General features: G+C 42.5%; 2 protein-coding genes and 1 pseudogene across 2 annotated transcripts; 2 read left to right on the top strand and 1 right to left on the bottom strand.

The window, feature by feature from the left end:
- Positions 1–761: 761 nt before the first annotated feature.
- Positions 762–23,043, bottom strand: LOC134494924 (dimethylaniline monooxygenase [N-oxide-forming] 2-like; annotated as a pseudogene).
- Positions 23,044–52,749: 29,706 nt separating this feature from the next.
- Positions 52,750–72,487, top strand: LOC134493779 (flavin-containing monooxygenase 3-like). The gene is made up of 9 exons (XM_063298551.1): positions 52,750–52,877; positions 53,405–53,542; positions 59,996–60,184; positions 61,752–61,914; positions 62,946–63,088; positions 63,651–63,850; positions 70,372–70,730; positions 71,224–71,296; positions 72,035–72,487. Exons 2-9 carry the CDS (start codon positions 53,411–53,413, stop codon positions 72,375–72,377), a joined length of 1,602 nt encoding a protein of 533 aa, XP_063154621.1. The 5' UTR covers positions 52,750–52,877; positions 53,405–53,410; the 3' UTR covers positions 72,378–72,487.
- A 20,616-nt stretch (positions 72,488–93,103) lies between these two features.
- Positions 93,104–110,739, top strand: LOC134493778 (dimethylaniline monooxygenase [N-oxide-forming] 2-like). The gene is made up of 9 exons (XM_063298550.1): positions 93,104–93,177; positions 95,668–95,804; positions 97,453–97,641; positions 99,500–99,662; positions 100,794–100,936; positions 102,662–102,861; positions 104,402–104,757; positions 107,844–107,916; positions 108,805–110,739. Exons 2-9 carry the CDS (start codon positions 95,673–95,675, stop codon positions 109,154–109,156), a joined length of 1,608 nt encoding a protein of 535 aa, XP_063154620.1. The 5' UTR covers positions 93,104–93,177; positions 95,668–95,672; the 3' UTR covers positions 109,157–110,739.
- The last annotated feature ends 16,998 nt before the right edge of the window (positions 110,740–127,737 follow it).

The raw sequence follows: 127,737 nt of genomic DNA, 5'->3' as shown, positions 1-127,737 counted from the left end.
TCTATTAAATGGCAAATAGGATTTTATATGTGTAAAATGTACACAGCAAACATAGAATGTACAAAATGTATGAAGGATGTATGTAAAATGTATAAACTTTATTTATTTATTTATTAAATTTGTCCCCGCCCATCTCCTCCATCAGGGGACTCTGGGCGGTTATCCAGGCTGAGTCACCAAACAGTGGACTTTTTTTTACAGTAATTGCTTGGGGTGAAATCCATTATTGCCTGAAATTCAGATTTTGTCCATTACATTTTAAGTCCACTGAATTGGAGTTTAGAGAACTAGATAGGACCCCAAAGAACAGTGGTGTAATAGTACAAGCTGCAGATATATTAACGAAAGAGAGGCATGGGGAGGAAAACATGAAACAGATGTGGAAATTCTTTATATTCAATTATGTCCCAATTTTTTTAATAAGCCATTCTTGACATATTAGAAGTAAAGCAATCTACAAAAGATTTTCAGCATAAATATTGCTAGTTTGGAATTTCAGGTTGAAATATCCAAAATCTGCCCCATAGGCAGACATACTCCAGATTATACTCATCTTGCAAGCCAAATCACATTTATCAGGGATAATGTCATGGCTTGTCCTAACTAATATATACTTGGACCCAAGAATTAGAAAACAAGGAGAACCTTTCAGATCATAGATGTGCTCCTTACAGTTCTCATTTTGCACAGGGGGAAAAGGCCTCTGAAAACGAGTTCATTTGCAGAAGGAGAAGCGGCTTTCAGGCTGCTACAAGATCAAATTACAGATAACTTAAGATGACAGCGAGGAGTCCCAGACAGGTGAGTGCTTTAATGAAGAAAGAAGGAGCCGCTGTTAAGCTGGTGTCAGTACCAGACTGCAGGGGTCGTGTCTTTGTAGGCTTGAGGATCCTTTGTCTCTGGGATAAGATGGTGTTTCTGGCTCCCTCCCACTTCCCAGGACCGGTCAGACGGAACTGAGTAGGTGAGCAGGGCCCAAAGTATACTTCCCAGGCCAGCTTTGGGTCTGTCAGAAGAAGACTCAGCAGGCTGGGCTTGACTCCTAATATGGAGGCCAGTTCATCCATGTAATCAACGTAGTGCACTACTAAGGAATTGTTGTGGCTTGCTGCATACCTAAGGGCAAAAGATACGTTAGCCTGCTGAAGACCAGATCCCAGTTCCTGCCTGAGATCTCGCTTCCTCCTCCTTCCCCCTCCACCAATCCACATCCACCCATTTTGAATTCTAGATGAGCTGCGTTTTGTTGTTCTACACATTGATTAACATTGTCAAGTCTTTGTTCTGTACTTCATGTTGCATCTTTCTTCTACTGTATGTAGTGTTAGTATTAGTATTTTAAAGTATCAGAGATTTGTGATAGTAATACAAATACTTTAATTATTGTCTATATTTTATAGTCTACATAGTTTTGGGTTGTGAATTTCAGTTTTTGTTATCTGATGCTATCTATGGCCAAAATAAAGTATTTACAATTGAACCTGAATACTTTTAATTCTAACTAAAGTATTTTTAAATTCTAATTAAAGTAATAGGTTTCATAGATAGCATTACTAAGTTTGCATCCTATGGGTGAGTTATTTATTGTAATTTTGTAATTTATTCATGAAGATTCACAGGCATTTTACACACAAGGCCAGGATATATTCAGTTCCAATATTCTGGAGAAATAAGTATATTGTATGTACATAGATGATTTCCTACCATTTTTCATTAAACTGGATCTTCTTAACAATATCGGACATCATTTCATTATCTGAAGGTAACTTGTTCAGGCCTGAAACATAACATCAGTTTTATCTTCTAGTGCCCTCTGTAGCCTGAGAAATGTAGAGCAGTTTGCAGACAGGCAATGCAGAAATGCAGAACATATTGTGGACTGAACAGAGAAACTGAAGTAGACTTACTGTGTCTATTACATATACAGAGATGTTGGGAATGAAGGAATTTCGATAAAGGATGAAACGTTGTGGTTATATAGCAAGACTTTAGGAGAATTTTTGGAAGAAGGGATGTGGCTACACCCAACCCACCAGAAAGAAGCTAAACTTGTAGGATGGTGGAGAAGGTCATGCTGGCTAATCACTAAATGGCAGCAAACATTTGTTTTCTGTATCTGCTGCTGCCATTGAGTTTTGCAGACCAGATCAAATCTGATAGCCTTACCCAATACTAAGACTGCAATCCAGTGCGTGCTTTCCTGGGCATTAAGCCACCCTGAACAATTGGGGCTTGCTTCTGAGCAGGCATGCAGCAGTACAGGCAGACGTACTCCTTGGTAGTTTAGACCCACTGCTCTCAGATCCTGGCTCCAAAATACCCATTGTGTTTGAAAGATGAGCTAATACAGGACTGGCTAATTAGCATGAAATAGGTGTTCTGTATATCTGAACTTTCTGTTAATTTTAGGTTTTCTTCCTCAAATATAAAAGTTCTGGCTGCAAAAAAGGCAACTTTCACTTCTATTAAAGCAACAGACACTTCACACACACTACTATAATCTGAAAGTTTCAGTATGACTTTCACCCCTCTGACCCAGGAGAATTAAACAAAGCCATGTTATGCCAAGTCAGACCGCTGGTTAATCTTGTCCAGTCTATCTGTCTAGTGGCAACTTTACAAGGGCTCAGCCGCAAGTATTTTGCAGACCAGCTACCCAACTTTTTTTTTAACTAATGCCAGCTGCGGTTGGGGCCTTTTGCATTCCACCAGGGCTAGGAGAAGTAAGTTTTCTAAAAATATATATGAAATGGCCTTATTTGAAATTACAGAACAATTTTGGTAGAATCTCACCTGTAATCCAAAGATTCTAGTAATTCTTCCTTGGTTACTGATTCTTATAAATGACTCCCAAGTAACAACATAAAATGTCAATTGTGAGAAATTATCCATTTGAAAAAAATGAACAGTGCCTTTTTGTGGTACATAGAGAACATATGATCAAACATGAAGGTATTATCGGGATTAGGGATTTTTTTTCAGAACATGGAATTTTCTTCTGTTAAAATAAGCCTTTTTCTTGGAATTCTATGGATACTTAATAATCCCTCCAGTGAAGCAAGAAAACAACAAGCTCTGCCATCATATTTCCAAGGAATTATGTTATTGTTATTGTTACTATATTTTTATCCCACATTTTTATATATTTTGGTCAACGCAAGGTGGCAAACATACCTAATATTCCTGCTTCCTATTTTCCCCAGAGCAACAATCCTGTGAGGTGGGTTGGGCTGACAGAGAGTGACTGGCCCAAAGTCACCCAGCCGGCTTTCATGCTGAAGGGAGGCCTAGAACTCAAAGTCTCCCAGTTTCTAGGCCAGTGTCAGACTAGGCTGAAACTGCCATTATCTAAAGATGGAGCAGGCACATAGGCAGAGAGGACAAAAGCCAGGAAATTTGTCTAAAAGATCCCTTCAGAAAGGTAGATAAGAAGGAAGCAAGTCAAAACAAAGGAAAAATGTCACCTGAACCAGACAAAGGAAGTTGGGCTTGAGCACATGGAGAACCACCACCACCCAACCCCATCTACAGCTACCAAACTTGTGAACCAACAAAGAAAGGACTTTTGGGGATAAAAGGGGTCCCAAAGCCCGCCCATTCCTTGAGTCGTCTTTGGACCCACACTTGGCAGCTTCTGTCCCTCTAGCTAGTGCCTGACAGCTTAGTTGGATGTGAGTAAATGTGGATGAGCGTGCGTGTGCATGTGAGAAAGAGCAAATGTACCTTGCAACCAGTAAAGTTTTGCTGTTACTTCAAATTCACTGGGTCTCTGTGTATTTCAAAGAACCTGTTGGGCCTCAGTGTTCGGTTGAAAGTTATTTGGGTGTGTCCCTAATTACTTCCCGGCTGTTGACCAGGGCTGTGTGTCTTGTCTGCTCAAGCCGCACCTATCTGGAAAACCCAGGTAGAAAGCAAGGGGGGCTGACAAGATCTGCGTGCCTCAACAGGCTGTGAGTCGGAGTGATTGACCATAAGCTGAAGCTGGGAGCTTGTGTGTGTAACACCAGCACCTTCACCACTATGCCAAACTGGCTCATTGGATTGGATGAATAATGATAACATTATGACTAGCATAATTCCAAGAAGTTTCCTCATTGTCTTCTTGCTGGTATATACATTTAGTAGAGATGGAGATTACCTGTCATGAGTGCCGTTGAGCTAAAGTCATCAGCGCAATGGCACTCATGACAATGACAAGGAAATAGGTGAAGGGGTACAAGTTAAGTAGCCATCAACCCACAACGACTAACGGCTAACAAACAATAGCTACACGGATCACGGAGCCACCCAAGCCATCAGCGGCAATACAACGGGGATCGCCCAGCTGAAAGCAATCAGCAGAAGAATGAAAACCTGAGGATGGGCGATCCTGGAAACCCTCAACCAATGGCAGGGCAACGCATGGGACAAAGGGGGGTGACGTGACCGAGAGCGAGGGGGCGCTGACCGGCGCGGGGTATTTAAACCCCGCACCGGCGCGCTCCTGTCACTCTCAGCTTTTTTCTACCAACGTTGTACCTACCCTGAAATAAACCAGAGCCTGCTTTGCAAACCAGTGTCTGAACGTTATTCAGAGGTAGGCAGCGCATGACATAAAGCTGAGAGACATAAACTCAGCCTCGCCGAGCCCCACCGGACGACAACGAGCCGCGGGAGGAGTAGACGGCGAGAAGACCAGCAAGATGAGGCCGGAACGACGCGGGCAAGGAGGGCGAGCCGCGCGGCAAGAGACAGAGGAGGACCGACCGAGGCCAGAGGCACCGCGGACTCCCGGAGCCATGGACGCCCACCCCACCCGACCCGAGCCTCAGCTCCAACCCCAAGGGGAGATGGCGACGGAGGCAACCCGACCGCGGGAGGGAGCAGCACGACTTCCGAAACCAGCGGAGGACCCCGCGCCCCACATCGCACCCCAGCAACGGGCGTGGAGCGACAGCCCCACGATGCTCGACACGGAGGAGGACGACGGAGACACCCATCAGACGGAGGAGGAAGCGGACCCGCGGCGGAGGGACGATGAACCCCACCGGCAACCCACCCTCGAGGACGCGCCAACGGAACCGGCCCCAGCGGCGGCGCGGGCTGTGGACGAGGAGGCACGAGCTGAACTCGCGGCCATGCGGGCTCAGCTGACGGAACTCCGGACCATGCTCCAGGCGCTCATGCCCCCCGCGCCACCCAACGACGTCCCCGCACAAGCCCACACCCCGAGCGAAGCACCGAACACACACGGGCCAGCGGAGAGCCAGCAGACGGCACAGGCGGCCGACACCACACCCCGGGAAGCGAGAGGCGGGGCCGCACAAAACGCCCGGGCCCCAAAGGACTTCCCCATCTTCTTCGATGGGACCCCCTCAAAACTCTCGTTTTTCGTGACCAACGCTAGGGAGTTCATGGGGAGGCACGGACACTCCTATGACTCCGAGGCCGACAAGATCGCCGCCGTGGCGATCAAACTCCAAGACAGGGCGGCGGACTGGTACGTCCAACTGTACGAGTCCAGCTCCCCCGCCCTCGCCACCTTCCCTGCTTTCATCAAAGAGATGAAAACCTACTTCGAAGACCCCCTAGCTAAAGTACGGGCGAAAAGCGCACTCCAGAGACTTAAACAGGGCACACGCACGGTCCCTGACTACGCCCTGGAGTTCAAAGCCCTCGCGGGAAAGGTCTGCGACTGGTCTGAGACCACCCTGCTGGAAATCTTCAAAAGGGGGCTCAACCGCGACGTTCTCCAATGGGCCCTCTACCGCGACGACCCAGAAACGTTACACGGGTGGATCCACCTCGCGGGAAAAGCCGAACACGCGCACCGCACCTTCCTGATGACAACCACGGAAGACACAAACTATGTCGGGAAAAAGGTACCCGCACCACACGGGGGGATGGCCGGCCCCATATACCCAAAAAAGAAGTTCAACCGGGAGCCCTGCGGGAGGTGTGGCAAATTAGGGCACAAGACGGCGGATTGCTTCGCCAACCGACCGCCGACCAGCGCGCCCAAGCCCGCCCCGAAAATTAGCCCCAAACCACCCAACCCGGGGCCGCCCCCTCACCGCCGAATGACCGTGGCCACAGCGACACCGGAAGAGGGCTGGGACACTTACTGGGGGGAAGAGGACAATACCGACCCCGACCAGCCGGCGGGAAATGCTCCCCGCTTGCTCTGAGACGCGTGGCGAGGCAGGCGGTGGGACAGCAACGCGGACCACCTCAACGAAACGACAAAAGCTCCGTAATATTGGCAGCAATTCAACTCTCTGCCGGCAACGGAGCCACCACGGCCGCGGCACTAGTGGACTCGGGGTGCTCAAAAAACCTCATCCACCCCGACCTAGTCGCCAAACTCGACCTCCGCTGCTTCCCCCTCCCCACGCCGCTGGCATTCCACCAGCTGGACGGCTCTACAGCGGGAGGGAAACCAGCCACGCTACAAACCGAGCCGGTCACCCTGCAAATGGGCACTCACACCGAGCGCACGTCGTTCGTAGTCACGCCCATCGGACGGCCCATTGCAGTCCTGGGGATGCCATGGCTCGCGAAAAACAACCCGCGGATCAACTGGGCGACCCGCACCTTCACATTCGGCGACGGCGAGTATCGAGCACCAGTACCAGCTGGCGAAAGCAACCCCACGGTAGGACGAGCGGAGGCGACCACACAAGACAACGCCGCTACCACAGCAGACCTACCGGAACAATACGCCGACTTCTCCGAGGTCTTCGGAGAGGCAGAGGCAGACCAACTACCCCCCCACCGCAAGACGGATTGCCGGATCGACCTACTGCCCGACGTCCCCCTACCTAGACCAAAGATCTATTCGATGACCCCGAAGGAGATGGCAACCCTCCGGGAGTTCATCGATAAAAACCTAGACAGGGGATTCATAGAGCCAGCATGCTCACCGGTCGGAGCCCCCGTCTTATTCCGGGAGAAGAAAGACGGGACCCTACGGCTCTGTACCGACTACCGGGGCCTAAACGCGGCTTCCCTGTCCAACAAATACCCCTTACCCCTGGTGAAGGACATGCTCGCCCACCTGTCCACGGGCAAAGTCTTTTCCAAATTGGACCTGCGCGAGGCGTACTATCGCATCCGAATCAGGGAGGGGGACGAATGGAAGACGGCGTTTAACTGCCCCCTAGGCGCGTTCCAGTACAAGGTACTGCCCTTCGGACTCGCGGGGGCCCCTGGGGTGTTCATGCAGCTCATCAATGAGGTACTGCATGAACATCTGTTTAAAGGGGTCCTGGTCTACATCGACGACGTCCTCATTTACACAAAAACATACGAGGAACACGTAACCTTAGTCAGGCAAGTCCTCGACAAGCTCAGAAGGGCGCAGCTCTATGCAAAGCCCACAAAGTGCGAGTTTCACAAAGAGCGCCTAGACTATTTGGGGTATCGAATCTCCGGGGACGGCATCGAAATGGACCCCGCAAAAGTCGAAGCGGTGCTAAACTGGGAGCGGCCCCGCAACAGACGGCAACTACAGAGCTTCCTGGGATTCGCGAATTTCTACAGGTCCTTCGCCCGGGGGTTCGCTGAGATAGCCCTCCCCTTAACGGACCTCCTCAAAACCAAAGGGGTGGGGGACACCCGACGCGCCAAGAACCCAGGCACAGTGCTGAATTGGACTCCCGCGTGCCAGACCGCATTCGACAAGCTGAAAGCGCTGTTCACGACGGAGCCAATCCTCGCGCACCCGGACCCAGAACGGCCGTTCGTGGTCCAAGCCGACGCCTCAGACTTCTCCCTGGGAGCCATCCTGCTACAAAAAGACTCCACGGGGCTCCTGAAACCATGCGCCTACCTGTCAAGGAAGTTCTCCGAGACAGAGAGGCGATGGCACGTCTGGGAGAAAGAAGCCTTCGCGGTGAAATCGGCACTAGAGACATGGCGTCACCTACTCGAGGGAGCCACCCAACCATTCGAGGTCTGGACGGACCACCGGAACCTCGAGGCCCTACGAACGCCTAGACGCCTTAGCCCAAAACAGGTCCGATGGGCCCAATTCTTCAGCCGCTTTGATTTCCAGCTGAAGTTCATGCCGGGAAAGAAGAACTTTCTGGCCGACGCCCTCTCCCGGCTGCCCCAAGACGAAGAGCCCGCCCCAGACACCATTGGGACGGTCCTATCCGCCTCGCAACTGGGGATGGCCGTGACCACCCGAAGCGGCGCACGGAGGCAGCTCGACGCTACGGCGCAGCCGACGGCGGGACAACCGGCGACGGAAAGAAGGCAACCGCAACTACCAGGGGGAATGCGCACGGACCTCGCCGCCGCCCTCAAAACCGACCCCTGGTTCCTGGCAAACCCCGACAAGGTAACAATGGCGCAAGACCTGGCATGGGGGGAAGGCAGAATCTACGTCCCGGACTCGCAACGCCAGGCGATCTTGCATAGGTCACACGACGCCAAGCAAGCGGGACACTTTGGGTTCCTCAAGACCCTACACCTAACGCGGCGCCAATTCTGGTGGCCCGCGCTCAGGCGAGACGTAAAAACCTACGTGGCGTCCTGCCCAACGTGCGCTAGGGCCAAACGGGCACCAGGCAAACCCGCGGGGCTACTGCAACGGGTGGCAGAACCCTCCCGCCCATGGGAGGAAATCTCTATGGATTTTATAGTGGACCTCCCACCCAGCCAGAAGAAAACGGCCATTTGGGTGGTGAAGGACTACTTCTCAAAGCAGGCCCACTTCATCCCCTGCACGTCGGTCCCATCCTCGCAACAACTAGCCAAACTCTTCCTCATCCACGTGTACAGGCTACACGGATGTCCCGCACGTGTGGTGACCGACAGGGGCACACAGTTCACCTCCAAATTCTGGCGGGCCTTCCTGAAGCTGACGGGGACCCAACAGGCCCTGTCTACGGCTTGGCATCCGCAGACGGACGGAGCCACTGAGGTTCTTAATGCCACCTTAGAGCAATTTATACGATCATATACGAACTACCACCAAGACGACTGGGCTGAACTGCTCCCGTTCGCCGAAGTCGCATACAATAACGCCGTCCACACGAGCACGGGGAAAACCCCGTTCGAAGTAGTCTCGGGGCGCGACTTCGTCCCCATCCCGGAGCTACCTCAACCCCCGGAACCCCAGGTGGACGCCAGCGACTGGGGACGGAAGATCGCGGAAGCATGGCCAGTAATCACGGCGGCGCTAAAGGAGGCACAGGCTGCTTACAAAGAGCAGGCCGACAAGCACCGGCGCCTACAACCGACGTTCCAGGCGGGGGATATGGCCTATCTCTCCACCAAGTTCCTAAAGTCAACCCAACCCTCGAAAAAACTGGGGCCTAAGTACATCGGGCCGTTCCGAGTCACGCAAATAGTGAACCCGGTAGCAATACGCCTGGACCTGCCACACAACCTCCGGAGGCTCCACCCGGTGTTCCACACCAGCCTCCTAAAACCGGCAACCACCTCCCGATGGCACCCAAGCACGCCACAGCCCGCACCGCTTATGATCGACGGGCAACACCACTTCGAGATAAGGGACATCCTCGACTCCCGCAAACAACGAGGAACCCTACACTACCTGGTCAGGTGGAAACACTTCCCCCACCCTGAATGGGTGGCGGCGCATAACGTTAACGCGCCTGACCTGACCAGAGCATTTCACCGGGCATACCCCGACAAACCGCAACCAAGGTCAGCAAAACCAAACCCCCCCCCGCAGGCCTCCCCCCGCCTCCCGTGCCCCAAGGGAAAGGGCCCCCCCCAAGCCCGCGACTTGGGTGGACCTTCCCCCCCCCGGGACTCACTCCCCCCGCCCCGGGCCCACGGGGTGGTGACAAACGATCGCCAGCACCCTCCCCCCGCCCCCCGGCCGCGGGGGAGTGGCAAGCAAGTCAACAGGGCAACCTGGGGGCAACGCCCAAGAGACACAACAAAGGCGACGCACTCTAAATAAGAAAAGAAGGGCCCTACCTGGAGCTGAGAAGCACCCGACCAGCCACGCCTCTCGCCTCGCCGAACTGAGCCAAACAAACAGGGTGTGGCTGGAGCATGCGCACGCCAGGTCAGAACCCGAGCATGCGCACCATGGACACACCCTGGGAAGGCACGTGGTAGAGGGAGGAGCAAAGGGAGGGGCGACAACTACTCCGGCGGGAACTTTAAAAAAAAAAAAAAAAAAAAAATGTGGCATTTTGACAGCTCCATGGGGAAAACCCAGAAACCCGGGGGAGAACACTATTCGGAAAGGGGGCAGTATGTCATGAGTGCCGTTGAGCTAAAGTCATCAGCGCAATGGCACTCATGACAATGACAAGGAAATAGGTGAAGGGGTACAAGTTAAGTAGCCATCAACCCACAACGACTAACGGCTAACAAACAATAGCTACACGGATCACGGAGCCACCCAAGCCATCAGCGGCAATACAACGGGGATCGCCCAGCTGAAAGCAATCAGCAGAAGAATGAAAACCTGAGGATGGGCGATCCTGGAAACCCTCAACCAATGGCAGGGCAACGCATGGGACAAAGGGGGGTGACGTGACCGAGAGCGAGGGGGCGCTGACCGGCGCGGGGTATTTAAACCCCGCACCGGCGCGCTCCTGTCACTCTCAGCTTTTTTCTACCAACGTTGTACCTACCCTGAAATAAACCAGAGCCTGCTTTGCAAACCAGTGTCTGAACGTTATTCAGAGGTAGGCAGCGCATGACATTACCTTCATAGACACACAAAGATATATCACATGCCTTTGTTGTTCTTATGCAAAAGAGGGAGTTGATTATTCATCAGCAGTGTAACCTTCAAATGAAGCATAGCACCAACCAAGAACTTCTAGCATTCTTATATTCTCTCTTACCCTTGAATATTCTTGTGGCCCAGCGAACTTGGAGCTCAGATATAGGCATAGTTGCTCCTACAGGTTTGATGAGGCCAATCACAGCCAGTGTGTGCTTTTCCAAGTGTGGTGGGAAGACATATTTATATAGTGAGATTTTGTTTGTGTCCTGAGGATGTCCTGAGTAAAGGGAATGGAGAAATTGTATCCTGTAGCAAAAATTACCACATCAATGTTTTCCTCTGTGCTGCCATCTTCAAAGATCACACCTGTTTCACTGAACTTCTTCACATGTGGTTTTATTACCACCCTGCCAGCAATTATAGCATTTGATAGATCATCACCCATAACTGGGGTCTTCCTAAGGAACCTGCAACATGAAGAAGAAAACACACTGGCCATATTTTCCCCCAGAACTTGTCTTGTTAACATTTTTATGACAATTTGAAGAAAAATGGGGTGTAAGCAAAGTACTGTAAGCGATCAACATACATGTTTTTCAAACTTGCCAAGAAAGCACAGCCCTGATAAAGAAAAGCTAATTTATGTCAGAGGTATAATTCAGTGTATGGTGACATATTCTCTTTATCCATACATTTATACAAAGTATAGTAAAGGTAAAGGTTTCCCTTGACGTAAAGTCCAGTCGTGTCCGACTCTAGGGGGCGGTGCTCATCTCCGTTTCAAAGCCTTGGAGCCGGCGTTGTCCATAGGACACTTCCGGGTCATGTGGCCAGCATGACTCACGGAACGCCGTTACCTTCCCGCCGAAGCGGTACCAATTAATCTACTCACATTTGCATGTTTTCGAACTGCTTGGTGTGCAGGAGCTGGGACGAGCAACGGGAGCTCACCCCGCCGCGCGGTTTCGAACCGCCGACCTTCCGATCGACAGCTCAGCGGTTTAACCCGCAGCTCCACCGCGTCCCTCTATACAAAGTATACAGTATATTATTTACTGGCTTCACATTTTTATAACAGTTTTGTCTGTCTGTTTTCTGTTTCTGCATCCCTGTTGACGTCTTTTTTGTGTGCTAAGCCACATTTCAGGAATGTTTTACTGGAAAATAAAGAAGTGGCAGGTATAAAGGGTTGAGATGCAGAAAATGGAGCTTCAATCTAGAGTCACTGAAAGTGCATTTTTCTCAGGCACCTCTGAACAAGCATCACCTTTATCTTCATAACCACCATAGCTAGAATCAGACTTAAGAAAAAGAACAGCTGAAATCGGCAGAGTAGTTTCCATGCAGGCTTTCAGCTTTCTCGTAAAAGGTATAAAGGTAAATGAAAATTTAATTCTGAGTGAACAAAAGTCACAGGGTACAGAATTAGGTGCAGAAACCAGAATCTCAGCTCTTAATTTTAAAATTGTTTCTAATATTTGAGGCTATAACTAAATGTTTAAATACATATGGGAAAGGGGACATCTCAGATGCTACAGGAGCTGCAGGATAAGATTTTCAGGATGCAAAACTGAGCCTACTGCAATAGTAAAAACAAGCAAAACTACAACAACAAAACCAAACGAAAAGAATAAACTCAGAAGTTTCCAAATTTGGATTAACACACAGAAATGTTTCCCCTCTCCAAAATTGCTCCTAAAATGTAGTTAATATTCAGTTTAACTTGTATATTCCATGTCTTCCTAAGTCTCAAGAGTATGGAGAAATTCCACCCTTACCTGTGCTGGGGCTTTAGACCATAGTTATCATGGTTAAACCTCATATTCAGCTTATTTTCTCCCCATCGGTTTACCAGAGCCATAGGAAGTATATGGCGAAGGAGATTTTTGAAACGTGTAATATGCACTACATCTAAAGGGGAATCCACCATCAGAGACCCGATTTACCACCCAAGCACCAGTTCTAGTGCTCAGAAAGATCTGGGGGAAGAGAAAGAGAAATCAGCAGTAACTCCTTCCCCAGCCCTGTAGTGGAAAAAATAAACCTAATGAACAAAATGGAGACCAAACCCCGTCCCCACCCCCGTCTTTTGGGTATGACCAAGGTCAAACCCAGTTCCTCTCTTTGCCTAAACCCATCAGGTCCAAAATGACCCTCCCTGCCCCAAACAAAGCCATCTGCAATCCCATCTAAAACAAAGAATAGAAGCCTCCTCACCAGCTCACAGCACGGCTCAATGGCAACCCTTACAAGGAACTTGCAACCTAGAGAAACCCCAACCTTCCATCTTCTTATCAGCTAATGACCTCAACGTTCCATCTCCTTCACAATGAAACCCACAACAGCCCACTCCTCCTCCCAAGAGACAACCATGAGTTGCAGTAGATTTTTCCGGAGAGTGGAGAATACAGGTGGGGATGTCAAACAAAAAAGAAGAGAAAGAATAACCGGCTCCTTCTCTTGCTCCCTACCTCTGATGTTCCTCCTCTGCCTGGTATTCAAGCCACCAGGACTATCTTGCAGTAATGAAAGCATATTTGATGAAAATTAGTATCACAAAGCTCTCTGGTCTCATTGACTAAAATTGAGCTTTCATTCACAGGTATTACTAATAATTTAATTATTTAATGAATAATTTAATAATGTATTCACATGCATTACTAATTAATAGAATTGGTCTCTGAAACTCAATCCCCCAAAACAACAAATGTACCCTTGTAGTATTTGAGCTCAAGATTTGACAAAATTGCCTGCTATTATCATCAGATTCAAAGCAAAACTTGTTTAAATGAGCTGAACCTGCTTTGTGGTATGGCTGAGGTCCATGGCAATCTCTATTCCAGAATTTCCCAAGCCTATGATAAGGATTCGTTGGTCCTGGAATTTTTCAGGATTCTTATATGTCCGACTGTGAATTATTTTCCCCTTAAATTTCTCAATACCTGAAAAAAAAGACAAGAAGCCATTTTTGCAATGCTGAGGAAAGCATAACTTTGTTAGAAGACTGAAAAAATTAAAATGTCAATGTGGATGCAGGATTTGGGATGATCTTTAGGAAGAGTTGTCATGGTTAGATTATCCGAGGATTGTCTAATGTTGCATTGCTGCCTGGGACATCCCATTCCCAATTCCTGTTCATACCACTGTCAGAAATGTCCAATAGATATTGCACAGAATGATGATGATTCTTGCAGCTTCTAAACAGTGAACAAGGATTAGTGATAGGAAGCTACAGTTTCAAGGTTGGGATGAGAAACAGCAGTAAAGCCCAATTCTTTTTGCATCCTTATTATCACTATATGATATTAGTAAGGCTAACTATCTGGGCTGCAGAAATCTGGATTCAGAAACTCTTTTTTCACAATGCTTTCTATTAAAGATTTTAACATTAATAAAAGATAATACAAATTAAAATCAGAAAGAAGAAAAAAGAGAATAGAAAGAGAATAGAAAGTGCAGAAAAGAAAAAAAGAAAAAAATATTTAAAGAAGTTACTTCTGATCTCCTTTACAGCAAACACAAGCAAGCTTAATACCTCTCCACTCCCTTTAAAATTAAATTACATAGATCACTTCTTCCCATATCCCAACTCTTATCCGTCAACAAATCTGAAAATCATTAACAGTTCTATCCAGTGTCAGCAAAAAGTCCATAAAGGGCTTCCAGTATTTGGTAAGAATATTTCTTATTTTATCCCTGATTAAACAAGTCAATTTTATATTCTTTTCTTTTGCGCAGTATTCTAACAGTCTTGATCCTTAATTTGGCATTAAGATGCTGTCATAGGGACTGATCTCCATCCAAGTCTTCTTTCTTCCATCTTGGTAATTTTTTTAAAGGTTTTAACAGCCCTCTTTTGTAAGTCCAGTAATAGGCCATTGTAATGATTGCCTATTCAAAATCACCATCAGACTCACACAGGGCTTTCATGGATATCTGATTTAATAATGAATAGTATGCAGGATCACAAGCAAAGCTGAGAATAGTGAAAGCGCAGGATGTCTCCCAATAAAACCCCAAGCAACTCCCAGTCCCTCCCCCCAAAGTCAGTACAATTCCATGCCCACAGGTGCCCCTAACGGTTCCTGCCGGTCTGCGGGAAACGTCCTTGACAGGGTGAGATAACCCAAACATGCATTCCTCATTCTTCACTCCTCACATCGCAGCCTGGTACAAGGAACAGGAGCAGCCCCCTCCCGTACAGCAACTTGTGTCAGCCCCATGGCATGGGAACCCGTTACAATGTTTTCCAGGAACATTGGAACAGTAACCATGACAGCCATTGCCTAGGTCATTTTTCATTTCTTGGCTTAATATTTGTGTTTCCTCTCTATTTTTCATCTCTGACATATATTTCACTACTTCCATTTTGTTTTCCAAAGCTTCCATGTAGATTATGATTTGGTTTACCTCTTCATTCTGCCACCCCATAGATTCCTCCAAGCTATTCTCCATCACAACTTTTATTTTTTCTTTAAGATTTCTTTGAAATGATACATTCACCTAGCCAGATATTGATGCTGTTATTGTAGCTGCAAGTTTCCTTCCCAATTCCTCAAACATCCTTTGGAATGTCTCAAATGTAATACCTTTATCTGTAATTTTTGTAAGTTTCACCACTCTTCCTTAAATTCAAAAGTAAAAGACAGGCTTTTCTCTTTTTTTTTTCCTTTAGTCCCCTTTGATGTTTTGTGTTTCTATAATCACTGTCTTAGATTTCTTTTGTTTCTTTGTTTTGGGAGATCCACCAATTATCTCTTCTCTGGAAGACTAAACAATCCATGTTCCCACTAAGGTATTATTTTATTTATTTAATTATTTCAAAAGTATATGGTAAAAGTCATAAAATTTCTAATTTGACTGGTCCCTTAGTCCATTTAAAACTTTCTTAAGTTAAATTCTTGTCAAGATTTTTGCCATTAAGCTTACATTCTTTAAATTCTTTAAATTGCTATTTAACTCTTTCTTTATTCTAGAATGAAGAATCACTCACCATGTAGCTTTTCCAGACTGCTGCTCAGAAGATCTCTTTTAGTTTAAAAATAATTAGATTCCAAAAGTATTTTAGAAAGTATTGTTCAACAAACCCAGTGTTCATATAGGCTCCACTGTGGCTATGAGCTTGATGTTGTTTCCTTGTCTCCTGGTGCTGAAACTTGTGAGTCAACTGCTTTTCTACAGTCTCCTTATGAGGAGCAGCCATGCAGAGCACAGGTGGGCAATCTCTTGTCCTTTCCTTATCCAGAGAGGGTCTGTTGAACCCAGCTTATCACCAGTCCATTGGTCTTCACCACAGCATCATCTCTGCTCCTTCAAAGACATCCTAGTCCACCATTCCCTCACCCAGAAGTCTGGATTCAGAAAACTCCAATGCTTTGCTGCAACCTAGTGGTCATCCAGATTTTTATAGACCAAATATAGTAGCCCTAACAGAGGCCTTAGTTCCCAAAATAATAGAAATACAACATAAATTCATAATTGCACATTCATTTTTTTTCTGTCTGTCTATCTGTTGTGTGGCCTTAGATCTGTTGCCAGCAATTAACACTAAGTGAACCATGCAATCAATAACCCCTTCTCTACAAAAAAAAAAATATTTTTTTAATTGGATATTTTTCTCAAAATTTGGTGTCTCAATTAACAGGGCATCCCAGGCAGCCACCTAGTTTGCATCTATCTATCTATCTATCTATCTATCTATCTATCTATCTATCTATCTATCTATCTATCTATCATCTATCTATCATTTGCAACAGCATGTAGAAATCTATATGAACTTTTTAATGTAAAACCACACACTCATTTGTCCTAGCTTTGGGGTGATTTATTTCTTATTTTTGGATGTGTTGGTGCCTCTGTAAACTAAATCAAGTATTGATAACATCTACATTAAAGAAAAAATGATAGAATCTATCTATCTCTATCATCTATCTATCTCCATCTATCTACCCAGTCTTCCAATGGATATAGACTGCTCACTTCACAAGGACTCAAGGTGGATAATAATAATAATAATAATAATAATAATAATAATAATAATAATAATAATAATAGTAATAATATGTGTTGCCGAAAGAAAGGTTTAATGGAAGCTTCTTACCTACCACATCAGCAAGTTACAGTAAATAGAATACTAGTTTTATTTATTTATTTATTTATGTGTTTATTTATTTTTCAGATTTTGCCATCGCCCATCTCCCCCCAGAAGAGGGACTCTGGGTAGTTTACAATAGAACTAACAAGATTAAAACAAGTTAAAAACAATTGTCATAAATAATATATAAAATACAAATACAAATACAACATATAAATATAAAATAAAAATCCAGATGGTATATATGTGAGGAGCACTCTAAGGCACCAACCATCCCCAGGAATAACTACTCCCCTTCCCGCCCCAAGCACAGTGGCACAGCCAAGTTTTCAGGGTCTTCCAGAAGGTCAGGAGTGATGGGGCTAGCCTCACCTCTTGGGGAAGAATGTTCCAGAGGGCGGGAGCTGCTGCACAGAAGGCCCGCTTCCTGGACCCCGCCAAGTGGAATTCCCTTACCAACAGGGTCCGTAGCATGTCCTCTCTGCATGACCAGGTCGATGTGATGCGGAGGAGATGGTCCCTCAGGTAACCTGGACCCATGCCATGTCGGGCTTTAAAGGTGATAACCAACACCTTGAATTGGACCTGGAAGCAGACTGGCACCCAATGCAGCTCGCATAGCAGAGGTGTTATGTGTGCTGATCTTGGGGCACCAAGAATTGCCCGCACAGCCACGTTCTGGACCAAAATGAATCCAAAGTTTTTGCAAAAATATTAACATAATTAAAGCCACATGGCTTTTCCATTTATTCAGGATTCTGTGGGTATAATTGAGTGGACTCAGACTGAATTAAATATACTTGATAGGAAAACAAGAAAATGAATGACCATGAATCATGCTTTCCACCCAAGAACTGATGTTGGCAGGCTCTACTTTGCCAGAAGGAAAAAATGGGAGGGGATTTTCCAAATAAAGCAAACAGAGGAAGAGAAATACAGCTTGAATGATTATATCAGGCACAGTAAGAAACCACTACTAGTAGACGTTTGTAAAAAAAACACTACTGAAGATTATGAAATAAAATTTCAAAAAATATTTCAAAAAGGAAACACCTGAAAGCCAAATTAATGCTTAGAAATCTAAACCTCTTCATGCTCATGCTCTCTCTCTCTCTATATATATATATATTGTATGTGTGTGTGTGTGTATACTGTATATATACTGTGTATGTGTATGTGTGTATGTGTATGTATGTGTGTGTGTGTGTATGTGTATGTGTATATATATATATATGTATGTATGTATGAATGACATTGAGGGAAAATCAGATTAAAATTTGACTTGGCCGTGGCTGAAAACTGAAATTCTTAAAAAACAAACGGAAGGAATAATCATGGCAGCACAGGAACAGGCTGTGCAAGCAAACATCATCAAAGCCAAAACTGAACATATTCCAAATGGTAGCTGACTACGTCAGATCAAAGTCACAATTGTAGATCACCTCATTAATGGCTGTAGCAAAGTTGCCCAGACTGAGTATATACAAAGCCACTGTTTATAATTGTAGCAAAAACTGTAACATAGAATTTGTTTTTAAAAAAATGGCTTTCCTGTTAAAAAAAGCTACTGGGAGGACCCAGCTGCAAAGTCTTAGAAAATGAAGAAGTCAAGACCTTGTGGGATTTTAAAATGCAAACCGACAGACGCCTGAAGCACAACACACCAAACATTATTATTATTGGGGGGGGGGAAGTGTCATTAATAGATGTAGCACGACTAGGAGACAATTGAATTGATGAAAAACAGAGGGAAACAGGAATGAAATATAGAGATTTGCAAACTGAAGTTGAAAGGCTTTGGAAGAAAAGGTCTACTATAATACTAAGAGTAATCAGAGATCTTACAGCCATACCAAAGGGATTCATGAAATATTTGAAAGTTTTAAATTTACAGATTTGACACCACTGATTTTGCAAAAAGCCCATCTTGCTTGGAACTTCCTATATGCTACAACTATACAGATGTGCCGACCCAAAACTATTGGTACCCCTCCATTTTTTCCCTAAAGAATCCCAATTTGCCTAGAAAGAAGTTGAAACTGACATAAGTAAATGGCCTCCACCATTTTTTATTCTGTAGGCCCTAGAGCAGACACTTGGCAAACTGAAATTGAAAGGCACGTTAAGAAGATGTGTTAAACTTAACATATTCTTGTAAATTATAAAACAAAGGATATAAAGAAAAAAGAAAGGAGGAAATGACAAAAAGAAAATGGATGGCCCATCACCAGCTTTGATCCTGCCCACCTATGTTTTCACACACAGCCCTAATTTAGTGAAGGCTGCCTCTAGTAAGAAGACCCCTGGAAATTTTCCCTGTGGGGATGCAATCCTTGCATAAAAGAGTTTGTCCATCCTTTTTAACTTCCATTTCACACCCAATTACTATACTCTAAGGAAGCTTGTGCTCTAATATCCCAGGTAACCTCAAGGAAATGGTATGTAGTTAAACCTGACTGATCTTTAAATATTAAGCAAGGCTGGAGCTGGCTAGTATTCAAGGCTGGGAAGTCAGAAAAACCATGCCAAGAAGACAATGCCAAAATTCTGTGGATATGTCCAAGAAGTCACCAGGTGCTGAGCTCAATAGGAGATGTGAGTTTACTTCTAATGATAAATGAAATAAAACTTATTATTGTTTTGCAAGTTCTGCTTTGAATCAGGTAGGCAGCATTCTCAATTAGCTTATCAGAACATCACAACTACCTACCTAAAAATGAATCCAGAGGAAAATAAGGTTGCACGTGGAGGCCTGTGCAAATCAGAACAGCATCAAAGACAGCTACGTTCTGCTTCCCATTCACTTCTGTTACAATTTCCCACTGTCCAGTGATGGGGAAATCCATGTGCTTTCTTAAATGGCAGACTCGAGCTTTAAGATAAAAGATACTTCTTTTTAGATTTAGATTTATAATGTTTTAACAAAGCAGTGGTAAGTGAAGCACTTGAAGTAAAGATGGGATAGAGTTGTTCAGTATGTTTGGAGAACAAGTCTGATTTAGAATATCTAGAAGTATACTTGCTTAATTCTGACTGCTGATACTCCTGTTTGGACTGCATCATTTCTATGATACGGAATAGCTTTATGCACTTACTCAAATGCATACATTATTTATTCTATTAATAGTCTGCTGATATTCGTGGGCATATACATCCCCACCACAATCACACTTCTCAGTGCCAATTTTCTTGAAGAGCAATGAGACTATAAATTCAAGAAGTTATTATCTGAAAGCATGGAATAACTATGATAGTTCAGGATGGAGTCTGGTGCCCCTTAGGAATCAAGCAAATGTATATTTGGGGTAGTCTAATAAACCAAGAACTGAAAGTCAGAGGCATCTCTCTGATCAACTGCAAGGCCTTTTGGTGATTCCTGAATGGTCTGTAATCTTTAGCCTGCTTGATCAAGTCTGCTGGTTTGTACATATCCAGAGATCAGTGGTTTTCTTTGTGAAAAGGCTAAAAAAAATTGGGATCAAATGTGTGCTAATATCCAAAAGATCCTTCAAGTGGACTTACAAAAAAAATCAGAGCGGTTCCATTAGCTGGTCTAATGGAGAAGCAGCTCAAGAAACAACATGGGACTTTGCTTATTTATATGATTACAGCATTGTTGTGTTATATGCACAACAATGGAAAGATCCACAAATACCTACAATGGAAGACTGGATTATTAAACTCATGGAGCTGGCTCAAATGGCCAAGTTAACAGCCTTGATAAGAGAAAATACTGTTTCTGGATTTGTTTCTACTTGGCAACCACTTTTAGATTACTTGCTTGTGTCAGAAAAAAAATGAAGCTTTGATTTTGGGCTTTAATGATTAAAAGGTTTGTTTTGATAGAAATAAAGTTACCAAGGTTTAACTAACAGTAAGAGATTATATTTGTAAATGTATTCATATCTGTATTGGAGCAGGTCGGAAGTCACTTTCTATTTCTGTCGTTTGTTTCACACTTTTATAGTTTTTTCTTTTTTCTTTAGTCCTATATTCTATTTTTTCTATATTCTGTATTTTGTATTTTAATTATATTCTGAAAATTAATAAAGTTCTTTAAAAAAAGTTTTTTCTTTTTCTTTACTATATTCTTATTTTTCTTTCCAATATACCTTTTCTTTTTTCTTTTTTCCTTTCTTTTCTGCACCTTCTACTCTTTCTTTTTATTCTATCTTTTTTCATTTGTATTAGTTTGTATTGTTGTAATTATAATCTTTAATAAAATTAAACACAAAAGTTCTAAGAGATTTACAGTCAGCACCTTAATGAAGAATGCTGTTTTACTGTTGTGTGGGGAATGGTAACTATGGTAACTCTCACGGCAGAAACCGATTCTTGGAAAACAATATTTTTCTATAGTTTTATCTTCTGAACTTTCACTATTACCCTTTGCTAATTCCATTTTTTATGACATAGCTGCTTGAAGGGCTTCTTATGGTTACCACTGCATCTTGCATCCTGCAGCTGGAGTTACGACCAAGATACCCACCCACCTCCCAGCAAAATCTTGGTTCTCAGCTTCTTACCTTGAAATTGTATGTACCTAAGCAAGTCAAACTGCTCTGCATACATCCTAAAGTACTCCATCAGTTTACTATGATGCACGAAATTTGGGTACTCCTCAGGAAAAGGAAAATCACTGAAACCCATCATCTCCTTTGAAGTATTTGTGGTCAACGATTTGTAAATGCTGTGGTGGCCTTCAGTGACATGTTCCTGCAAGAAATTGTCAAGTTAATAAGACAGGTTTTACAGACAAGGTTTTCCAGATATTTACTCTGAAGGCAGTTTAATATGGCCACTGTTGACCATGAATCCTCGCTATGATTTCTTGTCCAATTTATGTTTGTTTTCCTCAAGTCCCAATAGTACCTTGAAAACCTGTAAAAGCTGTCTGACCATATATCATATTGGGAGTGAAAGAATAGCACATGACATTAAATTCAAATGTATTTAACTATTAACTATTCATTTAAACATGGTCAATGGTTAAATAACTAGCCATTAACCAAATAACTATGTATTTAACTATTAGCTATTTATTTAACCATGGTCAATTAAATATTTGTTTTAACCATGGTTAATGACCAGAAACATAAAAACTCATGAACAATGAGTGGAATACCACTAAGACAGTATAGTGGAATACCACTAAGACAGTATAACAGTCATATAAAACCTAAAGATTTAGACTTAGAACCACATGCATACACACAGACACACAAGCAGACATGCATACCTAGATACAGAAAAGAATTGTGTTTTGGCACAAACTGAGAGGCAAAACTCAGCATATTGGCTCTGGACTCAACTGCTGGCCAGGAAAGACAGGGTGTGACTGGCTGTTTCTAGAGCACTTCAGCTTTACGAAAAAGGAAACATGTCTATTCATATAGCATTGTATTAATCTAAAATAATCCAAAGAGACTGCTGAAACCCTGCTTTGTTCAAACTGTAGAATCAGAAGATTTGGGCAACAAAAAGTTATTTTCAGGAAAGGCTCTGAATCTTCCTTCTGACCTTCAGGCTAAATATAACAGTTAAAAATGCACAGGATGATAAATATAGCTGGATACAAATAGTTAAACAACCAAAAGCTCCCCAAATACACAAGTCTTGCATCAATTATTACTTTTCATCTTACTGTATTGATCTAATGATGGCTCAACTATATCATGTCCAGATATTTCAAGACAGGCAGTTGTTTCTTACTTGCCATCCACCTATTTCTCTCCTTTCTCATCCACATAACTAGTAATTAATTACAGCTACAAATCTCTTGATAGGTAAAAGGGAAGTGTCATCATAATCAGCAGAGCCCAAAGCAAGAGATTATCTATGAAAAAGTTCCTTGCTGAGAGAAGAAGGACCAGCTGGTTCTTGAGGACAAGAAAGAAATTTTAAGAACTGTTATGCTCACTTCCCAATATTGAAACCTTCAGACTATTCAGCATAGAAACAGAAAAGCTTTAATTACATTATCACTTTTGGCAGGAGAACACGATCAGAGGCACTGTGTTCGTCTGATTGTGGATTCTGACAGGAACATTCTAGTGGGGCTAGTAGAAGTAGTGGTAGAACCGTCGATACTGCCTATGTGAACACTTACCTGGAATCTCCACAGCCCCCCTATATCTTCACTTCTCTCAAAACATGTTGGCTGAAGACCCCCATCCAAACAACATTTAATGGCAGTAAGGCCACTGCCCCCAGCTCCTATGATGGCTACACTTTTTGCCATTCTGTCCTGCAACAGGGAGGAACAAGCCATTATATTCTTCTTCAACAGATTCTTTAAAGCTATATATATATTTGACCAAATCCTTACTACACAGTAAACAACACATATCCACAGCCGGTCCAACTAAAATTTGTGGTACAAATGGCCAGATATATTACTGGAGAATTAATATGTTGCCAAAGTACTGTGGATCTCTCATAAGATTCCCATCAGAAATGTACTGTAGATAAGAATCTATGACATGCTGACCTCTTTTCTTGTACACAGATGATGCTCAGCAGAAGGAAAGAAGGAAGATTTTCTTATACATACACTCATTGACTATCCAGCATAAATTAACAGGGTCCTTTTATGACCCAGAAATATTCATCTAATTGATGGATAACCTTGTGACATGTATGTCTTCCTTTTTGTTAGGAAACACACAAACAAATTTTAAATGTGTTTGTTACCATGGTCAAAACAGTTCACCAAGATGTTCCAGGCAATCTATGGGGCAAAGTAACTTCAAGTGCTGTCAGTTTTAGTCTCCCCCATCCTCTTCTTTTATACTAACTGAGAATTCTTTCCCATTAGTGTATGTTGTGGGGTAAATAGGAGGAAGAAGGAGTATTAGGTATTCCGCCACCTTGAGGTATTTAAATAAAGGCAGGATAGAAAATAAATAAATAAATAAAAAACACGAGGCAGGTTGTAATCACTGTACAGTATATTTCAAAACAGTGTTACCAAAAGCAGCAGCAATTTGACAATTGTACAGTATGAGATTGGACCAGATTGCCTGACATTCTTCACTGTATTTGTGACACCAAAAAGCCTGTAATTTGGAATGATTTTTAGAGATTCTCATTGAGGCATTTAATTAATCAATCTTCTCCCACTATAGCTTATTCCACATCTTTTTTTGTGTGACCAAGAGATAATCGCTCAAGTCTGGGGAGGCCATTGCTCAGCTCTGACTACTCCTGTCTCTGTAGCAGAGATCCATTTGCTTACTCCTATGTAAGAAATCTGGAACATAACATTTTATCCTATCTTTCTTCTTTCCATACTTAGGCTACTGACTGCGTGGCTACATAGTTATAGAACCACCCTGCTGCCTCCTAAATCAAAATGAATAGTTTTCCAAGTGTGTGCATTGATTAAAAATAAACTACAGAATCCTGGATGATTTTTCCAAACTTCCACTGGGTGGGATGCATTGGTCTTTTTTCCTTAAGGCTTTGACAGTCTCCAAGCAAGCCGATGGAGCAAATCAATTATGTCTTTTTTCAGCTTCTTCTTTTAATTCAACAAGGGTGAATTCAAGTTTCTAATAATTTTTCAAATTAGAACTTCAAATGAAAAGGCAAAAATAAAGAGCCAGAATTTTGCACCAATATTTGTCAGAAATAAACAATACCTCTGTTTCGCTAGCATCCACTGTATACAGTAAAGCAAATCCTTGATCATTTTTCACTTAATACATTCTGTTGGTATGAGCATAATTTGGCTGAACATTCCTTGCCCACATTGCTGAATTGAAATCAAAGAAAAAGTATATATTTCAATAATTTAATGCAGCTATTCTTTGCAGTCCTAAAATTAGGATAGGTGGAGAGATGCACACAGTTCTGCAAGAACTTCCTTAAGAAGTAGAAAGATCTTCTCGTGTACTTGCCGTTCATTTTTGTTTTGTATTCTAAATTTTTTTGGCGTGAAAGTGAGATGCATCAGACTGGTATTGCTTGAAATTTGATAAATAGAACCAATATGAAAAACCCTGTTTTTTGTAAGCTTTTACCCATAATATCAAAAAAAAAATCCACCTCTTGTTTCTATGATTTTTGTCTCCCCTCCCCATTCACAACCTATTTATAAGATTTGGTTTATTTTCTCCAATTATTTAACAAGACTTTTTGGCATAGACGCAGAGCCTGGCTGTTCTGGACCCTGCAATCCCTGGGACAAACAGGTGGTTTAATTCTTACCTTGCTTTGCAACTGCTCTCAACTGCTCCTTCTTATGTTGCTTTCCTCCCTCCAAACTGCAGTTCTTTTTTAAAATAACAAGAGAAACCAATCACAAATATAAATCCTTGTGATTTAGTCCTCTAGTCCCTGCAACCTTACTCACATTGGCCTGTATTTAGTTGTCCCACAGGTATTCCCTGGGCTGGCTGAAAACAAATAAGAACATGACTTTGGGATGATACAAGAGGGTGGAATAGTCAAAAGTGCTTTACCTTGGATGGTGGAGGGAAGAAGAGGACAAAGGGCTGTCAATAGCAACACTATTCTTTATGGGATAAACAGATCGGAAAATGGTTTAACCTGGATTGATAGCCTTTAGTACCCAGCCAACGGATTCTGTAAATTCCTCCCAGGTACAAAGTCAAGCTGAACCACAAAACTGGTAAATGTGTTCACATTTCTTGCTGATGTTTCAAAATTGATTCAGCAATTTACTGGTACCTCCAATACCATTAGCCCTCTTGCATAGGATATTTTGCCACCCTTCCCTCCCCAAAAGCTCTTCAACTTGACTTCTGCCTGCAGAGAAGTTGCTTTAGGAACAATCCAAGTCCACCTTCCTGTAGGTGAGACACCAGTGGCCAGCACTGGGAATCTTGAAGTATTATTATTTATTTATTTATTAATCAAATTTATCACCACCCATCTCCCAAAAGTATCCCTGCAGGCTGGGGTTCCAATTTACTTTTGCTTCATGCTGCTTACTAGTGCTAGGAATCACTGCCTTATTACTGGTGCTCCTGGTTTTTATTGTCTCTTATGCTGCTGTATGTAGGCTGTTATGCTGCCACTTGGTCACTGTATAACAACCAAGTGGCAATGGTAAGAACAGACCATGGAACAACGGACTAGTTTAAGATTGGGAAAGGAATACGGCAGGGCTGTATACTCTCACCCTACCTATTCAACTTGTATGCAGAACACATCATGCAACATGCTGGGCTTGAGGAATCCAAGGCTGGGGTTAAAATCGCTGGAAGAAACATTAACAATCTCAGATATGCAGATGATACCACTTTGATGGCTGAAAGCGAAGAGGAACTGAGGAGTCTTATGATGAAGGTGAAAGAAGAAAGTGCAAAAGCTGGACTGCAGCTAAACCTCAAAAAACTATGGCAACCAGCTTGATTGATAACTGGCAAATAGAGGGAGAAAACGTAGAGGCAGTGACAGACTTCGTATTTCTAGGCGCAAAGATTACTGCAGACGCTGATTGCAGTCAGGAAATCAGAAGACGCTTAATCCTTGGGAGGAGAGCAATGACAAATCTCAATAAAATAGTTAAGAGAAGAGACATCACACTGACAACAAAGGTCCGCATAGTTAAAGCAATGGTGTTCCCCGTAGTAACATATGGCTGCGAGAGCTGGACCATAAGGAAGGCTGAGAGAAGGAAGATCGATGCTTTTGAACTGTGGTGTTGGAGGAAAATTCTGAGAGTGCCTTGGACTGCAAGAAGATCCAACCAGTCCATTCTCCAGGAAATAAAGCCAGACTGCTCACTTGAGGGAATGATATTAAAGGCAAAACTGAAGTACTTTGGCCACATAATGAGAAGACAGGACACCCTGGAGAAGATGCTGATGCTAGGGAGAGTGGAAGGCAAAAGGAAGAGGGGCCGACCAAGGGCAAGGTGGATGGATGATATTCTAGAGGTGACGGACTCGTCCCTGGGGGAGCTGGGGGTGTTGATGACCGACAGGAAGCTCTGGCGTGGGCTGGTCCATGAAGTCACGAAGAGTCGGAAGCGACTGAATGAATAAACAACAAAATGCTGCTTTGGGGGTCGGTTTCTAAAGTTTGTATATTATTGTAAGTTCTTTTCATATTGTCTTTATACTGTTTTTCTATAGGATTACTCCTTTTATAAGAAGAAGTTTTAACTGATTGTCCACCACCCAGAGAACTCCCAGTATTCAAGTACAGTAAAAAGTAGTATAAGTTGCTATATTTGATCACAAAGGAAAGGAAGTCATCACAGAGCTAGAAGACATATTGCTTCTCTCAGATAAGTGGGGGCTGAGGGGGACACAATAACGAGCAATGGAAAACCCACAACCATACACACCCTGACAGCAGGAGTCTCCAGCAGCTCAAATAGTGTTCCACAAGAAGAATGAACCAGTCAGAAGAAATCCAAGAACTTCTGAGAAGTTGTATTTATCAAGAAAGGGGCCATACCAAAGAGTTTCAGAAACTGCTGTAAACTGGGTGAATCTGCATAGGTTTTTAGGTCTTCCAAGTTGGGACAGAAATGAAAATCCCCTGCAGAGTTGTGCTTTTGGTATGTCATATTTTGTAGTGTCTGCCTGCATAATGTTTTGGGAATAGTTTCCATTCTTCTTCTTTCCCATCCCCTCCCTCCCTTCCTTCCAAACATAGTTCAATCTTTTATACATACTGTCCTTTTAAGAAAGAGTAGACTATATTAACATTATTCTCCCCAACATTAGTATGCTAGAGACTGGGGGGATGATGCAAAAACGATGTGCATCAGTCATTCCACTGGTACTCTACTTCTCTTTGTCTTAATATGGATTGGAGACAGTTTCATGGGGAACATTCAGGGTTTCATCTGTGAGGGAGATGGCCAATTTATTCCCTTTATGCAGGATTTTTCTACAGGTCAGACAAGGGTAGTGGGTAGTGTCATGCCTTGGAAATGCAACAGAATCCCCCTAATTAGCTGACTAATGAGCTTTAAGTCTCTGGAGAGGGAATAGCAGCACAGACTATGAAATGGGCTCCACTTCACTCTGAATTTCCATAAAGAATTAAATGCCCTGAACTAATTAAGCTACCCTCCTGCCAACTCACCATCAGGATTGAGATCTGATCTAGAAGGAGACAGGGAGATTAATAAAATTTGTTTTCACTTCTGGTCATTTTTCTCTATGTTGAATTTCTCTACAAAATTATAAGGGTGAAGAAGGTGCACAAGAAACTGGATGTCTTGGGTAAATAGTTATTCTGTGACTAACTTCCCATCCTTTAAGTCTTCAGTGAGAGGTGGAGCAGCATGTCTGTAATGAAGAATTACATTTCATTTTTGCTTCACTGTCCCTTCCGCTGAATTTCTCTAGTGGAGCAGAGAGCTGCTAATCTGGAAGCACGTTCAGCAGTTCAGTTCTGGTAATCTTTTGGTAATAAAGAAGAGCATGGCGTTAAAAAACTTTTAACATTGTAACCAAGGTTGTATTTAAATTTCTTGAAAGCTACAGAAAGATAAGGTTGCATAGTGAATTTTCTTCACTTTAGTTTTCTTTAAGATCTCAGCCTCTATGAAAAATTCCTCTGAAAGAACAACCTTACTAGAAACTGGGTAAATTACAGTGATATTTTTAATTAATTGAAAGATGACTGACTTTTTTAAAATTGCAAAATAAAATTATTCACCCAATTTCTTTGTCCTCTCCTATCCAGTTCTCACTTCCTTTTTGGATTTTGCTCACTATGTTGTCGCTTAAGGAACAACTGCAGTCCTTGGTCCCCCAGAAATTGCATTTCCATGCTCTAGTACCACAGCATAGAATTTAGTGCCTCTGATGTGGGCATAAACTAGTGCAGAAAATCTCTCAAAGGCTGGGAATGGGGATGATGATGGCATGTGGACTGAAACTTTTCAAGACAGATGTACTGTTGAGAGGGCAATGCTTTGACAGGGCAATGGGAACCACTGATCACAGCAAGAATTGTTTCTTACATAGCTGTCTTTTCAGTTGTAGTTCTCTAAACAGAAGGATCCTTGGAGAGAACATGCTCCATTTCAGCTTCACCTGGCAAAAACATTTAACAACAAGTGTAAAATCAGGTTAAGGTATCTTTTTTTTTTAATCAGTTCAATTGTGTCCAATTCTTGGAGACTGCCTGGACAAGTCCCTGCAGTTTTTTTGGCAAGGTTTTTCAGAAGTGGTTTGCCATTGCCTCCTTCCTAGGGCTGAGACTGAGTGACTGGCCCAAGGTCACCCAGTTGGCTTTGTGCCTAAGGCAGAACTAGAACTCACTGTCTCCAGTTTCTAGTCTGATGCCTTGACCACTACACCACACTGGCTGTCTTAAGATATCATAAGGCCCCTTAAATTACAGCTGACCTGTCTCTAAGTTTCTGAAGGGCAGGAGAGAGACACTGTCCTTGGTCAGTTTTCTTTAAGAGTCCCACCTTTATGCAGCATTTCCCTCCTGGGCTTTATGGTGTACAGATAAGGCATGTCTAAATGAGCAGAACAAGCATACTAAATCTTCAGAAAGAGAGGAAGTAGTACTGCAGTTTGTGAAGGGGAAATGATCTCACTGCTGCTTGGCTTTTCTTTTTGCAGAATTTCTGTGGAAGACTAAGGCTCTGACCAAACAACAATAGAACTACACCAATCTTTTAAAGGGAGCACCTGCATGATTACATAGAACTGAAGGAGGAAAATGTTTCCCTGCCAAAGTGGCTCTCAGGGCCCAGACCTTCTCTGAGAGTAAGAGGGAAGGTGTTCAAAGGAAGAGGTTAAAAAGGAAGGGGGACCAAAAGTCAGGAGATGATTCTCCCACTCTATATCAGAGGCAGACTAGCAGTTCCGCTACACTAGTTCAGTGGGACAGCTAGAGGAAGGAGAGGTTATTCCCATGGCAAAGGGGGAGGTGACAATGATGGAGGAAATGGGTATTGGTAGGCATGGCAAAACACATTCTTTCTTTAGAGAAAAGACACACATTCTTCTGTTTGAAAACATACTCAAAAATAGACATGTGTTGGATGTCTACCTCATTATTCGCTAAACCTTTAGCTGTGGAAGTTGAAGCTCTTATTTATGTAGATTATATCCCAATAATCACAAATTTGCACAGAGGACATTCCAGCTCAAAAAACTGGGGATCTACTATTTTCTCCAAGATATTAAATTGAAGAGCCAGTATGAGTTAAAGAGCTTCTTCCAGCCAAAACTTCTGATGTTTCTTTATTCAGATGGACAGATGAATCTAAAAAAAACCTTTGAAATTATTTGTAAGCAACTAGATCTAGTGGAAATACAGCAAATAAAACTTAGAAGAAAATTTTGTCAAACACAAATATTTTAAGAAAGCTAATAAACCAGACAACTTGTTACCCTATCAATTGTCAACAGACCAATAGAAAAGAATTATTACTTCAGTTTGGGATGGAAAGCGGTATGTTTCAACTCTAGAGGAAATTATGAATCTGTTTATTAAATATTATTGTTGATTATAGGGGAAAAGGCATCAAATTTGGAAAAGATTAAAGAAGTTTTGAAATGCACACAGATCATAAAATCTACACATCAGCAAAAGGAAGCTCTCAATAAGTCAATCACAGAAACTGTACCAAACTAGCAACAGAGAAATTGATGCTGAATAAATTCCCAGAACCAGATGTAAATATGAAGGGTACATGACTGTATAGGACTCATTATGGATGCACAGAGTAGCCAGCAGCAGTTCCCATAACAGCTATGCAGTATATATTGGAACCAATTCCTTATGCAGTCATTGCCTAATTCTGAATACAGGGTATACATCTACATACATTAAAAGATGTACTGTGATGTATACTTTAATAACATTGTTCCATAATGACAGCACAGGCAGAGTTTCTTGATGGATACAAACATACTAAAAGCTTGGTGATCATCCCCTCCTCTGCATTTAATCAGAGGTTGCATTTCTTCAGCCAGTCTCTGCTACCCAAATGTATGTGAAATGATACAGAAGTTTTTTTGTTTTGTTTTGTTTTGTTCTTTTAATGGGGGGATACTTTATATATATATATATATATATATATATATGTATGTATGTATGTATGTATGTATGTATGTATGTATGTATGTAGTCTGTGTGTGTGTGTGTGCATGTGTGTGCATTTATTTATTCATTCATTCATTCATTCATTCATTCATTCATTCATTCATTCATTTTCTGAGGGTTTTGTACAGGAGAGGTACTCTAATAAATGCTTCTAAAGTGGAAACATAAAAGAGTGAGACATCCTAGCCTGATTCTGCAGATCGGCCAGCAGTTGATATGACCGTCCCTTGCGATCCCTAGGGCAGCAGTAGGGTATGTTCTGAGTGCATGTGGGCATTTCAGAGAGTAGGAATCGGACCTGAGCAACAACTAGTGAAGCAGGTTTTATAACTATAACAGAAAGGAGACCTAAGGAAAGACATTAGACAGCTGGCTAACTCCTAGCTATCTCCAAAAGGAAGTGACCTCAGATTAGCAATCTTTTAGACAAAGAGCAGGCAGCGCAATACATAAAGAGGGGACTCGGAATAAATCCTCATCTCTTTATCTAACCCCAGTACCCCTTAGTGGTCAAAGGATGCTGAAGCATCGGTGCCACTGGATTCCCACTTCCCACAGGGAAGCTGCAGCTGTTCGCAGCTTCTCTAGCCCACATGGCCAAAAGTGAGAGACGTGGGGAATTTACTTCACTAAGAACTGACGTAATGTCTGAGCCTTAGTTAATTTAATGAGTCTTTATACTATTGGTTTATGTAAATAATGCATGTGTATTATTCCACCCTGATATTCTGGTGAGACAGTTTTTAATTTTGCACGTAACTAAATCTGCATAGGGACGCAGTGGCACTGCGGGTTAAACCGCTGAGCTGCTGAGCTTGCTGATTGGAAGGTCGGCAGTTCGAATCCGCGTGACAGGGTGAGCTCCCGTTGCTAGTCCCAACTCCTGCCAACCTAGCAGTTCAAAAACATGCCAATGTGAGTAGATTAATAGGTACCGCTTCGGCAGGCAGGTAACAGCATTCTGTTTAGTCATGCTGGCCACATGACCACAGAAGTGTCTACGGACAAACGCCGGCTCTTCGGCTTTGAAATGGAGATGAGCACCGCCCCCTAGAGTCGGACACAACTGGACTTAATGTCAAGGGAAACCTTTACCTTTACTACCTAAATCTGCGTATGTAGTATATTTATTTAAATAAAACAAGCTTATATCCATAAATCATTATTGCATTGTTTTCTGACTAGCTAAAAGTAGTTTAAAAATAGGACTTCATGGAGAAGTATAACAGATACTTATTTCATGTTATCAATTTTACATTAATTTGTCCAATTGTATTACTTTTATCCAGGTATACCTACTGTATTTATTTGATGCAGATTAGATACCTACTGTTATGTTCCCCTAAAGGTAAAGGTAAAGGTTTCCCTTGACATTAAGTCCAGTCATGTCTGACTCTAGGGGGCGGTGCTCATCTCTGTTTCAAAGCCGAAGAGCCGGTGCTTGTCCATAGACACTTCCGTGGTCATGTGGCTGGCATGACTAAACGGAACGCCGTTACCTGCCTGCTGAAGTGGTACCTATTAATCTACTCACATTTGCATGTTTTCGAACTGCTAGGTTGGCAGGAGCTGGGACTAGCAATGGGAGCTCACCCCGTCACGTGGATTCGAACCGCCGACCTTCCAATCAGCAAGCTCAGCAACTCAGCGGTTTGACTTAACTTAAAGGTAAATTATTAATTTTAAGCAGATCTTCCCCATTTGACATTAGGTCAATGGTTTCATTTCAGTATTTGAAAGGATTTTAACAGTGCAATTCTAATTGAAGTGGTAGCATGGTTATACAATAGAACAGATTTTTTTCCTGTGCAGGTGAGATAGGCTCAGCATCTGAAGGAAAAATCCAACTTCATAACCGTTTTGCAGCACTTGCATAAATTTCTGATATTATTCTGTTTTGATGGGTGAGCATGGAGGGAGGGGTTGACTGGTGAGCTATGCCAGGAATGGTTTGTAGACATCCCTGCAAAATGGAAGGAAATGTGTATCAGCCCTGGAATTCTGATAATTAATTCCCCTCTCTCCCATGTGTTTCAGTTCAGTGGAATTTACTTCTGAGTAGATGTTCTGGATGGTGCTCTTAATTATATATTTCTTAAAACTCATGATGTTAAATGCTGCTGTTTTAGGAATTCTCTTCACATCCAAGAATTGCTTGGTATCCCTGATTATTTCAACATTCTAAAAAATATAGTAATAAGCCTCCTTAATAGGACAAGACCTTTTGATCTCCTTTGAAAAACAAAGATCCTAAATGTACATCAAGTAGCTTTTTTCAGCCTTAAGGGAATACTTTAGATCATTAACAGGAAACAGAGTAGGACTAAATGCAAGGTTGTTTTTTATCTGTATACATCACTTGTGAAAACAATCCATCGTAGAGGAGATGTGAACCCTCGCAGGGGAAATCCAACAAGCTAGAAGATGTTACGAAGGGGCTTCCCCTTCAAATGCAAGTATCCTTGAACAGTATCTGCTGTTTGCCAGAGATATCGATGAAGACTGTATACTCCTTTTACAACTGAGGACTGTATGTCAAGGACAGTCGCTAATCGGGGGCACTGTCTCAGGTGGAAGCAGTGTGAGTGACAAGACAGCAAAACTAGGAGGTGAAAACAACATGGCAACTGAAGGGAAAATGCAGGGGTACAGCCCTTTGAGGAAGAAAAAAAAAGCAACAGGAATAACAGACTAAAATTACTGACTTTTGCAGCAATGTAACTAAAGCACTGAGTGAGACCCAGTTTGGTGTAGTGGTGAAGGCACCAGGCTAGAAACCAGGAGACTGTGAGTTCTAGTCCTGCCTGAGGCATGAAGCCAGCTGGATGAATGACAGCTTGGGCCAGTCATTCTCTCTGTGCCCTAGGAAGCAGGCAATGGCAAACCTCTTCCAAAAAACCTTGCCAAGAAAACTGCAGGGACTAGTTCAGGCAGTCTCCAGGAGTCAAAACCTGACTCAAAGGAGATACACACACACAAAACCACACACACACACAGACACTAAAGCATGAGGAAAAACCTGGTGTACCATGTGAGGAGAGAATAAAATGAGAAGGTTATGCACTTAGGACTACCAGATCTGGGTTACAGAAGTCAGGATGACCATTGACAGCAAAGAGTGATCAAAAACTCTCTTGGCTGCCAGTTACTGATCATTCAGTTTTTTGCAGTCCATATCTGGTGCTCAGCACAACTCAGGTCAGTGGAGCTGGTGGGACGTAGGCCAGGCTCACAATATACTGAGCTATGAGAGCCCTCTGGAATGTAGAATGATTGATCTCAAATGTGACTTCAAATGCCTGTTTTTGTGTGTTCTGGAGGTAAGGAAAAATCTTCGTACCCTCATGAGCTCTATGAGGTGAGTTGCCATTTTGCTTTGGCTTAAATGGGCTTTGTTTGAGCCTTTTTCTATCATTTTAATTCTTAGTCCTATTAAAACTTATTGTAGAGGTTGTTCCAGTACATATAATCTTAAAAGCCATTTAAGCAATTATTTGGACTCTCTGGAAAAAAAAAACTATGCACATGCACATGCGCACACAAAAGCATGGGAGGGAAGAAAGTCATTGTGTGTCACATTATCATTTTAACACACATATTTTTATACATCTTTTCTTAAGGTCTGTAAGCAAGTTTCCTTATATAATTTTGTGTGCAGCAATCACAAGTATGAGCTTTTTCTATATAGCTTTTCCCAATTTGTGTTTTTGCAGTTTCTTTCTCCATACATACACATTTCCATCTACAGTTTTTAAACAAAATATTTCAGATCAGCAACTAGTGGATGGTATTATTTACCTGCTCATTTGTGCTCTGGCTAAATGTGTTTGGATGGATCACCCCATTTTACTCAAAAAGCAGTATTTAATGACAGCCTATGAATTGGCATGGGATTATTGGGGATAATCCTTGGTGGGGGAGTGTATAATGTGGGGATCATGATTTAGCTCCATCCATTGAGCCTACCCTTTTAGATAATGAAGTTATCCATACAGCGTATCTACGAAGAAGATGGCTGCTTTGGGGAATCTTCTCTGATACTATTCTAGGTTGAGCCTTTAAAGATATGCTGTAGAAATGAAGAGCTCTGGAACATCTGTTAAGGCCTTATGTTTGCTCACATTGTGTTTATGTATGTGTTAAAACACTACCCCAAGTCCAGCTATGCTGCCTAATCATGGTAGAGAAGTGTTCCTGAGAGGGATGAGTGAAGAATGGGGGGAGTGTGTGCCAAGAGCCTATACTCCCAGTAGGGTCACCCAAGGCATGAAAATCATCCCAGATGCCCAGCTAAAGCAAGTGGGCACCTTTATCAGGCAGCAGGGATACTGGAGGTGGATGATCACTTCACTGAAAATAGCAAAGACATCATTTTATGCTGCATGGGAGAAGGCAATGGTAAACCACTCCTGTATTTTACCAAGAAAACCTCATGGATAGAAAATATAAAGGATTGCCAGAATAGTGCTGGATGATGGTCAGATGGCAGACAACATGCTACTGAGGAAGAACTGAGGTTCTTACAAAGTCCTAATAGTGTGGCTAGATTAAAGCTTTTGGGACATCTAGGAAAACAAAATCCAAAGCTGCAAAGAGAATTACAGTGATAACATGGAATGTAAGAAGCATGAACATGGGAAAGCTCAACACAGTGAAAAATTAAATGAATTGACTACATATTGACATCTTAGTCATCAGTGGATTGAGATGGACTGGAATTGGACACTTGCAGTCAAAAGGTCACACAGTTTTGTTCAGGACATGAAAAATGATTGTTAGCTGCCCAGAGTCACTGGTTTGAGATGGGCGGCTATATAAATCGAATTAATTAATTAATTCTTTAAAAAAAAACAGAGAAGGAATGGTGTTTTCATAGCTAGGAAGGGTATAGCAAGAACAGCACTTGACTACATTCCAGATGGCTCTCATAGCTCAGCATATTGTGAGCCTGTCCTGCATCCCACCAGCTCCACTGACCTGAGTTGAATGAATGACTGAATAATGTAAGTTAGAATTTGAGGACAACCCTTTAATATAACAATTATCCAAGTTTATACTACAACCACTGATGCAGAAGAAGAGGGGGCTGATGAGTTTTATGATCAAGTTCAGTTTAAAATCAATAGGATATGCAAGTAAGATGTGCTGGTTACAGTTGGGAGACTGGGATGCCAAAGTTGGAAACACAAAGGAGGCAAATGTAAATGGACTCTATGGCCTAGGAAACTGAAATGAAGCAGGAGAATGACTTATTTGTGCCAGTCTGACATGAAAAACAAGGAAAGTCTTTCAAAAGGTCTCTGAACTCAGAAGGAGGTTTCAACTTCAAATTGGTATGTTAAAGGACATCAGTGGACAGATAGTAACTGATTCCAAGAAGATCAAACAAAGATAGAGAGAGTACAGGTAGTCCGCAGGTTACACCCACTTGTTCAGCGACCATTCAAAATTATGATGGCACTGAACAATGGGTATTTATGACCGGTCCTTGAGGTGGTGGCCGTCACAGTGTCCCTGTGGTCATGTGATCACTATGCAGGCACTTGGCAACCAGCTAGCAATTATGACAATTGCAGGTTCCCACACTCAAGGGATTGCCATTTGCAACTTTTCCTGCTGGCTTCCCACAAGCAAAGTCAATGGGGAAGCTGGCAGGAGACTGCAAGTCGCTCCCACTCCTGCCACTTTTTCGCCCACCCTCACTCTGTAGTGCCTGTTGAGTGGAACAATTCCCATAATTGGATTTATCTTACTTGTGAAAATCTCTGGTAGGTCAGCTCTCCCTAATCTGATACCTTTCTGGCAGTGTGGGGATCGGAATTGTCCAAAGGCACCTCAGATTATTTATTTTATTTTATTTTATTTGTCCCCCCCATCTCCTCCCACTGGGGGACTCTGGGCGGTTTACAATAATTAATTAAAACAACAACCATACAATAAATAAAATATACAAATATAAAATTACTCTAATAAATAGATATAAATAAGAGTAAAAAAGTAAACAAGTCCAAGTGGCAGGAGAATCTAAAACAGTCTAAGTGTGGGAGGAGTGGTCTATAGCAGCCATCCCCATGTAGATCTATTCCCCTCTCTGCCCCAAGCGAGGCAGCAGAGCCAGGTCTTCAGACTCCGCCGAAAGGCCAGGAGCGATGGGGCCAATCTCACCTCCAGGGGCAGCATGTTCCACAGGGCGGGAGCTACTGCGGAGAAGGCCCGCTTCCTGGACCCCGCCAAACAGAGTTGTCTTACAGACGGGGTCCACAGCATGCCCTCTCTGCATGATCGGGCGGGATGGGCTGATGTAATGGGGAAGAGACTGTCCCTCAGGTAACCTGGCCCCATGCCATGTAAGGCTTTAAAGATGTTAACCGACACCTTGAATTGGACCCGGAAGCAAACTGGTACCCAATGCAGTTCACGCAGCAGCAGTGTTACATGTGCCCTTCTAGGGGCACCAAAAACAGCCTGCACAGCTGCATTCTGGACCAGCTGAAGTTTTCAGATACTCTTCAAGGGTAGCCCCATGGGTGCATTGCAATAGTCTATATGAGAGATAACAAGATAACAATTATTGTAGTGTGTTGAAAATTGCTGCTCTATTTTGTATTTGGAGCAAACACCTCATTCATCATGAACATTCCCCACCTCCCTCTTTTCGTTGTCTTCATAGAAATATAAAGGAGTGGAGCATATAAGCATCCAGAAAAACTCTCAAACCAGCAACTCCTCATCATAGGCTTGGAAAATTCTGGGGCAGAGATATCAGTGTACCTCAACCATGTCACTGAATATAACCAGGCTCATTTAAACAATTATTTGCCTTCCATTCTTTTAATAACCTGTTGCTTTTGTGAAATTCTTGGCAATTTCAGATACATGCAGTCCCACTGAAATAAGGGAAACAGGCTGGTTTCTTTCAGTGGGTCTTCAGAAGTGGACCAGAGGCAGAGAGGGTTTCCTCTGACGTGGCTGGTGACATCATGCCTACTTTCCTACGGAATTCCCAATGAGACTTGAACCAGGAACTCCCTCATCCAAGTTCAACCCTTAACCACCACAAACACCATAAAAAGTGTCATAATCTGCCAACAAAAAGGGAGGTCTAGCACAGTAGTCATAATTTCCTTCCTTTTTTAAAATACAACTTTATTAAAAATTTTAAAAGAAAGATAAAAACTAACAAGAAGTAATATTTAGAATAAAGAGAGAAGGAAAAAGAAGGAAATAAGAGAAGAACAAAGCTAAAAGTGCAGAAACAAAGAAATCTAAAGAAATGATTACAGCAGTTATAAATATAAATGTAAATTAACCTCTTACTCTATGGTTACAACATTGCTTACATTTTTTTCTCTAATCTATTTTTTTTTAATTCTCAAAACAATACACCATAATTTCATTTTTTTTTTCCTGTTTCACGCAAAAAGTCACTAAGGGGATTCCAATCAGCTTTAAACTGAGACAATGTCTTATCTCTAATTAAAGCTGTCAATTTAGCCATCTCAGAAAGTTCCATGCTCTTCACCATCCATTCCTCCATTGCGGGTAAACTTGAATCTTTCCCTCTTTGTGCATATAATAATCTTGCTGCAGTTGTCACATATAAAAACAAAGATCCATTTTTTCCCAGCTGTTTATCCGTCAGTCCAAAAAGAAAAATCTCTGTTTTCAATTGTATGTTAATCTTTAAAAACTTCTGTATTATTGCATGTATTTGAATCCAAAATTTTCTAGCTTTTTAACACGTCCACCATGCATGATAAAATGTCCCTTCTTGTTGATTACATTTCCAGCATAAATTTGACGTACCTTTTTGCATTCTAGACAGTTTTTCCAGTGACATGTATCAACAATTCATCATTGTATATAAATTTCCTTTAAGACTATAACATAATGTAAATTTCAATCCTTTCAACCACATATTCTCCCACTGTTCCATTTGTATATTATAACCAAATCAATAACTTCTGTTTTACTCTCCAAAATTTCTATCTTGTCATTAACTTATCCAATCATTTATCTTACAGAATTTTCCATCTTTTCAAATCTTTCATCTATTTTCTTTTCAAAAGCTGTAAATTTAGCCTCAAGTGATTATTTCATTCCGATTTAGGAGGAAAACAACATTGCTATAGAATTGGTAGTTGCTTCACCATGGAATCTTCTCATTTAGGATTCCCTGAAAAATTGTCTTGCTCTGAGACTTCTAACATAAATTTTCTTATTGGCAAAATAGTCAGTGGAAAAGACAGAGTAATTGTTAAGGCGATTCATCCTTAAGGCATACAGCTTACAACATGTAATGAAAAGTAATAATTTCTTAAATAGCTAGCTAGTGTTCCAGATTTTCATAAATGTCCATTTTGAGGTGGGGGACTCTGAGAATCCTGTGAGAGCTGCACTCTCTTCATAGAACAAAGGTTCCTAGAATTCGGGGGGTGGTTTGAAAATTAAATCAGTGTATTAGTGAAACCAATAGAAGAGAATTATCTGTAGCTCAGTACTCCACAGTATTAGTGAAAGTACAGTAATGCATTCCCACGTATTTTTCTGTCTTCCACAAGGTGGCGCCAGATATCCACATTTGACCCATTCAGTTTATATTCCACTTATTTTCAAGCAAGGTTGGCTCAGGCCTGACTCTGAAAGCAGCTCTGCCGAATTGTGCAACGTATTGCAGGCAGGCAGAGATCCTGCGAAGAAGCTATCACATAAAACAACGCCTCCAGGTGGGGCTTCTATATGCAGCCACCCCATTTGAATGTCTGTGCCAGATCACTACGGCCTCACCAGGATTTATAATCCTTTGCTCATGGTGGATATTTTTGACAGGCCATACTTGATAGGTTGTATAATGAGAAATCTTAGTCAAGTATTGCAAGTGGAGCAATTTCTGCCAGTTACAACCATTATAAACTTATTGTTGTTTATTCATTTAGTCGCTTCCGACTCTTCGTGACTTCATGGACCAGCCCACGCCAGAGCTTCCTGTCGGTCGTCAACACCCCCAGCTCCCCAAGGGACGAGTCTGTCACCTCTAGAATATCATCCATCCATCTTGCCCTTGGTCGGCCCCTCTTCCTTTTGCCTTCCACTCTCCCTAGCATCAGCATCTTCTCCAGGGTGTCCTGTCTTCTCATTATGTGGCCAAAGTATTTCAGTTTTGCCTTTAATATCGTTCCCTCAAGTGAGCAGTCTGGCTTTATTTCCTGGAGGATGGACTGGTTTGATCTTCTTGCAGTCCAAGGCACTCTCAGAATTTTCCTCCAACACCACAGTTCAAAAGCATCGATCTTCCTTCTCTCAGCCTTCCTTATGGTCCAGCTCTCGCAGCCATATGTCACTACGGGGAACACATTGCTTTAACTATGCGGGCCTTTGTTGTCAGTGTGATGTCTCTGCTCTTAACTATTTTATCGAGATTTGTCATTGCTCTTCTCCCAAGGATTAAGCGTCTTCTGATTTCCTGACTGCAGTCAGCATCTGCAGTAATCTTTGCACCTAGGAATACAAAGTCTTTCACTGCTTCTACATTTTCTCCCTCTATTTGCCAGTTATCAATCAAGCTGGTTGCCATAATCTTGGTTTTTTTGAGGTTTAGCTGCAAGCCAGCTTTTGCACTTTCTTCTTTCACCTTCATCATAAGGCTCCTCAGTTCCTCTTCGCTTTCAGCCATCAAAGTGGTATCATCTGCATATCTGAGATTGTTAATGTTTCTTCCAGATATTTTAACTCCAGCCTTGGATTCCTCAAGCCCAGCATGTTGCATGATGTGTTCTGCATACAAGTTGAATAGGTAGGGTGAGAGTATACAGCCCTGCCATACTCTTTTCCCAATCTTAAACCAGTCCGTTGTTCCATGGTCTGTTCTTACTGTTGCTACTTGGTCGTTATACAGATTCTTCAGGAGGCAGACAAGATGACTTGGTATGCCCATACCACCAAGAACTTGCCACAATTTCTTATGGTCCACACCATAACCCTAACCCTAACTTCCTCCTATTTTCCCCACAACAGCAACCCTGTGAGGTGGGTTGGGGTGAGAGACAGGGATTATCCCAAGGTCACCCAGCCAGCTTTCATGCCTGAGGCAGGACTAGAACTCAGTCTCCTGGTTTCTAGCCCAGCACTATAACCACTAGACCAAACAGGCTCTCTTTAGGGCCTTCACAGATCATATTCATTTCAAAAGGCATAAAAAAGTATGATTGTGTACCTGTTGACAGCTAATTGAACAATTACTTCAGGCATTTGAATGAATGCATTTTAAACAACTTAATGCAGACACTTGAGTAAGGTGTCTAAATATCATATTCACCAGACAAAAATGACAAAATTAATCTAATCTTATAATTGGTGTAAGCAGGAGTAACCAGCTGGGAAGAATAACAGGGAACATTATCAACGCAGAACATTTGCAGGAAGAAAACAAAACCTCCACACAGAAAAAAAATATCCCTGAAACTACATCTTAGCTTTATTAACATGGCTATGTTTCTTCCCAAGGATAGATTATCTGTGAGAGGGAATTGCCCTAACAGTGTACATAAGTGCGGTTTCTCGTAGAAAGCTGGAGAATGGTTTTAGACTACCCTAGTCTTCTCCATGACAGTACAGGGTGGCTGGTTTTATTTGTTTCCACATGTTCTTATGTTAAGGAAAATGCAATCACGTGATATCTCCACGTACTGTGACATCCCAAACATTGACTTATCACCTAAGTGACAAGCACTTTATAATTTGGAGATAGGTATATTTCTGCTTTGCTATTTATTATAGTGCTTGCAGCTAGCCTAGAATGATTGGTTTATGGATTAGACCAGTGTTTCTCAACCTGGCTGGCTGGAGAATTCTGCCAGCTGAAGTCCAGACATCTTAAAGTTGCCAAGGTTGAGAAACACTGCTATAACTGCTGAGTAGAATTTTTGAGAAAACGTAAAAATGCAAAAAGGTGAGGGTTGTATAATAACACATCACTGCATTAAGTGTTGTGTGGTTATCTGTTTTAATGGGTGCACTAAAGCATTGCTGAAACATTCTGCTGAAAGAGCAACCTAGATTTGGTGGGTGAAGGGAGAAGTTTATCAGATATGAGGCCAAAATTAGCAGGCAAAGCCAGAGAACCTCCCCACTGAAATCTGACACCTCCCTCTGGATCCAGAGCAGGAACATTCTCTGGAAAAGAATACATTTAAGACAGGAAATGCTTTGAATTTTGTACTTGGTTTTGATCTCAGTTCCAGGAGTAGCCCTATCTGTCAAACCATTCAACAGCACCAGACATGTGACATACCAACATATTACATATTATACTGAAGCTCATTACTCTTGCCACAATTATTGCAGTTTAATTTTTCTTAAAGCATAAAGTTCACAGTCTAGTTCAATGCATCATCAGAGCCTTTTGCTGTCTAAATGGGGTACCTGTGTGAAAACGAGAAATGCAGAATTAGACCCAATAATCAGCTATTTGCTCTTGTGCCGTGGTACTTCAAATCCGCCACCTGAATCTAGGAGGCTAATTAACAGGACCTTAGCAGTCAAACGTCTTTATGGAAGAGCAGAGAAGTACTGCATTTCTACCCCAAAAACAGAAGCCGTGCAAGGAAAGGCAGAGAAATATCAGATATGACGTCCTGAAAATCTTACAGAGCAGTACTTTCCCAGTGATATTCGCCCATTATATAGGTGACTGATATGGGTTTGCATCTGATTATGAAACTAGCAAAACGGCAGAGGTAGGTAACCTTTCTGAGCTGAAAGAGACACTTGGAAATTTTGAGAGCATATCATGTGCTCTTACAAAATGGCTACTATGGTAGGCAGGACTGCGATCAGAAGGGTTAGGCTTATGCCCTGGATTTTGTCCCCTGTCTGGGTGAGAGCCAGGGAGGGGTTTGAATCACAGGGATTGTGTAATTGGGGCCTGAGCAGTCCGGTGAGAGGAGACTGGCTTATGGCAAGGAATGGTTGGTGTGGCTGGTAGACTGGGTTTAAGGAGGTGACCCTTAATTAACTTGAGGTGCTGAGTGCTAACACTGAAGAAGCACCTTAGGTGTTAAGGAGTTTTGTCGAGATTGTAGGTTGTTGTGAGGTGGGGGGTGCAGGCCTGGGCATGCAATTCGATAGACAGGGGAGCGGGGAGGGTTCTGAAGGGATGAGGGCAGGCTACAGTATCCCAGTAGTGATGGGCAGAGGGAGAAATGGCAGGAGATGAGGGGCAAGATTTGTATGTGGAAGGGGTCACAGGTATATTGTTCCTGTGGCACGTTCCAGCCCCTTGAACTCACTCCCAGGTCCCGGTTGGCAGACTTTCAAGGCCTTGGGCTGTCAGCTGCTGCTACTGAATGCCAGGTCAGTTTGTAATAAGGCCACCCTCATCCATGATTTGATTGTGGATGAGAAAGCTGACCTGGCTTGTATTATGGAGACCTGGCTGGGAGAGGAAGGGGGAGTCCCCCTTTCTGAGATGTGCCCAGCTGGTTTCTGGGTGTGGCACCAGCCGAGACCCCAGGGTAGGGGCGGTGGGGTGGCGGTGGTCATCCGAGACACTTGGGAGGCATCCAGGGGCACTGCTCCTCAGATTGCCAGCTGCGAGACCCTGTTTGTTAAGTTGGGATCTAGGGATCAGCTGTTGCTATTGTACCAGCCTCCCTGCTGCGTAGCAACCTCCCTGCCTGAGCTCCTTGACTCCTTAGCCAGGTTGGCAGTGGAGTTCCTCAGGTTTATGGTCTTGGGGGATTTCAACCTGCCTTCCTTGGGGGTGGGGTCGGAGGTAGCTCGGGAGTTCATGGTTACCATGACAGCCATGGGCCTGTCCCAAGTAATCCAGGGCCCGATGCATAATGGTGGTCATTCACCTGACCTGGTTTTTCTGTTGGAGCAGTGGCAGAGTGCTCTGAAATTGGGGGAGAGCTCGGTTTCTCCCCTGTCATGGTCAGATCACTGCCTGGTGTGCCTCCAGTTCTCTGGCGCCACCCGCCTCCACAGGGAGGCTGGGCCTATTAGATCGGCCCCTCCCCAGGCAACTGATGGACCCAATTGGGTTTCAGAGGGAGCTCGGGGTTGTTCCGGGAAGTCTGCTGCACGGTCTGACTGAGGCCTTGGTGGCCGCGTGGAATGAAGGAGTGGCCGGGGCCTTGGATCAGATCGCGCCTGAGCGGCCTCTCCGTGCCCATGGCTCCCGCAGCTCCCCATGGTTCATGGAGGAGCTGAGGAGGCTTAAGAGTGCTAAGAGATGCCTGGAGCTCTGCTGGCGGAAGACAGGGAGTGAAGATGACCAAACATGAGCTAGAGCCTCTATTAGAGCCTGCCTCGTGGCAGTAAGGGTGGCGAAACGTGGTTATTTCTCTGCCCTTATTGCATCTGCAGATAGCCTTCCGGCGGCCCTATTTCAGGTGACTTGGTCCCTCCTCGGAGGGAATAATACCGAGCCTCACCTGCAGGGTCGCTGTGAGGAATATGCTGCACATCTAGCAGATAAAGTCGCTCACTTTTGCTCTACATTGGACTCCAGCTTTAAGGCAGGGCCAGTGGAGGATATGGGGGCAAAGTCTGGCATGGTTATCTGGGGGGAGTTTGATCCAGTTGCACCTGAGGAAGTGGACAGGGCCCTCGCAGCTACTAGTTCAGCCACCTCTGTATTAGATCTGTGCCCTTCCTGGTTGGTCAAGGCTGCCCGGGAGGAGGCACGTGATTGGGTCTGGGCAGTGGTTAATTCCTCTTTGAGAGAGGGGGTGCCCCCGCTGGCTCTTAAGGAGGTGGTGGTGCATCCTCTCCTCAAGGGGCCATCGCTTGACCCAACCAGCCTGGACAGTTTTCGTCCAGTCTCCAACCTCCCCTTTTTGGGGAAGGTTGTGGAGGGAGTGGTCGCATGGCAGCTGCAGAGGACCCTGGATTATCTGGACCCTTTTCAGTCAGGGTTCAGGCTGGGTTACGGGACTGAGACGGCATTGATTGCACTCTTAGATGATCTCTGGCAGGAGCGGGATGGGGGCAGTGTGACCATCCTTGTTCTTCTTGACCTCTCAGCAGCCTTCGATACCATCAATCATGGTAGCCTTCTGGACTGGCTTCGGGAGTTGGGGGTGGGCAGCACAGTATTGTTGGCTCCTCGGCACATGTAACACCACTGCTACGTGAGCTGCATTGATTGCCAGTGTGTTTCCAGGTGCAATTCAAGGTGCTGGTTGTCACCTTTAAAGCCCTTCATGGCTTGAGGCCTGGTTACCTAAGGGACCACCTTCTCCCAGTTGTTTCTGCCCATCCAATTCGATCTAGTAGGTTGGTCATGCTGCAGGTCCCATCAGCCAGGGAGTGTTGGCTGGCGGGAACTAGAAGGCGTGCCTTCTCCTCCGTAGCGCCTGCCCTCTGGAACATCCTCCCTCCAGAAATTAGGATGTCCCCGACCCTGTTGGCCTTTCGTAAGACCGTAAAGACCTGGCTTTGTGCCCGGGCCTGGGGCCTCAAGTATGTGGATGGTCCCATCTTTTGGCTGTATTAATATGTATGCATTGCTCACTTGGCAGCCATATATATTTATTTTGTATTTATTTTATATTTTAACTGTTTTAATTATAATTGTTTTAATTGTTTTAATTGTTTTATGGTTTTATTGTTGTAAGCTGCCCAGAGTCACTTGTTGAGATGGGCGGCTATAGAAATCAAATAAACAAACAAACAAACAAACAAGGATCCATTGGATACCAGATCTTGGTGCAGCCCTAAGTCTCATCATGCAAGAATGGGAACAGAGAAGGTGTCATGGAGCTGAAGAGGCAGTGAGCTTTCGTTGCTTTTGCTGATGTCACCAAGAGTGGCTTGTCCCACATCCTGAATGTGTGTCAATGCACTGCACATACCTTGGAGCTGCTGCATTGTGGGCAAGAGGATCCTGCCTTGAAAGGTAGTTGCTAGATTAGCAATCCTAGTTTACATAGCATAATGTGAACAACCTTAGGTAATGCTGGACTTTGGTTGTGCTTGTGGCATACTTCAGATGGTCACTCATGCCCTTGTTATCTCCCATATAGACTATTGCAATGCACTCTACATGGGGCTACTCTTGAAGAGTATCCAGAAGCTTCAGCGTCCAGAATGCGGCCGCATGGGCTATTTTTGGTGCCCCTAGAAGGGCGCACATAACACCTTTGCTATGCGAGCTGCATTGGATACCAGTCTGCTTCCAGGTCCAATTTAAGGTGTTGGTTATCACCTTTAAAGCCCTACATGGCATGGGACTGGGTTACCTGAGGGACTGCCTCTTCCCCACTTCATCAGCCTGTCCCACCCAATCATGCTGAGAGGGCATGCTACAGACCCTGTCGATAAGAGAATTCCATCTGGTGGGGTCCAGGAGGTGGGCCTCTGCAGTGGTGCCCGCCCTGTGGAACATGCTGCCCCTGGAGGTGAGATTAGCCCCATCGCTCCTAGCCTTCCAGAGGAATTTGAAGACCTGGCTCTGCCACCAGGCTTAGGGCAGGGAGGAGAATAGTCATATTTGGGGTTGGCTAGTGCCTTGAAGTGCCCCTCCTACGCAATGACTGAATGAGACCACAGCCATCTGGATTTTATTATATTTGGTAGTTTTGTGAAATTGTTTTATAGTATATGTTATACTGGAATTTTATTATATAATTATTGTTTTATATTGTAAACCACCCAGAGTCCCTCCAGTCAGAGATGGGCGGTGATAAATTTGATTAAATAAATAAATAAATAAATACTGGCCCAAATGGGCCCAAATGGATCAGTATTGTCCTGACCATTGACATAAAGTACTACAAGTGCCAGTGGTGATGGAGTTTTTAAAGGTTAATAAAAGAACTCCAAGCAGCAAACAGCAATCTTGCAGAGTAGAAGTGTGAACCAAAAAAGGAACTTGCACATTAAGCTTAATTATGTTCAGAAATAAATTCAGTCTTCACATTGTAGTTAGATGAAGAAAAATAGAGATAGCTGAAACTAAACTCCTTCTTATCTACATTAAAGTTATTTCATCACTGGATGATGAAAAAGGGGAGAGCTGCATTCCTGCAGCAGCTCCTGCTTGCACGTCTGCCAGAAGGGTAATGGAGATTGTTAAGCCCAAGAAGGAGGAAGTGGAAATCAGATGACCCATGTGACATCCCACAAGCACAATAGAGATGTGTTTACTAGAGAGCCCCCCCTTTTTCTTGTGAGACAATGCTGAGTTGACCCCTGATAATTCCAACAAGGGGAACATTTTTGTTTACCAGATGGGATGCAACTGGGACTAGTAGTTTCAAGATACTTATTCCAAGTTAGTTTGATTTTCAGAGGTTACTGCAGCCATGTACGTTGCTTGAGGACTTCAGCTTCTGCTGTCCCTCAAACCTTTTAGGTTTTTTATATGCTATATTTAGATGTGTTTGCAATTTCCTTACTTGAAAATTAAGTAACAGGATAGAACACAGCTAGAAACAATGATAAAATCATCCACTGGCTCAGACATTTAATGCCCTGAGGCTTGAAAGAAGATTGGATTAACTTGTTTGCTCAAGTTCGTTTGTTTCTTTGTTGAAAGCAGTAAATGCCACATGAAGTGGTAGTAGATCATGGAGAGGGCAGGACTCCAGCTGGATGGCATTGTTGCACTGTCCTACTGGTCAAGTGGATTGGCTCCCTTTTTCCCTCAGCTCTTAAGGTCAAGTGGACAGTGCAGGCTGGCTTTGAACTATTTGCAGAGGCTTTGGGAAGTGAAGAAGGTGGAGTGGAAAGTGCAGTATTTGAAGCTAAAGCTGAACAGCACAAGAGGGTAAGGTACTGCTAAATGTACAGAAAAATAAATATTTATATGCACTTAAATAATACAAGGAAACCCTGAAAGAGTAAGCTGTTTCCTAACATGGAACAAGCTAGTATTTATGAAAAAGGGAAGGAAAAAAAAAGAAGTTCTGTAAAGGGCATAATTAACATTTAGAGTTCAAACCCTCAGGGCATTTACTGCATTTCCACACCAGAATTTTGCACCACTTGTTCTAGATCTGTTTGGTCTCATCACCCTTTTGGGCACCTACAAGAGTTGGGAGTAAGAATAGGATTTTGAAGTGGTTCCACTCCTTCTGGGTAGGCATTCCTAGTCAGTGATAGGGCATTCCTGGGGCTCTGTCCTCTCTCCCATTTTATTTCATATCTGCCTGAAGCTGCTGGATGAAGTCATCCATCAGTTTGGGTTACATAGCATCAATGTGCAAATGATACCCTGCTATATATCTTCACCCAGGCCAAATGGAAGATGTAATGGAAGACTGGACCCAGGACTAGGAGGCAGACAGGGCCTGGATGAGGAGAACCAGACTCAAGCAAATCAGAATGGCTATTAATTCAAAAACCAACTGACTCTAGGACCAACTTTGATTCTGGGTGGGGTTGTATTCTCCCTGAAAGAGCAGATTTGCAACCTGGAGGTCCTCCTGGACATGCAGCTCTTGCTTGAGAAGCAAATAGAAGCTGTGGCCAGGAGGGCTTTTACCCAGCTTCGGCTGATGCACCAGTTGCAGCGTGGGAGCCACTACAGAACTAAAAAACTAAAGCCACTAACTCATGCCTCTTGACTGGATTACTTAATGTGCTATACGTGGGGTTGTCCAGCAACTTCGGATGGTACAAAATGTGGCTGCACATGTGCTTATAGATCAGACATGGTACTGCCACATTGATTGCCAGTCTGTTTGCAAGTGAAGTTTAAGAGGCTGGTTAAACTCAACTCAAATCAACTCAAATCAACTCAAATCAAACTGGTTTATTCCAGCCATAAGGCCAGATACAATAAAATATCCAATAGTAGAACTGTACATACATCTGTATACCAGGCGGAAAGAGGGAGGGAGGGGTCTGGTGAGCATCCAAGCTACTGTCCTGGATGACACCCAGAGCATCCAGGAGTACATCAGTAAGATGGCCCCTAAAGATGAGTTGCTGAGAGAACGCCTGAGGCAGCAACAGACATGGAAGGAAGATCAAGCAGAGGAAGTGCCATGGCAAGACAAGACCCTGCATGGGATGTACCATCAACAGATAGCTGAGGTGGCTGACCTTGGGAAATCCTACCAGAGGCTGGGAAGGGCTGGACTAAAAGACAGCACTGAGGCACTGATCATAGCAGCACAAGAACAGGCACCAAGCACCAGATCCATAGAAGCAGGGGCCCACCACACTAGACAGGACCCAAGGTGCAGCCTGTGCAGAGGGGCCTCAGAGACAGTCCAACACATAGTGGCAGGGTGTAAGATGCAGGCAGGAACAGCATACACTGAACAGCACAACCAAGTAGCTGGAATTGTGTACAGGAACATCTGCACAGTGTATGGGCTAGACCCTCCCAAGTCCAGATGGGAGATTCCATAGAAGGTCATGGAGAATGACAGGGCTAAGACCCTTTGGGACTTCCAGATCCAGACGGACAGGCAGGTACTGGCCAATCAACCGGACATCGTGGTAATAGACAAGGACCAGAAGACAGCAGTGGTGATAGATGTAGTGGTGCCAAGTGACAGCAACATCAGGAAGGAGTATGAGAAGCTGGAGAAGTATCAGGGCCTGAAGGAGGAACTAGAGAGGATGTGGAAAGTGAAGGCCAAAGTGGTCCCAGTGGTGGTAGGGGCACTTGGGGCTGTGACCCCCAAACTGGGAGAGTGGCTCCAACAGATCCCAGGAACAACATCAGAGCTCTCTGTCCAGAAGAGTGCAATGCTAAGAACAGCTAAGATCCTGCGCAGAATCCTCAAACTCCCAGGCCTCTGGCAGAGGACCCAAAGTTGAGGAAGACACATACCACCCATAGGGGTGAGAAGCGAATTTTTATATATATAAAACAGAAAAACAATTAGTACAATGAGATCTAAAGATAAATAAGAACATGTATAATAATAAATATAAAATATAAAATAAAATAAAATGTAGTTATTATCTATAAAGCCCTATATAGCTTAGGGCCAAAATATCTTCAGGACTGTCTGTTCTGAATAGAAGCTGCCCACTCAGCATATACAAACAGAGTGTTTGCTGAAGGTCCCCACATACCAAGTGATCTGATGAGGGGACTAGGAGATGGGCATTATTTATGCTCTGATTATTATTATTATACTGCTTTTATATTGTCAGTTTTAATTATATTCTTGGACTGTAAGCCACCTAGAGCTGTCTGTCACTGAGGCTGTAAAAAAAAAGTCACATACAGTACATAGTACAAAAAGGCATACATATTTAGGTATAATCTATTTAGGAGATTCCTAACCATTCATTGGACATCACAGCAAAACTGTTATTTTCTTTTGAATCATGGCTGTTCTGCAGATCCTGAGGATAGACAAGTTTCCTATTACAATGAGAAAGCCTTGCCCCACTGCACCTCCTGTCTCCTGGGCTCACGCTGGACAATTCCTACCCACCCCCATAAATCACTCAGTTCTTGGATGCTTGCCTTTTCCCGCTTGGGTTGTTTCAAACCTTTTCCCCCCTTCACCCAACAGTTGCAACATGGTGTGACTTATCCACTGTGGCAATATGCAACTATGGTTGCATCTATTTAAAAGCCTGTTCTTTGTACTTTGATGTCAGCAGAAAATGATTGTGAGTTAGCTTTAAGCTACTTTGTGAAGATTGGCAGGTAGAAATGCTGGTGGCAGTGGAAATGCCCATAGTTGGTAAAAAAGAAATGAGCATATATTTTCAAAATGTTGGCAGAATGAGGGAAAAAAGACCTACCCAGAAGGTTTCTTTCCATTATTATTTCTGATAAAGCAATTTTTGATGAACCTCCAGAAGCCCAAAATTCACTGGAAAACAGCATACAGATTCAATAGGGTAGCTTTCCCCCATCCAGCCTTCCCCAAGCTTAAGGCCCATCAGATATGTGGACTTCAACTTCCAGAGTATCCTGAGAGTTGAAGTAGGCACGTAAGTTAGGGAATGCTGCCCTAGGCATTCAAGGAATTATAATGCCCTACAGATGCTTTGGCATTATAATTCCTAGAATTTCCAAGAAGGCGTCTGTTCACACATAACATGACTTTACTATTAACGTGCAAATACCAGATAGTACAAGTGCACAGCTTTTGTAAGCATGCCCAAAGGATTGCACAATTTTGGGGGAAAAAGTGCTACTAGTGCTATTTTCCTTTCCCTTATCTTTTGTAGCAGAGAATGGAGCAACAGAGACCCTGGAGAGTTGCCCTGATGGTATTTGCGTCAATTGTGCTAGAAATTATGGGATCCAGCAAGAGCAAGCTCTGCCAAAACATCTAGAGTACACGCTGTACCGAGGGAAGCAAGAGACTTGAAGACCAACGAAACAAGTGGTGGTGACTGCAGCACTTCTGAGTTTAAGACAGGATCCCAGCATGGTGTCCAAAGCTCCACTGACATTTCCCTTGTTGGCCTCTAGGCTTCCTGCCTCTCTCTACTTTGTAATTGGTAATTGGTTTTGGTTTTGAATGCAGACTGAAGGATGCTGGCATGCTACAAAAGCAAAGACCAGCCTCCAGAACTACCTTGCTTTCCAACCTAGTTAGAAAGTAAAAACAGTGAGGGCTGCAGCTCACTTTGTAAATGGCCTCTCCTCTGCCAAGAAAGACAATGGGGGGGGGGGGGGAGCTGCAGGAGTTTTCCGTAAGACATTGCATGTCCTTTGACCCAGATCATCACCAGAGATCCCCATTTTCTCAAATTTACATCAGAATTCAAGCTACTGAAGCAAGTTGCTTATCACACAACCTGTTCAAACATGTTGCATTGGGTGCCCCTCATTACCTTTGTCCCTTTCTCTGCATAGATCTCTTGGCTAATAATCACATAATGCTGCCTTAAATTCCAGTTGTAACAGAACTACTCCTGGTTCCCAAATAGGAATAAAAATCTGCTATTTAGCAGCTTCTTTGATTATAGTCTTTCTCAGAGTAGTTACACTTAAGTCACCTGTAATGTAGAGAGTGGATTCAAGAGGTCAGGCATTAAAAAAGAATTTTGCTGGATCAGACCTTATTTATGCCACTGTTCTGCTCCACTGTGGCCAACCAGATACCAAAACCTACTTGTGCCACCACTGGGATTCAGAACTACACCACATTGATCCTGAGATCATATGTACCCACATAGCCTCCACTATTTTTTCTAATCCACATTTGAAGGATCCCAAGTCGGTGGCCATCCCCTCATCTTCTGGTAGCAAATTCCATAGTTTAGCCCTGCATTATATGAAAATGTGCTACCTGAATTTCCCACTCAGTTTCCTTTTGTGCTCCTGGATTGAGAAGATCCACTTTCTGTTTGCACCTCTATTGTGTTTTCCTTTTCCTGCTTTTTCTTTACCTTAAAGGGATCTTTTTCTCAGTAAAAGTTGCTCTTGACTCTCAGTAATGTTGATTTCTGTTTTCTGAAATATCACCAGCTCTACAACAGGCTTTTGGAGGTGCAATGACCAAAATGGTTTGCAGTATGTCAAATGTGGCAACTTTGGAAACTTTCCTAATGATTCCTAGCATGGAATATATGTTGGTAACAGCCACCCACTTGATTAATGTTTTATCATGTAGTGACCACAACCCATAACTCCTTTATGAGCTTCAGTCATTGCCAGCTGAACATCAGTATATCAGACCACTTTTCACTCATTGACATTTAACTGTACTAGCCTTGTTAATAACCATTTCCCAACCAAACTGACCAGCCCATGGCTCATTTATAATCATTTATAAGCAAGTTAAAAGCCATCAGTCCAACAAAAACACCTGAGGAACCAGACAGTACCTATACTTCTTTGAAAGAGCTGCTCACTATTTTCTTTTCTTTTTTCTTTTCTTTTTTTTTGCAGTGCATTCCTGTTTCCCCAAGGGCTGCAAATACTCAGGAACCACAGTCAGCCCACAGGTTATGTAACTCCTCCTATCTTTCAGAGGCCAGCTCCAAAACCAGCAGGGAAAAACACTTGCCTTTTCTTGCTGAGGTCACTCCTGTGCTATAAAGAAGCTAACAGAACACGGAGAACAGCAACAGCCTAAAGAAGTAAGGTGATGGGAGCTATGTTGTGTGTGGAGGGAACAGCAAATATAAAAGGAACAGGTCAAGAGCTGGAAAGGGAGAGGGTGAAAATTTATACCAGTATTTCTCTCTCTGATCGCTGTTCTGTATTCCGTAGAACAGCATTCCTGAAATTGGGAAGCTAGGAAGGGATATCAATATAGCTATTACACAGTAGGAGTCTTTGCATGCCCATGCCAGTTCTAGGCTTTGGGACAATGCCAAAAGTCTTTTTGAGAAAGATTCTTCTCCACAGAGGCATTTTCCAGTCTTGGTGTATCTTATTAGACTCTTAAAAGCCTATTGATCCTTAAAAAAAATTACCTAGAACTTAAGAGGCTAAGGTAGATGACTCATGAGGGGTAAACTGGTGTTCTTGCAGAGAGATAAAGGGGCAACAGTGGACATCATAGCCATAACCAGGATCTGATTGTTGTGATCTTTTGTACCATTTTCATTTTTGTAATGCAAGAAAAGAACCAGCTTTGTTTGTATAATTCCTTTCCCATTAGGGAACCATGGTACGCCGTGTAGCAATTATCGGAGCAGGAGTGAGTGGTCTCACATCCATCAAATGCTGCCTGGATGAGGGACTGGAGCCAACATGTTTTGAGAGGAGTGATAGCATTGGAGGACTGTGGCAATTCACGGTGAGATCTAAATACCCCACCTGTGTGACAAACATACTGGTCTTGAAACTTCCTTGGGTATGCTGGAGCTCTTCTTATGCCTGGAGTGTTCCATCCCTGTTTCTTTGGTTGGCAGAATATTTGACATGTTTTTAGACCTTATCTCAAGATATCTTGGATTTGCAGGATGTTATAAGAGATTTTGCTTATCATGGATAGTGAAAAACTTATAGAAACATGATTATTGTGAAATTGTGTCACCCAACATGTATATACATTATTTGTCAAATATATGAGTTATCTTTCTAACTCACTTTACTGAATGTGTGCTATCAAAAATCATAGTGGGACACAAATGCTTGGCTGGTACATGGAAGAAGTTTATTGCTGGTCCTTGCTTTCTAACATATTATGAAAAGTCCCTTCTTTAACATGTTGGAGTGTATGAAAAAGTCCTGAGCAGAGCTTTCTTCAGTTCATAAAACACTTTAAATAGGGTAGAGTATAGGAGCCATTCATATTTCTGTATCTCTTTACTCCATCTCTTTACTCTTTACATGGAGTAGGTCCCAGATCACACAGAGCTATAATAGAATGCAAGTAAAGATGGGTACAGCTCCCCTTCAGACTTACAGCTGAATGCATGGAAGTTGGGAGTAGATAGGGGAGGGCCAGTGTGAGTGTCCCCTTCCGTACACCAGCTGAGCCTTCCAGAGTCTGAACAGGACTTTCTTATTTGGAGAACCCAAATAATCTGAAAACCCAGGAAATCTGAGCAGCTAGCCAGAGCCTCTCTTGGAGGGGGCCCAATAAGATTTATTTGACCAATCAAGGATCAGTTAAAATCAGTTCATAAGATCTCCAGTAGGCCAGTTGTTTCCAATTGCAAGCCGCAATTAATCTACATTGCTAAAAACAGGTACTTTGTAAGCATTACCCAGTGCAGCTAAAGAGAATTTAGAGAACCACTGTTCATCTTCATATATTTCTGGGGATGGCAACTCGGTATTCTCAGGTGTAACCCCTAGAGGGTATCTGTGAAACATGTAGAGCCTGGCTGTGATCCGTGTTCTAGAAGGCCACATCTCTTACCTCCACGCATGTCCCAGTCGTGATCCTGTCCAGGAGCTAGATATTAAGATATTAAGAGAGGAATTGGATAAACCTGCTGCTACAGCAGAGCACTGAAAAAGCACTGACTTATGCTTCACTTGGTCGGTCCTGGAATCTGAAAGAAAGATAGACGGAGTGGGGGAGATTAATGCCTAAAAGTTCACAGTCAAATATGGGGTAATGGCATCAGTGGGTGATGATATCATGGGCTCTGCAACAACAACAACCCCTCTCCCGCTGAATATGATGTAGCAATTAGAGATTTGAGGGAAATATTTGAAATACTGGTCCATGGGAATCCTACCTGCTATGGCCACTTTATTCCTTCCTTCCTTTGTAACCTCACCTGTTTACCAGATGAAATCGTGGGTCCTTTTTATTTTTAAAAAACTTAATTGCATGCTGCAGTGAAAGCATGCTGGGCTGGCTCCAGTCACCCTCCATCAGATTTCTCTGTATTTATGCAGGGTATCCAAATGGAATACAAATGTATGAGATTCTGAAGTAGGCTTAGAAATTGAAAATGGAAACAAAAAAGGGGTGACATCTTACATAGTTTATTTCCCCGGAGTTGGCTGTTATCATGAAAAGTACCACCCTCCTTTCTTAATTCGTTGGTTGGTTGGTTGACTGATTTGATTATATGGCTTACGACATGAACAATTTCAACTGATTAAGTAAAAGTGTCCATAAATCTTGGTCCCATTGTGTGAGCCATAAGCCATTGGTTCTAGGATGCAGCAGGAGCCAAAAAGAGCTTGGTTGTTTGCTTGCAGATGTTTCATTGCACAACTAGGTGAAGTGCACTTATGATGGCTCACACAATTGGACCAAGATTTATGGACACTTTTACTTAATCAGCTGAAATTGTTCAGGTCATAAGCCATATAATCAAGGATTCCGCAGTTCAATCCTGAGCTACAGATATTCTCTTCCACTGGATCCATCAGGCTTTGTCTCCTGCCCCCTTCCCACCACTTCCAACTGTCATCCAGCTGTCTCTCCCTCAGGCTCTAGCAGAGGAAAGCATAAAGGAGGGAGCCACTCCCTTAGCTTAACTGAGAAACCAGCAACTTATGGCTCTACCAGGAAGTCAAAGGCAGTGGCCAACTGCTTCCATATTTCATCAAGAAAACTGTAGGAAATCCCCAGGAGTCAAAGGAATCCCCAGCTTGACTCAAAGAAATCTTTACTATATTTTAGTCTCCTAACAGTTTCCATTTCCAACTTGCAAATGCATTAAGGTAATTAAAATGCTACAGCTGGTTTTTAAAGGTCCATATAAAAATAAGAACTGGGTATCTGAATGTTCATGTTTCCCTTTGCTTTGCTTCCCCCTTCCTTTTTTCTTTTTGTGTTGTATATTTTATAGTGCAAGTGTGAAGGTATGGATTCCCAGGCTGCTCTGGGAGACTGTTCAGATCAAAGCAAGTTATAAATACTTCAGATAAATAAATATTTTTCAAGAAACTGTTATTACTACAAATAATAATTGCAACTGCTGTTATACATACTTACATTATATGTATGTTTGCAGAAGATAATTCAATAGTTAATGAAGGAAATAGCAGGAGAAAATTAACGGCATTGCAATTCCAGTTTAGCTTATAACATGAGGAGTCTCTCTCCAAGTTAATGAGTGCATTTGACAGGATTTTGACATCTGTCCTTTCTTTCATTGCCTGTGAATAAGCTGTGGTCTTTTGTCTCAGTTATGCAATCCTCTGTAGCCATCTGCAGAATATTAATCCAAGTGCAAACATCTTAGATAACATTAAATGCTGCTAGACTGAATACTGGCCTACCTTAATCTTTGGATTGCTTTCAAATTGGCAGGGTCTTTGTGCAGGCTTTGGGCTTTTCTGGACTCCAGGCTTAACTTGCTGGATTCCTGAAAGTAAACCAGCTGGAAATGAAGAAGGTTTAAGAAATTCATTTCCAGATTTCAGATGACTCCTCCCCTTGGGCTGATGTTCTGTCTGGACTGCGTTTTCCACAGCTTCTGATTGTAGATTTCCCTCCTTTTTTTACCCCTCCTGGACCAGCAAAAGAAGAGAAAAACACCAATTTTGCTGTTTTTCCTGCCACTCAGGCTAGAAGGGGAAAGTGGCAGAAATCTTGTCAATCTGACCCAGTCTTTAAAAAAGAAAGAAAAAAAAATCCACACAGAAGCTTCTGCTTGAGTTGGTTTTGGAAGATCTTGCAAATTTGTTCCCACGGACATCAATGGCAGGCATTTTATTTTTTCCCCTTTCACATCCCTACTTCTTGTTCTCAAGACTGTAATAAACAGGCAGAGCTTCAATCACACTGTTGTGGTGGCCATCTTGGCCTTTTTTCCTTACTCTTCAGGTCCATCTTTTCATTGTTTTACCTGTAAACCTGTAAAAAGAAATAGTTGTGGAGTAGTGGGTGACCAGCAGGAGCATTTCTGTCTCAGCTCAAAGTAACTGACTGGATTCAAAGTTTTTGCCTACCATGAAATGTAGTGCAACAAGTTATCTGAATGGCACCACTTGAGACAGCATGACTCAGAAAACACTTTTCACACATAGCAGAAAAAGATGCGTGGAGGTTGCCTTCCCAGTGGGCTTGGGATAGCTAAAACACAATGTTATGTATTCCTGCCCTCAAAAAATGGTTGAAGGCTAGCACTGGGGCAAGTGGGTCAATCAGGGAAGTGTCCACAAATTAGAGCAGGCCTCTAGTTACAACAAAAATATAGTTCCTTAAATGAAAAAATGGGAAATGGTGTAGTGGTGAAGGCAACAGGCTAGAAACTGGGGGACTGTGAGTTCTAGTCCTGCCTGAGGCACAAAGCCAGTCATTTTCTTTCAGCCCTAGGAAGGAGGCATTGGCAAAGAAGAAAAATATCTTTTTTTTCTTGACTGCCGCCCCCCTCCCCTCCCCTCCCCAAAAGGCTGTTGTAGTCGTAAGGTTACCCACAATGCTCAGAAAGAAACAATATGGAATTATTTCATCAATATGGAATTATTTCAACAATATGGAATTATTATTTCATCCCTATGGAAATAAACTTTGCTCTAAACTTGGAATTTTCAAGTTCCAAGGTAGATTGGCTGGCTAATATGCCACTGATTACTGATCCCTCTTCCGACATTTGAAAATGTTTCTGATAGATTTGCAAGTATAATCCCCATCCCTATAAACAACAATCTGCATTCCTGGCCTGAGGCAAGTATAGGTGAGCATTTCCCAGCATCACAAAGAGTCTTCTTTAACAAAGGAGGGTTAATAGATTAAACAGAATCTGTAAGAGGAAGTTCCTTTTCCTTTTTTTTCTTTCCTTCTTTCTTGACAAAAACCCTTAGGAAACCCACAAAGGGCCTTCTCCCAACAAATTCAGTTATTTGCCCTGCTGGGGATTGTACAAGTAGTCTCAGTCTTGTCCTTAATGGGATGAAAAATGCCCCTCATCTCCTAGGGTCTCCCCTTCTCCTGGCAAGACACTAGCCTCTTGGGGGTGGGGGAATGGCAGCAATCACAAGGCTGAGACAAACAGAGCCCAGCCGATATCCATTTGCCCAGAGGAATTTGTTGGTCTAAGGCAGAGCTAGAGCTTCTCAGTCTTGGCAACTTTAAGATGTGTGGGCTTCGACTCCCAGAATTTCCCACCCAGCCATGCTGGGTAGGGAATTCTGGGAGTCAAAGTCCGCACATCTTAAAGTTCCCAAGGTTGAGAAACACTGCTCTAGAAAGTTCTGTCCCTTTTTATAGAGATAGATATCTTGTCTGTTATTCATGTTTCTCTTCATCCAATTGTTCATGTCTCTCCCTCCCCCCCCAAATTTTTGCCCACCTGTTGTCCATTTTGCCAGATAACTTTTTATGTTTGCAGATGTTTAATAAACGAACAACAAGCTATATATTTGCCAGCTGAACTGAGTGGTGTGTGTGCTTGCTCTGATCTGAATATAGGAATTGACTGGGAGTGTGCTGGTGTAAACGAAACAGAAAATTATCCACAGTAATTTTCCAACAGCATATGCCATTTCATTTTATGACATATTTGGATGTATTTTCTGCAGGGAAACAGAAAGTGTAGGATTAATGCCAATTCAGTCCATCAATCAAGGGTGCACGGGAGAGGTCACTCTGCACATATTGCTGTGTGCACATACAGCTCCTTTATACCAGAGAGAATCTTGGGGGTCCAAATTCCCCCTCACACAGAAGAATCTCATATGTAGTCCATTAAATATTTTGTCTTTCTTGCTTCCTTATCCTTGTAATATTTTGCCTGGTTCTGGAAAGCCCCAAAACTTGCATGTTGTTTTTTTGCAGTGTTCAGCTTGGGCCTAACCAACAGAATCTGAATTAATATTAATTGATTCATCTAGGAAATGCTCTATATTGATTATATTGATTTCTATACAAGTATATGAATTCCAGAAGCAACTGCTATTGCTGTCTACTGTACATGAGAGACCATCCAACCAAATCACCACTTGCTTTATGAATATTGTGCTTTCTTTGGGTCAATCAGCTATTTTGGTGGCTTCTGGCAAATCTTTCAGGTGGGGATCCCTGTGGCTGATCTAAGAACTTTTTCCTTGCCCTGTTGGCCTTACAATTCTACGAACAAGCAAAATTGGGTTAGTGTCAGGGCCAGCCTCGCTTCGCAATAAGACACAGACTCACTTAATGGGTATTAAGGATTTCTGGTTTATTGGAATGATAGCTGACAGAACGAAAAACGGGAACGGGGTAGGTAGTGTGGGGGTGCCCCTTTTATACCCTCCTGTATTGCCCCGGGCTCCCCCACCCCTCAATGCCCCGATCCCTCTTGATGGGACCCTTGATGGCTGCTTGGGCGTTTTCCCCGGTGTCCTCTTTGTCTCCCTGCGACGGTTGTGTCCTCCGGGGCACCATGTGCTTCTTATCTTCACTCCTTTCAGTTGTTTATGGGTCCATGGGTGTGGGTGCCTTTGGGTGCTTGTGTTAATCCCTGGTTTGATTATCTTCTTCCCCTTTTCCTTAATGATCATGATCCACGTTGTGAGGCTCTTTGTGCCTTGCAACGAGGTCATGACAGTTAGTAAGCCTAGATTTTATGGGCAAGCTCAAAATGATCCATCATTTCTCTCAGTGGAAAAGACCATTCCTAGTTTATCTCCTGCCTCTTTTTTTTGTGCAAAAAGCAGAGCTGAGAAAAATCCAGCACCCCAAATTTCAAGTTAAATGTAAATATTTCCACCTGCACCTCTGTTTGTTCTTTCTTTCTTTCTTTCTTTCTTTCTTTCTTTCTTTCTTTCTTTCTTTCTTTCTTTCTTTCTTTCTTTCTTTCTTTCTGGCAACAATTTTTTATCTTCCTTGTCTTTGTTTTCCTTTCTCTACCAGGAGTCTTCAGAGGAAGGCAGAGCCAGCATTTACAGATCCGTGTTTACCAACTCGTGCAAAGAAATGATGTGCTACATGGACTTCCCTTTCCCAGAGAATTTTCCCAACTACATGCACAACTCCAAGATTCAGGAATATATTGAACTATACACCAAGCATTTTGATCTCCTTAAATACATACAGTTTAAGGTAAGAGATTACAACCTGATTGAGGAGTTTTTAGCAATTGCCTCTCATTGCTGGTTCATATTTAGTTTGTAGACCCATAGATCCTGACCTGTGCTGCTTCTTATGGCTCCTAGATAACAGTCAAAAGGTGTTTTCCCCACTGTGATGGGAAATTGATGGAAGTAGTGGAAAATGATGGGAGGATAACAAATGGAGGGGAAAAAGCATTCTAGGGCTCTCATAAAATCCTGTGAGTAAGGCAGGGTGATAGGACTAGGAGAGCAAAGAAAGATGGCTGCTAACCCCTCAGATCTTGTTTGAACCAGAATAACAATGATACCTTGCATTTCTTCTGCCTATATCCCTGGCATTGCCTTTTCTTTTTGTTTAGTGAAAATTTATAATTCCTGAGCTTCTCTCAGCTTGAATCTGTAACAAATAAACTTAATTAATAACTGGCATTGATTTAATCTTTTGCATAAGCCTAATGTGCTGAACTGCTTGACTTGAACATTATTCTGGTTTTCACAAGAGAAAATCTGAAAAAGGGCCTATTTTTTAAAGTGCAAATGTCGAGTTAGGCTGAAGTTGATTTATGGAGGGGGGGCATCTGTGTTCCTAATATATTTTGTTCGATCTGGGTTCCTATTAGAGGCTGTTCATATATTGTGCTGCATAAACCACGGTGTACAAATTGGAATACACTGAGTCAAAGCCACACAATTTTCATTATTATGGCTTCATGCAGAGTTGGCAAGCTTTTCAGATGCTGGACACCATCCAGATACAGCTTTCCCCCCTTCCCCCCATTTTGTTTTTCATGAACATGGCTAAAATTTCATCCCTGAGATCTCACAATACTTTATTGTTCTCAACTGATAACTTGCAAGGATTGGCAATCTTATAAGACTTCTGCCATTTAAATTAAAATTTAAGAATAATCTGAAGATATTTATACATGATCTGAAGTATCACGGACACTTTGGCATCACTGAGTGCTGCAGTGTCAATGCCTGGCTTGGCATACTATACAGATTAAGACATATATTACAGGTTGCAATCCTAAATGCATTTATTAGGGATTGATTGAGTGAGTGAGTAAATGATTGATTGTGTGCCATCAAGTAATTTTCAACTCTTACCTACCACATAGATAGATATTAGGGATAAGCCTTATTATACAAGATGGTTTTCTTCTGAGTAAACTTGCATAGGATTGGGTTACATGGTCCTTTTGTCAATTCCCTAATTTCCCTGAGAAAAGCTATCGGTAAACCATAAGGATGCATCCATTCACACCAATCTGATGGCATAAACAGTAATTTATATATAGTTGCTTGGGATCTTGAACCATATTGACTCCTGTTTCCCCAGGCATTTGAGCCAAGAAGTTAGGCCAGCTGTGCTGTTGCTGTGGTTTTTATGACTGGGACATACTGTATGGTTTACTTGGGCATCATGGGTTATTGTATTGTTGTTTAAAAACAACCTTTGTATGCTGCACAGACTCACAGTTGTGAGATGGGCAACCATATAAATTATTTAAATACATACATATATACATACATCCTTAAATATTTCTTCAAAGACGGATGTGACCAATATTAAGAAGCACCCAGATTTCTCTGTCTCTGGCCAATGGGATGTCATGACACAGAAGGATGGCAAGGTGGAATCAACTACTTTTGATGCTGTCATGGTTTGCTCTGGACATCACGTCTATCCAAATATCCCAGTTGATAGCTTCCCTGGTAAGTGATGGATATATTAAATAGGTATGAAAAAAACAACAACAAATGTCCTACTTCAGAATTATTAAAATCAGTGGAAGTCACCATCTGAGTGGAGCGAGCAGCCCTGCCCTCTTCAGTATTGTACATATATGCGTTAATTTCCACACCATCCCTGATCCTGTATATCAGGGTTTGGGCTCACATGAAATCCAATTCACATACAATAGTATGTGTAAGGTCTTTGCTGGGCAAGCATCCATACTGTGATAAACATGCCTGTCTCTGACTGAATCAGAGGCACAACTTAGAGCTGGTGGCGCTCTTCTCTATTCTTGGCATGGGGAGTTTGTTATTATTATTATGCTTCATTTATACCAAACAGAACTAACCTTTGATTAACCAAAGTGATGAAACATACCTTGTGAATTGTTTGTATGAGTGATACAAGAGACTCCCATGCTTTTTCCTGGATGCAGCTAAAGTGCCACTGTATTTTCTTCCCTGTAGATATGTCAAAGCTAAATTGAGCCTACAGTTAAATGCATGAGTACATTAACATACCAGTTTTACCTTTAATAGTAGTTGCTAGCAATGGGGAGTTGGACTGGGATCATGGCACATGAGAAGGATTTTCAAAACCATTTCCTACTATGCTACTATCCCACTTAAAATCCCTCCCCACAAAGCTATAAAGAAAATCCCATTGGGTAGCAATATGCTTCACTTTTAGGGGCAATGTGGCATTCAGATCAAGTACTCTAGGACTGTGTTTCCATGGCTGGTTGGAGAATTCTGGGAGTTGAAGTCCACACATCTTAAAGTTCCCAGGGTTGAGAAACACTGCTCTAGGAAATAGTAATAGTGGAAGCTGAGATAAATATAGATGACAAGAATGGAATCAGTGGGAAAACTCAAGATATGTATGTACATCCATGTCAGATCTCGCTCTGTTTTCAGTTAACTGTATTACTGGTTTTAATAATGCTTTGATCTGCTGGAATATTTCATTTGTTACAACACTGGTTTGTTTTCAAACTTTTTCCATATAGGTTTAGAGAAATTTCAGGGTACCTTATTCCACAGCCGGGAATACAAAGGCCCTGAAAAGTTCAAGGGGAAGAAAGTTCTGGTGATTGGCCTAGGGAACTCTGGGAGCGACATTGCTGTTGAGCTCAGTCACACAGCCTCTCAGGTATTGCCTCCACCCTGATTAGCTCTGGTCTAATTCTCAGTGTAACCCATCCAAAGCTATGCCATTTCCCATGAGGTCTATTTCAAAGGGACTTAAATGCGCTTCATTTAAACCAACTTGTGCATAGTATAAGAGAAATTAGAGATTACACATGGGCACTTTGAGGTGAATTACATGCAGAAGGATCCAAGCTCAATTTCTCCATCAGTGTGAGAGGGACCCATCACTCCCAGGCCTTGGAGGATCTTTGCCAATCGGTCATAGTGGTCTAAGATGAGTTCATGTTAAACCATAGCTTAACTGGCACTACACTCTCAGTATTAAGCTACAGTTTGAGGGTTACAATAACAGAGACTGGGTTCATATAACATATAAAGCCATAACGAAGCCTGACTGGTTTCTACAAACAGAAAATGTCTGTGCACTCTGGATTCTCACAGCATGAGAAGCCTCCAAACTTGGCTAAAAATACTTTGTATAATGGAAGGGGGTTGAGATGGTGGCATGCATGGCCCTGTAGCATGGGTTTCACATTTTTGTATCCCATCCTTGTTTTTTAAAGGTTTGCATCAGCTCTAGAAGTGGATCCTGGATAATGAGTCGTGTCTGGGACAAAGGCTACCCTTGGGACATGCTGATTGTAACTCGCTTTGAAGCATTCCTCAGAAACACTCTCCCAACAGCCATCTCTGACTGGCTGTATGTGAAGAAAATGAATAGTTGGTTTAAACATGAGAACTATGGCCTGATGCCCGTGAATAGGTAATGTACTGAACGAAAAAGCCTATAGTGAGATCCTGTCAAAACACATCCCCTCTGCCAGATCCATAGTGGTGGGCAAATATATTGCTTATTTAGAAGTCTTAAATTCACCTCTTGATCAACTGATCTTTAATACAGCTTTCAAAACATTAAAATAGACAAACTAAGACAACAAGCCAAAGCCCATACAATAAAGCAAACTCTAGCTAATTCCTAATTGAGTCAGAGTGGATATGCTGGTTGGAAATGATGGAAATCGTTCTAATGTATCTGATGATGGGCTCAAGAATGGGAAAGCTGCCTTAGCATATGAATAAGTCACTTGTAAAGTGAAAGCAGGGGAGAATTGTTCAAATGTGTGACTAGAGAATAACTGTGTCAACTATATTTAATTTTAATTTCAATGTTGATGTAAATATAACCAAATCAAATTCAGTTTTCTTCTTATCCTCTACTTCTGTTAGTGTAAACTCTAGCCACTCAAACGTCAAGTATGGCCTTTGGCCCAGAAAAAGTTGTACACTCTTGATATAGAAGTTTCTCCTTTTTTCGTGTAACATATGGTTTGCCTTAATTTCCTGAGCCATTTAAATTACCCCTAAAACCAGAAGAGGTCCACCCATATGGCACCATTTTGTACAATGCTAATAATGGCACACTAACATTTCTACAATATTATTAATGTGCCCATATCATTTTCTACATGATATCTACAGATGTGTAGAAGGATCCTGCTTTTTGATAGCATTGAACTGAATTTATTAAAAAATATTTTAAAAATTTAAAAAATTGTGCTTTGAATTATGTGAAGTAATGTAACATAACAGAATCTTAGATAATTCTTACAATGTTAAGATTAATGTAAATAAATATATATCCTTATGGACTGAATTTATAAACATGAACAAGTTCCATGCCCTGAAGCAGAATAAAAATTTGCCGAAGCAAAGACACTAATGGGGCAAGAAAAAGCCAAGTATGAACTGTGAAATGCACATGAAATGTGCAATGGTACTCTTTCACATGCTCTGAAAAGAATTTAGCCTTAAAGTGTCAATCCTGTTATCTTGCTGCAAAGAAATCAACATTTTAACTAAATATATTTCTAGATAAAACGATAATAATAATAATAATAATTTGACTTTTCCAGGAAAGACACTATGAATTGTAAGAACAAATCTATAAATAAGTCATGGTCTGTCTGAATTGTTAAATAGTTTAAATATTCTTCTGAAGTGAGTTTGATTTGTGCAAGGCACATGGTTCACTTTATACAAACAATGAGATTAGAAGTGTATTTTCCCAACCATATCAGCTCAAAGCCAAAATCCAATCAGGAAAATGTTACATAAACTTTTATGTCAATCCCAATAAGCAAACACAGTTTCACTCCTTAACTTTTTCTTTGGGAGGGGGCAGTCTTGAAAGCTTCAGCACTTTTAGCAGAATCTTTGAAGCACTTTAAACATTTTATCTGTGGAGTAGAAGTCTGTTCAGTGCAATAATCCCTGCCACAGCTCTACAAGTATGATTGTTTTGTAAGGCCAGTTTAAAGAACGTGCAATACAAGGTTGGAGTCTTCCCAGACATAGCCCTAGATTAACACTGTATATCAATTCCTATAAAACAAGATGAGGGGGAAGGAGGAAGAGACAGTGTGCTTTAGAAGAAAGAAGATCACTGACAAAACGATCTGGGAACAGAGTAGCATCACTATCAGGGCAATCCAGACCAGTTGATCTGATCTATCAACATTAGCTAATGGGTTAACTGGCCTACTGGAAAACCCCATTGGCCTGATTTCTCTATTGGCTAACATGGAGAGGCATTAGCCAATAGGTAAACTGGACTGCTCATAAATCCTGTTAGCCTGATCTGCCCTTTGGCTAACTCAGAGCTGTGTTAGCACCTGCTCGCCTGAAAATCCCATTGATGAGAAGCAGATAGGCAGTTACCATTTAAGCTAGTGCTGTCCTGTGCTCCTGCCTGCTTCAGTCTTGTCTATGTCACTTGGCAACAGCTTACAAAATGTTCAGTCTGGACTGCAGGCTACCACAGCCCCCCACTGGACAGTTCCCCTGCTGTTGTGCCTTCCCACCTGTCCCTTCCATCAAAGTAGTAGCCAGTCACTTTCCTTCCTGTGGGCTTGCTGAATATATATGTCTATGTGCATGCTGTAAGTGTATGTGTGTATGTAAGGTTCTTGGTTCAAAATCCAGCTGAAGCCTTTTTTTAAAAAAATGCAAATTTTAGTTTTCTAACCACCTTGTTTTCTCTCTGGCCTTTTTAAAAAATAAACTCCAGGGATACATCATTTTACCATTTTTTCAGTCACCTGAAGTAAAAGGGTTTCACCCCCAGCTCCTGCCCTTCTACCTTAGGTGAGTGGGAAAATGATAAAACAATCTATCCCTGGATATTTGTTTTTCTTAAAGTCCAGTGAGAAAACTAGGTTCTTAGGAGAATTAAAATCATAATTTACTTTGCATATTTGTATATACATGTTTATCTGTGTCCATACATCTGTGTGTTGTATGTGTGCGTATATTTATATTTCCCTGGAGAAAATCTGTCTACAGTATATGATCACTAAAAGTCAACGTCAACTTGATTGCCCATAATCAAACAAATATTCTGCCAGGTTTCAAATTAGCAGCTTTTCCTATGCTAAGCAAAATGATCAGAGTCACTGTGCTATTTCAGCTCTGCCTATAAAGGGAGGTGTAGAACCCAGGAGGGCATGATAGGCGTTGGCTTAGCTAAAGGGGGCATGAACCACTGGGCTTAGCCTGCTATCCCAAACAGGTAACAAGGAAAAATATACTTTGGAAATGGAGCAGAAAAACACACCCTGAGGTCACACTGGAGGTGAGGGAGGGATTAACAGGATGAAGTCATCTGTTACTCCCCTCCAGAAATGGTTGCCTATCTTTTTGGCAATGGGGCAGCCAGGCAGTGCCAATAAGCCCACCCTCTCCAAGGTAGACTGGTGGAAGCAGGCAGCTGGAACCACCTGCTGTCCCACTCTCAAAGGTTGTCCATAGCCTGCTTTCCTTGTTGTTAAGCCGGGGGAGGGGGGTACAGCTGTGCATGCTGTGATCCCCTCAAACTAACCCTGCGATGATGTGTATACTGTTGGTCTCTATTCTTGTACTAGAACTTCTCTCATTCTGATGCATTCCCTTGTCCTGGGGCTTGTTTTTATGAAAGTATTGGTGTATACTTTTTTTTTTAATTGGTTAGCAAAGAGTCTTCTAGATTTCATCCTATTTTTGTACTGCATTTCTTTTTCCAATGAGTCTCTTAGATGCACTGATGCTTGGACTAATTCAGGTGAGAATTTTACTAAGTCATAAAACATGTCCATTACTATTTCCAATTTAGCCTTAATTTGCCAGCTTTCTAACTGCTGCAGAGTGGTCACACACACACTGTTGTTCATTGATTTCTTTTTTTCTACTTTGTTATTCTTTTATTCCTTTTTCCTTTGTTCTGTTTTATGAAATAAGCAAAACAGAAAATACCCAAACCCTTTCTCATAATGCATATGTCTGAAATAGCATAAGCTGGTGACCCCGGGTTGCATTTTCTGTGAATTAAGCTTAAAGTTTCTCTCTCTACAACTTTTTAGATGTGCAGTGAGTCTGGCATTATTCTCATTCCATACAGGCCCACATAATATGTGGTTTATGAATATCCCATCTCTTTTGAGTCCTCCGAAAACTCCATATTCCTTTTTCTAAAAAATCTCATAAGCTATCAGATTAAAAACAGTAGCCTTATGTATCCCCCTCTCCCAAATGGCTAGTTGTGTATGTATATGTATATGTATATGTATATGTATATGTATATGTATATGTATATGTATATGTATATACACCCACACAACTAATTGCTTTCCTCCTCTAGTTTTAGGTGCCAATATCCAAATAGTACACTTATATTTTCCAATGTGGAGAATTGATCAAGTTTCTTCCTGATGATTTGGCTGAGATCCATTACAACTGAATCAGTTCTGAATTGTTCTGAATTTTCTTTTCTGTTGCTATAATTAAACTTTCCAATATTACTATCTATCTATTTCATTTCCAGAGATGGCTGTTGCTAAAATGAGCTGGTCTTTGAATATGAATGTCTGCCTTGCCCTTGCCATTCTGAATCATGTACTTCTCTCTTTCATGCCTTTTTCCTTCTAAGATTTTATAAAATGATTTTCTGGTTTGCAGTTTCATATGCTGCCAGGTGAGGACATTCCAGTTCAGTATTTTGGGTCCCATTCAATCTCTGACGTCTCATTCTGTCATTATTTCTTTGCTTTTTTTGTGTTGCGTACTGCTAGTTGTTCCTCTATGTACCCTTCTCCAACATTCATACTCTTCTCCTTTGTTTTGTAGGACTTGCATTTGTGTTCTTAATATTTACAAGGCTCCTGAAATCTCTGCAGTAAAATCTAATTGTCTTCCTGCAATAGTCTGTTGTTGTTTGCATGTTCGTAGAATTTATCCAATCAGAATCCTACCCCTTATCATATCTTCTACATGATGAAAAGCTCAGTACTTTGGTCCTAGTTAACAACTCAATTCAATTATGAATTTGATTATGGATTCACCTGTACTAGTTGTTTTTCATAAGAACTTCCTCTGCATGTATGTGAGCTTACATAATATGCAACCTGCCTCAGACTTTGCAAATAACATATTGAGTTTCTTCTTGTAATAGTAATCCATGCTCTGCCCATAGCTCTTTCTACAGCCTTTTGCTCCTAAAATCATTTGTCTGTCTTACAAGGAATTGTTAAAAGAGCTGGATATTTTACCCTGAATAAGTAGGATATAAGTAATATAAGTAATAACTAAGATTACAGGGAGACTTGACAGCATGATCTGAATATCTGAAGGCTTCCTACAGAATAGAGAGAGAAGACTTGGTCTGTCAAGTCCAGTAAAAAAAAAGAACCAATGAGTGAAAATGAACCAGTGGGTGAAAATGTCAGGAAAGTATATTTTGACTTAACATTACAAGCAACTTCCTAATGGTGAGAGTTGATTGGCAGAAGTACAGATAGCTGTGGAGAGTCCTGTAAAGCAGGGGTTCCTAAGTTTTTGCCATCACACCTCCCTTTCATGTAATCTTAATGTACACACCTCCCCTAAAAATCCAAACACCAAAATGAACACAAATGAACAATGAATTCACTACAATGAAACTTTGGGAAAGGTGGATTTATTGTAACAATGTAACTAAAACATTCTTCACACCTCCCCTGGACTCTGTCTGCACCTCTCCAAGGGAGATGCACCTCACAGTTTGGGAAACCCTGCTCTAAGGGAAACTGTCAAGAATGCTATAAAAGATCCTGAACTGAGCAGGGAGTGGAACCTCATGTTTCCCAAGGCACATTCCAACAGCTAAGAACAAAAATGTTTCAGTGCAAAGTGGCTAAGACAGAGCCATAAGCTTGAAAGTGCTCCAGGTGGGTGGCTGCAAATATAGACCTGTTCAGTCTGATGGGAAAATGTGGTATCTCTGGGGAGAGACGGAGCCATGGGAGGACTCACTGGATTAGTCCGATAGCCCAGATATTCCTCATCACTGCTTTCAGATGGGACATATCTCTTTGGTGTTTTTTCTCTCATGAGCTGTTTTTTGTTCATATTGCAAAGTGCTTATCCTTAACTGGGGACAATGGCAAGTCAAGCATGCCCAGCTTTTCAAGACCAGAGGCCACACTTGGCCTTGCAATGGTATGATGGGGTCAAATCCCCAAAGAGATGAGGCCAGGACAAAAACTATTTTTTAAAATTTAAATTAAATTAAGTTCAGTTACAAATATATTTGACAGTACCTTCCCTCTGTCACATTAAAATTGTAATTTGGTAGCAGCTCTTGGAGGCATCCTAGGACCATATTTACAAGAGGCCTTAGAACCTGTGGTCTTGCACTTTGGCCCAGGTGACACTTAACATCATTCATGAATGTATTTAACTAAACATGTGTGCAGTTTTAAAAGTAACAACTGGCTGAGAATGTCAATGTGGACAATTTCTCTTGAAGCTAGGCTGAGATTCCAGGTGGAAGCCTTCATTTTCTTTCAAACATGCTTTACTGAATAAATAATTAAGTGTGTGTGTTAGTATGTGCATCAAACAGTAGGACAATGTGATATAAAAATTTAAACCTGAAAAAAAGAAAAATGGGGAAGAATAAAATGCCTGAGAAATTATATCATAAGCAAAATGAGCAGAATGCATTTGATCAAATTGTTCAAAAGTTCTCTTCTTTTCCCTCTGTTCAAAAAGAGACAAATTACAACATTGATGAACACCATGTATCAGCATTCCATTGCTGCAGATCAGGTAGAAAGGATGAAGGAGCAGTAAAGACGAAGAATGATCCTGCCCTGAACTCTTTTTCATGGGATCATGAGACAGCAACAACAATGTTTGTCCCTTTTTAGAAAGTGGTATCTGTCAATTTAAAGGGCCCCCCTGCAGTACAGCCTCTCTTCTCTTTCTGCCTAGGACTCTGCGAAAGGAGCCTGTCTTCAATGATGACCTCCCAAGCTGCATTATCTGTGGCACCATTGTGGTGAAACCCAACGTGAAGGAGTTTACAGAAACCTCTGCAATATTTCAAGATGGGACTGTGCTGGAAGGCCTTGATTATGTCATCTTTGCTACAGGCTACACCTTTGCCTACCCCTTCATGGATGATGAATCCATTATAAAGAGTAGAAATAATGAAGTCACCTTGTACAAAAGCATTCTCTCCCCTGTGTTGGAGAAACCAACCATGGCAGTTATTGGCTTAGTCCAATCCCTTGGATCAGCTATCCCAACTGCAGAGCTTCAGGCTCGCTGGGCTACAAGAGTGTTTAAGGGTTAGTATGGTGATAAAGCTGAACATCAGGAAGTCCCAGCTTCTCATCTCACTTGTCATTTTCATGTCTTCAAATTAAGCAAATTATTAACCCTAATTTTACATGAATCATACAGAGCTGGCTTAAATTCAGAGTAAAACTTGATATCTGATATGGAAGATCCATGATCAGAATCTATATTTTTGTTTTGGTTACAAGCAGTTACCTAGTCAGATTAGGGCCAAAATACTCTGAATGATCTTCCACCTTTAATATTTTCTGCATTTACCTTTCTTTCTTGAAACTTCTCTTTGATTACTGTTTGCCTATATCCAACTCCTCAAATCATTGAAAATCCAGCCTGTATATTTTGAAGTAACCCATTATGACACTTCACTTAAAATAATGCAGCATGTATGAATAAAGAGGTGGGTAGAAGGACATGCTTATTGAATCTGTGAAAAAGAAAGTGAATATAGTGAGGAATCATAGCCAATTCTTCCTTCTTTTACAGGATTATGTAAGCTGCCTTCAAAGACCACCATGATGGATGACATAGATGAGAAAATGGGGAAGAAGCTCAAATGGTATGTATTCATTGCAGATAATGCCATTTTAAATCTCTACCCATATAAGAAATTTTCAAACCATCACTTCAAGTCCTAAAAAGTACTTTGGAGACAGTTCACTACTGTCTTTTGTCCTGATGGTCTAACACTGAGAAGGAACAAAAAAATCTCTGTTTCTTATAAAAAATCTGGAGGAGTCTGGTAGCATCTTTTCTGACTAATAAATTTTATTTAAAAGCATAAGCTTTCATGAGCTACAGCTCACTTCATCAGATGAAGTTATTCCATTTAACAACTAAAATCCTTTCATCCTCACATCACACAAAAGAGAAATAAGATAAACAGACTGAACAATCACAATCCACATCCTTACTTCCTGTTCTATGTATCTGTCAGGTTGTATGTAGAAAATAAATAAATCCCAGTGGATCTTATGAAGGAGACCAGAAAAAGCATCAATCTACTTTCCCCTTGAAAGACCTGAAGCCCAGTGCCAGGCAGGATGAGGGATGAGTTTTTGCAAAAGGAACACTAATCATCCAAAAACTCCATGGAGTTGTGGTGTTTTTGCTGAATTTGGTTTTCCTTCCGGGCTTCAGCAGTAACTATTCTTTTTATCTATCCATATATTTGACCCTTGATTTCCTAACAGAAACCAACATTTTTAAAGGGGGGAGGGGGGAGGGGCTTTCCTTAGTTTTTCCTTGTTCTCCTTCAAAATGCTTCAACCAAACTTTCTCTTTTTTTTCTTTTAAGGTTTGGCCAGAGTGACACCCTGCAGACAGATTACATTCTCTATATGGATGAAATCTCCTCTAGCATAGGTGTCAAGCCCAACATCCCACTTCTCTTTTTGAAAGACCCTTGGCTGGCACTGAAAGTCTTCTTTGGCCCCTGCAGTCCATATCAGTTTCGTCTCACTGGGCCAGGGAAGTGGGATGGAGCAAGAGATGCCATCCTAACGCAGTGGGACCGAACGCTGAAAGTCACAAGGACACGAACTGTACCCAACTCTCAGAAGTTTTTCTCTTTCTTTGTTTTGCTCAAAATCCTTGTCATTCCACTTCTCCTTGCTGCTGTTTTTATACTATTGAGCTAAGTAACTTTCAGTGTCAAACTAGACAATGCCATGGAATTTTAAACTATGTTTCTACTGGAAAGCAACATTCTCATTTGGTTTTGATAATAAACATTCAAAAGAATGCTAAACACATGTACTGTATATGCGGAATCCACATAAAATTTGACAAGCATTTCAGAGATCAAACGTCAAACAATGTATGAGAAGATTCCTGTGCGGAAGCCAGATGTCTGGCCTCTCCTACAGCCCAAGCCAAAAGGTTCATGAAGGACAGTGTCCAGTGACCCAGAGGGAGAGGGCATACCTGCAGCAGCTTAAAGGGGCCGGCAGCAATCACTCTGGCAGATCCCACCACTGACCACATCACAAACATCTATGAATTCCTACTACCACAACCTAAATGACACCAATTCATACTTCCTGCGTACATTTTTAGTCCTTCTGTTTATAATTAAACCTATAACTTCCCTGCATATATTTATCAATAGCATTTCATAGGACTGTATCATCTTCATTCAGATCTTTCATTCTGCCCCTTTCTTTTAGTTTCCTAAACATACATACACATTTACATTTAAATTTAAATTGTTCTTTCAAGCTCCTTACCATATACAGTACGCCTTTCAGTAATCAGTCACTGCACTCTTTATTAGCATTTCACTTCTTGCATGCGTTTCATACCAATCACCACTCCTCCCTGTTTTGGCTCCAACTTTTTTGAAGATTTCTGATGAGAGCCAATTTGGTGTAGTGGTTAAAGACACTGGGCTAGAAACCATGAGTTCTAGTCCTGATTTAAGCACAAAGCCAGCTAGGTAACTGAGCCAATCATTCTCTCTGTGCCCTAGGAGGAAAATAATGGCAAACTACTTATGAAAAGTGTTGCCATGCAATCACCAGGAATTAAGATTGACTTCAAGGCACACCCATGCACAAACAAGGGAGAAGAAAGGAGAGCAAAGCTCCATTGTGCAGAGAAAAAAAAATGAGAAAGTAAGGCTTGGAAGGTATCTGAGATTATCTCATTCAACTTCCTGCCCAGTGCAAGACTCCACAGCTACAGCAACCCTCTCAGATAGCTTCTCAAGCTCCTATTAAATATTTCAAGTGGACATTTCAAATATTTCAAATATGTCTACCACCTTTCAAGGCAGTCAGCTAAAACCTGCTTCTTTATCATTCAAAACCATTGGTTCTTGACTTCTACATGACAGCCCTTCAGATACTTGAAGGGAAGGTAGTTGCAGTGTCCCCCTGCAGTCTTCTCCAGCCTAAACTTATCCAGTGCCTCCAGCTGTTTCTCCTAAGTTTTTTCCATCCAGGCCCTTTATCAATATGCTACAGTGATATTAGCATTATTTTTCTTTAAAAGTGTTCTGCAATTACAAGACATCCGTTATTGTATCCTGGTAAGAAGAAAACTTGCTTTGTACTATTCCACTTCAATAGTATTCTGAAATATATATTTATCTTTAGTTGCAGGAACTCAACTTTTCCCCATTTCAGTATCCAGAAAATAATGGGAGATGTTGAACTGGACTATTGTTGTTTGTTTTTTAGTGTTAATCACTACCGCGACCTTGTAAGGGACAAAACTCTATTTTTAGGTCTTCTCCCTGAGCTGGTAGGAAAGAGTGAAAAGGAAGAGGGGAGGCCTGGCAGCCAGGCTCCAATGGAAAAAAGAAATATTCATAAGGACAAAAGGAATGTTCTGGAACATGCGTTTTCCCAGCTCTGAAGTGAGGGCAAAGGAAAGTAGAAAAGTGGTTTTCCAAGGGTGGACAAGAATCTGAGTTTTTCATTGTTTGCGCAAATTATCCACTGGTTTGATCTTGGCCTTGTGCAATTGGCAGAGCTGCATGTAACAGCAGAAATGTAGTAAAATCGTTGTGTTGTAGGACTCAATCTAATTTCACCCATAATAATATCGTTCCTCTTTTATATAAGTTTATAAGATACCTAATTGGCTATAATATTTGACTTCTTCATCGCTCTAATCGTTTCAGTGATGTTGATAGTATTCAGGCAAATATCTTAAAGCAGACCCTCTCAGAAGCTTACAGAACCCAACTCAGCAAGTGCTTCTGTTGCATAATGAAGAAACTCTCAGCAAAGCTTTAATAGGAAAACTGACACTGAGTAGAAGAAAGTCTCATTTACTGCAGGAATGTGGGAAAGCACATTTGTGCACCTCCTTGATATTATCCCTTATTATTGGGAGTCCATCACCGATACACCAATGGGGGGGGAGGGCAATCCTATAAAGTAAATCCCAAAATGAGAGTATAAAGCACCAGAATGCTTCAGTGCTGTGTACTTTTTAATTATCAGCCATCTGACAATATAATTCAGTCCTAAACTTTTGTTGAGTCTGTGTAATTTCATTTACAGCAATCCCTTCAACCAGATGTTTCAACTAAATTATGAGGTAGCAAATTTTCTTCTATATATAGTTTTGCATAATTCTTCCTTAGAGCAAAGTCTGCTATAATACAAAAGCATTTCCTAAATGAATTGCAATACCCAAACTTCAGAGATTTAATATCCTATCTCTTAAATAGACAGTTAAACAGAATGTTTTTCTCATTCCAACTTTCAGTTATTAGTAATACTCTTATAATTCCACTGTAATCATTCTATATAATCTACTATAAATTTATTTTGTGTTGGTATTTACACAATTGTTTCAGAACACTTCTTAAGATGGTGAAGCAAACAGGACCCAAAATACATCAAAACACAAATACACATTTTCAGTAGGAAATTTCCATTTTGTCTTAACTTACATTTCGCACGGGAAAATCTTACCTAATAACTGACGGAAATTCAGTGTTCCTTATCTCTTATAGTCCAAAACTTTTAAGTTTTTTCTTGCTGGTTTCAATTGAATGTTATTCAACTTTAAAGGCTTATGTAACTCTAATGTTAACTATTTTCACCTTGTATAACAATCTCAATGTTTGGTCCGTTTATGCAATTACAATAAATGGTACAATTATCATCTCATCACCACAGAAAATAAAGAATTTTTTTTCAGGATATGTTCACTATATATAAATGAAAGCCCCAGTAGATTTCTCTAGGTAACAGAGAAATTATGTGCATCAGAATTGGTGACTGAAGCATACAACCATCACTATGGCATGGTTCCTAAGTAATTTACACTTCCCACCTTATATTTATACGGCAGACAGCAAAGCCATATAGAATCCATATAGGGAATTGAGATCCAAGTCTGAGGCTCAGCTCCTGAAACTTCATGGACAGAGTGAGTTGCATAGATACCTGAATTCTAGAATATTCCTTGTCCTTAGTGCATTTGAGCACTTCCAAGTCAAGAGTGCCTCTCAGGATATTCTGCCCCTCGCCAAAATATTTAGTTTGAGAAGGACGGTATCTGTTGACACTCTTATCAACAGACTCTTGAGAATGCATACTTGGGATAGGAGAGGAGGCCAGAATGCAGGAACAGAATTCCAGAATATTTTTTAGTTAAGATATTGGAACATAGTGGAAATCAAATGAATCTGATATAGTTCAGTCTATTAGATGAGAAGTTTTAAGTGCTTCTTTCATTGGTTTGGCATTGTTTCGTAAAACCCTTTCTTATCCACACCTTCTGCTAAATATTAAAGTATCTGTGGCAATGATGGTTGGTCTTAACTTTGGCATATGTTATTTCCTCCTCTTTAGGACCTTACAATTAACTAAAATGCCATTTTTCTCAGGGACACTCTGCTGGTTAGAAGCAGTTTTTGGAAGCAGAAGACTGTCCTAGTTTCAGGTGGCACCATGAAGAGGTGAAAGTGTAAAAGATACATTGAGGCCAGATACTCGTATTTAAATATTTTGACAACTTGGAGTTAGGTAAGAGATGGGAGACAACTCTGCTTCCTTGTGTTCAGTTTCTTTCTTTCTAACCCCTCCACCCTCTGGCCTACAAATTAACTCTATGTGCACATACACATTAGTATACAATTATTTGGTATAGCACTAGGAAGGAGTCCTCAAGCTTCATCCTACATACAGTACTGTAAGGTAATTCACTGACTGCTACTTGGGCAATCACAGTAATAGAATTTGGCTGAGGGAGGCAGGATTGGCTCACAGCTCAGCAGTGTGGGGCACAACTTGTACTCCACTGGAACTCCATGATTTGTCACAAGGATTGCTTGTTTTTTCTTTGATCCCCTTCCACGATATTAATGCCTACCAGGCATATTAGAATTAAGCAGCTGTTCTTCTTAGCATGCAGAGGGGAGGGAGGTAAATCCTAATGATATACTTTTAGCATAGAATCTAACAGAAGCTGGAACAAGAATAAATCCACATATTAGAGTATGCAAAAAAAGGCAACTTTTTATTTCAATTGTTTTGCAGTACAGGAACCAATATTAATCTTAGGGATCAAATGTATCACTGCTTATTTGCTGATATAATCAGGATACCTTCCAGCAAAACAAGAATCAGTCCATCAAGTGTATGGGAAAACAAGCAGGTAAGATGATCCCACTTTCTGATAAGGAACATATTCCAATTCTTGCTGCTGCAAGCATACATCACACCTCTAAGAAATATTAATCCTCTTTGGCTGTCAGTTTTGCAGGATATACAAATGTCTTTCAGTGGCTCTTCCTACTCTTTTTTATTTTAAAAAATCAGCTGTTCAAGGCTGTACTCTAATGCTGGACAGTCTTCTGACTGAGTTCATACAACATACTTAATTTGATTATTGAAATAACTTTCTGGATTCATACAATACACTGAAACATAAGCTAACCAGTCAGGTTGGATTTGAATGTACAAGGCCACTCTCAGCCCACAAAAAAAGATAAAACTAAGGGCTCATCTTCACATCCCCCAACCACAGCAGAATCATGACCCCACCATGTCCTTATGACAAAGCCCACATCTGAAGAAGCTTAAACTTATTTTCAGCTATCCCAGTTTTAGTGTTTTTCCTCATCTCCCAACTAATTTTTCCTGTGGACATCATCTAGGAGACGTCATCAACAATTTGGCTGAAAAAATGGGGACTTCCGGTGGGGACATAGTAGACTGAGCAGCTATGCCTGCAGGCTTAGCAGGCAGAACTGACAACGCAGCCTTTTTTTCAGGCTCAGGCAGGTTTTTCCTGAAGCCCAGGAGTGTTTTTCCAGGAAAGGAAAACACTTGGAATCACCCCATCTGTCCTCCGGATGGCTGCTTTCAGCCAGACAATAGCAAACAGCATTTGCGTTCGACTGGTAAGAGTAACCGGGAGGCTGGGATGTCACCATTTTCTAAGCCAAGCTGTAGCCTTAAAGGGACATTAAGACTGACCACCCAATTTCTAAACCACCCAATTTATATATTTTTTAAGTATATGTACCCTAAGAGAGGCTTTCTACAGCAAGGAGAAGTGGGCTGTCTTGGTGCTGATCGTTATTTTGGGAATTTTTTTTAAAATTCTTTTAAAGTTTTGGCTCATTTTCCATCCAAATATTAAGGAGGATTGAGAGTACATAATTGTCTCCCTATTATTTTTGGACTAAATTTGAAAAAAACGAGCATTTTCCTACACGTTGAATCGGCTGATTTAAACCTTCACCTTTCTATTTCTACTTTCCCTGGGGAATTGTCTGCTTATCTTACTTTCACTGTGTACAAACATTCTTTCATATCTTCAACTTTTGCTGGTTAAGCTCCTAGGGGGTGCCATAATTTATTGGTTGAGACATGGAGGATCTTAAACAGTCTCACTCTTTCACCAAGATTTCAGATTCTTTCTGATGCCTGCCAAGCTTTTATGCAAGGCATTCAGGACATTGTGGAAAATATGAGCCCTAAAATGTGTCATCTGGTTGGGGATGTTGTGGATCAAACTGAGGAATTTAACAGCAACAGAAATGTCTCTTCAACTTCTGTTGAAATGCCAGATGAAGATTGGATAGGTGAGTTGAAGAAATTAGAGAGATCAAGTTACAAGCCATAACTGAAATTGGTTTTCTGTTGGAACGCCATGGAAAAGAAGGGGTTATTATGTATAGGAGGTTTCCTGAAGAGAAGTCAAAGTTTTGAGGGGGGCAGTTGGGCTGTTTGATTTCTATAAAAAAGCTCTGTGCATATTGTGGGGATATATAAATGCTTTGGTTTATTCTGAAGTGGGATAAGGGTTTAAAAATATTTATCTGGATTGCTTTGAGGGTTTGGCTGATTTGATTTATCTTTAATGATTTGGATTAAGATTATTAAAGTATAAAAATATTGCTTGATTTTGGATTTAACATGATTAAGATTATTAAAATTGTTGTATTATCAAGTATAATGGTAGACAATTTATATGTTTTTAGTTTGATCTTTATTATACTAGACAGGAATGTATAGAATAGTAGTAGGAAGGAAATAATTAAATAAATGTTATTTTTGAGGGGAAAGTTGATTAGGAGGGGTGTATTTCTTCTTTTTCTTTTAATATAAGGGGATGGAGCAGCTGTATTTAGTTATTTTTGTAATGTGCCAATGGAATGATTTATAGAAATAATGTGATTTTTGGTTTAATATAGAGTAAGGGATTGATTATGGAAAATTGTTGTATATCCTTGCTGTTAAAAGTCAGAAGTCACCTCTTTCTGTAATTCTACAAACAAATTTCTCTTGTGTTTCTACACTTTTTTTCATTTTCATTTATTTATTTATTTGTCAAATTTTATCACCACCCATCTCCCCCCTAAGGAGGGACTCTGGGCAGTTTAGAATAGAAATAAAGTTTAAAATTCAATACAAAGTATAAATAATACAATAAATATAAATAGAAGATAAAAATATAAAATGCAATAAAATCCAGATGGCAGAAGATTGTACACTAGTCCATGAATATAAAGGGGCCATTCTAGGGCACCAGCCATCCCCAAGAATGACTATTCCTCTTCCTGCTCCAGGCATGCTGGCAAAACCAGGTCTTCAGTTTTTGTAAGGATTGAGTCTGACTCTGAACAAAGGGAAATTGAAACCTATGCTGAGCCAGGAGGGGAAAACAAAACTTACCTGGAAGGAATTGGGGAAACAGAAACCAGGAGTGACTCAGCAGAGCGGGAAAATCCAGAGAAGCTGATTGGGCAGAAACCGAAGGGAGGTTCAAATCCTCAAATCAGTGCTCATGAGAAAAATGCTGAGAAGCGAGCCAAGCAAAAGCAGCCCGATTGGCTACAGAGGAGAAATGGTATGAAAAGGATCGGATAAAAAAGCACCAGTGCAAGGAGCAAACTGCTGGAGACAACCAATCCATTGAGCTAACTGCTCCTCCAGGAGAGTCCTTCCTGGAACCCAGAGCCTTGCCTGTAGCTGACATGGAACCAGTGCCAGCTCCTTCCACCACTGTGGACTTACCTCCTTTGCACTCCATTCTAGCTGAGTCCTGTCTTGCCTCCTTGTCCTGTCACTCCAGCCGAGTCCAGCCTTGCCTCCAGAACCAAGCCTTGCCTTGCCAGTCCAGCCAAGTCCTGTCTTAACTCCACAGTCAAGTCTTGTCCTATCACTCCAGCTAAGCCCAGCCTTGCCTCCAGATCCAAGCCTTGTCCTGCCACTCCAGCCAGTTCTTGCCTTGTCTCCAGCGCCAAGCCGTGCCTTGCTGCCCCAGCTGAATCCTGCCTTGCCTCTGCAGTTGAACCTAGTCTTGCTGCTCCAGCAGAACCCTGCCTTGCCTCTGCAGCCAAGCCTTGCCCTGCCTCCATGCCACACCCTGCAGTCAAACCTCACGCTTCATTCTTGCCATGCGCTCTAGCTACATCCGGTCTTGCTGCTTCGTTGCAAGGGTTAGCCAAGTTCTGCCTTGCTGTGTTGCCAAGAACTCCCTCTACTCCTGATCTTGCAGCTTTGCCTCATCTTCCTTCACTGCCTGGGTGGACGTGATTGAACTGTATTGCCTAACTAAGAGACTCTTATCTGTTGTAAATAGTTAATTGTAAATAAAGAATTTCCTTTTATAAGCTGCCTGGCCATCTCATAGTCCAAACAGGACAGTTTTTACGGAAGTCCAGGAGAGAGGGGGCTTGTCTCACCTCTGGGGGAAGAATGTTCCAGAGGGCAGGAGCTGCTTCAGAGAAGGCTCGCTTCCTGGACCCCGCCAGATGGAATTCTCTTACAGACGGGGTCTACAACATGCCCTCTCTGCATGACCGGGTGGGGCGGGTCAATGTAATGGGGGTGAGGCGGTCCCTTAGACCCATGCCATGTAGGGCTTTAAAGATAATAGCCAACACCTTGAATTGGACCCAGAAGCAAACTGGAACCCAATGCAGCTCATGCAGCAAAGGTATTACATGTGCTGATCTTGGAGCACCTAGAATGCCCAGAGTCACTCGCTGAGATGGGTGGCCATAGAAATCAAATAAATAAATAAATAAATAAATAAATTACCCGTGTGGCCACATTCTGGACCAGCTGTAGCTTCTGGATACTCTTCAAAGGTAGCCCCATGTAGAGCGCATTACAATAGTCTATATGGGAGATGACCAGGGCATGAGTGACCATTCAAAGGGCCTCTCAATCCAGGAAGAGGCATAACTGGCACAAAACATAAATTTGAGCAAAGGCCCTCCTGGGCACGGCTGCCACCTGCTGTTTGAGCAGGAGTCGTGAGTCCAGAAGGACCCCCAGATTCCACACCAGGTCTGTCTGGGGCAGTGTGACCCCATCCAGAACCAAAGATGGTAAATTACCAGATACCAAGGAGCCATTAATACACAGGCACTCTGTCTTACCAGGGTTCAGCTGAAGCCTATTGCTCCCCATCCAGGCCTCTACAACCTCCAGGCACCTAGAGAGGGTAGTCATGGCATCACTTACTTCCCCCAGGATGGAGATGTATAATTGGGTATCATCAGCATATTGATGATACCTCATCCTGTGGTGACAGATGATCTTACCCAGCGGTTTCATGTAGATGTTAAAGAGGAGCAGAGAGAGTACCAAACCCTGTGGCACCCCACAGAGGAGGGGCCGCAGGCCGGATCTCTTGCTCCCTATCAACACCGATTGGGACCAGCCCTGGAGGAAGGAGGTGAACCAGCACAAAACCGCACCACCCACCCCCAACTCCCCAAGTCGACCCAAAAGGATACCATGGTCGATGGTATCAAACACCACTGAGAGGTCAAGAAAAGCCAGGATGGATGCACTGTCCTCATCCTGCTCCTGCCAAAGGTCATCCATAAGTGCGACCAATGCCGTTTCCATCCCATAACTGGGCCTGAAACCTGACTGAAAGGGGTCTAGATAATCCGTTTCATCCAGAATCCTCTGGAGCTGCACTTTCTCAACCACCTTCTCCAAAAAGGGGAGGTGGGAGACTGGACGAAAGTTGTCAAGCACAGTAGGGTCCAGCAATGGTTTCTTGAGGAGAGGGTGCACCACCACTTCCTTCAAGACAGTCGGAAACACCCCCTCTCTCAAGGATGTACTTACCTTATTTATAAAAGTTTTTTTCTTTTTTCTTTGTAGTTTTTTTTTCTGTAGCTTTTATCTTTCTTTGAAACTTAATACAATTCTTATTTAAAAAATTGGCTGAAAAATGGTCAGGGGCTGAGATCTACCCAGCTCTTCTTGGCCAGTTTAGGCTGGTACAGACATGCCTCCTCCCTTCTGGTCACTGATCACTGCCATTCGCGGCCATTTTGGCTTGGGTTGCAGGCGAGCCTGACACTTTCGGCTTTCGAATCTGTCCTTATAATACCTGACTGGTGGTTTTCAAAGAGCTTGTCAAATGTTACATGAGTTTCTTTATGCAAGGGTTTAGTGCTCTTTTAAAAGACTGTTAGACCCATTTTTTAAACAAAGGTATTATGCTCCTCTGAAGGAGCACCAGATCCAGGTTTAAAAAACAGGTTCAACTCTCTCTCGGTTTCCTAGAAGCCCAATTTAAATAGGGAAAAGAGAACGGGGTTCTGCCAGCTGTGTGTTGCTGGTTCTATTACCAATGGATGCATTACACATCTTCCAGTGCTTCTGCCAACATGGTCATACTTTTTATTGTTCTATTACTTTGCTGAGGACTGACATTTTACATTCTCCTATGCCATTTTCCTACTGCTCTGGCTATCAACAGGTGCTGCCAGTCATAGCCACGCATTGCTAATAGTGCCACTCCCTTACAGCATTAATCAAGGACAGAGTTTACTTGTTATCTTTGCCAAAATTCTCTGGGCTATAGGCAACATGTTTTTCTCTCTAATACCACTCTGATGAGTCAGAACCTACTTACTGATTACAGGGCTCCGACCCAGATGTCTTGAAACTGAAAGATATCACTGTTCAGAATATCATTATGTATGGCTGAAATAAGACACACGTGTCTATTAGAGACAGTGTAGAAATACTTTTATCTTTAATGTTACTCAAGGGAAATTCAGCACGTGGATCCTTCATGGTGAGGAAATATTATAAATAAACTGCACATTTTTGAAGTGTTCCCTGACTACTTTCTAGGATCTGGTTTAGACAAAACCAAGGAAGAGTTTGGTCTATTAGAGAACACTTACTTACCTCAAATATCACTCTGCCTTCTCCAGAGCCCAATTTAATTTACTTTACTTTAATTTTAATTTCACCCAGGAACTTCCATGGCAAAGAGTAGACTAGAACCTCAGTCTCCCCAGTGCCCCTCAAAAGGCTTATCCACCCTGCCTGAGTGCCCCACTGCCAGATGGGCAGGCAACAATTTCAGGACGGCACAAATGTCCCCCTCTATTAATCCCCCACTCACCTTCCAAGCAACCTCTGGGTGCATTTCTCTGTGACACTTCTGAAATACATTTTCCCCTCTTACATGACCTGGGATGCTGCTGCCATTTGAGCTAGAGTGATTCATCAAGGTGCAGGCTAACCTCAGCAGTTCATTGGCTAGTTTGTAGACGAAGGACCACCACTGCAACTGAGCCAAAGCCTACTATTAGCTCTAGTACCTTTTAGACTAGGGTTTCTCAATCTCAGCAGCTTTAAGATGTGTGATCTTCAACTCCCAGGATTCCCCAGCCAGCACAGCAGTGAAATGGTGGAACTGTACTTATTATTTTAAAAAAGAAAATAAAGCAAAGGGAGAAGTAGGAAGCTGGGAAAGAAAAGTTTCAAACCTGCAACATTTGACTTATGAGGCTGGAATTATGCTCACTGTAGTATCACAAAAAAAATCATGCAAGAAGGTATTTAGCTCATCTTGCCTTTCATGTCAAATTTCTCAGTCCATGTGTCTGTAAGAAATTATCTCTGGAGTGGGGCTGGACAAATGGGGCCTCTGGAAAAACATGCTGTTCTTTTACGGTTCCATGGTGGTTTGTTCCTCTTGGACAATCCCTGTTCTCTCTGGTTGCAAAGGAAAAATATTTGGCAGGCAAAAGGGATGATTAATGAATCACTGGATGGTACACAAGAAGAAGGAGGCCAGAACAGCTGCCAAAGAGGTGTGGAAGGAGGAAAGAATGTTGTTGAGTGCTGAAAACTCTTCGAGAGGCCTAACAGCGGGGGAAGGAAGAACATGGGCTCAGTCAAAAAAGAGCAAGTGTCAATTCCTAAGTCCCATGGAAAGAAGAGAGGTCTATCAGTCAGGATTGCTCTCATCTGACTGCCTATGATTCACTTGCAGAAATTGGGCCTGTGCTCTAGAGCGGTATCTCTCAACCTCAGCAACTTTAAGATGTGTGGACTTCAACTCCCAGAATTTCCCAGCCCGTGGGAATAAGATAAAAACTCATTTAACTGTGCCAATGTTAGCCTTTTTCCTCCTTATGCTAATGGCATCCAGCAACAAACGTAAGGTATGTAAAGTCTGCCCGTTAGGTTGAGGGCCAAGTGCAGAGACCAGCAGCAGTGGGGATCAGAAAGCCACCAGTGAGCTGATTCAGGTGATGCAGCAGGCCCCCTCCCCACAGGGTCAGCCTTGGCTGCCGCCACTCTGCTGTGCTCTCCCTAAAGGGCTGGACACAGCAAATGCTGTGCTAGTGGTCTTTCTGACTGGTGCAAGAGCAGCTGAGCTGCATTTTTTAGTACAGGAATTCCCTTTGAGTTCCTTTAGCAACCCCACTTCTAGGAGCAGGGGCCACTTCTAGCCAGTACATCCAAAGGAGATGAGTCAGTGGTAGTTTGTTACCTACCACTGCCTGCCTCCTTTCCTATGGGGCTTCTGGTCAAAGATCTTGGTCAGTAGGAGCCAAAAAGGGTAGGGACTGGCTTCTCCCAGGGTGTGCTGGCCAGGAACTTTGGACACCCTGGAGCTTCCTCAGGCTGGAGATCTTCCAGGCTTGAAGGCTTTGAGAACACTGAGGGGCTTCAGGCCTTTTCCAAACAAGTTTTCCCTGGTAGCACTAGCTGAAGTAGTCCTAGGCTGGGCAACTCCTGAAAGGACTGCCAAATCACTTGCAGCTGAAGGGCTCTAATCTGAAGCCCCTTTGGCACATGCGGAAGATTTCCCAGGCTAGTTAGCTTTGCAAATACCACAGGCAATCCCAGAGCTATCCTGGAACCATTTTAGCCAGGATGCACTGGACAGGAGCATTACTCTACTAATCCAGTACCAGCTGTCCAGGAATGTTGGCCAACAAGTTCCTGAGAAAAGCAGGTGGGTGGCAGTGTAATGGTATCTGGGAATGACCTTAGGAAACTGATGAGAGAGCCACAGACAGAACAACCACCATGTAAAAGAGTCTCAGCCCACAGAAGTGGGGATGGTGTGGGAAACGTTTCAGAAGGGACCCTCCCTAGTTTTCCAGAATGTAAAAGGAGAGGAGGGGAGAAACACTTTGTCTTGCAAGATTCTGTTAATGTAACCTCACAATAAAGACAGAGCTAGTACTCCTGGTTGTGCTTCTCATCTGGACTACCTCACAGGGCTAACAGGCAGGTATGATGGTGCAGCTAGCTCACTTGCCCCAGCATGACCCAAATCACTTTGTCAAAGTGAATTTTAGCAGCTTTCAAATATGTTCCATTGCAAGTTGTTCAGGCTAAAATGGTTCTCATATTCAGATGTGAAAATACCTGGGCTATAATAATGATGGAGTTAACTAAGGCCTGATCCAAACGGGAGATCTGATCATGGACCCCATGAAGCAACTGTTGCAGAGTGCTGGAAAGCATTTGGCCCAGAGAGATCAGAAAAATCACACACCAGGCATTTCTATAAAAATAGATTTATTTACAGAAAGCACAAAAACACATTTACAGGCTTGTGCATTCACACATGCTCAGAGCTGAGAGCAGGAAGAAGAGTTGCTTACTTGGCTGCAAGGCTAAAAACTAAAACAAAAGTCCTGCAAGCTGCCTTCCCCTCAGGCAAGGCAACTATTAACACCTACTGAGGACAATTAAATTCGACCTCTTCACCCAGCTGATGCTTAAGGAAGTACTTAATTACCATGGTAGCCAAGAGCAGGAAAAAAATGCCAACAGCAACATCTGATTTAGTCTTAGAATCTGCTGCCTCACAGAACAAGCTGTGGCAAATGTTCTGTCAGTAAAACAAGAAGATTAAATGCATCTGTTTTGAACTTCCTGTTTTGCTAGCTTTCCACTAATAGGACCCCTTTAATCATAAGATTCCCAAGAGGCTGATTGATTCACATCACATTTTTCATACGGTCCCATGAAGCCTTTTTAGTCCTGCAGTAAAAAGCAGGAATGGGCTGCAAGCAGATCTTCTCTTTCAATCAAATCAAAAACCTCATACACAGTGTGTGTGCCTTCCAGTCAACATTGACTCCTGGCAACTGCCTGGACTAGTCCCTGCAGTTTCCTTGGCAAGGATTTTTGGAAGTGGCTTGCCATTGCCTCCTTCCTAGGGCTGAGAGAGAGTGACTGGCCCAAGGTCTCCTAGCCAGTTTTGTGCCTAAGGCGGGGCTAGAACTCCTGGTCTCCCAGTTTCTAGCCTGGTGCCTTAACCACTAGACCAAACTTGCTCATGCGCATGATTTTTAACCATAATGTGGCTGGTTTGTACATAGGTGTGATATGCAAACAAGGCCATTATAGCCTGTTAAAAAAATAATAAATCCTGGTGTATGCTTTTTTCCTTCCTTTGCAGAAAGGAAAGCATCTTCAGTAGAATGAGAGTGGTAATGTTGATAATAAAAATAGCCCTCAGAGAAAGAATTAATCCCTATATCTTCCACCATTGCTGCTGTAATCAGTTTTATAGGATTCATTTAGGCAGCATTTCCATTATCAAAACCAAACTTGCAAACCATGTGTCCTTTATTCCAAGCTATTTAGATCATGATTTAAAATGTAATGGAATACTTTTCCACCTTTCAACTGATTTCTTTCCCTTAGTGCAATGTTTCTTAAACTTTTTGGTCCCAGGACCCCTTCTGACTTAAAAATTATGGAGGACCCAAAATAGCTTTTGTTTGCATCGGTTATATTTATTGACATTTACCATATTAAAAGTTAAATTGATGCATTTGTAGAATATTTAATTATTGAATTGTGTAAAAATAGCAATATTAGACCCATTAGATATTAACATAAATATTTTTCATGAAAAAACCATATTTTTAAATTAAAAAAATAAAAAATAATAATGAGAAGAGTGACATTGTTTTAAATATTTGCCAAGATCTTCAATATCGGGGAAATCATTTTAATTTTGCAGACTCCTGAATGCCTCTTGGGGGACCCCCAAGGGTCCTCAGACCACACTTTAAGAATCATTGCCTTAGTGACTAGATTTAGATTTGGTGGAAGGAGAGGGAGAAATCACCAGCTGTTCATCAGGTTATATCAAAGGCCAATCTAGTTAATTTTTTCCTGATTGCCACACAGTCTAATAGTAAGCAGATGTGCTGTGATTTCTTCCTCCTGAGCAAAGCATCAAGTAAAAGTTCCAAATCAATCCAGAAAAAAGGAAGTACTACACCCAACTTAATTTCTCTACATCTATGGCCATTTCTACACGGGATCTCTGCATGGCTCCAATAACAACCCTTCACTTTCACACTTTCACCCTGTTGCCTGTTTAACAGCTCAGCAGATTTGTTTCTGGGTCAGCTGTGCAACGTCTAAAATCGCGCACATGTACAAAAAACTACTTTTCCCATTTGCAGGGAAAGCTTAGCAGGGATTGTGGGTGGTCTGTTTTCCCATTGCTGGGAATCCTTGCTGCACCCAATGGATTCTAGCACCCGTCATTCTCTCTCTCCATGCTGCCAGAGAACATCTGCTTCCCAATGACAGTCTATAAGCATTCTAAGAGATTCCTCTTTCTCCTCATTCCATTTATAAGCTGCACATACAGTAAATAATGTCAGAGATATTGAGAAAAGCTGCCAACTTTCTATCCTTTCTTCCTCATGGCTCACAAGGTTGTTAAATACAGGAAGAAAAGGTAGCTGGGTGGCATCACAGTTCTCTTTAATATTAGTTACTCAGTTTTCTGGCAAAGAGGCAGGCAAATCTGTTTGAAAACAGGAATGTACAAAGCTGTACTAAAAATAAGGATGAGGAAGCCATTTCTTTTATTTCCTTTCTGTGTGCAGCAGGAGAGACAAGACTTCTATCACTTCAGGAATTATGGTAGCTAAGAGGGCAGAGTATTGACTGCCTTTCTGGCACTCTCAATTTTTTTTAGCTGGAAGGGGCACCATGGTGGTCTCTGCATGATCCCATGTTTCAAATCTACAAAAGTGAAAATGTTCAGAGCAACCTTGAATGGTTTGTAGGAAATAGAGATGGAAATGATGATATTGCTATGAAGCTGTGCTACAAAACTTAACATTTTTGCCGTAAGGCGCTGAGTTTTTTCAAAAGCAAACAGACAAGTGAATAAAAAATAAGCCTGGTTAGCTTAATTCAGTCCTCAGGAGGAAAGGCTTGTTGAGCTTCCAGTACAATTCTTCCCAGTCACATTAAGACCACATTAGGCAACTTGTCCCACTCCCATCCTTAAAATCAATCCCCGCCACCAAAAAAAACCCAGGCTGGTTTGGGACCAGTTTTTAACATGTTTTGCATGTGTGTTTGCACCTTCAAGTCATTGTTGACTCCTGGTAACTGCCTGGAGAAGTCCTGCAGTTTTCTTGGCAAGGTTTTTCAGAAGTGGTTTGCCCTGGCCTCCTTCCTAGGGCTGAGAGAGAGTGACTGGCTCAAGGTCACCCAGCTGGCTTCGTGCCTAAGGCAGGACTAGAACTCATGGTCTAATTTTAAAATTTAATTTTAAAAGTGGGGTTGAGTATGACAGACCTTCCAGAAGCAAACCATTCTCCTTCCACCTTTAAATCACGTAACTCCATCCTTTGAGTTGAAATCAGCCACCCAAGCTCAAGGAGCTGGGGCTGTAAATGGGATGCTGGCGGGTTGGAGCTGCCCACTTCTGCACTACTGAAGAACATCAAATCCTTCATCAATGGATAAAACCCTCCATATGTTTTATAGGAGAAGATGGGGTTTGGGCAGGGGCTGTTCCTCTCCTATCTGCGTGGAAATCTGCATTTGCCACAGTTTCTTTTGTCACAAAAGAGGAGTTAATGAATATGCATTGGTAAAGATAAAAGATCTAGTTACAGGAAGCCTATTAAATGGGAAAGTTGCCTTGATGAGCCAGTTTGCTCCCAATTACTGCTTAGCTGGCTGAACCTGGAATAAGTCAGCTGGAAAAAAATATTTAAGATGAGCCAAAAAACTGTCAGGGTACTGGTAAAAGATGCAGTAATAGAGAAGGGTATGAGTAAATATTACATTAGATTAATTTCCTGCACAGTAAATAATGGTGGCTTTGCTTCTAGCTAGAATCTGTCTAACCGGAATGCCCAGTATAAAACTGATGTGGAGTTTTCTTCCGTAATACAGTAACTGTTCTTCTGGGTTGAAAAAGGCTGGGCCTTTTGGGAAAAGAAAACAGAGGATCAATTTTCTCACCCATCTTTTATCTTAGCTGCTGCTTTACACATGGACTCATTCTAATATTTGTGGCTATTCTATGGACCGTGGAGAGTAGGATTAAATGAACAGGACCAGCATTTGAAGGAAAGCAAGTAGCTCTGTGTTAAAAAAAAAAAAAACATAGAAGAGGGATTACAATAACTGGGAGTATAGCAAGTACTATATAAAATCTTATCTCTAGGAATCTAAAGAGAGAGTGTACTGTATGTTCAGTACCTGCAGTACTAAGTCCCCAATGTTCCCCCGTCCCCGGCAAGCCCATCTCCTTATCCTGTCTCCTATCTGCATAATATTTTGGCTTTTCTCAGCATTGGCCTCCTACAGTTACCAAGGAAGGGGTCTGCAGACTCTTGCTGGTTTCATGAGCACTGTCATCAAACACAAAGAAAACATCAGGTTTGGGAAGGCTGAACTGCATTAATCACGTGAAAGCAATGGGTATGCTTACACTCACAAACATACAGCTTGAATAAACACCATCGGGGCATTCAAGAAAGATGGTGACTGGATAGGGAGTTAACTGTTGTCCCCTTCACAGTCCTGAGGGAGATTTCCTGTCCCTGCTGCCACGCTCTCAAGCTGGTCTTAGCCCAGAAGTGAACTTGCAGGGGCTCCATGGAAACTAGCTCTCCGGGCTATCAGTCCTTTGACGATTCCTAAAAAGTGTGAAAGAGCTAACTGTCCTTCTGCATGCACTGCAGTCTTGATTGCTCTCACAGTGGCTATTTGAGTTTCAAAGTACCAAAATGTTAATTGTTGTCATATGCTATTTGTGTAATCTACAGACAGCTGCTGAGATTATAGAGACAAAACAAAAATAATGGCAATTCTGCTGCAGGGGCTACAAAGCAGTTGCTTCCATGGACCATCTCTCAAACCCTGAGACTTTTAAAGAAATGAATCAGATCCCTTCTCTAGATTCAGAGCTTTCCTAGCACTGGCATGGCCTCTTTCTGAACAACTGATCTCAGTTAGCAAGATATTATAATGACAGGATTGAATTAGAAAGGACTACGCAAGCCTTCTATTCTTTGTCATTTTACATTACTTCAGCAATTTACTGTGGGGAACTGTGTCAAGATGGCCTGTACCTAGGCACTTCAACCATTGAAAATACCCAGAATAAAATGAAACCAACATTTCTCATTATTGGTATATTGTGCTGTGAATGTTTATCATACGTGTTGGCAGTGTTCCAATGTTCAGCCTGTTTTGCCTTAGTTTTTGGTTGGGATTTAGAAAAGTTGGGAGTGTTCTGTTATTAGTCACTGATCTGTCAGTCATACAAATTATTTTAACGGGCTCAATTTAATTTCAGTATAAATACATTTATTTTACTTATTATGATGGCCTAAACCAGCCGTTCTCAACCTTTTGACCCTTGAGGAACCCTTGAAATATTTTTCAGGTCTCAGGGAACCCCTGCACACTCAGGCTCAAATATAGGCCAGAAGTTACAAAATTATTAGTTTCATGTGTAGGCCTGTATATATGCATTAACAGTGTTCTTAAACTAAAAATAAAGAATGAACCGTACCTCTTTAATGTGAAGCTACTTTTATTAGAACAGCTATAACAGGCAATTTTCACCCTGTCTCTCACCTTCCCTTTTTGGAAAAGGTGGTTGAGAAAGTGGTTGCATTGCAGCTCCAGACGATTCTGGATGAAACGGATTATCTGGACCCCTTTCAGTCAGGTTTCAGGCCTGGTTATGGGATGGAATGGCGTTGGTCACACTTATGGATGACCTTTGGCAGAAGCGGGATGGGGGCAGTGCATCCATCCTGGCTCTTCTTGACCTCTCAGAGGCTTTTGATACCATCGACCATGGTATCCTTCTGGGACAGCTCGGGGGTTTGGGGGTGGTCAGTGTAGTTTTGCGCTCATTTATCTCTTTCCTCCAGGGCCGCTCCCATTCGGTGGTGATAGGAGAGGAGAGATCTGACCCTCGACCCCTCCATTGTGGGGTGCCGCCAGGTTTGGTCCTCTCTCCTCTCCTTTTTAATGTCTACATGAAACTGCTGGGTGAGATCATCCATCACCATGGGATGAGGTATCATCAATACACTGATGATACTCAGTTATATATCTCCTTCCCGGGTGAAGTAAGTGATGCCGTGACTGCCCTCTCCAACTGCCTGGGGGCTGTGGGGGGCTGTATGGGGAACAACAGGCTTCAACTGAACCCTGGTAAGATGAAGTGGCTGTGGATTGATGGCCCCTCGGTTTTCAGGAAGTTGTCATCTTTGGTTCTGGATGGGGTAGTGTTGCCCAATTCAGAACCAGTGCGGAACCTGGGGGTCCTCCTGGACTTGTGACTCCTGCTCGAAGAGCAGGTGGAAGTCGTGGCCAGGAGGGCCTTTGCACATCTTTGGGTGGTGCGCCAGCTACACCCATTCTTGGATTGAGATGCCCTCTGAACTGTCACCCATGCCCTGGTCATCTCCCATATAGACTATTGCAACACACTCTACATGGGGCTACCCTTGAAGAGTATCTGGAAGCTTCAGCTGGTCCAAAATGTGGCTGCATGGACAGGTATTGGTGCTGTAAAATTGGCACATGTAACACCGCTGTTACGTGAGCTGCATTGGGGACCAGTCTGCTTCCGGGTCCAATTCAAGTTGCTGGTTATTACCTTTAAAGCCCTACATGGCATGGGACCAGGGTACCTGAGGGACCATCTCATCCCCATAACATTGACCCGCCCCACCCGGTCAGGCAGGGAGGGCATGCTACAGACCCCATCAGCAAAGGAATTTCATCTAGTGGGGTCCAGGAGGTGGGCCTTCTTGGCAGTGGTGCCCACCCTTTGGAATATTCTGCCCCTGGAGTTGAGACAGGTTTCTTTGCTCCTGGCCTTCCGGAAGAATTTTAAGACCTGGTTCTGCCACCTTGCTTGGGATGGAGAGAGTAACAGCTTCACCTGGGGGTGGTTGGCGCCATAGCACCCCCTATTGATTGTGATTCCATCTCCTCTTGGATTTTACATTTATTATCTTATTTATATTTTTGGATTGTAATTTTAGGTCTATATGTTTTTATTATACTTGTATTGTAAACTGCGCAGAGTCCCCCATCGGGAGGAGATGGGCGGTGATATAAATTTAATAATAAATAAATAAATAAATAGTAACAGAACCTTGCAAGTCTAATTGTGCATACCTCCTCCCCTGTCTTATACTTCTGTGAATTAGGGAGGTGTCTATCTGAGCTGCTTATGAATGCAATCTGTTTGTTGTGGACTTAAAAATATTTTTCACCCACTGTCGCCCTAATAACAGATCTTGCGTATCTCCATCAAGGTCATCTTCCTTACTCTCTGCACAGTTGCCCTTTCAGCCCTGGAACTATTTTAAGTGGAAGCTAAATGGCCATTTGGAAAGAGGACTGTGCTAGGGATTGGAATCAGAGGGCTCAGTGCTATGAAAAGAGATTTTTGGCAAGTACTTTTTCCTTCTCCACTTCTGCACCAACCAAAAATATGTTCTCCAGACAATTTTAAAAGTTAGTGTCTTTTTTTCAGATTTAATTACATCATTCATTACTAAATATCTTCCAAGTACTTTAAAAAAAATGTTGGCTACTTATTGCTGTTTCATTCCAGAAAATGTTCCAACTTTGACTCCTAGCTTGAAGAGACTCCCTCACAAAACACATAAACTTCATATGACAACTAAATTCTATTTTTCCCCCAATTATAATCTGACAAGTGTAATTGTTTCTATAAAAATGCCAGGGGCAGAAGGGATCTGACTTAATTCATAGCCCTCTGGGTCTTTGCCAGCAGAATAGAAAACCACGTGAGTTTTTGCCTGTTTTTTAAAGCTCTTTGGACCTTGCATTTCAGTGTCAATTTCCCTCCAGATACTAAAGGGACAGTTGGCTTGTTCTAGAAGTCAGAAGACACCAGGTAAGAAGTGTCCCTTCTCTACTATACTTTTTCTCTTCAAACCATACCTGAAAATCTATGGTCAGATCATTGAAGTTAAAAGAAAAAAAAGCTTAGAAGGAGCAATGGGCAGCTCCTGTTTGATAGAAATACAGCAGGCAACAGTTCTATTTCTCTCTTGCACACTCTCATTTGCTGTGCTTCAGTTTAGATTGTAAAGACAGCATGGAGAAAGGATTATAACCCGTTTTGTTCCACTCAGAATCTGAGCCCTCTGCAGCTGTTCTATATAATTAAAAAAACAGACAGAGCTGGTCCCAAATTTCCAGAGTTTTGGCTTAGTTAAGTCCATTCCATTTTTTTTTTCTTTTGCTGAAGCTGGGTGCATAATTGCTTGCTATAATATATGGAGATAACTGTCATTCACATCTACTAGCAGCAGCCTGAAAAAAAGTATTGCAAAGTGTGACAAGTTGAGATAACAATGATGCATGAATAACACAGCCTGATATTCAAGCTTAATCAAAAGCAGTGGAAGTACGACAGGAGCTGCAGAATCCTTTCTTGCAGGCTGCTTTATTGAATACTTCTATATGCTTTTCCTCTTTCTCCCCCGTCTACCTGACATCTTGGTCAATCAATATTTATGTAAATACAGTAATGAGTGGAACCTTGAATTGTTAATAGATTTAATTGTATGCCAGTATGTATTTCATATTTAAAAGTACAAGACAATAAAATATGTTCTGATGGTCACCAAGGGACCATCTTTATATTGGCCCCAGTCCAACACAGCATCAAACATGGTGAAGTCCACTGAAAGCATTAAGTGTAAATATCAGTAAGTCCCTATTGGAGAGCAGCCAATAAATATTTTTTTAGCTGGAGTAATTTAGCCTTCAAGTTTATTTGAACTATAGCTATTTACTGTGTACTTTGCATTCATTAGTCTCTCCTCATATTTCCAAAGCTGAATGTAAATGTTCCATTTAAGTAATAGCAAGCAAAGAATAGATATGGGGTAAATGCCATTTGTATTTGTGGTTATTTGAGGTGTACAGTTTTCTTTGCCTTGGTGTGCTTTGGTTGGCCACTCCCTCCTTCTTAGCATTTCATAGGTAATATCTATCCTTCAATCCACAACTTGAATAATCAACAGGTCTTCGATGAATCCATCCATAGTAAGTATAACATGTTGGTAAGTGACATAATATCAGGATGTCCTGTAAGTCGAGTTCCAAAAAGAAAACTAGGAGAATGGTGCATCACAGTAACCCTATTCATTCAATGTGTGCAGACATGAAAGTGGATAGAAGAGTATCCCTGACCCACAATCTTGAGTGTCAATGGCAGTGAGAGTCTATATGTGTAAAAATTGCAGGGTTCCTCCCCTGCGCATAGGATCTATGCTCTCTATGGGCATGAAAATGACAAGAGCAGCAGGCATAATACCCTTCCCCTTTAATGCGTTCATTCCATTTATCTTTCTCTCACTGTTGTAGTGATGGAATTGAAACTGTTTTTTCTGATTTAGTAAAGCTGGCTGCACAATATCTCCATTGCTCAATGGCTGGGTTCAGACATCACATAAAGCCATGGTTCTTTTAACCACTATTCGTTGTGTGATCCATTATGTGTCTGTTTGCATAAAACACAAAAGCAAATTAAAGTTTTCATACCCTGCAGGTCCCTTGACAGGCTATATGTCTGTGTTTTTCCAACTTCTTTCCACCGGTCTCTTTGTGATTAGCTAAAGATGTCCAGAGTTTGAGGTTCAAGTCACATTGGTTACCTGCAAAATCTGTTAAAGGTTGGAAGGGGCAGAAAAGAAAGGAATTGAAACTATCTGTGTAAAGGGAGAGGGTCCGAGCTTTTATGAAGCAAAGGTTCATGCTTTAAGCATGGCTTCAGTGCTTTTTTTTAATCATGGTGTTTCTGGCAAAAGCAGGCATCTTTGCTTGTTGAGTGCTTTGCAGGTGTAAAGGAAAAATATTAATAGAATTTGTTAAAAGGAAACTCCTAAGATAATAATAATTTCTTCCCATTATTAATATAACAAATTGGCAAAGCTACCATCTTGAGATAATAACATTCTATAGAGGTCCTTAGAGGGGACGCGGTGGCGCTGCGGGTTAAACCGCTGAGCTGTCGATCGGAAGGTCGGCGGTTCGAAACCGCGCGGCGGGGTGAGCTCCCGTTGTTAATCCCAGCTCCTGCTCACCTAGCAGTTCGAAAACATGCAAATGTGAGTAGATCAATAGGTACCGCTTCGGCGGGAAGGTAACGGCGTTCCGAGTCGTCATGCTGGCCACATGACCCGGAAGTGTCTATGACAACGCCGGCTCCAAGGCTTAGAAACGGAGATGAGCACCGCCCCCTAGAGTCGGACACGACTGGACTTTACGTCAAGGGAAACCTTTACCTTTACTATAGAGGTCCTTAGATTTGAAGGAGAGATTTGGGTTGGGTTCCCTGCTCTAGAAGAATTCTCCTGATCATTCTGTGTTGTAGGAACCATGTCAAAGAGAGTAGCAGTTATTGGTTCTGGAGTGAGTGGGCTGACATCCATCAAAGCTTGCCTGGAAGAAGGCCTTGAACCCACCTGTTTTGAGCAAAGCAGCGACATTGGGGGACTATGGCGATTCACAGTAAGTAGATAGGATATTTTTAATTGCTTTCTTACAGAAACAAGCATAATATGCAGGCAAACATTTGAAAAATTGGAGTATTGGAATTCCCTTAGGATTTTTTCTCTTCAAAGCGGAAAGGATCCTACACAGATTATTCCTCTAAATCTGACAGCAATCTTAGGAAAAAATGTTGTAGCTGTGTAACATCTTGTATGAATTGAATTTTGCAGCCAATCTAGCAATTTTTATTTCTCAGGCAGCATTCTCCAGGGCATCTGTAGACAGGATGGGTCAAAAAAGTCAAGATGGCCACAATTGCATGATTGAACTCTCACTCTTTTTATGTGGAATGCATGTGTGATATATATAAAAAAGGTGTTGAGCTCTCGCCTGTCAATATAACATTCATTCACAACTGGTTACTGAGAGCCAACCAGGCGTGGTGTAATTATTTATTTATCTATGTTTCAAATTTCTATCACCGCCCATCTCCCCCCAAGGGGGACTCTGGGCAGTTTACAATAAAATTGTAAAATGTTAAAATGTTAACTATGTAAAAACAATTAACGTTATACATACTGTGTGTGTGTGTATACACACATACACACACACATGCTTACAATTGAATACTATCACTAATATTAGTTTGGTTATGGGATGAGCCTTTAACAAGGTTGAACTAAAGACACCTTTGTGCATAGCATGAAAAATCTAAATGAATGTTCTCCCCACATCCCATCCCCAGATGAACTGTATAGTAGTAACAGTTCCGTTTCTTTACAGTAATTGATTGATTATGCACCATTAAGTCATTATTGACCCTTAGCAACCACACAGATAAATTTTCTCTATGATGATCTGTCCCTAACCTTGTCTTTCAGGTCTTCCAATGATGCCCTCATCGCACAGTAACACTTGTTCAAAAATTCCCAGTAAATGATCCCCCGCTAGGCAGATCCACCTGGAGCACTACTAGCATAATAATATTGCTTCAAGATGAGATCACTTTTCATTTTCAGTGTTACAAAGATTTGATGCATCCTTCTCAACATTACAACTCAACTAATGTCCTAGTGTTTAATCAATGCCATTACTATTTTTACTATTTCAGCTTCTCATCCAGAATTGAATGTGACTAATTGATTGTATTCTATGAGTTACTTCCTGCCTAGTGTGCTTTTTAAAACATTTTCTAAGATCACTAGGAATACTATAAGTAATCCTCCATATTGTATCTAAAATAAGGCTCTTACTTCCTACAGTTGAAAGGCTTTCCATTTGAAGGAAATAGATTATCTTTTGAATGGCCTACATGTTTTCCATACATCAAAGTCTCACTTAACTGCTGAAATATTTTTTGCCTAGCTAAATTAGTCACAGCTCAGATTTTGGCAGTCTTGACTGTGTAGACTTGGGCAGATTTGGTTATATGTTCATTGGCTATTGTTTTTCTTATACAAAGAGTACAGATAAATAAATAGATATGAGCAATCAGCTCAGATCAAAAGTTAGGCCTGTGGTCAATATTTGTTTAGAATTCAGAAAAAAGCCTAGGTCTTGTTCGTTGTCAAGAGCTGATGTTATAGATACTAAAGAATTACAAGTTATACATGGTGGGATTTTTTGTAGAAGATATTGGAGAAAAGGTTCTTTTTATATTCTTTAGGAAAATGTAGAGGACGGAAGAGCAAGTATCTACCGGTCACTCACCAGTAATTCCTCCAAAGAGATGAGCTGCTTCAGTGACTTTCCAATGCCGGATAACTTTCCAAACTTTCTACACAATACCAAGTTCCTGGAATATTTGCGACTCTATGCAAAGCATTTTGATCTCCTCAAATATATCAGATTCAAGGTGGGTAGAGCTGAATTCCCAAGTGGCCCATTTGGCCTCATCATACAAGCACTGTTTAAATCAGTGTTTCTCAAACTTGGCAACTTCAAGATGTGTGGACTTCAATTCCCAGAATGCTGGCTGGAGAATTCTGGGAGTTGAAGTCCACACATCTTGAAGTTGCCAAGTTTGAAAAACACTGATTTAAATATAAGAAAATGCAAAGCATCTATATAGTAGCAGTAAGCTTACTGTGTATCTCAGAGATATGTGGGCTACAAATTTATAGGTGTTGTATATCAATTTACCAGCTTAAATAAACCAAGACAGCCCCAAGTAGAGTGAAGTTCAGTAGTCTGTTACAAAGGTAAAATATGTAACTGAGGGAAAAACCACTTTCTCTACATAGAGGGGCAGTTAGTGAACTAAACAGAACTGTAAAAGGCATCCCTTTCATGCCATATTTGGGTTCCATCAACCCTAGGCACTGGACTTGAACTCTGAAGGAGAGTGCAACCCTGTCCATCTCTGGTTGCAAGTCTCCATCCTGACTGGTCAACTTCCCAATCTAAAATAATTCCATTTAATCTAGCCTGATCTTCTGCTTGTTTCAAAGCCACCTCAAAACACAGAGTTGGAGCGTTTGGGTTTCTTCAGTATGGTGAAATTAACAATTGAGGCAGAAAAAATAGAACAGCACACTGATATTAGTTTAGCCTGTTTGGTTTCCAAGAAATTGTTGGACTACAGCTTTCATAATCCCCAGCTAGTTTAGCCAGTTGTCATTGGTGCTGATGCTTTCTCCTATTGGAGGTTGGTAACTATCAATGCTATTTCTGCTTGCAATATTATTGTACTGTATGAAACAAGGATGCTGCATTTTTGCCAAACCATGTACGTAGATTTTTCAGCCAGGATGTGTGCTTTGTCAACACTGCATTTCCTTGAACCTTTCCTTGTATAACTAATTGAAATAATTAATATATATGTGTCTTAAATATTATATATGTGTCTTAAATATTCTGATTTCCTTGTCTTGATTATATACACAAGTTCCCCATGTTTGTCTGTTTTTGGAGGACCATCTCATTTTGTAGATGCTCAACCAATCTTATTCTGAGTACTCTTCTACAGTATGAATGAATATTTCAAAGACTTCTATTCGCTCAATTAGAGAACAGATAATACAATTGCCCAAATATTTAGATGACATCCATTAGTACAGAAGGTCCCAAGCTTTCTTGGTTCATGCCCTCTTGTATGTGTGTGCTCCTTCGAGTCAGTTTTTGACTCCTGGTGATGCCTGGACTAGGTCCAATTTTCTTGGCAAGGTTTTTCAGAAGTGGCTTGCTGTTGCCTCCTTCCTAGGGCTGAGGGAAAGTGACTGGCCCAGGGTCACCCAGCTGGCTTTGTGCCTATGGCAGGACTAGAACTCACAGTCACCTGGTTTCTAGCCTGATGCCTTAACCACTACACCAAACTGGCTCCCTCATATCTCAGTAATTTTTTGACAGTGCCCCTAGTGGTTCCCAAACTGTGCACTGCTGCAAAACTCACTCTCTGCTTCCTCCAGTCTCCAGGGAGAATGATTGATGGATTTTTTCCTCACTGGCAGGTGACACACGGTGGGAGAGGAGACAAAGCAAAGGGAATCCATCTTAATTTGTTCCACATAAAATCTGTAAGGACAGTTTCAATCCATCAGCCTTGTCATTTCTCCTGGCTGGAGAAATGCACATCAAACATGACCATGAAATGAACCCCCAGAGTTGTCCTTTAACTTCTTAGCATTCAAAGAAGCACGATGGTGAAGCAAGCCATTTTAGCAGCCAATAACTACTGTATATAACACCATGTCCCTTCACTGGTTTTGTATCAGTCTCCAGTTGTCCATGTAGAAAAATGCCAAGACTTCTCTACCACTGGCCAGTGGAATGTGACTGTGGAAAAAGATGGAAAGCAAGAAGCATTCACCTTTGATGCTGTCATGATCTGTACAGGACACCAGATAGAAGCATATACTCCACTGAATTCTTTTCCTGGTATGGTTTTGCTTAACAGAACATTGAAGCTCTGAATATTTTTCAGTTGTTCTTTACAAACATTTAGAAAATGCACATTCTAGTTAGAGTCCCAGGACTGGGGATGAGGTAAATTCAGTTCAGTCATAGAGACCAATGAAATAACCATGGTTCATGCTAGAATGCAAAGTGGGGTTGATTATATCTTTTAAATGGTATGTAAAAAACAGAACCTGACTCCTTGCTTGGCACACAGATGCACTTGGAAATGGGAGGGAAAATGTGACAGATGTGAAAAATATAATCAGAAACAGTATTTTACTCAGCTTTTTATATTTAATTATAGTTTTGCTGTATAGGTACAGCATTTATCAGGGAGAACGAGGCAAAAAACACTTTTCTTTATATTCCTGCTTGGGATTCATGATTAAGAAAGATTTCTTCTCTTGCCCTCGATATCTATTTTTATCCCTATGTCATTACTGATGTATCTTTTTATCCTGAGCCTAAACAAAATGAACTAAGTTACAAATTTTGCAACGTACCCTTTATGCCCAGTTGTGCAAACAAAATGATGAAAGCAAATCATGTAATAATTTGTTCCATCCTCTTTATTTTTATAATATCTTAGCAAGTCCATGTTTTGAACTCTTTGAAGAAGGGACAAATTGGAGAACATTTAGAATGAAACTATACATGGAGGAGAAGGGAAGGTGCCCCTTTTCTTCCTCCTATTTCCCTATCCACAATTGCCTGCTACAGCTGACCCATCTGCTGCTCAGGGGAACTGGGCATCAGGGCTTTGTTTCAAGTTTGGTCCTTAACATGTCATTGGGATAGAAGACTATCAGTTCACACATGACACGGATCTCTAATCACATTTTTAAAAAATTATTTAGAAATGAAATGCAAGTCCTTCCACAACATAGCTTAAAGCTATATTTTCACTTTGTTTTTCCTCCCTCAAAAGATAAGGGGATTGTGTGAATTATTCCCTTCTTTCTAGAACTGAACTAGTCAAAAGTAACCCATGCTTGAATATTAAACCTGAATCCCACAAAATGTAGATTCCAGAATCTGATATATCAAAACTGATTTTCGCAGCCTGAAGTCCTTCTACAAGTACTATAGTTCTGCTTTGCTTCATGGCAGGTTTTGAAAAGTTCAAGGGGAATTCATTCCACAGCCAAAATTACAAGGATCCAGAAGGATTTGAAGGGAAGACCGTTGTTATCATTGGAATGGGAAATTCAGCTGCTGACGTTGCTGTGGAGATCTGCAAAAAAGCAAAGAAGGTAAAGGTTGTTTGGAGAAGCTTATAATATTTCAGATGCGGTCTTAAGATTTTGCAGCAGGCCTAGCTTAAACATGAAAGTAGATGACTCAACACCAAAAGGACACCTCCCCCTCAAAAACAGGAAGAAGGGAAGTGAAAAGGATACAGAAAAAGATGGGTATACAAATGTAAAACTTCCATGCCCTACCCCTGGGTTTTTCACAAAGACAGATGGTTAGAAGGGATCCTTGAAACAAGAATAATATGAAATTGGAACATGTATGATCAATTTCTTACAAAAAAAGAAAGATTCAGTATTAACCTGCTTTTAGCCTATTTTTGAAAATCAACGCTTATGTTTTGAGGTTCCAGAGAGATGGCACAGCCCACTTCTTCCACCCTTCCCTACAACTTTTGGCTGTCTGCATCACAGAGTTCTCCCTCTCATTCTCTGAGGCCTGAGTTTTAAACTGCCCACTTTCTCCTTTAGAGAGGGTAGGGCTGAGGTGGATCTGTCTGCCTTGCCTGTCCACATGTTTCTGGCTCTTGCCCATATGCTTAGATGAAGATCTTCATTCCATTTCTGGGAACCAGCTGTCAGTCTTGAGATGACTGAAGTGAGCAGGGGAGGGGGGCAGGAGAAGAATGCTTGGCCACTCACTACAGAAGTTCTGAAGACTGATTACATTTTGGTGATAAAAGTTGCATTTACATGCATACAGTATGTTACATACTATATAAATAGCTGAGCATAAGATGAGAGGTTTAGAGCATTAGACTCCAACAGATTCATATTGCTCATCGAATCAGTTTTCTCTTCTTCAGTACAGCTCCAACCATTTGCCCTGCTCTGTCAAGTGTGGTAGTGTGTATGTTTGTGTGTATGTAAGAAAGACGAAGCATTGCCTATTGCTTCTTGAGCCACTGTAGGGCTGTCAAGCCTACACAAATCCAGATTGCCACTACCTGGTAGTAAAGAGATATAGTGGCCTTCTGGATTTTCCTGCCCATATCTCAGAGTCATCTGGGTGGCAGGAGAAGTAGAAGAGAGTAGACTCTTTCCTCATAAGTTCTCCAATTTCATAGATGAGCTAAAGAGACACTCACCCTGCCCCCACTCCTTTTCTTGCCACCTCCTACATGGCTTCATTAATAGCAGAAAAAATGGGGAGAGATGTCTCTTTCCATGCCAGCTCCATGGGAACAAAGACCCAACAGGGGAGAGCCCAATTTTCTAGGATGACCTTGGAAAGTGGAGAACAGAAGGGAGGGAGAATGTCCAAGCCAGCCAACAAAAATTTGGCAGATCCCAGCCTGGTGGTCTCATCACCAACATCACTGAGGAGTGTCATCACTGACCATTCATATGGCATGACATGTGAAGAAAAGAGGGAATTACTATAAAACTGGAACAATAGAAACAAATGTAAGCTGCCACTGATTTGGCTTAAGATGAGACAAAAACAGCATCATGAGCATATGTCCTCTGAAAATGGTAAGTTGGGTATATTCATGTTGTGGTTAGAGGGGCCCTTTGTCATGTCTTGAGAGGCATTGCCACAGAGCACCCCATTTAAAGCTTAAGAGTCCATATTTATAGAGTGGGAAAGAATCTTGTGGGATCATCATGTACCTATACTCACATGTTTTAGTAGGTTATGGAAAAGAAAGTTGATTTCAGGAAAAGGATAGCTTCAAAATAGAAATTTAAAAGACCTTCAGCCCTTCTCTTGTGGTTATATAGGTGGTCCTCAGCGCCAGGGGAGGCACCTGGGTGATGAGTCGAGTATATGACAATGGCTATCCTTGGGACACCATCTACCACACTCGCTTTATTAATTTTATCCGAAGTTCTGTCCCATGGTTTGTTTTGAAATGGATGACAGAACGGAAGATGAATCAATGGTTCAATCATGAAAACTATGGCCTGGTGCCTCAAAACAGGTATGTGAGGAGAAACACATAATTATATATTTGTCCTGAGTCTGTCACTATAGTTGTTGCAAGCTATTACAACAATCTCTTACAAAGTTAGTAATTTAACCTTGAAGCTAGTTAAGGTTTTGGACTGTGCTGAATTTGCCTCCTGCACCATTCTGCAAAACCAAGCAAAATTGAATCAGCATGTTGCTTAAAATAGATTTTTATAAGTGAAGTTAAATAAACTGTGACATTAAGTCCCTCAGTGTTATGCTTCCATTTATTTCCATTTTTAAAAACCACCTTGCAATTTTCACTTTCAGACTCACATATTATCTGTAAAGATGTGTGACTTGTTGTGTCTCCTTATGGATCACTGTTGTTGACTTGCTGTCCTCCAGTCACGGAATCAGCTTAGAAGAGAGAGTCCTATTCCACAATAGCATCTACCCTTGAGATCCTTTTCATTCCTGAGGTATCACTGTGCTGGGTGTTTTTACAATGCAATATGAGGACACTTTAATGAATACAGCATGGTGTCTACTGTACTGAACATCCACTCTGTTGCACACACCATGCGTAGTACTGTAATTGAAGGAGAACAAGCAGAATTTTAAAGGTCACATTTTATCATATACTTTTATAGCACAAGCACATGCACAAGCCACTTATTTAAACAATTATGACTCTGGGGGACATACAAGAATTAAAACCAATAACAAAAATCACCAGGCCAAATAACAAATGTCTGAAGTTGCAGAAAACATTCCAACTCCAGGAGAGAAAAGCACAATAAAAACAAATCAACAGCAGAGCTCACTCAACACCCCCTCCCTGTCCCCACCCCAAATGCCTGGGGGAACAGCCAAGTCTTTACAAGCTAAGAGCCTGCAGGAGAAGCAAGTGTGGTATCCTTTCACATGGTTTCTTTCAATAGTCTTAATTGCAAGTGTATACTGCAGCTTTATGTGGGAAGTCAGGCCTCCAGTAGAGTCCAAACTGTCCAGCTTCCGTTTTCAGTGTTTTTTTTTTCTTTTAAAAAAAGGACATTAACAACATCTGCACTTTCTCAGGTATGTACGGATGCAGGTTTTTAAATAAATGGCTTATTCATACCTATGCAGGGACACTGAGAAATATCCTTTTAAAAATGTCTGTCTTTCCTACAAATCCCTCCCACCCCTACTTACAAGATTAAAGTGGGAGAAAATGTTGCAAAACAAATTCTAGAGCTTTGAAGTTCCTCATATAAAGGTTATAAATTCACAAGATCAGAACACACATAGTGCATGGAAATCAATTACAAAAAGGCTATTTTAAAATTAGTTTGGAAGAAAAATGGGATAGTGTCATCAAAATTTAGTGGGGAATGAGTTATGCTACAGAACTGAGGAGCGATATTAGTGTAGATTGGCCACAGAAAACCAGAATGCATTCTTGAGGGAAGATAACCTTGTAGCTACAAAGAACAAATATACTTCTGGGAAATGCTCTTCTATTCATAGAATATGACAAGATTGAATTATACAAAGTATAATTCCTCCTATTGTCTTGTGCATTTTAGGTACTTGATGAAAGAGCCGGTGTTCAATGATGATCTACCAAGCCGGATCCTATGTGGATATGTGAGTGTGAAACCACTTGTCCGGCAATTCACAGAGACCTCAGCCATATTTGAAGATGGGACAGTGGTGGAGAATGTAGATATTGTCATCTTTGCAACAGGCTACACTGTTGGATTCCCTTTCCTGGACAAGTCAGTCTTTGAGGTGGAGGACAATCGTGTCCCACTATATAAACATGTTTTCCCTCCTCATCTGGAGAAGCCAACCGTGGCTATTATTGGTCTCATCCAGCCCCTTGGACCTATTATGCCCACTTCAGAATTGCAGGCACGCTGGGCTACAAGAGTCTTCAAGGGTAAGATTATAAAGAAGATGGATACTTTATATAATATGATACCAACAGTGGGCATCATGACCTACCAAGTATGAAAGGACAACATCTTGTCTTAAGAAGCTTGAAATCTAAAATTTGACACATGATAATAATAAAGGGAGATGAAGGAGGTAACTCAAGGTAATATACATCACTCACTCTCCAAAAGAAACCCTTTTCCTTGCAATAATCTTGTGAGGTAGGACAGGCTGAGAGATAGTGTACAGTTCTGTATCATTCTAAATCATTATGTTTTTGGCTTAGTCCAAATAAACCAGAATTTATTTTAGGTCAAGAAGCCACAGTGTGAAATAATGGTTTGCTGTTGGCTTTTTGATAACAAGTGCAATTTAGAGGTCCACCAGAGATGCAGCCTTTTTGCTCTAATCCTTAATCCAGTTGGATTAAGCTAGTGATGGCAGAATAGTGAGTTCATGGCTGAAATGTGAAGCAGAATCATTGCTACTATATGCCAGATTTGAGGCAGTTATGTAAGTGTTAAAGGAATAAGGGCAAAGAAGATGGGACAGTATGGATTCTTTTAGTGTTTTAATATCTTGGAGATAGATATTGAGCCAAGGAAAGGAAAAAGAAAGATACATAAACTGTTATTAGCTCCTTCCAGTCATAAAAATTGAATAGGCTTTGGCCAATAATACTGCCAGGCAAGAAAAGACCCTTGATGAGAAAGGGATCTGTTCCTTTGTAAAACAAAGTGTACACTGAAGTTTTGCAGAAGTGATTATTATTATATGCTCCTTAAGTTAAGAAACATTTGTTTTTCTAAATCCCTTCTCAGGGAAACAACTTCATTAACATGAACGCTGGCTAAGATATAGAATGGCTGGTTGGTGGCAGCTTCTGCTTCCCTTTGCAGCTTGCCTACTTCACATAGAAGCCTGTGTCTTTCTCCATGTTGTACACCTTTAAAAATAAAAGAAGATGAAGAGAAGGAAAAGCAATCTTCAAGGTCTACATTTTTCAGACTTTTTCAAGCCATGGAACCTGTTAGTTAAAATTTTAAAAAAAATTGCTCAATAGGCAAAGTTTTAGTGATGGAAAACTGGCTGAATTTGAGTGAACTGCTTTTCTAAGCCTTCGTCATGGAACCTTAGGTTCTACAGAACAGAGTTTGAAAAACCCTGCACTAAGACACTTTACATTTGCAGACCCAGAGTACAGCAGGTGTACTGAGGAGCACTTAAGAATTACCTGACCTATGGTTTCTATGTGAATGATCTTCAATATGTTCTTTCTTGAGCAAATAAATATACCCTATTGACTGGATCTGATTGATTCACCTGATCCAGTATCTTTTGCAATAATCCCAACTGTAGTTTTCAGAAAATCCTGAGGTTATTTATATATTTATAAAATATCTTAAGGTCTTTGGCATAGGCACAAACATGCATTGCCATTCTTCCACTTCTTAATAATCTATGAAATACCTGAGTAGTTGGGAAAGGCAATCTATTGTTCTACGGTTGGGCTTCCTTAAAAAGATCAGCAGTCATATTGGCTCCAATCACCACTCTGCCTATTGGAAAAGGCAGAGCCCAGGCACATCAAGCCCTCCCTTATACCAAGAGACAGACAAAGAACCCACCTCATTACAGTACCTCAAATAAGGATGTACTGGGATGAGCTCAAAGGCCTTTCAGAAGCATCATGAGAAACAACACTCCAGAACCTTGAATTGATCAGAACTGAAGAAGAGCTCTGCCAGATCCAGCCAACAGCCCATCAGGTCCACATTATTATACAGTGGCCAGAAAGATACATTTAGGAAGCTCAGACAGTGGATTGGGTTCTTCCACAGCTGCTCCCTAATATTTATGGTATGCTGCCTGTGATGCAGGAAGTAGTATACAACCTTCAGGATTAGAAGCCATTGATAACCCGATTCACCACAAATTTGATCCACTTTTAAAACCATCTAAATTCATGACCACCACCCAATGCAAGTGAATTTGACAAGTTACCTGTACATCAGCTAAAGTAGTAAACGACAGCAAAGGGAGGAATCAGGGTGACTGGTGCAGCTATACAAATTGGATTCCTAATTGTCCAGGAAGTTGATGGACATTGTGTGTATATATGTTTGGGTATGTGTTCATCATTAGAATATAAAAATATTGTATGGTTGCCCTTTTAATCCTCAAGCCCCCGCCCCCCAAATCCCATTCCATCATTGAAGCAGTGACTTTTCGTTTATTTGATTCTAAAGTTCACTTTAAGTTGTACAAAGTCATTAACACATAGAACATGGGAAAAGAGAAGGTGATTAGAGGAAGTGATAGTAAAACTTTTCTCTGCTGTTGCCACCCACTTTACTTGCCTTCTCCAAGAAGAGTAAAATATAATTTCTGTATATTACTTATCAAAATTATAAGAAAAACTAGATGACAATGATGGTGATGATGATTACAAAAACAATAGCAGCCACACCCAGGACTTCACTTTACAGGGTAGTCCTCGCTTAACGACCACAATTGGGACCAGAATTTTGGTAGCTATGAGAAGCAGTCATTAAGCAAATCCAACCCAATTTTACAACCTTTTTTGTGGCAGTCATTAAGCAAATCACCACTGGTGTCAAGTAAACCACGTGGTCATTAAGTGAATCACATGATTCCCCATTGATTTTGTTTGCCAGAAGCTGGCCAGGAAGGTCAAAAATGGTGATCACGTGCCCATGGGACACTGCAACAGTCCTAAATGCGAACTGGTTGCCAAGCACCCAAATCATGATCATGTGACTGCAAGGAATGCTGCAATGGTTGTAAGTGTGAGGACCAGTCGTAAGTTGGGTTTTCCAGCACCATTGTAAGTCTGAACCATCGCTAAATGAATGATTGTTAAGCAAGGACTACCTGTACTGAGAAGGAAAATAGGATTCCATCTTTTTGGAGAGGGGAAAGGAGATTATAAACCAGTTAAGCTTGTGTGTGTGTGTGTGTGTGATGTAAAACTGTGGAATGGTCTGTACTGAGAGAGCTATCCTGCTGTAATGTCCTCTGAGGAGCACAAATGGCTTGTTCAGACCCAAACTTTATTTTTCCCCCTAGGGTTAAGCCTCCTGCCTTCAGAGTGCGCCATGGTGGCTGATACCATTAAAAGAAATGAGAAGAGGATAAAGTGGTAAGAGAACTCTCTTCGGCATAGGCATCTGTAGAGAGGGCAAGGGGCAGCAGGTAATGAAACCTGCGTTGTGATGGTTACAATGCAAACATTGTCCATTATATATTTGCAGGCAATATCATCATACAAGTAGAAAAGAACAGAAATTGCCTTGTGACATAACAGCACACATTTTGACATTTGGGCATCAGTGTGGTTAGGACTGGATAGTTATATTCATAAGGAACATCAGGCCTCCTTATTTTGGAGAAAACTCCCCATCTTATGGAGCTTCCCAAATGTGAACAAATTTGACAAGACTAAACATGAAGATGTGTTATTAATCCCTGCTACAGATCAGTGGGCAGGTTTTTTTTTAATAGTTTAACTTGAGAGAAATCCATGCTTCGGCCATGGATTGGGGTGTAAAATGGGTGTTATTAAAATGTTATAAATGTATTTATTTGTTCTCTATGAAATAATTAAGAATGTTTCCGTATCAATAAATGAAAAGCCAAATATCAGCAGCTTATGCAGAGGATTAGTGAGGGGAGTTGGACAGTAGCAGTGTTGTTTGATTTTCTTGCTTCTATAGCTATCACCTAGAATTTTGTGTGGTGACTATTTCTGTTCAGACATAAAATGCTGCAAGGAAGAAAGAAAATACAAAATGTAAGATTGAGGGTTTTTACATTTCGGAATAGTCTGGTCAAATGGTCAAAACATGGCATTTCAACAGCATTACTTTTAATAACATTCAGCAACCTTCTAATTCACTTGATGCTGAGCTTATATGGAGAGTGGGAGGGGTAGAACTGACAATTTGCTGTTGGAATGGGAATAATTACTTCCAACACGGAATTGTAACTCCTCTCAACTTCTGTCTCTCTATTTCCCCCACCCACAAAGGTTTGGCACCAGCCGCAGTCAGTCGATCCAAACAGATTTCATTGATTACCTGGATGAGCTTGCTGTAGCCTCAGGAACAAAGCCAGATCTATTCCAGCTGCTGCTGCAGGATCCCATTCTGGCTTGGGCCATGTTTTTTGGACCCTGTAACCCTTTCCAATTCCGCTTGAAGGGGCCAGGAAAGTGGACTGGAGCTAGGGATGCCATCCTCACCCAGAAGGAGCGGATCATTAAACCCACAAAAACACGAGTTGTGAGCAGCTCTTCAAACCACACTCCATTCTTCCTGCTCACAGTCCTTGGTCTCCTTGGTATCTTGGCTGCGTTTTTTCTTTTCCTTGTTCAGCATTGACCTCCACCCTATATCCCATCAGTGATAACTGCTTATATTTGAACCATGCTTTCTATTACTCCCACGATCACCACTGCAGGCTTACCTCCTACACCTTGGTTTCTGCATGCTCACAAACATGGAAGAGGGTGAGTGAGCTTACAAAGAACTTCCTGGGAAATTATGAACTAGGAAGAGGCATGAAAGTTGGAGGGATTCAAGAAAGAGACACACACACATTTTTTTTAGGCAAGGGAAGTAAGCAGGTGTGCATGCCTGGTGCAGCTTTAAGGTGCTCCTACAAAATGCTTTCCCAGGGACTTTCCAGTACAGCCTGGAGGGGGCCTTCGTGGCAACTGATGAGGGAAAAGTGGGGGCCAGGAACTCAGCCTGCCTCTGAGACATTTCACTGAAAATAATTGCAACAATTACCCCACTTTCATTTCCCCAGAGGCAAAGAGGGTAAGGCCCCCAGCAGTAGGTGCAAGAATGTAGCCCGCTACTTCCCCTTACAGAGCTGGGCCCTTTAAAAAGTTAATTTGTTGTTTTTAGGGTTAAGGGCCTAATGGTGGATATACACAAACTGAAAAGCTTCAAGGAAACAAATATAATACTCTCTAAAACTGGATAAAGATAGACTGCAATAGCAGTGTGAAGAACATTGACATTACCCCCAATGCCAAAAGAGAAAGTTTATGGGATGGTAGTATATCAATCATCTGTAATGTTGCAGAGCAATGAGGAGGCATCAGCTTACCACAGGTATGTATAGAGCAACTTTCCCTTCCCTGGGCACCTTCTAGGTATCTGGAGTTCAGCTCCCAGAATCCTCTAGCCAGCAAGGCCATTGCTAAGAAATCTGGACACTGAAGTCTATCCATCTGAAGATGCTCAAATTGGGGAAGACTGGAAGGTCACTAGTAGCTATTGCACAACAGATAACATATTCACAATTTTGGAAAGGAAGAACTCCCCCCTGCAAAATATTCTACTTCTGGGGGAAAAAAAAAGTCCTGTTTAGGAATATTTCCAAAAACAAGAACATACTGCTTGTAACATGACATCAGGAGATATAGAACTTACACCTTATAGGAAGTCATGTTTTCTTCCTAATGCATAGGCTTATACAGAAATATTTTCAAAATGAAGTTTTCATTGTGATTACATCAGTGTTAGCTGTCCTTTAATAAATGTAGATAAGATTTCCTGTGATGTGCTCAGAAAGGAAAATAGGGACCAAACTGCATGAAATAACTAAACAGTGACATTTCAAAATATCATATTACAATCTATTTTCTGTTTTTCTCTGGTTCCTTTTAACATTAGATAGCAGTGTAAGTTGCGTTTCATTCTTGAATTTAAAAAAGGAGCAAATTTGCATTTCATACTTGAATCAAAGAATGCTGACCTGAACATGTCTGTCAATGTCTCAAGGCAGAAATATACATCCCATGAAATGCTGTGATATTTTCCTATGGGGCCTTGCTTAAGGAGCTTAGGTTTTTATGTGAAAACTGCTGTTATGGTTTGTGTAATATAAAGTATGGCTTAATGTTTTATGCAAATCCACCTAATTTGGCTTTATATAATAAACCATGGTTAAAGATCTTTTACTTTTTAGCTGACAGAGTACAGTATGTATTGGGAAGGGAAAATTTAAAGAGGACCATTTTTCAATCAGCTTCGCTCAGAGAATTTTCAGATGGTTGTGCAGATCAAAGTGACACCCCCCCGCCAACAGATGACACTATAACCTGAAGCTTATGTTTCCCTGTGCTTAATGGGCAGTCTGTGCCCTACTAGGAGTGCCATAGCTGGCCTGCCTCCCAGTCCAAATTCTCCCATTATAGCAGGGCTGGCTGGACTGGAAAAAGGAACCGAATATCAGGAATCCTAACATGACAACTTCAGTAGTTTTAAGGAGACTGAGATCAGGCATTATGGCGAGCAAAAACATGGGTGAATCATATTTTTTCCTCTTTAGTTTCTCTGAAAAGCTATTACTGGCCAGCAGCCAAATGCTGGCTAGCTGGCAGTTCTCTGGGCATTGCTATTGCTAAAAAGAATGAGTGCTAATTGGCTGAAAGTTCCTTACAGATAAACATGCCCATCCTCGCTGTTTCCCAATTTCCAAAAAGATCTGAAATAGTCTGATGTCGCGTCACGCGACCAGTCCTTCGCCCTTCGGTCTATGGGATTCCCTGGGGGGGAATGAGCCAACGATTCCCTCGCAAGGGTGAGGTCGAAAAAACAACGGTAGGCACAGGATTCTTTTGTGGCGAGTGACGCTACATCTCAGGAGGTTGCTGGTACTGCCTCCTGGGCCACGCCCCCACCTCCTTTTATTCAGCAGTTCTATCAGGGCGGGGGAGTGAGTACAAAGAGAATAGGGAAATACAACTCATGCCCTTATAAGGGAATATACAGCATTCTGAGGCTACGTGAGAGACGTACAATCTAGCTGTGCAGTAATGGAGTCAGGTTCGTCACAATTCCACCTTTTTTATTTAATTTTGTTCCTCCCCCAGAGGGTCTGAGTCGGGGAGCCAGGGACTCTTCAGTCCAAGGAGACCCATCCCAGCGTCCTCTCTCGGGGGGTAGTGTGACCGGGGGTCCTTGTCCATTTCCGATTCACTATCGGAGGACCATCCCAAGAGTGGTGTTTTCTCCATACCTACAGCAGTGACCAGGTGTTGAACAGCAAGCTTTGTCTCGGATACCTCTGAGTCCAATGTATGAAGTCTCTGCTTTAAGAAGCGGAGAACGCGACCCAGCACACAGGGGCCTATGGTGCATACGAGAATCAATAACAGGAGGGGCCCCAACAGAGCGGACAACAGTGTGGTTAGCCATGGAGAAATGCTAAACATATTTTGATACCATGACATGGATTGTTGGCGCTCCAATTCCCTTGTTTTTAAACGGGAATTGAGCTCTTTCATAGAGTCCAATACTACTCCTGAGTTGTCGGCATAAAAACAGCAGTCTTCCTTTAGAGCAACACACAGTCCCCCTTGTTTGAGGAACAGAAGGTCGAGACCCCTACGATTTTGCAAAACCACTTCGGATAGAGAGGTAAGGGAATCTTGTAGCGCCACAATAGATTGTTCGATGGCGCGAAGGTCAGTGTCAATGATAACGCTAAGGTGACGCAGGTTCTGATCATTGACAACAAGGGCTGACACACCAGTGGCGGCTCCAGCCGCACCTAAGCCCAGTAGGACTGATAAAGTTACAGCAGTCACTACTTCGCGCTTAGCCTTGAGGGGATAATGAGGGGGCTCTAAAATGGAGAGAAGTTCGTCAGGGGAATAGATAGAAACCTTGGGGAGTAGGAGCACCTGAATACAAAAGGCGTTAGTTTGTAACAAGGTATCACCATATACACATGCGGTGAGGCCAGAAGAACATGCCCAAACAGAGTTGTTCCCAGGGATAAAGTATTGCCCTGTCAATCGGGCAGAGATATTACCAGAGGTAGTGTAGAGTACACCGTAGCCACCATGGCCGGTGTGACCGTTGATGTTCAAGCGATTTTTTGGAAGATAGAGGGCACAGTGATCATGAGAAGAATTAAGGCAATATTGAATATAGTTAGCAGGAACACGGCCAAGGCAGCAGCCCTGCCCTATTATAGAGGTGATAGTCAACGTGGTGTTTTGCCAGCGGCAGGAGGCGGCTGAGGTAGAGTTTCGGATAGGGTCAGGAGAACCGACTGCTTCATAGAATGGTGGGGAGGAAGACAAGCAAAGCCAACATCGAGATGTGTTAGAAGCGGTGTGAACAAGGGAAAAGGAGGAGTTAAGAAGAGAGACAAGGGGGTTTTTTTGTTTGGTGAGGGGTTTAAGAAAGGTGGAGTGAATGTCGTCGGCATTGGGCCCAACAGGTGGGGACTGAGGGAGAGTGACCTGTCGTTGAATGTAGAATATGTTGCCGTAATGATACCCGGGCCATCCGGCATATATACGACCTCCCCATTTTACACCTGAGTCCCAGGCATTCCCCTGAGCTTTTCCTGCAGCAGTGAATTGTACAATAACCGGATTACATCTATTCCAACCCCCCTGTCCTGCCGCATTCTTTTTGGTTGCGGTGCACCTAATGTCCTTTCTCAACCGAGTGAGGGTGATGTAATCAGTCTTATATGGAGGGGTCCAGTAGATGTAGCCAGTGGAAACGCAGGACCAAGATTTGCAAAAGTAATCTGCTAAGCCTCCGCAGTCGTGCACGTGATCAGGGCTGGTGTCATGTCCTGGGCACACATACAGGGGATACCTTTTAACGGTGGAGTGGCTGGGCTCTGGGAAGCCGTCCAGCCTCCTGTAGGCTGTCACTCCTAAAAGCATTTCTGAAAAGTCAAAATACAGGTTAGGGAAACAAGATATAATTGGGCTATAACAAAAGGAGGTATTCAGGATCTGTCCCAAGGCATCGCGGATTGTCCAGGTGATATTGTAAGGGCGATGCGATCCCTGGGCGTCAAATGCCAGTAGGCGTCGTCCCTGCCAACGGGCGGGCTCAGGAAGGGAGAGTAAAAATAAGGTGAGCGTAAGGCGAGATGAGGTGGCGAACCCCTTAATTAATTTTGTTATTTCACAGTGATATTGTCCTAGATCGGTCAACTGTACGTTGGTGATAGCAAGGGTAGTTTGGCGAAAGTGATAAGTGATGGAGTAGGAATCGCCATCTTGGAGAAGGGTGTTGTTGCGGAACCAGCGCCAGAAGGTGCCTTTTCTTTTGATGGGAGAGCGTTGAAGACATTCCATGGCGTTGGATGCTGAGCTGCGGCCAATGGTGGCAGGGTAGCGTAAACGATGGGTTCGAATGAGAGAGGTTGTTTTAGGGTTCGTTGTGAGGGGAGCAGAGATGGAAGAGAGATAACAGAGAAGGAGGGTCAAGAAGGTGCTTGTCAGGAGGCTGCCCATGATATGGCCGGATGCAGCGAGCAGGAACCCAGAGCACTCGATCAGGTAGTTGCACAGCAGCGTAGCCTTTTCCCCAGGTGACGAGTTGCGCAGGGCCTTTCCACTCAGGGCTGGGCAGTTGCCTAAAATAAACAAGGGGACGGGAAGAGGGAACTACTGGCTTGGAAAAGTGTCGAGATGCAGCCGTAGCAGGGGGGGTACCGGTAAGATTAAGGAAATTCAAGGTAAACAAGGTGAGATTAAGGATATTTTGTAACATCGGGAGGCTTGGGGGGCCTAAGGCCTTTTTCCCCGTTTGCCGATCAAGGGCATTCTTTAGGGTCTGGTTAGCCCTTTCCACAATAGCCTGACCTTGGCTGTTGAATGGTATACCGAATCTGTGAGTAATGGACCACTTACGGCAAAACTCAGCAAAGGGAGTGCTGACGTAAGCGGGGCCATTGTCAGTTTTCAAAGTTTTGGGACATCCCGATGTGACGAAAGTGCGAATACAATGATTGATTACGTTTTTCGTGGCTTCTCCTCTTTGCAAAGTTGCCAGGATGAATCCCGAATAGGTATCCACAGATACATGGATATACTTCCAAGGTGCAAAAGAGGGATAATGAGTGACATCCATCTGCCATGTGTCACAAGCATGGACACCCCTGGGATTAACTCCCTCAGGGATGCACTTTGCCTGCAAACTGCAGGTTGGACATTGTTGAAGAATGGCGGTAGCTTCTTGATATGTAATGCCAAATTGGCGCACCAAGGCTTTTTTATTTTGATGGAAATAAGCATGGCTGTCCCCTGCTGAAAGCGGCGGAGGAAGAGGGGAAGAGGCCATAATTTTGCAAGCCTCATCTGCCATGTGGTTGCCTTCGGACAGGAAACCGGGTAGCTGTTGGTGGCTTCTAATATGCGCTACAAACAAAGGGGATGTTCTGTCCTTCAGGAGAGTTTGAAGCTGCAAAAAAAGCGTCATGAGAGAGGGGGGGGTAACAGGGGAAATATATGCATCAAACATGGCCACAGCCATTTGAGTGACATACATACTATCTAATATAACATTCAAAGGCTGTTCAGGGAAAAGAGACAAGGCTAGCAAAAAGGCGGCTAACTCAGCCTGTTGGGCAGATGCTTGTGGGCCTGTTAGGCGTTTATGCCATTTGCAATTATTTTGCCATGTACAAGCCCCTATGGTTTTGGAGCCGTCTGTAAAAACAGTGAGGGCTTCCTTGAGTGGCTGCTGAACGAACGGCGAGGTTAGTGTAAAGGGTACTGTTCGCAACAGTTGCAATCGAGGATCAGGGGGAAGATGGCATGACACCTGGCCACACCAGTCCTCCAAGGCATCCTGCAGTGCAGTGGAGTTTTGTAGGAGGGGTTCCCATTGAGTAACCTTAAGGGGAATGTACAGGGTGGAAACATCCAGTCCCATTAGGGCTCTAATCCTCTTCCGGCCTTTCTCAACAAGAGAGGCCATTTGTGCTGCTCTGGTGATGATGGATGTCTTAGGTGTGTGCGGCAAGTGTAGCCATTCTAAAATATGTAGATGTTTGTTATCAGACGTTTGGACAATGATGGCAGTTAATAATTGATGTGTCGAAAGAATGGCAAGAGAGGGTAGTTTGTCAGTGAGCGCACGGTCCACCCATTGGGTCGTAAGGACGGCATTGACCTGTTGTAGGGCGTGCAATTGTTGTTCTGTAAGGTATACCTTGTCAGCTGGGTTTGTCAAACCCACTAACGCTTGGAATAAAGGTGATAACATGGGTGTAGTTAAAGCAAGGTATGCGCGGGCCCAGTTAATGACCCCCAGACATTGTTGTAATTGGACCAAGGTGGTCGGCTGGGGAAGCGTGAGCATAGGTAGAAGTGGGGCAGCAGTGGAGGCTAAAACGTTGTGGCCTAGATATTGCATTGGATAACGAGACTGGACCTTTTCTGGTGCAACGTGCAACCCTGCCATTGCTAGGGTGGCTAAAAGAATAGGAAAAGTTTTTTGAACTGTCCCTTTCGGGCCCTCAGCAGCGACTAAAATGTCATCCATATAATGATACACAAGAAAATGCGGAAATTGGGATCTATAGGGTTGCAATGCTTTATCGACAAAAAATTGGCACATTGTGGGTGAGTTCAACATGCCTTGTGGGAGGACCTTCCACTGGTACCGAGCAGTAGGCTTTGAATTGTTAAGTTCCGGTACCGTAAATGCGAAAATAATTCTGTCCTTTTGTGCCAAAGGTATGGAAAAAAAACAATCCTTGAGGTCTATTACAATAAGGTCGTGTCCTTCCGGAATCAAGTTGGGGTTGGGAAGTCCACACTGCAAAGGTCCCATGGGCTGAAGGATGGTGTTGATAGCCCTAAGATCCTGTAGGAGGCGCCATTTGCCAGACTTCTTTTTGATGACAAATACCGGAGTATTGTATGGGCTGGTGGAGGTTTCGATATGGCCTTCAATTAACTGCTGTTGGACCAAGATATGTAAGGCGTCCAGTTTCTCTTTGGTGAGAGGCCATTGATCAACCCATACCGGCACAGAGGTTTTGAGAGAGAGAGAGAGAGACCCTGAAGGGTCCTGTAAAGCCATTAGGGAAGTTGAATAAAAGCGTGGAACTGTGAAAGCAAGTCACGGCCCCATAGGTTACAGTGCAAAGGCAAGATATAAGGCTTTAGATACGCTGTAATATGAGAATGAGCAGTCACAGCAGAAAGCCAATGAGAGCTGACCTTAGCGGCCTGTGCTCCGCCTACTCCTTGCACCGAGGAGGCTTCAGCGATAGGCCAGGAGGAGGGCCATTCAGCGGAACGAATGACAGAGACGTCGGCGCCGGTGTCAATCAAGCCTTCGAAAGAGCGACCATTTAGTGTGACAAGGAGGGTGGGTTTAGAGGTTTGGACTGGTTGCTGCAAGGCAAACAATGATGGCATATCAGGAGAAGGGAGAAGTATGAGCGTGGCGACAATTGTTCCTTTATTTAAGGAAAAGCACCTATCTCCCACTCCTGCCAGAGCAATTTGTGTCAAATCTGATGAATCATACAAATAGGGAGCAGCAACCATTCCCTCAAGCGTAAGCGAGGAGTTGGGAATAAGCAAAGCAGGGGTAAGAGGAGGGAGGGGTTTATGCAGCGTGACAACAAGAGGAAGGGAAAGGACAGCCCCCGGATCGTCATACAAAAGATCCTCTGCCAACTCCACAGGGAAGCTGGTGATGGGTAATTCAGCCTTTGGGGCGGGGTTAGCTGACAACCCCCGATCTAGTTTTCCGAAGGCTGGTGAGGGGAGGAGTTATTGCGACATTGCGAGGCCCAATGATAGCCTTTGCGGCACCTGGGACAAGGAGTTTTAGGTTTGGAGGGGGGGGGCGGCCCCCTTTGAGTGGAAGGGGGCGCCCCACCTCCCCCGGGTGCACGGCATTGATTCTTAAAGTGGCCCGGCTTCCCACAATTGAAGCAATTTCCATGACGAGTGATTGCGAGGGCTTCCGGGGAATGGAGCTGAGGGGAGGGGTTAGTAGAAGGCAGCGAGGTGGTAATGGCGGCAGCGAGAGCGCTCACTTTGTGAGAGGTGGTACCAACGATTCTGCAGAGTTGCAGGAAGTCTGCAAGCTTTACACCCGGTTGATTGACTGCGGGTTGCAGAATGGTCTGGCAGTCATGATTAGCGTTAGAGAAAGCAAGTTTCATTAGCAGCTCATGTTTAGCCGTGGCATTATCAATTTGTCGGTCTAAAGCAATCTGAAGGCGACTTATGAAGGAAGCATATGGTTCATTTGGTTCTTGCATTATTTTCAAAAACGTTTGGGTGGATTGAGAGTCGGAATCATCCACTCTTTTGAGAGCATTCATGGCGCACATGTGAATAATAGCAAAACAACGACGGGGGGAGTTCTGTTGCTGGACTAAGGTTGCGAATTGTCCCTTTCCTAATAATTGATTTGCGGTCACCCCTGCGGGAAGACCTCTTCTAATTTCTACTTCCACCCCTTTGTCGTATTCAGATTGCCACACAACGTATTGCGCCGGGGTCATAAGCATAGAAAAAAGCATTTTCCAATCATACAATAACATAACAGTGTTAGCAGTAACTAAAGAGTCTAAAACTCCCCTAGTAAAAGGAGAGTGCAAGCCGTAGGTGGTTACAGCATCTTTGATTTGTTTCAAAACCTTAAGTTCAATATTGTTATACAAATTTCCTCCCGCCGCCCCTAGGCCGATGGTCATGGGAAAGGCAGAGGGACTCTCCATTTCCAATGAGAGGGGGGAGGAGAGGAGTTCAGTGATGGCGCCTCCTAGGGGGTGGTGTTGAGGGGATCCGGGGGTTGGAGCTGAAGGGGGAGGAGGAACGGCTGGGTATGGAGGGGGTGGTGGTGAGGCAGCATCGAGATGGGCGGCAAGAGGGGGTGGGGTTTTTGGGCCGGGAGGAGAAGGGCAAGTTTCCGGGGAAGACGGGGGAGGGGAAAGAGTGTTGATGGCCGCCATAACAGCCTTCCAGGCAGTCAGAATAGGCACGGGTGCTCGTGGGGTATCATGAAAATATTTTCCTATCCTTTCCCAAGTGGATGCTTTGAGCGACCCCTCTGAAGGATAGACAGGGCAGTGTCTGTCCATGTACAGTAGGAGTTGAGTCACCGATTTTTTTGAAATGGGAAAGATGGTCGTACCGTTAGCCTTTTGACAAGAGTTAGCCTTCTTCACTAAATCATAAAGTTCGTCCCTATGAACTGACGAAACTTTGGAGAGTGGGGAGCCCATTACTTACGATTGCAGAGCCTTTTCCAGGTGCGTAGTAACGAGAGTGAAGGCAGTGCACCTCTAGACAGAGATCACACCGTGAGACCGAAGGGATCCCGGACGAGCCCCCAGTTGTCGCGTCACGCGACCAGTCCTTCGCCCTTCGGTCTATGGGATTCCCTGGGGGGGAATGAGCCAACGATTCCCTCGCAAGGGTGAGGTCGAAAAAACAACGGTAGGCACAGGATTCTTTTGTGGCGAGTGACGCTACATCTCAGGAGGTTGCTGGTACTGCCTCCTGGGCCACGCCCCCACCTCCTTTTATTCAGCAGTTCTATCAGGGCGGGGGAGTGAGTACAAAGAGAATAGGGAAATACAACTCATGCCCTTATAAGGGAATATACAGCATTCTGAGGCTACGTGAGAGACGTACAATCTAGCTGTGCAGTAATGGAGTCAGGTTCGTCACAGTCTGAACACCCCAAACAGTTTTAAATGGGGTCAGAAAAGGCTTGTCATCAGAAAATCCCTTCAATCTGAAACCATTCAGGGTTGCTTTATCTGTTAAAAGAAAAACATGCAGTTTGCTCCAAAATTACAAGAAGATATCAAACGGTATGATTCTGTATTTTTCTCAGTGCTTCCTGGGAGGAGGAGAACATAGGGATTGCATCTGGATTTATGTTTCAGATGTACAAAGTGATATTCTCATATTTCTCATCAAACATCATTGACTGGATGGTAGTTCTGTCTGTTTAACAAATGTCTGAAGGACAATTGCTGATTGACTGGTGGTTCTTGGTAAACTCAATAGACTCACAAGCATGTAAATGTGTCTATGCCCACAGAATATACTATCCTAATGGTAGAGGTATGTACAAACTGGGAAATGTATTTTATTTCGAGCTCAGAAGAAAGTATGCTACCCAGAACATTCTGCTGAAATGCTCTGAGTTGGCTGTGTTCTGGTGGAATAAAAATGAAATGGGGTTTCTTCAAAACAAAGTATTCCAGCCACATTGCTGGGGGTGGGAATGGAATTTCACATAATTTGTTTTTCACCAAGGGGCCACAAGAGTAGGTGGGATGACAGTGCATGCTGACTACTATTAGTCAGCCAACATGTAGACATATTTACAAAAGGAACAATTTTTAAAAGATGGACAGTGCACATAGGCAAAAATTATCCAGACATTTTGAATTGACGTAACACTCTGGTATTGGACCCAACATTTAAGAAAAAAAGCTAATTCTTTCATCAACATTCTTCAATTACCTATGAGCAAGAATCTCCCAGCCTGAACATTCTATCCAAGCCGGCAGACTTAATTGCATTTTATTACTTTTATAGAGGTGTTTTAAATGTTTTCAAACACCACATAGGAATGACTGCTGCTTAACTGCATCAGTTGCAACAAAACGCAAGAAACTATCACTACCAACCACCCCTATTACTATCTTACCAAACTCTGTCAGTAAAATCAGCATTTAAATAAATGCACCAGCAGCTGTTCAGTAAAACACAAAATCTAGTGCCAGCAACCAAACCAACAGGGATAGCTTCCGAATGAAACTGAAACAAGAGAAAGGATGCTAACAAGCAGCTCTCCAGGAAAGTGAACAGAAGGCTGGAGATTCAAAACAGCAAATTCAACCTGTAGGAAAATATTGAATCCTTCAAATTCAGTATAAAAATAACAGGAAGACAATTATTTATTCTCAGTCCTCCCTAATTATTAAATAAGAAAACAAACCAAAACTTTAAAAGATTTTAAAAATTTAATCCAGAAATAACAATAAGCACCAAGAGAGTCCACTTCTTCTTGCTGTAGAAAGCCTCTCTTGGGGTACATAAACATATATATCGTGATTTAGAAATGGGGTGGCTCAACCTAGTGTGCCTTTAAGACATGGAAATGGTGACATCCCCACCTCCCGTCATCTCTTACCAGATCGTCTCAAACACTGTGATTCTCTGGCTGCAAGATGGCATTTTGGAGAGCAGATGGGATGATTCTGAGCACTTTCTTTATCGTGAAAGCGCTCTTGGGGTTCAAGGAAAAAGCCTGCCCGAGCCTTAAAAAAAGCCTCCACTGTCAGTTCTGTCTGTGGAGCTCGTGGACACAGCTGTTCAGTTGGCCATATTCCCACTGGAAGTTCCAGTTTGGGCCACTTTTAAGTAAGTAATAAGTGGTAATAAGAATGAAAAGCATGAGGTCAAGCATTCTATGGAATGCTTCAAGAGGAATTAATTCAGATTCCAGACATTTTGCTCTGTTGCAACCTAAACAATTAAGAAGCTGATTGTTCCTTAAAAACCAACTTCTGAAGAGGTTTTATCAGGCAATTTTGAAGCTACAGTACATAAATGAAATGAAGGAGCAGATCAACGATGCCAGATAGGGAGTTAGGATGAATGCACTAGTGCAGTCAGGAAAGCTCTAGATCTTCACTCTTTTTAGCTAAAACTACTCCAGTTACCAATAAGAGCCTCCCTATTCCAGAAGATAGCCTTTCCTTGCCCCATAGATAGGAGGCCTGTCCTTGTTTAGAGACTGTTCTGTAATTCATAGCAACTGCTCACAAGCTACTATTCAAGGACTATTCAACTGGGATGCAAAATGGAGGACTAATCCTTGCAACAAGCCTTTCTGATACTAGTTTGTTCTGTGTTTGCTTATTCACTACTTTTATCCTCCACTATTCTCCAGAAACTCTTCTGGCATACCTAGCACTCCCTCTGTCAATTTTGCCCCACAACAAGAATCCTGTAAAGAGAGTTGGGCTAAGAGAGAGAGAGTTACTGGCCCAATATCACCCATGTCAGGCTACACTCCACAAGCTGGACTGAACTGCTCACAAGAAATCCAAGAACTTCAAATAAGTAATATTTGTAGTACTGAAGGAAGTTATTTAAAAAAAAAGAATTTCAGCTATCACTCCAGAACAAGACAGACAGACAAATACATAATTTCAAACCCCCTTGTGTTTAATTTTTCTTCCCACTAGACTACTTGGCCCCTGTTTTTGACCAATAATCATCACTGACACTTGGTGGGAATGATACTTAGAATATATTGGAAGGCTACAATTTGTTCAAAAGGAAAAAAGAAATGGTGGGGGTATTGTACTGTATGTAAAGAAAAAATAAACCTGCACAGAAATTGAGGAACCGGGGCACAGACATGCTGTTGAAAGTATTTGGGTAAGATTAAAAGGATAGAGAAACAAAGGTGATACCATTGTGGGAATGGTGATATCCATTTATAGCCTCCAGAAACAGTTGCCTGATGGGGCAACCTGGCAGTGCAAATAAGTTCCTAGTCATAACATTTAAGTATAGAATATGGACAATGACTTGAGATACACCAGAAACACCACCTGGGGGGGGGGGGGGTGACATACTTTTGTGGGAAAGGGAACCAGTTAAGGAAATGTAGTTTTAAATCTAGGTTTGAGTGGGAACTCTCCATTCACAGCTTGACCTCTGTACCATTCATTTTGCTTCATTAAAACAGTTAAAGGACCACAGCCTCCTGACTGTTATTGTGTGAATGCTCAAATGAACAGGTGCTGACGTTAAGCTGCAAATCTCTTGTGTTTGAAAACTCTTCCTGAGAAAGTAACTCAGCTGAGAGTTAATGAAGCATGCTGAAACACAGGAAATCCTGAGCAAAGCAGCCATCACCTCTGCCATCATCAGAGAGGACCGTGCTGTATGCAAAGGTGGAAGAAGAAAAAATTGAGTCGGAAGAGAGCTCAGGGAGCGGGGAGAGAGAGAGTGAGACGGAACCCCGACTCAATACTATGGAGTTGGACAGCGCGCTCCTCTCACTCAATTTCGTGCAAGAGCCTCAGACTCCAAGCGTGATAATAGAGGAACCAGTGATGGGACCTTCGCAATCAGGTGCCAAGGAAAAGGAAGGAAGGGCCCCTCCACCTCTGGACGCACAAGTAAGGGTGCTGAGCCCGGGACCAGGGTCAGACCACAATGGGACACCGCAGGAAATGTGGGGATTAGAGGCGAGGATGACTGCTATGGAAGTGGTGCTGCAACAGGTATCAAAAACCCTTGAGACCATGGCGCACCCTCTAGCAGAGATCTCAACCCAGCTCTCCAAAGGGACATCGCCTGACTCACGGGGAAGATGCCGCACGCTAACCCTGACCCAGGGCTTTGAATCCCCTGTGAGGCGCCGATGGAGCGGAGGCCACCAGGAGAACTAAGGAGAGTGGAGGAGAGTGGCAACCAGCGAGACACCTGCAGTGGCTCCCAAAGAGATACAAGTCAAGTTCAATGGTGACCCCCGATAGCTGGCATTCTTTTTAACCAACGTGTCCATCTACATGAAGGAGTATGGGTCCTGCTTCCCCACCAAATACAAAAAGGTGAGCCAGGTGGGGGCGAGGCTCCATGGAACCGCAGCGGAGTGGTATGTGCAGCTGCACGATGCCATGGCCCCGGAGCTGAACAACCTGTGAGATTTCATGAGGGCACTAAGAGAATGGTTCGAAGACCCGCTTGATAAGATGAAGGCGAAGGCAGCCATCCAGCAACTTAGGCAAGGGAGGGAAAGCATGGCAAAGTATGCCATGGAATTCAAAGCCCTGGCCGGGAAAGTTATGGACTGGTCGGAGACCACCAAAATCGACTATTTCAAAGGGGGCTTGCAGCCGGAGGTTTTAAGATGGGCGCTCTGCCGCAGAGACCCCCCTACTTTGAAGGAGTGGATCTGCCTGGTGTGGGAGGTCAAGAATACACAATACCAATTTCGTAGACAACTCCGAGCACAAGCGACGGGGAGAAATACCAGAGCGCCTGGGCAGTTCCCCTTTGCCCAGCGAAAGCTATTCCACAACAAGGATGATCCAAGAGACCGCCCCTGGAAGAAAGGCGGCTGTTTCAAATGTGGCAAAGACACCCATCGAGTGGCAGAATGCCCCCACAGAGACCCCGATGCACCTAAGGGAGGGACCAATCCGACCAAAACCTCTCCAACTAAACGCAAGGCAACTGCTGTGACAGCGCTGACGTGCCGAGACCCAGACACAAAATCACTGATGGAGTCAAGCGAGGACTCCAACCAGGAGGTGCAGAAGCCAGCGGGAAACGAATTTCACCTGTTCTAAATCGCGCCCGTGAGCAGGTGGAAATCTCTGGGTGCAACATGCCTACTTTGGAAGAGGAAGACAAAGAAGACCCTCTGGTGAGTGATGATTGCCCTACCTTATTGGTCAGAGTAGAACTAAAAAACTTAAGAACCTGACACAAAGCCAATCTAACAGCGATGTTAGACTCAGGGTGTACAAAATGCTTAATACACCCAGCTCTAATTAACACACTAAGCCTCAAAACTAAGAGTCTTAAGCAACCCATCATTTTTACCCAGACGGACAGTTCTATTGCCCACGGGAGTCCCGTTGAGTTCTGGACTGGGACTGTAGCCATGAGGTTGGGGGGGCATAAAGAGACATTGTAGTTCATTGTTGCCCCTATCGCCAGCTACTCTGTCATACTGGGACTACCGTGGCTAAAAAGTCTAAAGCCACAAATAGACTGGGAGTCTGGAGCCTTATTGTTTAAAGATGGTGCCAGCGACCTATCCCCTGTACAACAGGGCGAACTCAGTGTGGCTGGAATACTCCTCAACCAAAGGAAAAACCTTTGGAATTACAATTAGACATTCCAACCAATTATTCCAATTTTCTTGATGTATTTGATGAAAAGGAATGTGACCAACTGCCTCCTCACAGAAAAACTGATTGTGCCATTGAAATTGACCCGAAAGCCAAACTACCCAAACCAAAAATGTATGCTATGACAGAAACTGAGAAAAAGGTCCTCAGGGAATTCATAGACAAGAATTTGGAGAGAGGTTTTATTGAGCCGGCTAACTCCCCCTTAGCAGCCCCCGTACTTTTCTGGGCAAAGAAGGATGGCTCTCTTTGTACAGATTACTGTGGAAAAAATGCCATCTCAATAAACAATCAGTACCCTCTCCCTTTAATGAAGGACATGCTAGCCCACCTATCAAAGGGAAAGGTGTTCACCAAGCTCGATCTCAGAGAAGTGTACTTTAGAATTAGAATTCGGAAGGGGGACAAATGGAAAACTGCATTCAACTGCCCTTTGGGCTCCTACCAATACAAAGTGCTCCCATTTGGGTTGGCTGGGGCCCCTGGCGTATTCATGCAATACATTAATGAAGTCCTCCATGAGCATTTGTACAAGGGAGTCTTGGTTTATTTGGATGACATTTTAATCTATTCTGACAGCTCAAAAGACCATGTTCCCCTTGTTAAGGAAGTGTTACAAAAACTGAGAAATGCCAAACTGTATGCTAAGCTCTCTAAATGTGAGTTTCACAAGTCACTGCTTGATTATTTGGGCTACTGCATTTCCTCAAATGGCATCGAAATGGACCCTACCGAAGTACAAGACATAATGGGGTGGGAATCTCCTTGTACCAGAAGGCAACTGCAAAGTTTTTTGGGTTTCCTGAATTTCTATAGAAATTTTATACCCCAATTTGTGCAAATTGCCTTGCCTCTCACAGATTTGCTCAAAACTAGGGGGAGGGGGGAAACACAAAAAGTTACTTCCCCAGGAGCTAAGTTTGCTTGGACTTCTGAATGTCAAACTGCATTCGAGCGTTTAAAGCTCCTTTTCACCAGGGAACCTATTTTAGCTCACCCAGACCCCAGCTGACCCTTTGTTGTACAGGCTGATGCCTCTGACTCAGCCGTGGGTGCTGTCCTGGTGCAAAATGATGAAAACGGCTTTCCCCGCCCATGTGCATACCTCTCCCGCAAATTTTCAGACTCTGAATGCAACTGGCCCATTTGGGAAAAAGAGGCTTTTGCTGTAAAAACTGCTCTCACACATTGGAGGCATCTCCTAGAAGGTGCTGAACAACCCTTTGAAGTGTGGACTGACCATAAAAACCTCCGAGCTTTACAAACTCCCAGAAAGTTAAATGGCAAACAAATTCATTGGGCTCAATTTTTCAGCCGCTTTAATTTTACCCTGAACTTCCTCCCTGGCAAGAGGAACTTTCTGGCTGACGCACTTTCCCACCTTCCACAATATAATACTGCCCAAACCAAAATTGTAGACACAGTCTTCTCTCTGAAACAGCTTGGACTGGCGTGCGTAACGCGCAAACAAGCAGTAGCCAGGAAAGTGAAAGTGCAGGCAGACCTAAAAGAGGAACTGCTTCAGGTGCTCCCTAACGATCCTTGGCTACAATGTAACAAAGCCCAATTAACTGAAATTGACAATGTCTGGTACTGCAACGGAAAATCTACATTCCTGAGTCTCTTCGCCAAACGGTTTTCAACCATTCTCATGATGTTAAATCTGCAGGACATTTTGCCTTCACAAAAACTCTACACTTGGTAAGGCGCCAATTTTGGTGGCCCTCCCTTCGCTCTGACGTACATTCATACGTCACCTCATGCCACATTTGCGCCCAGGCGAAGAGGAAGGGGGGGAAACCGCAAGGATTTCTGCAACCCGTTGCCTCCCACAAAGCCCCATGGAAAGAAATCGCCATGGATTTTATCGTTGATTTACCTGAGTAAAAATAAAACAGTAATTTGGACTGTAATTGATTTATTTTCAAAACGGGCACATTTTATACCTTGTGCCAAAATCCCAACGGCTCCACTACTAGCAAAGCTCTTTCTTACTCACATCTATAGGATCCATGGGTGTCCCATCCGTGTAATTTCAGATAGGGGAGTCCAATTTACTTCCAAATTTTGGCATGCATTTTTAAAATTAATTGGAGTCCAACAATCACTCAGCTCATCGAACCACCTACAGACAGACGGAGGGACTGAATAGGCTCAGTCTACTCTAGAGCAGTTCTTACGCTGTTACATCAGCTTCCAACAGGACGATTGGGTTGACCTCCTCCACTTTGCTGAGGTTGCTTATAATAGTACTGTACACCAAAGCACTGGATTTTCCTCATTTCACATTGTCTATGGCCAAGACTTCGTTCCCATTCCAGAGCTGCAGCTGCAATCTCTACCTGATTCTTCAGTGGCTGACTAGGCTACCCAAATCGCCATGGGCTGGCCTGTCATTCGCCAGGCATTAGATCATGCACATGACACTCACAAGAAATTTGCAGATCACCATAGGCGCCCTGAGTGGAAGATGAAGGTGGGAGACTTTGTTTATCTCTCCACCAAATTTCTCCGCTCCCAACAGCCTTCCAAAAAGCTGGCTCCTAGATTTGTTGGACCTTTTCCCATTACCAAAATCATTAATCCAGTGACTGTACAATTGCAATTGCCTCCCACTCTTAAGCGACTTCACCCTGTTTTTCATTGCAGATTGCTTAAATCTGCCCCAGAACATTCTAAGTGGCACCAGCCTGCAGCAACCCCTCCACCGATTATGGTTGATGGCCATCAACACTTTGAAGTTAAAGACATTCCGAACTCTCGATTTTATCATAAATCTCTACAGTATTTGATTCAATGGAAACATTTTCCTGATCCTGAGTGGGTTGATGCATGTCACGTTAATGCTCCTATTCTAACAAGGAAGTTTCATCCTTCCAAACCTGCACCCTACTAACCCTCTTTTGCATTCTTATTGTTTTACATTGTTTTCTCTTGAATCTTCTTGGGGGTGGGGCAGTATGTCAGATCCCCCTGATCAAAGGATTCACAGAACCCCTTATCGGGGCATCTGCCATCGTTTCCTTCTCAATGGGTATAGACTCTTTGTCGCCAGATGGGAGGGGGTGTGAGGTTGGAGTGTGAAGTGGATTATTATGGCTATGGAAGACATCAAGGACAATGACTTGAGATACACCAGAAACACCACCTGGAGGGGAGGGGGGGTGACATACTTTCATGGGAAAGGGAACCAGTTAAGGAAATGTAGTTTTAAATCTAGGTTTGAGCGGGAACTCTCCATTCGCAGCTTGACCTC

This window comes from Candoia aspera, chromosome 3, assembly GCF_035149785.1.
Source record: "Candoia aspera isolate rCanAsp1 chromosome 3, rCanAsp1.hap2, whole genome shotgun sequence".
NCBI classification, from domain to species: domain Eukaryota; kingdom Metazoa; phylum Chordata; class Lepidosauria; order Squamata; family Boidae; genus Candoia; species Candoia aspera.
This window is presented reverse-complemented; position numbering and strand designations above follow the sequence as displayed.

What these genes read in the sequence shown, in the direction of transcription:
- LOC134493779 (XM_063298551.1), top strand. Translation starts at nt 53,411, where the DNA reads ATGGTACGCCGTGTAGCAATTATCGGAGCAGGAGTGAGTGGTCTCACA. An exon ending in CCCAGTTGATAGCTTCCCTG is followed by an intron (nt 61,915 to 62,945) that starts GTAAGTGATGGA and finishes TTTTCCATATAG; the next exon opens with GTTTAGAGAAATTTCAGGGT. An exon ending in GGCTACAAGAGTGTTTAAGG is followed by an intron (nt 70,731 to 71,223) that starts GTTAGTATGGTG and finishes CTTCTTTTACAG; the next exon opens with GATTATGTAAGCTGCCTTCA.
- LOC134493778 (XM_063298550.1), top strand. Translation starts at nt 95,673, where the DNA reads ATGTCAAAGAGAGTAGCAGTTATTGGTTCTGGAGTGAGTGGGCTGACA. An exon ending in TCCACTGAATTCTTTTCCTG is followed by an intron (nt 99,663 to 100,793) that starts GTATGGTTTTGC and finishes GCTTCATGGCAG; the next exon opens with GTTTTGAAAAGTTCAAGGGG. An exon ending in AATGAGAAGAGGATAAAGTG is followed by an intron (nt 107,917 to 108,804) that starts GTAAGAGAACTC and finishes CCACCCACAAAG; the next exon opens with GTTTGGCACCAGCCGCAGTC.